General features: G+C 43.7%; 5 protein-coding genes across 10 annotated transcripts in view; all 5 read left to right on the forward strand.

Annotated features, from left to right (window-relative positions):
- Positions 1-2,804, forward strand: part of LOC106563080 (arrestin domain-containing protein 3) — an 8,530-nt gene extending 5,726 nt beyond the window's left edge. For both annotated transcript variants that reach the window (XM_082958116.1, XM_014128306.3), the window contains exons 4-8: positions 386-488; positions 707-963; positions 1,161-1,305; positions 1,393-1,547; positions 1,653-2,804. In XM_082958116.1, coding sequence (XP_082814242.1) covers positions 386-488; positions 707-963; positions 1,161-1,305; positions 1,393-1,547; positions 1,653-1,766 — 774 coding nt within the window. In that variant the 3' untranslated portion in view covers positions 1,767-2,804. The remainder of the gene's footprint in view (positions 1-385; positions 489-706; positions 964-1,160; positions 1,306-1,392; positions 1,548-1,652) is intronic.
- A 14,247-nt stretch (positions 2,805-17,051) lies between these two features.
- cetn3 (centrin 3) lies at positions 17,052-20,779 on the forward strand. The gene is made up of 5 exons (XM_014128305.3): positions 17,052-17,323; positions 18,939-19,074; positions 19,194-19,308; positions 19,440-19,631; positions 19,758-20,779. Exons 1-5 carry the CDS (start codon positions 17,307-17,309, stop codon positions 19,799-19,801), a joined length of 504 nt encoding a protein of 167 aa, XP_013983780.1. The 5' UTR covers positions 17,052-17,306; the 3' UTR covers positions 19,802-20,779.
- A 21,562-nt stretch (positions 20,780-42,341) lies between these two features.
- On the forward strand, positions 42,342-73,786 carry LOC106563077 (myocyte-specific enhancer factor 2C). 3 transcript variants are annotated; one of them, XM_014128302.3, is made up of 10 exons: positions 42,342-42,562; positions 44,995-45,192; positions 60,955-61,124; positions 62,134-62,337; positions 68,905-69,048; positions 69,138-69,387; positions 69,494-69,672; positions 70,007-70,136; positions 70,278-70,413; positions 70,645-73,786. In XM_014128302.3, the coding sequence occupies exons 3-10, from the start codon at positions 61,071-61,073 to the stop codon at positions 70,979-70,981; spliced, it is 1,434 nt and encodes a 477-aa protein (XP_013983777.1). In that variant the 5' UTR covers positions 42,342-42,562; positions 44,995-45,192; positions 60,955-61,070; the 3' UTR covers positions 70,982-73,786. The 3 variants fall into 3 exon arrangements, with proteins under 3 accessions (XP_013983777.1, XP_013983778.1, XP_013983779.1); XM_014128303.3 differs by lacking the exon at positions 44,995-45,192; XM_014128304.3 differs by lacking the exons at positions 42,342-42,562; positions 44,995-45,192 and adding an exon at positions 45,514-45,816.
- Positions 73,787-79,761: 5,975 nt separating this feature from the next.
- Positions 79,762-97,401, forward strand: LOC106563076 (EGF-like repeat and discoidin I-like domain-containing protein 3). Its single transcript, XM_014128300.3, has 11 exons — positions 79,762-80,124; positions 80,569-80,646; positions 80,756-80,788; positions 81,687-81,815; positions 89,343-89,456; positions 93,257-93,438; positions 93,547-93,702; positions 93,800-93,944; positions 95,753-95,937; positions 96,091-96,246; positions 96,471-97,401. The coding sequence occupies exons 1-11, from the start codon at positions 80,061-80,063 to the stop codon at positions 96,618-96,620; spliced, it is 1,392 nt and encodes a 463-aa protein (XP_013983775.3). The 5' UTR covers positions 79,762-80,060; the 3' UTR covers positions 96,621-97,401.
- A 25,470-nt stretch (positions 97,402-122,871) lies between these two features.
- The window catches only part of hapln1b (hyaluronan and proteoglycan link protein 1b), a 35,690-nt gene continuing 14,382 nt past the window's right edge, over positions 122,872-144,179 (forward strand). The window contains exon 1 of one of the 3 annotated variants that reach the window (XM_082958117.1): positions 122,872-123,388. The gene's annotated coding sequence lies outside the window, so the exon portion shown is untranslated. Of the gene's footprint in view, positions 123,389-123,996; positions 124,018-144,179 lie in introns of those variants that run through there. The other 2 variants (XM_014128298.3, XM_045689900.2) reach the window with 2 other exon arrangements.

Raw genomic sequence — 144,179 nt, forward strand, 5'->3', positions numbered from 1 at the left:
AAAACTAACCCTAGCTCTAGCTCCTAACCCTAAAACTAACCCTAGCTCTAGCTCCTAACCCTAGCTCTAGCTCCTAACCCTAGCTCCTAACCCTAAAACTAACCCTAGCTCTAGCTCCTAAACCTAACCCTAGCTCCTAACCCTAGCTCTAGCCCCTAAACCTAGCTCCTAACCCTAGCTCCTAACCCTAAAACAAACCCTAAACCTAGCTCCTAACCCTAGCTCCTAACCCTAAACCTAATTCTAACACTAATTCTAACCTTAACCTTAAACCACCTAGAAATAGCATTTGACCTTGTGGGAACAAACAAAATGTTCCCACGTGTACACACACACAAGCTGTCACACACGGCAATTTGTGACTGTGCCATTTCTGTGCGTATAGGCCCCTCAAGCTGGCACTAAGGACAAGACCCTGTGTTGCTGGTTCTGTGCCTCGGGACCCATCTCACTCAGCGCCAAGATAGAGAGGAAAGGATACACACCAGGTGAGAAACACACACACACACGTTGATTAGCTAATGATGATTTCTGCTCATTCTAACCACACACTGCTCAGAATGTTTCACAACACAACATGCTCAAACCCCAGAGGGAACTTACAGCACTGCAGATATAAATACTGCGCTGAGTGGTATTCTCAAGACACCACACACACAGTCCCATACCCCCCTCTCAGCCTTTTTCTCCTATCCTCCTCTCTTAGGTGAGTCCCTCCAGATCTTTGCGGAGGTGGAGAACTGTTCGTCCAGGGTGGTAGTGCCCAAGGCAGCGCTGTGCCAGACCCAGACCTACTTCGCTAAGGGCAAGGCTCGACAGCTCCAACAGCAGGTGGCAGCCCTGCGTGGGGACACCCTGCCCCAGGGGAAGAGCCAGAGCTGGGACGGAAAAGTGCTCCACATACCCCCGGTCTCCCCGTCCATCCTGGACTGTCCACTCATCAGAGTGGAGTACTCACTGATGGTGAGGAATGATAATAAACAGAGTATAGTTGATATGGTAATACATGTGTTAATATGGGAGAATAGGAAATAAATAAATACCTCATAAAATCTAACCGGTTTAGCAGGTACTTTCCAGTCATGTATTGTAAAAGTTAGTGTATCAAAATGTGGGCTGTAAATAAGATATATCTCTCTCGCTCTCCCCCTCTCTCTCAGGTGTATGTGGACATCCCTGGGGGGTTGAACCTGTCTCTGTCGTTGCCGTTGGTGATCGGGACCATCCCCCTCCACGCATTCACCAGTCGAACCAGCAGCATCAGCAGCTACTGTTGTACCGTCAGCTGGCCAGAGAGACCTGAGGGTACGACATACTACTGTGTGTGGAGTGTGTGTACTGTGTGTTTGTGTGTTCTCCCATGCTAATTGCATGTCGTGTGTGTATTCACAGCTCCCCCCAGCTACAGTGACCTGGCGGTGACAGAGGAGCAGAGGCGGGGCTGTCTGGAGCGTTGTGAGGGTTCAGAGGTCAACCAAGAGGGCCAGGGAACGCTGCAAGCTTACATCACAGAGTTCAGATTCCAGCCCCCACCGCTCTACTCCGAGGTACACTCACCCACACGCAGATGCACACACACACCACGCATGCACGTACATACATACACCGTATTGTAGGTCAAACTGGCCTAATCGCTCTCTTGTGTTCCTCAGGTTGACCCTAACCCAGAGCCGAGCTGTGGAGGTCAGGAGACCCGACCCCTGACCCTCTCGCTGAGGACAACACTGACCTGCTCAGAGCAAACAGGCAACTACACGTACAGATGAATCCAACATGGCCACCACTATAGCCCCCTACTGGAGCCAGTCACCTACAGATGGATCCAACATGGCCACTGCTACAGCCCCCTGAAGTGGGACCAACATGGCCGTCGCATCCTTAGTTTCCTCAGGATGGGCTCCATTGATGTTAACAGACACAGGGATGTCAGCTGCGAGAGACACTGTTTGGAGAGGCCAGGAGATGCCTCAGTCTGACCAACATGGCGGTTTTCTGCTGGTCAGGATGTACAGATAGTGCCTAGACCCAGCTTCTGATACATATGACCATTACATGGCACATCTAAGACTAGAAAGGAGAAGAGAGGAAGAAGAAAAGGGAGAGAATCCACTGTTGGAAACAGTGGTCAGGAATCTCCTCCAGCCTCAGAGTGAATTTTGCACATGCCTTTCTCGTTGTTTGTCTACTTAACTTCCACGGCTTTTCTTCCTCAACGCTCATATATGCTGCGACGTGACCGTCGTCTTCTTACCACCATTACTACGTACCCAGAAACCGAACACAGACTCGTTTAGAACAAACTAAGAAACAAATGAAAGTGGTTTTTAGAGTTGTGTTAATGTGTCTTGGGTTTCTTGAATGGGGAATGTCGTACATGGTGAAATGACTAGTGTGTAACAGACACAGATGAAGCACTCACTCACACTCTGTCTTTCTGGTGTCTTTCCTCACTAAACCCTCCACAGATACAGTACCCTACAAATCACTTTTTTGATTGTAGTATATGGACATATGACACAGAGAGACGCTCTGTATTACATAAGAGGGAGAGCAACAGATGTAAAAAAAATTTGACAAAAATACATTTTAAATGTTTACAGGTCAATTGTGGTTTTGAAAACAAAATCAATCCAACTGAGATTGTAATTCAAAGATTAGCTCTACTTCCAAACTGATAAAGTGCAAAATATTTTTGTATTTGTTGTTTTTCTATGTTTGTGTACGTGACACTATTATTGCCATTACTGAAATTACTGCAATCATGATCTTCCTTTGTATGAAATAAAGATGCCTTTTTGTAGAAATGTTTGAGCTGTGAATGCTTTAGTTCAGTGGAGTATTAGCAGGGTTATTGGGCCCCACTATCACTGTGTCTACACTACATTAGTGTTTGGAGAGTGCTGTCTGTTCGATCTGCCTCTCATGGGCTCTTGTCTCCCGCCCTCTCTTCCCCTCTATCCGCTCTCTTTCTCTCTTTCCATTCCAATGTCTGAGAGACAGACGGGACAAGGGAGCATTGTCTCCTCCAACACGCTCTTTCGCCCTCTTTCTCACGCACACATACATGTACACACACACACACAGCTCTACAGGCAGACAATCCGAAACAGACATGCATCACGGGTCCCAGGAATGTTCACGTTTGTAAGCACTCAAATCAGCCTAGTAGTATCTTACTGCACACACAGAGAACAGATGTTGGCTAAGGCTAATTTTAACTATTAACCTAATTCCATTCTGGGGTCTGGACAGATTCTGTAGTTTAATCTCTGACGCTACATCTAATCTGATCTCTATCTATCCATCCATGTTTGCTCTTTACCTCTCTAGCCCCATTTTCTAACATGCATCCTTTGGCTTTGTCCTGCTTTTATCCACATTCTGATTGTGCCCACATTTTCAGACAGGTGTTTAACGATTAAAAGACAGTGTCGGGAAATCTTAGTGTAGACAGATCTGGACAGTGAAACCGTTTAAATCATGATTCCACCTTCTAAAATCATTGACAAGTGGCACCATTGAGTTATGGCATCAATATGTGTCTTAAAATAAATAAATACATATTATTTTGAAAAAAATAGCTGTCAAATAGTTAGCATAAAGGGGAGGGACCAGGAAATCTGCTCACAAAATGGACACAGTGGATGGATACGAGACACATTTTATTACCATGTGTAGACATATTTTGGAAAATGTGGGCACAATCGGAATGTGGACAAGATTACAAGGTGCATATTGAAGATATTGGAAGAACTGTCCACATTTACTTTTCGTCAGCCAACAAGATGAGTAGGCCTAACGAACAGCAAAAGCACTAGCCTATGTCAATCTACTATCCCCCATAGTACAAAAGTTAACCTATTCTATTTTGTCCGATAAATAAATATTCCAAACATAGTCTTGGAAGGTTGTGGGATGCAATAGATCTCAAATTAATACAACCACTAGCATAAAAAAAATCATTTTTACGCAATGTGGCTGCCACAACAGATCAGAACATTTAGCTTAAAATGTTGATAAACTATTAGGCTATTTCTTGACATTGTAAGCACAGCAATGCGTACACGGGCAGTAGGCTATAGGGAAAACACCATTATCAAAAGTGACCGCAAATGCGATTATGCATGTAATGCTTTTATTATAAAAGTGCATTTTTATGGTGAAAATGATCTTGCCATAACTTGAAACTCACGCGCTGCTTATGTATGCGAGTCAGGCTCTACACCTCTTGTAAAGCCAATTAATGTGCTTCATTTTAAGAAGTTATTTAGCCACTTTAGTTGTGATACAAACGTTATCAAAACATATAGGCCTATGGGCTAGGCTACAGTACATGAGGTGTGCGACTATGATTTGAAAAAGCAAAAAAAAAGGCATTGTTTCTTGCCTTACATTGGGCATCATTCATAAGTCATAATATATCATTCACTTGTGATTGGCCAATATTATCACCCATCAGATGATTCTTTGCATTGATGTCAGAGGGATTAGAGGGACAATAGAGTGCTGAGTACCAGGCTACTAATGACCATCAGCAGCATCAAAGCTTGGCGAAGCCTAATTAGCGTGACTAAACAGTCGTGTGGAATTTTACTGCCTTCATGACTCGTGACCGCCGGTGTGGTGGAAATATGGTCACCGCAACAGCCCTAAACTCAACCTAACTTTTTGTAATTTTAGTGCATAATTCTTTTTCTAGCTTTGTCTGAAAGCACTGAAAACATCAAAAATACATAATCTATACAGATAAAAACAACAATGTGATGTCAAAAACTTCACTGTGAGGTTAAATAAAGTGTGTTTATAAATGTACGTTATTTTACTAACCGTTACTTTACTTTTTTAACTTTAAATTCTGCAATAAACTCCATCGTTTGACAGCCCTAGTTGAAATTAAAATGTGAAAATGCAGTTTTCTAACTCACGTGTCTGTTTTTCCCATGTTACATTTTTCAGGTGATTTGTTCACTTGTGAAAAATTCATTTGACACATCACACGTTGGAAAACCATGTGTCTGACTCGTGAACATTTCTCATGTAATTTGTTCAATTGAGAAAAATGATTTTGAAACTTCACAAGTGTCAGAATACATACACACATTTTTGCCACTTGGTCTTTTCTCATGTAATTATTTTGTGTGTTTTGTAAGAGATGTGAAGTCCTGTCCCATTCTTTGCTAGAACTTCATTATCTTAGTCACCACCCTGACCCAGATACCCAGAGAGACAGAGAGAGAGCCAGAGATTGAGAACTAGTATTTTTCCTTCTCATCAGTGTAGTAGTAGTTGTGGTCATATTGAGAAATAGTTTGTCAGGAAGTCAGATAAAGGCAGTGTTTCCCCCCTGAGGTCTGTTCTCATGTCACGCACACACCCACGCACACACACACAGTTGTGTCATCCCATCGTCAGTGGTGTAGTGAAGGGTAAACACAAGTAAACACAGTTTAATGACCAATGTTTTTGCATCACAGTTTACCCTCCTTTTGTAGAAAAATGCATTGAAAGTATAGGGAGCATAATTTTTTTCACCTTGACCGGCGAACTGAGTTTACCCACCCATTTTTTTTATCACTACATCACTGCCCATCATAGTGTAGACACTGTCATGTACATGCCCTTAGGGAGGAAACAAGGACAAGAACAGGTCCTAACCGGCACGAGGCTGTGTGTGTACCAAGGTTATTATAGTTTTGTGTTTTATATTCGTTTTTATTTCTATTCATTTTAAGATTTTTGTTTGAAATTCAGTTTAGTTTCTGTTCGTTTTTAGATCCACTTTACTAGTTTTATTGAGTTAAAGTTTCATATAAACATTTCTATTTTGTTTTTATATAATTTTGTTTCAGTTTTGGTTTTAGTGACAGAAAGTAGCTTATGTGTGGTAGCCAGACAGAGAGAGAGAGAGCACTAGTATTTTTCCTTGTCATCAGTGTAGTAATTAGCCTAGTGGTTAGAGCGTTGGCCTTGTACCGAATGGTTGCAAGATCGAATCCCAGAGCTGACGAGGTAAAAATCTGTCGTTCTGCCCCTGAAAAAGGCAGCTAACCCACTGTTGCTAGGCTGTTGTTGAAAATTAGAACTTGTTCTTAACTGACTTGTCTTGTTAAAAAAAATGTGTTGTGTGGTTGTCACTTCTTGCCACTGTGGGGCACTAATCCATAAGGTGATTGGTCAGGTCATAGGTTAGGTTTAACCTAATGTAGCAGGCGTAAAATAAACACCTGAAACTAGATCCTCTAGCCTAGATACTGGTCTTGATGAGAAGAAATAAAAACTGTCGAGGGAGGTTCTCTTCTGCACTGTTCAACCAGCCTCTCTTGAAAAAGCCAAACCTTGACCCAGAAAATATTTTTAAAAACTATATTGAATCTCCCATTCCGCTCAAAAAAATGTGAAAAAGCTGTTGCGCAGCAACTCACTGCCTTTCTGAAGACAAACAATGTATACGAAATGCTTCAGTCTGGTTTTAGACCCCATCATAGCACTGAGACTGCACTTGTGAAGGTGGTAAATTACCTTTTAATGGTGTCAGACCGAGGCTCTGCATCTGTCCTCGTGCTCCTAGACCTTAGTGCTGCTTTTGATACCATCGATCACCACATTCTTTTGGAGAGGTTGGAAACCCAAATTGGTTTACACGGACAAGTTCTGGCCTGGTTTAGATCTTATCTGTCGGAAAGATATCAGTTTGTCTATGTGGATGGTTTGTCCTCTGACAAATCAACTGTAAATGTTGGTGTTCCTCAAGGTTCCGTTTTAGGACCACTATTGTTTTCACTATATATTTTACCTCTTGGGGATGTCATTGGAAAACATAATGTTAACTTTCACTGCTATGCGGATGACACACAGCTGTACATTTCAATGAAACATGGTGAAGCCCCAAAATTGCCCTTGCTGGAAGCCTGTGTTTCAGACATAAGGAAGTACATGGTTGCAAACTTTCTACTTTTAAACTCGGCCAAAACAGAGATGCTTGTTCTAGGACCCAAGAAACAAAGAGATCTTCTGTTGAATCTGACAATTAATCTTGATGGTTGTACAGTCGTCTCAAAAAAAACTGAAGGACCTCGGCGTTACTCTGGACCCTGATCTCTCTTTTGACGAACATATCAAGACTGTTTTAAGGGCAGATTTTTTCCATCAAAGTAACATTGCAAAAATCTGAAATTTTCTGTCCAAAAATGATGCAGAAAAATGTATCCATGCTTTTGTTACTTCTAGGTTAGACTACTGCAATGCTCTACTTTCCGGCTACCTGGATAAAGCATTAAATAAACTTCAGTTAGTGCTAAATACAGCTGCTAGAATCCTGACTAGAACCCAAAAATTTGATCATATTACTCCAGTGCTAGCCTCCCTACACTGGCTTCCTGTTAAGGCAAGGGCTGATTTCAAGGTTTTACTGTTAACCTACAAAGCATTACATGGGCTTGCTCCTACCTATCTTTCCGATTTGGTCCTGCCGTACATACCTACACGTATGCTACGGTCACAAGACGCAGGCCTCCTAATTGTTCCTAGAATTTCTAAGCAAACAGCTGGAGGCAGGGCTTTCTCCTAGAGCTCCATTTTTATGGAATGGTCTGCCTACCCATGTGAGAGACGCAGACTCGGTCTCAACCTTTAAGTCTTTACTGAAGACTCATTTCTTCAGTAGGTCCTATGATTGAGTGTAGTCTGGCCCAGGAGTGTAAAAGTGAACGGAAAGGCACTGGAGCAACGAACCGCCCTTGCTGTCTCTGCCTGGCCGGTTCCCCCCTCTCCACTGGGATTCTCTGCCTCTAACCCTATTACAGGGGCTGAGTCACTGGCATACTGGTCCTCTTCCATGCCGTCCCTAGAAGGGGTGCGTCACTTGAGTGGATTGAGTCACTGACGTGGTCTTCCTGTCTGGGTTGGCGCCCCCACTTGGGTTGTGCCGTGGCGGAGATCTTTGTGGGCTCTACTCGGCCTTGTCTCAGGATGGTAAGTTGGCGGTTGAAGGTATCCCTCTAGTGGTGTGGGGCCTGTGCTTTGGTTATATCCTGCCTGTTTGGCCCTGTCCGGGGGTATCATCGGATGGGGCCACAGTGTCTCCTGACCCCTCCTGTCTCAGCCTCCAGTATTTATGCTGCAGTAGTTTATGTGTCGGGGGGCGAGGGTCAGTCTGTTATATCTGGAGTATTTCTCCCGTCTTATCCGGTGTCCTGTGTGAATTTAAGTATGCTCTCTCTAATTCTCTCTTTCTCTCTCTCTCTCTCTCTCTCTCTCTCTCGGAGGACCTGAGCCCTAGGACCATGCCTCAGGACTACCTGGCATGATGACTCCTTGCTGTCCCCAGTTCACCTGGCCGTGCTGCTGCTCCAGTTTCAACTGTTCTGCCTGCGGCTATGGAACCCTGACCTGTTCACCGGACGTGCTACCTGTCCCAGACCTGCTGTTTTCAACTCTCTAGAGACAGCAGGAGCGGTAGAGATACTCTCAATGATCGGCTATGAAAAGCCAACTGACATTTACTCCTGAGGTGCTGACCTAGTGCTCCCTCGACAACTACTGTTATTATTCTTATTTGACCATTCTGGTCATTTATGAACATTTGAACATCTTGGCCATGTTCTGTTATAATCTCCACCCGGCACAGCCAGAAGAGGACTGGCCACACCTCATAGCCTGGTTCTTCTCTAGTTTTCTTCCTAGGTTATGGCCTTTCTAGGGAGTTATTCCTAGCCACCGTGCTTCTACACCTGCATTGCTTGCTGTTTGGGGTTTTAGGCTGGGTTTCTGTACAGCACTTTGAGATATCAGCTGATCTAAGAAGGGCTATATAAATACATTTGATATGGAGGAGGAGTTAAGATGGAGTGTCGGTTTGTTAACATCCAAAAGTGGAAGTTGCACCTTTCACAGGCTCTCTCTCCATTTCCCCTGAAAACTGGAACATTTGGTTCTTAGGAACTCAGCAGAATTTAAAATAGATTAAATTAATATTTATTGGTCAGTTGCCTAAACACAATACCCCATAATGTCAAAGGGGAATTATGTTTCCTGAAATGTTTACAAATTCACAAAAAATGAAAAGCTGAAATGTCTTGAATCAATAAGTATTCATACCCTTTGTTAGCTGTATTCTGTTTATTTTATTCTTTCATTTAGGTTAATATTGTGGATTAACTACAATGTTGTTGATCCATCCTCAGTTTTCTCCTATTACAGCCAATAAACTGGTGAAATCCCAGAGTGGTTTCCTTCCTCTCCAGCAACTGAGTTAGGAAGGACGCCTGTATCGTTGTAGTGACTGGGTGTATTGATACACCTTCCAAAGTGTAATTAATAACTTTTCCATGCTCAAAGGGATACTCAATGTCTGCTTTTTGTTTTACCCTTCTACCAATAGGTGCCCTTCTTTGCAAGGCATTGGAAAACCTCCCTGGTCTTTGTGGTGGAATCTGTGTTTGAAATTCACTGCTCGACTGAGGGACCTTACAGATAATTGTACGTGTGGGCTACAGAGATGAGGTAGTGATTCAAAAATCATGTTAAACACTATTATTGTCCATGCAACTTATTATCTGACTTGTTAAGCACATTTTACTCCTGAACTTATTTAGGCTTGCTATAACAAAGGGGTTGAATACTTATTGACTCAAGATATTTCAGCTTTTCATTTGTAAATCATTTGTAAACATTTCGAAAACACAATTTCACTTTGACATTATGGAGAATTGTGTGCAGGCCAGTGACAAAACATCTCAATGTAATTTATTGTATAACATGAATAATCACGCACACTTACTTCATACGTTTATGTAAGAAATACATAAATGTTGTCTTATGAAATTGAAAATACTGCTGAAGGTAAACTAAACTTAACATGAAACCTAAACCTACTGTAACCTAGTAAGATACATTTCAACAGAGTTAGTTTGTCTATAGTTTTGAGCATCTATAGACCATCAGCCAGGGGCTATAAATGGACAAAGAATTTAACATTACACAGAACCATTAATTAATCCAGTGTATAATAGGTTCGGTCTCCTGTACATGCTGAAACAATCAGAAAGATCTCCTGCCTTTGTTGTGCTTAAACTGTGGTGTGTTTACAACTGACACACCAATATCTCTCGCACATGCGCACACGCACACACACACACACACACGATGAGAGGTCACACGAGTATAGTTTTGGCGGATGCTCTACAGGAGCTGCTATCGTACCAGAGATAAACACAAACCGGTTTGGACTGGCTGAAGAGACACAGCCAGAAAGGCAACCCAGTAGGGGGGGGGGGGGGGGGGGGGTGTGTGTGTGTGTGTGTGTGTGTGTGTGTGTGTGTGTGTGTGTGTGTGTGTGTGTGTGCATGCGTGTGTGTGAGTGAGTGTGGGAGAGAGAAAGAGAAAAGAATAGAGGAAAAAGTGGAAGTGTGTTTGTATGTCCTGACAGATATTTGGAAGTCCTGGAATATGTTCTCAGGGCAGATCATACTCTGGGCAATTTGCCTCTCACTGTAGCACAACTCACATATCCCCCACCTGCGCCTCATCATAACTAATGACCCAGGGTGTGTGTGCGTGTGTGTGCTTGCGTGTGTGTGTGGTTACCCCAGGCAGTGAGAAGAATACTCCGGGAACAGTGAGTACATAAGAGAAAGACATTTAATTCGACCGTTAATCGATAACAACCTCCCACATTGCACAGGAGATTACATATGTAACAATCCCACACAAGCGCACACACACCATGCAAGCGCACACACACAAACACAGATGATGACTGCCACACACCTAAATGTAATTTGGCTTTTATGTTTACCTGGTATTCCAGACATCTGGGCAGTGTGCCTGTCTGTCTGTGTCCAGGGCCAAAGTCTAGCTATCGCATGTTTCCATTGGCCAATTCGTTTCTACACCATGCAATCATACCGTGTGCTTTACTCACCTGATAACTGAATAGAAGGTCATCATGGAGATGTAGACACTGTTCTAAGTGCAGTTTTTGCACTACTCCCTAACGGCAAAGGTTAGGTTTTCATCTAGGTTAGCTGATCCTAGATCTGTGTCTTATGCCGAGTTTGAAGCTTTTGCAGATTCACAGAAAATCAACAGTTTTGTTAACGTTAGTGATAAGGTCAATGAAATAACATGGGTGAAAAATCTGCCGATGTGCCCTTGTGCAAGGCACTTAACCCTAATGCAACTGTAAGTTGTTCTGGATAAGAGCGTCTGCTAAATGACCAAACATTTTTATACACAGAACTTATCAGGGATTCAGAGAAAGAAAGTTATTGCATTCAGAGTCGTTTGAATGTAGCCAATTGCTACTCAGAGGTCATTGAGAGAATAAACACTCTGAGATAAAAGTGAAACGAAAGCTAAACATTCCTGATATGGTCTAGTAGTCTACTACGATTGTTACATAACTACTGCTACTGATCTTCTTCTGACACTACTACTACTACTACTACCACTACCACTACTACCACTACTACCGGCCATTTCCATGCAAAAGGAGCACTAACATGTGAAGTCCATAGAAGCACATCAAATTTGGTGTCAAATGAAATATAAGAGTGTAATGTTTTTGAGAAATTAAGGCATATATGCACTTTCAATCATTTCCCATCTGAAAAATTAGGCATAAGTAAAGGCTTTGATTTCTGGTCAATCAGATAGAAAAGGGGTCTTAGAAAACATCTAGCAGAACAAGTCTTAAAAGGTATTAGAAATACATTAAAACACAATAATGCTGAAGTAAAGACCCCGGCCAACTTATATCAACACTTATATTTCATTTTGCTGAAAATATTTGCCTTCTGTAAGTTTAAGAAATATTGCCTAGTGTTTTTCTGTTACAAAAATCCGCACATATCTTTAAGATATTTTCTAATTTCTCTCCCTTATGAGGGAGGATAAGGAAAGTTCACCGAAGTAACAAGTAAAGTTAGACTTACCACTTCTAGTGGATAGCCTTCCCAGAAGAGTGGAGGCTGTTTTTGCAACAAAGGGGGAACCAACTCCATATTAATGCCCATGATTTTGGAAGGAGATGTTCGACGAGCAGGTGTCACATAGTGCATTCAGAAAGTATTCTGGCCCCTTCCCTTTTTCCACATTTTGTTACATTACAGCCTTATTCTAAAATGGATAACAAAATAAAAAATTCCCCTCATCAATCTACACACAATATCCCACAATGACAAAGAGAAAACAGGTTTTTAGAATAAAAACCGGAAATACCTTATTTACATAGGAATTCAGACCCTTTACTATGAGACTCGAAATTGAGCTCAGGTGCATCGTCTTTCCATTGATCATCCGTGAGATGTTTCTACAACCTGATTGGGGTCCACCTGAGATAAATTCAATTGATTGGACATGATTTGGAAAGGCACACACCTGTCTATATAAGTTGACAGTGTATGTCAGAGCAAAAACCAAGCCATGAGGTAAAAGGAATTTTCTGTAGAGCTCCGAGACAGGACAGTAGCCCCCATCATGCTTAAATGGAAAAGAATAGATCCACCAAGACTCTTCCTTGAGCTGGCCATCCGGCCAAACTGAGCAATCGGAGGAGAAGGGCCTTGGTCAGGGAGGTGACCAAGAACCCAATGATCACTCTGACAGAGCTCCAGAGTTTCTCTGTGGAGATGGGAGAACCTTCCAGAAGGACCTTCCATCCAACCTGACAGAGCTTGAGAGGATCTGCAGAGAAGAATGGGAGAAAAATCCCCAAATACAGGTGTGCCAATCTGGTAGCTTCATTCCTAAGAAGACTAAAGGCTGTAATTGCTGCCAAAGGTGGTTCAACAAAAATGTATAGAAACCTGTTTTTTCTTTGGCATTATGGGGTATTGTGTGTAGATTGAGGGAAAAACTATTTAATCCATTTTAGAATAAGGCATAACAAAATGTGGAAAAAGTCAAGGGGTCTGAGTACTTTCCAAATGCATTGACCTTTTGGTCATGTAGTATATATATATATGATGCGATGTATAGGCATTATGGGCAGTATGTGGATAGAATACGTAGCATATCTGAAGAATACGTAGGATAGAATAGTATATGTACAGCAATAGTTTAATAGGATGGCCCTGACTAGAATACAGTATATACAGTTGAAGTCAGAAGTTTACATACACTTAGGTTGGAGTCATTAAAACTTGTTTTTCAACCACTCCACAAATGTCTTGTTAACAAACTATAGTTTTGGCAAGTCGGTTAGGACATCTACTTTGTGCATGACACAAGTCATTTTTCCAACAATTGTTTACAGACAGAGTGTTTCACTTATCATACACTGTGTCACAATTCCAGTGGGTCAGAAACTTACATACACTAAGTTGACTGTGCCTTTAAACAGCTTGGAAAATTCCAGAAAATTATGTCATGACTTTAGAAGCTTCTGATAAGCTAATTGACATCATTTGAGTCAATTGGAGGTGTACCTGTGGATGTATTTCATGGCCTACCTTCAAACTCAGTGCCTCTTTGCTTGACATCACGGGAAAATCAAAAGAAATCAGCCAAGACCTCAGAAAAATAATTGTAGACCTCCCCAGTTTCCAAATGCCTGAAGGTACCACGTTCATCTGTACAAACAATAGTAAGTATAAACACCATGGGACCACGCAGCCGTCATACCGCTCAGGAAGGAGACACGTTCTTTTTCCTAGAGATGAACGTACTTTGGTGCAAAAAGTGCAAATCTATCCCAGCACAACAGTGAAGGACCTTGTGAAGATGCTGGAGGAAACCGGTGCATAAGTATCTATATCCACAGTAAAATGAATCCTATATCGACATAACCTGAAGGCTGCTCAGCAAGGAAGAAGCCATTACTCCAAAACCGCCATAAAAAAGCCAGACTGCGGTTTGCAACTGCACATGGGGACAAAGATCGTACTTTTTGGAGAAATGTCCTCTGGTCTGAGGAAAAAAATATAGAACTGTTTGGCCATAATGACCATGGTTATGTTTGGAGGAAAAAGAGGGAAGCTTGCAAGCTGAAGAACACCATCCCAACCGTGAAACACGGGGGGTGGCAGCATCATGTTGTGGGGGTGCTTTGCTGCAGGAGGGACTGGTGCACTTCACAAAATAGTTGGCATCGTGAGGGAGACAGGGAATTTTTACTAGTATTAAATGTCAAGAATTGTGAAAAACTGAGTTTAAATGTATTTGGCTAAGGTGTATGTAAATTTCAGACTTCAACTGCACATATGAAGTGGGTAAAACAGTATGTAAACATTATTAAAGTGACTAGTGACTCCATGTCTATGTACATAGGGCAGCAGCCTCTAAGGTGCAGGCTTGAGTAAATGGGTGGTAGCTGGCTAGTGATGGTAACTAAGTTCAGGGCAGGGTACTGGGTGGAGGCCGGCTAGTGATGGCTATTTAACAGTCTGATAGCCTTGAGATAGAAGCTGTTTTTCAGTCTCTCGGTCCCAGCATTGATGCACCTGTACTGACCTCGCCTTCTGGATGATTGCAGGGTAAACAGGCTGTGGCTCGGGTGGCTAAGGTCCTTGATGAACTTCTTGGCCTTATTGTGACACCGGGTGCTGTAGATATCCTCAAGGGCAAGGCTGTGTGCCCCCGTGGATGCAATGGGCAGACCGCACCACCCTCTGGAGAGCTCTGCGTTTGCGGACTGTGCAGTTGCCGTACCAGGCGATGATACAGTCCGACAGGATGCGCTCAAAGGTGCATCTGTAAAAGTTTGTGAGGGTCTTAGGGGCCATGCCGAGTTTATTCAGCCTCCAGAGGTGGAAGAGGCGCTGTTGCGCCTTCTTCCTTACACTGCTTGTGTGGGTGGACCATTTCAGATTGTCAGTGATGTGTACACCGAGGAACTTGAAGCTTTTCAACTTCTCCACTGTGTGCCATCGATGTGGATGGGGGCTTGCTCCCTTTGCTGTCTCCTGAAGTCCACAATCAGCTCCTTTTTTTTGACATTTAGGAACAGGTTATTTTCCTGGCACCTTTCCGCTGGGGCCCTCACCTCCTCCCTGTACGCTGTGTCGTCTGCAAACTTGATGATTGAGTTGGAGGCGTGCGTGGCCACGCAGTCATGGGTGAAAAGGGAGTACAGGAGGGGCTGAGCATGCACCCTTTGTGGGGCCCCAGTGTTGAGGATCAGTGTAGCAGAGGGGTTGTTGCCTACCTTTACCACCTTGGGGTGGCTCGTCAGGAAGTCCAGCACCCAGTTGCACAGGGCGGGGTTCAGACCCAGGGCCCCAAGCTTAATGATGAGCTTGGAGGGTACTATGGTGTTGAAGGCTGTGCTGTAGTTAGAACAGCATTCTTACATAGGTATTCTTCTTGTCCAGATGGGATAGGGCAGTGTGCAGTGCGACGGCGATTGCATCATCCGTGGATCTATTGGGGCGGTATACAAATTGCAGTGGGTCTAGGGTGTCGGGTAAGGTAGAAGTGATATGATCCTTAACTACCCTCACAAAGCACTTCATGATGCCAGAAGTGATTGCTTCGGGGCGATAGTCATTTAGTTCAGTTACCTTAGCTTTCTTGGGTACAGGAACAATGGTGGAGATCTTGAAGCAAGTGGGGACAGAAGACTGGGAGAACCTTCCCATGCTCTGAGGACGTGGCTAGGGAATTGGCTAAAATAGGAAAGGATAGTAGTCACAAACCACTGCTAGGTCACCTGCTACAGTCTTCCATTCCACTGGCATACTTTTTAATTAGCTCATAATTGTGAAAGAAAAACAGTCTGGACAACCCCTCTCTCTCTCTCTCTCTTTGTTCTTTCTCCATCTCTTTCACTCTCTCTCTCTCTCTCTCTCTCTCTCTCTATTTTCAGTTTATGTCACGTCTTCTGGCTCTTACTGACACCTACCCATGAGCCCCCTCTCTTTCCATTTATTGTAACCAGCGTCCTTAACCACTGTACACCGACCGACACTGGACACCCATGGAAGTTGAAAAGTAGGTGAAATTTGATCAGTTATCTGAAGCAATCATAGACATTGAAATTTGGACAGCACCTTATACTACAGTACAGTAAAGAAAAGTAGAGATCAGTACAATACAGTACATTACAGTAAAGAAAAGTAGAGTATACTGTAGGTCAGCACAGTACTGTACAGAAGAGTAGAGTTTATTACAATACAATACAGTACAGTATGGTAGAGCACCCTAGAGTAGAGTACAGTATAATGTACTGTATTGTACTTTACTGTACTTTGCTGTGTCCAAACATGGGAAACAAACGAATAATACACAACATGCAAAAAAGGATATTGCATTTTTCTACCTTTGTGTACCTATTCAGGATACATCACAATGAATACATCACATATCCATAATTATGCATTTCGGTGTAGTACAGATCAGGGACCATTAATGTAATTTTGTTACTGTCATTCTGTTGCTGGATGTTAATCCATTTAATTTATTGTACATGTAGTTCAATAACCAAAATAGACGTTTTCAAACTCAAGGTGTCATTTCATAGCTGACAGCCCATTCTTTCTGCAGACATCTTTGACTCTTAATTCAGAGCATATATTTAACAGAGTTTTTGGAAAACTGAGAGAAACATAATTCTGTTGCAAAACTTTACATCCTTATCCTCACTTTAAGTAAATGTGTTTTCGTAAAATGTTCAGTAGACATTGTTAAAAGTAGTCATTGTGCATATGGACCTGTGTGGTAAGTTTAACTTTGCAATCAATGGTTTTTGTTGGCATACATTTTAAGGTGAAAAACCAGTCAGAGCTTTATCATGTTACCATGGAATTGCCCTGCTACTACTACTACTACATACGGCTACCCAGGGTCATATATGTATATTTATTGTAATTACATGGCTCTGCTGTAATATCAACATTTAATGATATTTCTAACTAAAAAGTACAAATTCTCAGGTAAATGGGCATGTGGTGGTACACATTATTTTGCTAATGAAAAGGAAGTCTGATCCTGATTACCTGATTTCACAGGAGTCATCTGTTGTCTTTTTAATGTAGGCAGGCCGACCACTCCTCCGGCTTCACTTGGGTCTGAGGATTTTCTATCACTGGTCTCTGCATTTCTCTTGTCAATAGACATACAGCGCCTTATACTGGGCGGAGAGTGCAGCAAGCACTACAGGACATTTCTTCATGTAGGAAAATGCACAGCAACTCTAGATTTCATCTGACAAATCAGAAGCGATTTTGTAGCCGAGCACTGATCCAGCAACCAATGGGAAACAGCGAAACAGGCGCGGATTAACGGATTTGTTACAAGGTGCTTTGTTGTGATTTTGGTAGCTGCTTTCAAACGACCAGCTGTACACGTTTAGGGCTACAACTTGAAGGATGAGTCTGTCTTTAAGGTATTTAGTTTACAATTGTAGCAAAGTGTTTAAACTATTGAATGACTAACGTTAAGAGGCAAGAACTGTGAAACAAACTGGCGCTAGCCAGTTTCCTTGTTGCAAGTTGGTTAGCTCAGCTACTGTAGCTAGCGAGGTAGATATGTTTGATAGTAGGCAATTGTTGAATTAGCTAGTTAGGCCATAGATAATTCGCTAGCTATCTACTGTCCAAAGTTAACCATCTGTGTCAGTGAGTTAAACCTTAGCAACTGTCTATGAAGTGTGTCTGTAGTCAACAGTTGTGTTCGAATTCCCGTACTAACATACTGTATACTAAACACTATTAGTTCATTTTAGTATACTGTAAACGCACGGTATCCTTTCAGTTGAGCGTACTAGCTCTTCGCCCGTCTACCGGAAGTTGGTACTGTTGCTATGCAACTTCTTGCTAGCTAGTTAACGTAACAAATTACTAGTTAGACATTTACGACTTCTGGTGTGTTCTTAAATTCAATCTGAAGTGCCAGAGTGCGCTTGTAAATTCAGAGCGTTTCGCTCTCGGAGCTCGGGCATAGAGTTGATTTGAGCGTTCTGACCTTACAACGGCAGTCAAACTAACGCTGGCTAGCTACTTCCAGACACAAATGAGACAACTCTGACCATTTTACAAGCCCTATTAGAAATGGATAGACAGTTGTCATGTTATCCAGAGTGTTGGTGACTAACTGCTGCTGGCAACAATTGAATTAGCTTTTTTTGCCGACGTTTACGGACACCTGCCATGTGTTCTGGTATACTCCGAAGAGAGTGCTCTTAAATCGGAGTAGGTAGCCAGAGCGAATTTACGAAATCACCAGAATTCAATTGAACGCACGATTATACCACTTAGCTGAGAATGATGGGAATAATCAATTCAATAAACGTTGGGTATTTAGTTAGCCTATAGTTAATATACTGTAAGTTTGATGTTTAAGTAGCCAACTAACGTTAGGACCGGTACATACTGCTGTAATGATATGCTATGTGGTTTGTAAGGACAGTGTAGCTAACAAATTGTCAGCTAACATAAATTGTAAGGTAACTTATTTGAAAAGTTATTACATTTGTCATAATTAGTTAAAGCAATGAGTGTGTATCTGCTCTCGTTGTACTTCGGCTGCATATTTTCCAACATTTATATTTTCCTCAAATCTGGAAATGATGTGAAGCCACACCCACTTCCTGAAGAATTGCATTAAGGGCCCTAAAGTACAGAAATAGTGTCCTCTACGAGTATACTTCATATTTTGACGAATTTAGTATGCATCCGGGAACTTCTGGCATACTAACTATATCCATACCAATAAGCATACTATATACTCAATTCATGTCACAAATAGTACAGTTAGTGCTGTTAGTATGAATATTCGAACACAGCCTACTTCAGAGACATAAGCTATGTGAGAATAGCAATAGCATGCTCCTCGTGTCCTCTCGCCTTTTTTTCAAAACCCATAGGAAGAAATAATCTGAGGTCCCGCCCCTCTGACTTTCTCTTCAAATGGGTTTTGAGAAGGAGTTGAGGACACCAGGAGTATGCAATTGAGAAAAGGTCTTGGTGTTTAATTTGACACCACCTGACAATGATGTTCAGGACTGAGCTGGCAGTGGATAAAACCAAGCGGAAGAAGCGGAGAGCGCTGACTGAGGAACAGAAGCATGAAATCAAAGAGGCTTTTGAGCTGTTTGACACAGACAAAGACAAAGAGATAGACTACCACGAACTCAAGGTAAACCTCTACCTACAATTACCTTATCATTACTAGGATTCTGTTGTCTCCTTTTGCTGTCTAATCTTCACTCATACTCTGCCATATCTCTTTCAATTCTCTCGCTTTCTCACTCACAGGTGGCGATGAGAGCTATGGGTTTTGAGGTGAAGAAAGTAGATATACTGAAGATACTAAAAGATTACGACAGAGAGGGAAATGGCAAAATAACATTTGAGGACTTTAATGAAGTTGGTATGTTTCCTGCTTTGTTTGCGTGTGTGGGACCCTGTACAGTATGTGTTATGGCTGCTCTTCGTGCGTGTAACCCGCTGCCCTGTGCGTGTTTACCCATGTGCGTGTTTACCCATGTGCGTGTGTCTCAGTGACAGACCGTATGCTGGAGAGGGACCCAAAGGAGGAGATCCTGAAGGCCTTTAAGCTGTTTGATGATGACGACTCCGGGAGGATCAGCCTGAGGAACCTGAGACGTGTGGCCAGAGAGCTAGGAGAGAACATCACGGATGAGGAACTACGCAGCATGATCGACGAGTTCGACACAGACGGAGACGGAGAGAGTGAGCACACACACACAAATGCATAGAGCAGACACGCACACATTCAAAGTGGGAATAGCCACCAACTTAAAAATGTCATACTGACTTTCAACGTTCAAAACAAAGTTTTCTCTCTCTCTCTCCCAGTCAACCAGGAGGATTTTGTATCCATAATGACTGGAGACTCCTGATTGAAGGGCTGCTGCTCTGGAGGCTTGGCTAGGAGGCTGAGGCTATAGATTCACTGTGGGATGGATAGGTCCCCCAGGTCACTGAGGGACTGCTAAATAGGTTACCTTGTCTCCTTTCCTTTACATTTACATTTAAGTCATTTAGCAGACGCTCTTATCCAGAGCGACTTACAGTAGTGAATGCATACATTTCATTTCATGCATTTGTTTTTGTATTGTTTTTGTACTTTATCTACACTGACCGACCAGAACTGACCAGGGGAAGTAGAGGAGAGGAGGTAAGGAAGCCACTGTAGAGTACTGCGACTCAAAATCTCCCAAATAGCACTGCTGTCGCTCTTGTTCTTTTCTTTGTTGAAACATCTTGTGTGTTTTTACAATATGTCTGGTGCAAATACAACCAAATATTGTATGTTCTTTTATTTTAGTAGAATTTATTTTCAAAATTTTAATAGATGCACTTGCTGCGCTGTGTATCCATACCGTACAGAAAACTGTACAGATTACATAACAGGTCATATCGCTGAAACATTCCTTGTAAACTTCAACGTTTTCAATAGTATTTCTGGATGGCAGTTTTAAATACAAACTGCTTTGACCGACCACATTTTGTAGTTTAGTAGACCATTTTTATTTAATTATTGCTTTTTTTTTCTCTTTTTAATGTTATTTATTTTACATAATAAACACAATTGACTGACTTCTGCTCTTGGATCGGTATGTCTGGTATGGAACCTCTTGACAAAATGGGTGCAGACCAAGGTTATTATAGTTTAAGTTTTTATTTCTATTAGTATTTTTTTTATTTGAAATTCAGTTTATTTTCAGACTTGATTTACTAGTTTTTATTTAGTTTTAGTTTTAAAGACATTTATATTTAGTTTTTAGTGTTCTAACAATGTGATTGGTCAATAATTGAACACATTTAGGGTGCGTTGTATGGTTTTCAGCTTTTAATACATTAATTGCAAGAACTGACCCATGTGTCTGAGTAATCATTACACATGAATTGTGTTGTTCAACAGCATATGTTCTAAGAGTGTAGAGACAGAAAGTAGCCTATGCATGGGAGGCTAGGAGCAATATATGTGTTGCAGACCTGCCAACCGGCACACATTTTCTGTACCATGCACGCAATTTCAGGTCAAAGTATGCCGGTAGAAAAAAAAAAAGGGAAAAAAACTAAAATAGGCAAAAGGCTTCTAGTTCAAGGCACATTTAGGTGTTGGGACGAAGCATTACACAAGGTAATGTTGATCCCCGTTGATGGAGGAGCTGATTACTGTTTTGTATATGACAGTAAAACATTCTTATGATCACGATAACATTTGTTGGCACCTTCAATTCTTGCACATTGTTCTCATAAATACAGTACCAGTCAAGTTTGGATACACCTTCTCATTCAAGGGTTTTTCTTTGTTTTTACTATTCTCTACATTGTAGAATAATAGTGAAGACATCAGACCTATAAAATAACACACATGGAATCAGGTAGTAACCAAAAAAAGTGTTAAACAAATCAAAATATATTTGAGATTCTTCAAAATAGCCACCCTTTTCCTTGATGACTGCTTTACACACTCTTGGCATTCTCTCAACCAGCTTCGAGGTAGTCCCCTAGAATGCATTTCAATTAAAAGGTGTGCCTTAATCAGTTGTGATAAGGTAGGGGTGGTATACAGGAGATCAGGTCCATATTATGGCAAGAACAGCTCCAATAAGCAAAGGGAATTGACAGTCCATTACTTTTAAGGCATCAAGGTCAGTCAATCTGGAAAATGTCAAGAACTTTCAAGTTTCTTCAAGTGCAGTTGCAAAAACCATAGAGGTATGATGACAACTGGCTCTGACAGCTCCAGAGTTCCTCTGTGGAGATGTGAGAACCTTACAGAAGGAAACGTATCTGCAGCACTCCACCAATCAGGCTTCTCTGGTCTGATGAAACCAAGATTGGCTTTCAGGCCAAAGAGTTCAATCTTCATGTCTGGAGAAAACCTGTCACCATCCCTACAGTGAAGCATGGTGGTGGCAGCATCATGCTGTGGGGATGTTTTTCAGCAGCAGGGATTGAGAGACTAGTCAGGATCAAGGAAAAGATGAACGGAGCGAGATCCTTGATGAAAACCTGCTCCAGAGTGCTTAGGACCTCAGACTGGGGCGACGGTTCACCTTCCAAATGGACAACGACCCTAAGCAAACAGCGAAGACAACGCAGGAGTGGCTTTGGGACAAGTCTCTGAATGTCCTTGAGTAACCCAGCTAAAGCCCAGACTTGAACCCAATCGAACATCTCTGGAGAGACCTGAAAATAGCTGTGCAGCGACCCTCCCCATCCAACCTGACAGAGCTTGAGAGGATCTGCAGAGAAGAATGGGAGAAACTTTCCAAATACAGGTGTGCCAAGCTTGTAGCGTCATACCCAAGAAGACTCAAGGCTGTAAACGCTGCCAAAGGTACTTCAACAAAGTACTGAGTAAAGGATCTGAATACTTATGTAAATGTGATATTTCAGTGTTTTTATATTTTTATAAATATGCAAAAATGTCACTTTGTTTCGTCATTATATGGTAGTGTGTGTAGATTGAGTAAAAAACTGAATTTAATCCATTTTAGAATAAGGCTGTAAGGTAACTGTGGAAAAGCTCAAGGGGTCTGTTTACTTTCCAAATGCACTGTATGTCAGTAAACTCATAACTTAAGCGTCACAACTTCTATTGGATCAAATAAACATCACGTAGCAAATAAGACATTACATTTTTTTTGTTGATCAAATTCAACACAATCTATATTTTGTACACAAAGAAACTCAATTACGGGTCAACATCTAAATATTGCTCCCAGCGTTGATCAAAGCTCAGAGCACTATTCTTGATCTGACTGAAAAATATTTGCGCCTGCCTCTGCGAACGAGCGGAATCACGAACAGTGGCTTGTTATCCCCGGATTTGTCTTTTGCAGCACATTCACCCCTATCTCAAACGGCTAACTCCGCCCTCTCGCGCCGAAGGCCTGAGACGAACTACCCAGCACGCATTCGGCTCTGCTGAGAGTGTTTGCGAGATGCCAGACAAAAGTCAATTTTTAAACCTTCCTGTGACTCCTGCCATGTCTATAGACATCCTCCAAACAAACAACTGACTAGGATAATGTGTGTGTTACTGGTAAATTGTCGCTTATAGATACTGTATGTCAGTCAGGTGGCTAGCTGCCGGCAGAGTTCTATTGCAGTAAAGTTGACCTTTAAACTGAGCCTACCTCAGCAGGAGCTAAAAATACACTGAGTAGGCTACTGAGAGACTGTGGCGCTCAGTGGTGAGGGCAGGCTGCAGTGCATGCAGGAGGAAGTGGAGGAGTTGGAGAGGAAGCAAGCAGAGAGCGGGGATGCATGGAAATAAATCTCTTTATAGAATTTCATGCCGTAGCAAAATCTTAAGGTCCCTAACTTTGGGTCGGGGGCCCATGTGGGGTCCCCTGAGAAAAGTGGTACTAATCTTATCAAAAAAGTTAGGAACTTAAGATATGTTTCAATATGATCATCTTCCGTATAGGCCTTACATTAATCTGAAATAAAAATGCAAACAATACAGTTGAACCGATATCACGTTTTCGTGTCATCGTTGGTGCTACGTGTCAGTGTGAATCATCTCATATTTTCCCACTTTCGGGGTATATTGTTACAATTATATAGCTAATAGGCTATCTGTTTGTAGATCAGCTGAGGTGAATGAACTTAAAGCAGCCAAGGTGATAATGGCGAGGGCTATTTTTTTTTCTTCTTGTTTTTACTGTTCTCCGAATGGCATTAAAAAAAAATTATATATTGTGTATAGAAATGCAGTAACTTTAACTACCCCCACCCCCTTCCGGACTTCACTAAAACTCTAACCCTGGTTACGGCCCTGGTGTCATTACGACAAAGGTAGTTAGCTACAGCGTTTAGTCAACTAAGCGAGAGCACTTTCTTGCCTGCACATGATTTGATCTCCGCAGTGGTAGTAAGCGCGAGTGCATTGACGAGCAAAGAAACATGTGCAGTGTTGCAAGTAGTTCAGTGATCGTCGCTGCATTGATGGAAACCGACATGGCACAGAGAGCTGCTCTGCTAATACCGTCCTTCACAGACGGTTATTGTAGACGGTTTTAAAGATTAGTCGGCCTATGTTAATCAGTTCTTGATCTGTCCCCTTGATATAGCTGTGTGTCAACAGTAGGCTGCTGATGATGTGATAATAGTCAGTTCACCAATGATGAGGCATGTTGAATGAATGGTAGTTTAGTAGTCAGACCTAACTTGATGGATTAGTTCAGGGACGGAGAAACAAGCTCATATAGGCCTAAGTCCGTTGTCCCCCACGATGAAATCAGGGAGGGAACTGTTGATCTCTTCGTACGCTAATCACCTGCGATATCTGACAGCACTAGCTGACTGAACTTGGGCGAATGATACATCTTGCCATAGATATCCAGCATTTTACTAAATTACTCTAGAAAAAATTATGCTGCTTTTCTGTCACCTAATGACTGATCTGCGTGAACACTGATATGTGGCGTCTATGGACAAAGGTCTCAACGCAATATTTTCCAGACTAGTACATAACACAACGTGGCCGCTATTGACCATAAACATTCAGGTGGACATGGTCTGGAACATCGATGCATATAAGTAAGTCGAGGATATTCGTATAGTAACACAATTTGGTACACGTTGCAAACACTTTCAAGACTCAACATATGCGAGAACATTCATATTGACCACATGGTGGCCCTATAACGGGCACATGTTTATCTCTTTGATCTGTTTGACTCGGTGATGAAATTTGGCACATATGCTCAGGGATATGAGTCTACCTAACCCAAGCCATATCTCGTAGACTACTGGCACAATTTTGACAACTTGGGTGAATGATGCGTCTTGCATCATTCGTGGGGGACTACATGTTTACTGTTCCCTTGTTTCATATTCCAAATATCCTACAGCAAGCTAGGCTACTACTACTACATTGTATGCAGTAATTCAATTATTTAGAATTTTCTCCCTTAACAAAATTACATTACATTTTCACTAGACTATCCACATAATTAGAATAATCATTACACTTAAATTTAACCTAAAAAAAATTGAAAGTGTCATTGAGACGACCTCAATTTCATTTAGGAGACTTCTGTGTTGGTTACATTGTTGATATAATTTAAGACTCTAGGTTTTGGGAAATAGCGGTCGAAATTTGAACAATTGTTACCCGGTGGTAAATGAGCGAGAGTAATGCTTTTTCAAGTTCAGTTAGGGGAAGGGTTTAGTATTTCTTAATTTAGTCCGGGGGAGGGTCATGTAATTAGTATTTGTCAGCATTGTGGAATTTAAGTATTGAATTCCGGAATCGTTTCGAATGGTCATCCAACTCGGAATACAAACTCGGAAACTCCGGCATCTTGCTTTCTGATCACTGACGTCATGATTTGACCTTCGAGTTTCCAGTTGTCTTCAAAGCACCAAAAGAAAACTCTGTGGTTCATCACAACAAGCATGCTGTCGCACAACTATGCAAGGACCACAGCTCATGAAAAGAGTTATCTTCAAAATAATGTAAGGGTTTCTTTGTAGTCTCTGTCTGAAGAAAGTCAAGAAAGGTTCAATCGAAAAAAGTAAATGGATTAAATCGCGTGTTGAAGTTGCTATCGAGTGGGGAGGACTAGGCTATTCACTGCAGTATTATTACTAATCATTTATCATTAACTCTTGGAGTCCCAGGAAAAGCTAGACTAGGCCTACAATAGCTTGTTGTACACTTATTTCGAGTATTTTATTTACTACCAGAGCCTGCTCTTGCTTGCTGAACGTAAAATACAAAAACCAAAAGAACTGGAGCGTATTCATTATGTCAATTCTTTTGCAAAACGTTTCTTAACCAGAAGCAAACGGAACAAAACGGTGAGGGACCTACCTGAATTTGTCCAATAGAAACTCTCTTTTTGCTTTGTTTTGTTATAAATGGTTTCAGTAATGAATAGGCCCCTGGCTGGGAATTGGGAAGGAGGGAGGGAGAGAGGAAGAAGGAGAGAGAAAAGGAGAGCGAGCGAGATCGATCAAAATATACCATATGAGTATCCTGCTAATGTACCTTTCTGGACATTGTAAACTGTCTAGAATAGACCCATAACTGATCCAAATGGTTGCATAATCAAGCCTAGCTTGTATGGTACTCCCTGTATATAGCTTCATTCTTGTATTTAATTTTATTCCTCGTGTTGCTATTTTGCGTTACTGTTTCGTGTTACTGCATGGTTGCCAAGGGCTCATAAGCGAGCATTTCACAGTAAAGACACCAGTTGTATTTGGCACATGTGACAGAACATTTGATGCAGTTATTTCGGCATGAAACATTCTAAACAGGATGTTTGCGTGGTCTTGCTCTTCACTGTAATCAGAGGGATAATATCAGTATTATGCATGCCAGTCTCTTGGCCATAAGTAAAGGAGAGACTGACTGCATCACATTTTGTTTTTAGAAGAAGCATTAATGTGTTAAATTCCAAATTGTTTGCATAGTCAATTTACACACAGCACTGACACACAGACTTAACCTGCCAGCCATGTGTGATGTTTTAAATGTATGTAGTGCTGTCCTTAAGCTGTTCTTGTCTATTAATGTTCCTTTTCGTGTCATTTTTTTTGTGTGTGGACCCCAGGAAGACTAGCTGCTGCAATCGCTGCAGCTAATGGGGATCCTAATAAAACAATTTTAAAAAATTGCCTACATCCCAGCCCTAGCAAAATAATTGTGTATTCACCTGATAACTGTAATACATTCCTCATTGTACTGCGTTGCAACCAAGGTAGAATATTGTTATTGTCTAAAAATGGAGGCCTATAGGACTGTTTTACTAGCACCGACTGGAATATGTTCCGGGATTCCTCCGATGGCATTGAGGAGTACACCACATCAGTCATTGGCTTCATCAATAAGTGCATCGATGACGTCGTCCCCACAGTGACCATACGTACATACCCCAACCAGAAGCCATGGATTACAGGCAACATCCACATTGAGCTAAAGGCTAGAGCTGCCGCTTTCAAGGAACGGGATTCTAACCCGGAAGCTTATAAGAAATCCCGCTATGTCCTCCGACGAACCATCAAACAGGCAAAGCCTCAATACAGGACTAAGATTGAATCGTACTACACAGACTCTGACGCTCGTCGGATGTGGCAGGGCTTGCAAACCATTACAAACTAAATCAAATCAAATTTATTTATATAACCCTTCGTACATCAGCTGATATCTCAAAGTGCAGTACAGAAACCCAGCCTAAAACCCCAAACAGCAAGCAAAGCATGTGAAAGAAGCACGGTGGCTAGGAAAAACTCCCTAGGAAAAACTCCCTAGAAAGGCCAAAAACCTAGGAAGAAACCTAGAGAGGAACCAGGCTATGAGGGGTGGCCAGTCCTCTTCTGGCTGTGCAGGGTGGATATTATAACAGAACATGGTCAAGATGTTAAAATGTTCATAAATGACCAGCATGGTCAAATAATAATAATAATCATAGTAGTTGTCGAGGGTGCAACAAGCACGTCCGGTGAACAGGTCAGGGTTCCATAGCCGCAGGCAGAACAGTTGAAACTGGAGCAGCAGCACGGCCAGGTGGACTGGGGACAGCAAGGAGTCATCATACCAGGTAGTCCTGAGGCATGGTCCTAGGGCTCAGGTCCTCCGAGAGAAAGACAGAAAGAGAGAATTAGAGAGAGCATATTTAAATTCACACAGGACACCGGATAAGACAAGATAAATACTCCAGATGTAACAGACTGACCCTAGCCCCCCGACACATAAACTACTGCAGCATAAATACTGGAGGCTGAGACAGGAGGGATCAGAAGACACTGTGGCCCCATCCGATGATACCCCCGGACAGGGCCAAACAGGCAGGATATAACCCCACCCACTTTGCCAAAGCACAGCCCCCACACCACTAGAGGGATGTCGCCAACCACCAACTTACCGTCCTAAGACAAGGCCGAGTATAGCCCACAACGATCTCCGCCATGGCACAACCCAAGGGGGGGGCGCCAACCCAGACAGGAAGACCACGTCAGTGACTCAATCCACTCAAGTGACGCACCCCTCCCATGGACGGCATGGAAGAACACCAGTAAGCCAGTGACTCAGCCCCTGTAAAAGGGTTAGAGGCAGAGAATCCCAGTGGAAAGAGGGGAACCGGCAAGGCAGAGACAGCAAGGGCGGTTCGTTGCTCCAGCCTTTCCGTTCACCTTCACACTCCTGGGCCAGACTATACTTAATCATAGGACCTACTGAAGAGATAAGTCTTCAGTAAAGACTTAAAGGTTGAGACTGAGTCTGCGTCTCTCACATTGGTAGGCAGACCATTCCATAAAAATGGAGCTCTATAGGAGAAAGCCCTACCTCCAGCCGTTTGCTTAGAAATTCTAGGGACAATTAGGAGGCCTGCGTCTTGTGACCGTAGCGTACGTGTAGGTATGTACGGCAGCACCAAATCGGAAAGATAGGTAGGAGCAAGCCCATGTAATGCTTTGTAGGTTAGCAGTAAAACCTTGAAATCAGCCCTTGCCTTAACAGGAAGCCAGTGTAGGGAGGCTAGCACTGGAGTAATATGATCAAATTTTTTGGTTCTAGTCAGGATTCTAGCAGCCGTATTTAGCACTAACTGAAGTTTGTTTAGTGCTTTATCTGGGTAGCCGGAAAGTAGAGCATTGCAGTAGTCCAGCCTAGAAGTAACAAAAGCATGGATACATTTTTCTGCGTCATTTTTGGACAGAAAGTTTCTGATTTTTGCAATGTTACGTAGATGGAAAAAAGCTGTCCTTGAAACAGTCTTGATATGTTCTTCAAAAGAGAGATCAGGGTCCAGAGTAACGCCGAGGTCCTTCACAGTTTTATTTGAGATGACTGTACAACCATCCAGATTAATTGTCAGATTCAACAGAAGATCTCTTTGTTTCTTGGGACCTAGAACGAGCATCTCTGTTTTGTCCGAGTTTAAAAGTAGAAAGTTTGCAGCCATCCACTTCTTTATGTCTGAAACACAGGCTTCTAGCGAGGGCAATTTTGGGGCTTCACCATGTTTCATTGAAATGTACAGCTGTGTGTCGTCCGCATAGCAGTGAAATTGAACATTATGTTTTCGAATGACATCCCCAAGAGGTAAAATATATAGTGAAAACAATAGTGGTCCTAAAACGGAACCTTGAGGAACACCGAAATTTACAATTGATTTGTCAGAGGACAAACCATTCACAGAGACAAACTGATATCTTTCCGACAGATAAGATCTAAACCAGGCCAGAACTTGTCCATGTAGACCAATTTGGGTTTCCAATCTCTCCAAAAGAATGTGGTGATCGATGGTATCAAAAGTGGCACTAAGATCTAGGAGCACGAGGACAGATGCAGAGCCTAGGTCTGACGTCATTAAAAGGTCATTTACCACCTTCACAAGTGCAGTCTCAGTGCTATGATGGGGTCTAAAACCAGACTGAAGCGTTTCGTATACATTGTTTGTCTTCAGGAAGGCAGTGAGTTGCTGTGCAACAGCTTTTTCTAAAATTTTTGAGAGGAATGGAAGATTCGATATAGGCCGATAGTTTTTTATAATTTCTGGATCAAGATTCGGCTTTTTCAAGAGAGGCTTTATTACTGCCACTTTTAGTGAGCTTGGTACACATCCGGTGGATAGAGAGCCGTTTATTATGTTCAACATAGGAGGGCCAAGCACAGGAAGCAGCTCTTTCAGTAGTTTAGTTGGAATAGGGTCCAGTATGCAGCTTGAGGGTTTGGAGGCCATGATTATTTTCATCATTGTGTCAAGAGATATAGTACTAAAACACTTTAGTATCTCCCTTGATCCTAGGTCCTGGCAGAGTTGTGTAGACTCAGGACAATGGAGCTTTGGAGGAATACCCAGATTTAAAGAGGAGTCTGTAATTTGCTTTCTAATGATCATGATCTTTTCCTCAAAGAAGTTCATACATTTATTACTGCTGAAGTGAAAGCCATCCTCCATTTGCGAAGGCTGCTTTTTAGTTAGCTTTGCGACAGTATCAAAAAGAAATTTCGGATTGTTCTTATTTTCCTCAATTAAGTTGGAAAAATAGGATGATCGAGCAGCAGTGAGGGCTCTTCGATACTGCACGGTACTGTCTTTCCAAGCTAGTCGGAAGACTTCCAGTTTGGTGTGACGCCATTTCCGTTCCAATTTTCTGGAAGCTTGCTTCAGAGCTCGTGTATTTTCTGTATACCAGGGAGCTAGTTTCTTATGACAGATGTTTTTAGTTTTTAGGGGTGCAACTGCATCTAGGGTATTGCGCAAGGTTAAATTGAGTTCCTCGGTTAGGTGGTTAACTGATTTTTGTCCTCTGACGTCCTTGGGTAGGCAGAGGCAGTCTGGAAGGGCATCAAGGAATCTTTGGGTTGTCTGAGAATTCATAGCACGACTTTTAATGCTCCTTGGTTGGGGTCTGAGCAGATTATTTGTTGCGATTGCAAACGTAATAAAATGGTGGTCCGATAGTCCAGGATTATGAGGAAAAACATTAAGATCCACAACATTTATTCCATGGGACAAAACTAGGTCCAGAGTATGACTGTGGCAGTGAGTAGGTCCAGAGACATGTTGGACAAAACCCACTGAGTCGATGATGGCTCCCAAAGCCTTTTGGAGTGGGTCTGTGGACTTTTCCATGTGAATGTTAAAGTCACCAAAAATTAGAATATTATCTGCTATGACTACAAGATCCGATAGGAATTCAGGGAACTCAGTGAGGAACACTGCCCAGGAGGCCTGTAAACAGTAGCTATAAAAAGTGAGTGAGTAGGCTGCATAGATTTCATGACTAGAAGCTCAAAAGACGAAAACGTCATTGTTTTTGTTTTTGTAAATTGAAATTTGCTATCGTAAATGTTAGCAACACCTCCGCCTTTGCCGGATGCACGGGGGGTATGGTCACTAGTGTAACCAGGGGGTGAGGCCTCATTTAACACAGTAAATTCATCAGGCTTAAGCCATGTTTCAGTCAGGCCAATCACATCAAGATTATGATCAGTGATTAGTTAATTGACTATAACTGCCTTGGAAGTGAGGGATCTAACATTAAGTAACCCAATTTTGAGATGTGAGGTATCACAATCTCTTTCAATAATGGCAGGAATGGAGGAGGTCTTTATACTAGTGCGATTGCTAAAGCGAACACCGCCATTTTTAATTTTGCCCAACCTAGATCGAGGCACAGACACGGTCTCAATGGGGAAAGCTGAGCTGACTACGCTGACTGTGCTAGTGGCAGACTCCACTAAGCTGGCAGGCTGGCTAACAGCCTGCTGCCTGGCCTGCACCCTATTTCATTGTGGAGCTAGAGGAGTTAGAGCCCTGTCTATGTTCGTAGATAAGATGAGCGCACCCCTCCAGCTAGGATGGAGTCCGTCACTCCTCACTACAAAGGGAAGCACAGCCGAGAGCTGCCCAGTGACGCGAGCCTACCAGACGAGCTAAACTACTGCTATGCTCGCTTCGAGGCAAATGACACTGAAACATGCATGAGAGCACCAGCTGTTCCGGAAAACTGTGATCACGGTCTCCGCAGCCGATGTGAGAAAGACCTTTTTAAACAGGTCAACATTCACAAAGCTGCAGGGCCAGACGGATTACCAGAACGTGTACTGCGAGCATGCACTGACCAACTGGCAAGTGTCTTCACTGAAATTTTCAATCTCTCCCTGTCAGTCTGTAATGCCAACATGTTTTAAGCAGACCACCATAGTGCCTGTGCCAAAGAACACTAAGGTAACCTGCCTAAATGACTACCAACCCGTAGCACTCACGTCTGTAGCGATGAAGTGCTTTGAAAGGCTGGTCATGGCTCACATCAACACCATTATCCCAGCAACCCTAGACCCACTCCAATTTGCATACCACCCAACAGATCCATAGATGATGCAATCTCTATTGCACTCCACACTGCCCTTTCCCACCTGGACAAAAGGAACACCTATGTGAGAATGCTATTCATTGATTACAGCTCAGTGTTCAACACCATAGTGCCCTCAAAGCTCATCAATAAGCTAAGGACCCTGGGACTAAACACCTCCCTCTGCAACTGGATCCTGGACTTCCTGATGGGCCACCCCCAGGTGGTAAGGGTAGGTAACAACACATCCGCCACGCTGATCCTCAACACAGGGGCCCCTCGAGTGCGTGCTCAGTCCCCTCCTGTACTCCCTGTTCACTATGACTGCACGGTCAGGCACGACTCCAACACCATCATTAAGTTTGCTGATGACGCAACATTGGTAGGCCTGATCACCGACAACGACGAGACCGCCTATAGGGAGGAGGTCAGAGACCTGGCCGTGTGTTGCCAGGACAACAACCTCTCCCTCAACGTGATCAAGACAATGGAGATGATAGTGGACTGCAGGAAAAAGAGGACATAGCACATTCTCATCGACGGGGCTGTAGTGGAGCAGGTTGAGAGTTTCAAGTTCCTTGATCCAAGCACACCAAGACAGTCGTGAAGAGGGCACGACAAAACCTATTCCCCCTCAGGAGACTGAAAAGAATTGGTATGTGTCCTCAGATCCTCCTAAAGGTTCTACAGCTGCACCATCGAGAGCAGCCTGACTGGTTGCATCACTGCCTGGTATGACAACTGCTCGGCCTCCGACCGCAAGGCACTACATAGGGTAGTGCGAACGGTCCAGTACATCACTAGGGCCAAGCTCCCTGCCATCCAGGACCTCTATACCAGGCGGTGTCAGAGGAAGGCCCTTAAAATTGTCAGACTTCAGCCACCCTAGTCATAGACTGTTCTCTCTGCTACCGCACAGCAAGCAGTACCGGAGCCTAAATCTAGGTCCAAGAGGCTTCTAAACAGCTTCTACCCAACTATTGTGAATTTTTAAAATTGATTTATTAATATTTTTACATTCTGATTTTCAGGGGGTGCTGCAGCTTCCTCAGCAGCGCTACTTCCTGTGGCTATGGCTGAAGCACTGAATGGTCTGTGTTACCACCTTATTAATAGGTCTACAGTGCATAGGATGTGTTGATCAGTTGACTGACAGGTGTAGGCTACTGTAGAACGATAAACCTTTCTCTTGTGTGGATGCTTGCCACCATTTTGACAGGTCTTTCAAAAAGGCAAAATGCCTGAGGGGGAAGTTGACTGAACAGGTTTCTTAATTATTTTATTTCAGTTTTCAAAATAGTTTTTTCTGATTTGTTTTCGTTTACTATAATAACCTTGGTGCAGACTTCACAATGATGCAACGACTAAGACACTGCATCTCAGTGCAAGAGGCGTCACTGCAGTACCTGGTTCGAATCCAGGCTGCATCACATCTGGCCGTGATTGGGAGTCCCTTAGGGCGGTGCAAAATTGGCCCAGCGTCGTCTGGGTTTGGCTGGGGTAGGCCGTCATTGTAAATAAGAATATGTTCTTAACTGACTTGCCTAGTTAAATAAAGGTTAAATGTACAAAAACAATGGTTTGGTCTATCTGTCAGTGTGACTGTCTGCTGTTCTGCCTTTTAACCACTAGAGGGAAGTGTTGTATATCTCAAACACTTACATTGGACCAGAGATTGACATATGAGTTACAACACCACACCCAGTCTCAGGGATGGCTAACTGGAAATTCCTTTGGTCTCTACTGAGTTAGGTAAATAAGCTTTTAGCTTTCTTGCAGCTTATTTGTGGAACAACCTTCAACATGTTCTTAAATGTGATGTTTTGGTGCCTCTAAGGCAATTCAGAAAGCTGACTGAGTATCTTTTTACTTATGAATGTGTTTTTATTTTATGACAGTGTTTTTCTTTCTGCTTGCATTTTGTATTTATATTGATGTGTGTATTTTCCGTAATGTCTGGCAGTCAGGGCTCATCTGTAAAATATACATTGGTCTCAGTAGGACTACCTGATAAAATAAAGGTTAAATATAAAGAATTTGACTTCTCACTCGACAGCTTTGTGTTTATGGTAAGTGAGGCCAGAACCACTGTAACATCATATATCATACCTGTTATGTAAAGATGAGTTATAATAATAAACCTGAACTTGAAAGGAAGCCATGTTAGAGAACTGATACACAGTAAAGAAGTCAGTGGCGTTTAAGATGATGGGGCGTTGTACATGAGCATGGCCTTATTTCTGTTACAGCATATTGGATGACTTTCATTCATATTCCAGGCTACTACATGATGCTCAAATTGTCCATATACCCATCATGAGGTTGCTACAACCTAGCCTATGAATGAAAGTTTACAAACCTTTTCCAAGCCAAACCATATCATAACCGCTACACACAGCCCACATCATTGTCACCATATTCACTAAAGTAATGTCTTAGTCAACATAGCTAATAGAACTAACGTGTTAGTAAACCCGCTACAATCATTCAGTAGCGTTACAGTGTGCAGTCCACATTTCACTTGAATGAATTCAGTTGTACTACTGACTAGGTATCCCCCCTTTCCGTTTCCAGTCAGTAAGCAGTTAAGCGCTAGTGTAACAGGGTTGGTTATGTTTCCACTTGCCTCTAAAGAAAGGTGTATTTAATGTTCAAGCATTCTTATTGGTTGGTTCAATTTCGATGACAATAAGGCGTGTTGTTATTGGCCCCGCTTGCAGATAGGGCGAGATCGCGAACATCAGGTCTCCCCAGTATGAAAATGTGATGCAAGGGGTAGGTCACGTTCTGAATATTATTTTCTATTTTTCTATTTTACAATGTGTACAAGTGTGCTGTACAGTTCTGATTTATACATGTGTGGGTATATGGTACCTGTTAGGGATTGAGGGGCTTTCTGGGATGTGCTTTGGTATATGATTGCTGTATATAAGTGTGTTAGCTAGCATGCACCAATGTAATGGTCACATAAGCTTACTGCTAACACAGTTGTTTTCATGCTACAGATTTTACCATCGACAGCCATCAACATCATTAAGCCCTGCACAACTAATGTGCTGTTTCCTATTTAACAACAGGTATTTACACATATTTTGTATTGTATTTTGTATTTTGTTTATGCCCAGTATGAACATGTGATGCAAGGGATTTTACCATCAACATCATTAAGTCCTGCACAACTAACATGATTGCAAGGAGAGTACGATTAACATCTGTTACACTGGTGCCGTGACCCGGATGAACAGCATCAATGTAACAGTTTAGCTTCCGTCCCGCTCCTCGCCCCTACCTGGGATCGAACCAGGGACCCTCTGCACACATCAACAACTGCCTCCCACGAAGCATCGTTAATCATCGCTCCACAAAAGCCATGGCCCTTGCAGAGCAAGGGGAACAACTACTTCAAGGCCTCAGAGCAAGTGACGTCACCGATTGAAACGCTATTAGCGTGCACCCTGCTAACTAGTTAGCCATTTCACATCGGTTACACTTACACCGGCGGTCCCAGGGGCAATAAATTAGCCAAACCAAAAGCTTACCTTGACTTGGAAGAGTTCTAGTGTTGCGTTGGATAGTCATAGCCAGCTAGCTAACATAGCATACCTCTGTTTGAGCAGGGTGTTTGAGTAGGCTAAACTAGCTAGCTGCATTTGCTAGCTAAGTAAGTGAAACTGAAAAAGAAATACTATCTCTCTCTTGCTTCTCCTTCATTTTGGAAGAAAATGATTTGTTCAAAACAGTTCAACTATTGTTTTTCTCTCTTTGAGTCAACTACTCACCACATTTTATGCAGTGCAGTGTTAGCTAGCTGTAGCTTATGCTTTCAGTACTAGATTAATTCTCTGGTCCTTTGGGTGGACAACATGTCAGTTCATGCTGCAAGAGCTCTGATAGGTTGGAGGACGTCCTCCGGAAGTTGTCATAATTACTGTGTACGTCTATGGAAGGGGGTGAGAACCATGATCCTCCTATGTTTTGTATTGAAGTCCATGTACACAGAGGAGGATGGACGCTAGCTGCCCTTCGGCCACACCATGGTGCTACCATACAGAGTGCTGTTGAGGCTACTGTAAAGCTTAATTGCAAAATGGTGTTTTAATCAATTATTTGGTGACGTGATTATATTTAGTTCAGTTTTATCTAAAAAGTACAACTTCTTAAACATTTTAAAAATATATTTTTTTATGAAATTCACTGAGGTTGATGGTCCTCCCCTTCTTCCTCTGAGGAGCCTCCACTGAAAGAAGTTCACAATAACGGGCATAGCCAGACATTTGTTGGTGGGGTGGGGTGCTGCAGAAATGTGCTTTTGCTGGGCCTGGCTCCCCAGTGGGTGGGCCTGTGCCCTCCCAGGCCCACCCATGCCTATGCCCCTGCACAATAAATACATTATACTGAGAGTTCAAATCAACTCAGCCTGACACCACAATGCTTCCTCATATTTTGGTTTCAGCCAAAATTCCTGGCAGGCAGGCTGAGTTAGATAAGAGTTTGTGTGATTTACTTTTGGTTTCAGTCCCATAGTTAGTCTCAGTTTGCTTAGGTAATTAACCCAGCCAATCAGATGATGACAGGGTAGACGATTCTGGGAGTTTCCTCCCTGTAATTGGAGGGTTTAAGGTTTCTAAAGCAAGTGGAGTGTGTGTGTGTGTGTGTGTTTGTCTGTGTAACCCACAGGGGGGAGATGGCGAGGCTGTAACTGGGGAGTTGCTGGGGTAGTTTATTTCTGGAGTCTTTGTGTGTGTGTGTGTATGTGCTGCTGAGTGACTCTGTCCGGACAGTTTGCCCTTACCCAACAGCTGAGCATGTGCCAATGCAGGGGGGCATTTAACGCTCATCCCACTCCCCCTACAACCCCCCCCCCCCCGACCCCTAAAACTACCCCCTCACTCCTTTGTCCTGCTGGTAATCATTAGAGTTGATGAGAACTCTAAAAATATGTCATATTGTCCCTCTGCTCTACCCCGTGACTGGCAGTTACACTGTTACTGACTGGGAGAATGGACCCATCCAGAACCTTGGGTTGTGATTATGATTTTACTGTGCTTTAGTCGAATGCACGGATCATAAATTGCTCTGGACAAGAGTGGCTGCTAAATGACTAATACACTCGCTGCTGCGCAGGGATTTTTTATTTTCTTTTTTATTTCACCTTTATTTAACCAGGTAGGCTAGTTGAGAACAGGTTCTCATTTACAACTGCAACCTGGCATCTATACCAGATACCTTTATGGTGATGACAGACAATCAACAGGGGTGGTTAGGGTGACTATCCCCCTATTCTTATCCTATCTCCCCTCCCTCACATGCCCCTCAGCACCCTGTGGACTGGGAAAGCCTTTAGCTACAGGTATATCCCATCACCACAGCTGTAAAGTGTAATTGGTGATAGACTGTACTCTCTATAGCACAATATCACCTTGTTCTCATTTCCCCCAATTACTCAGGCATTTGCTTGACTTTTTAGAGGGCAAAAACCCACGTCTCTTTAAAACAGACAAATTGCCCTGTTTGTGTTTTGTTCTAACGAGAAGTGATGCTCATGTCCGGGATGTGGCCTAAAACCTTGTTTCCATGGTAACATGGGTCAGAGTTCGACACCTGTCAGTCATTAGGTGGGCTGTGCTGGCCATGTGACAACACTTAACCTCTGACACCTGGGAACTGTTTACGGTCACTCCCCTCCCCTCGGGCCAGCGTCAGGATAGGTCAGACAGCTTGACCTGTGGCTCTCCTTATGCTGTTGGACTGGGAGGCTGATGGATCAGTGTGAATGCATGGTACTAGCCTTGACTTCCCCTTCCTCTAGTCTTAGGTGTCAGAGCGACACACACACATGAAAACTTGATATTATAAGCCTTTAATGAATTGAGGAATTCATTAAAGGCTTATACCTTTTTTTTATTAATTCAGTAAAATGTTATTTTACAGCCCGGTTTAAGCTGGCCCTTTGTATTTACATGGCAAATCTCTAGAAACGTTCTGGTATTTACCTAGAACAATTTCAACACAATTGGTACTTACCTGGTACCATACAGTAGTGAAGCTGGACTTGCGTCAATGAATCTAAAAGAAACCAAAGCCTATTTATTATGCAAATATTAGATCATTACTGTTTTAAAAATCGAAGTAACTATTGGTGGACTGTAAAATGAACCACCCATTCATTCATATAATGACACGTGGTTGTAGCAAGCTGCATATCAGCACAACTACAGGAATGTACAGGTGAGAACCATGACCCCTGGCCTGACCCGGCAGGAGGATGGCCAGGATTCCACTATGAGATGGAGAATACCCCAAATTCTGCAGTAGAATACCGGTACCCAGAGTTCAACCTTAGAATGACCAGAATTTAGCTGGCTCAAAACTAGCTAGTCAACGTTTTTGTACGATATTTCCCAGATATAAGCCCAGTTCTGGAATCTCCATCGAAAGTGTTTTATTCCAGGAATAGGTTTCTAATCTTTGTCCTGGAAAATGGCCCGTATAGCCCCAGCCTATAGCCTTGTCATGTGTTTCCACCTGTCGTGGCCTTGATGGCTGTTGTTCCAGTCAGTTGTTATGACTGACCCAGCCTGACCCAGGATAGAGCTAACAACACTTCAAAGGTGCCCCGCTCATTGTTGAGATGCCCTCCTGCACTTAGACGTGTGTTTGGTGTGTGTGTCCTTGCTTGATTGCATGAATTGAGCTGTACTTATAAGTATGGGTTTTTCAAGCTATTTTCTAAACACCATTGACTGGAAGAGACGCAAGCAGCTGGTGAAACACACACATACACAGAGATGTAGCATGGACTGTCAGCTATGCGAGGCAGCTTGGTAAGGGTAGATTAGTTTCCACTCGCTCATGGCTTTCACAGTAACACTATCTTCTGGGGAGTGGAGCCTCAGCCCTACCCCACATCATCTCATATCTGGACCAAAGCCCCAGTCCCAGCCCAACCCAAACACGTAGCACAGGGCTCTCCGCTGGTCCCAGCCCAACCCTACAGGGCCCCACAGCCTAGCCCAACACAACTCTAGCCCATAATCCCTGTGCCAGACCAGCTGCATTCTCCAGTGAACCAAAACATATGTAGTTAGTTGCCATTGTCTCAGTAACTGGCATTTTCAACTTTTACAGCTTGTACACTGCTGGAAGGATAATGGCATGTACAGACAGTGATATTCTTCACTGATTAATCCATTACAAGCACTACTGATCTCTGTGGCCATTGGTCATGCCCCCCACAGAAGAGGGTAAAGAGGGGGTATGGAAGACAGGAAACAGCAGGAGAGGAGAGAGATTTTACTAAACACTGCCAGTAAACCTACAACATTGCTACACCACAGGTTTTTACAGTTATAGTTTGTTTGACCGTTTCATTCATAACTAAAACAACCCGGCCCATTGAATAGCCACACAAGGGTTTTCTATAGGAAAAGAACATGAAGTGCCATCCGGTCTGTGAAGGAGGCGTAACAATTTAGGGGAAACAACCGGAACGAGGCTTGAACCAGCAACTCTTTGGGAAACAAGTTTCCAGCCAAAAGCAACTGAGAGGGGACAGGGGGTACACACTTGTGTGTCAGTGCAGTGTGCACGTGTGTGTACTTGTGTATACGTGTGCATGTAGGTGGGAGAGGTGTGGGTGAAAGACAAATAAGTAGTGTCAGTAGCAATAAGGCTTGTCTGAAGAGAACCAGATGTTTTGCAGAGAGCTCCAGAAAATATTATTACTGGATGAGAGACCAACTCCTTCCTCTCCTCTGCCCGCCCCTCACACAATAACACCCACACTCTCACCTCAGATATCCCTCTCGGTTCTCTAGTCTCTCTTCACCCTTCTCTATTATCTCCCTTCTCTTCTCTACCACTCTTTTCTCTTCTCTCCCTCTTTATTTCTCTCTGTCCCTCTCTTCACTTCCTGGAGGGTGGTGGATCAGGGGCATCAGTCTATCAGGGGCCGTCTATCAAGTGCACGCACGCACCTGCAAACAGCCACACACACAAGTCTGTCAGCTAACCCGTTAGAGTAATCAGATGTGTAAAGTACATAAGTAAAACTACTTTAAAGTACTACTTAAGTATTTTGGGGGGTATCTTTCCTATTCATGTTTTTGACAACTTTTACTTCACTACATTCCTAAAGAAAATAATGTACTTTTTACTCCGTACATTTTCCCTGACACCCAAAAGTACTTTTGAATGGGTAGCAGGACATGAAAATGTTTCAATACATGCACTTATCAAGAGAACATCCCTGGTCATCCCTACTGCCTCTGATCTGGCGGACTCACTAAACACACGTTTCGTTTGTAAATTATGTCTGAGTATTGGAGTGTGCCCCTGGCTATCCGTAAATAAAAAATAAAAAAATGAAACGGTGCCATCTGGTTTGCTTAAGATAAGGAATTTAAAATCATTTTTACTTTTGATACTTAAGTATATTTTTTCAATGACATTTACTTTTGATACTTAAGTATATTTTTGCAATTACATTTACTTTTGATACTTAAGTATATTTAAAACCAAATACTTTTAGACTTTTACGCAAGTAGTATTTTACTGGGTGACTTTTACTTTGAGTCATTTTCTATGAAGGTATCTTAACTTTACTCAAGTACGACAATTGGGTATTTTCCACCACTGAGAGTAATGGCCTGGATGTGTTGATGTTTTACTATAACAACAAACTGAACCTGAGCTGAACTCTCAGACTGACAGACTTCAGGACTGCTTAGATTAAGGCTCAAACTAATCATTCACCATGTCAGGACTGTACTGTATATGAGCTGTACAATATATGGTCAATTCCAGACTGTCTGTGTGTGTGTGTCTGGTGAATCTGTCAAGTCAGCAGGTAGTGGACAAGTAAAGTCAACAGTGTGGAGAAGCCATTAAACTTGTGAAGGTGTAACTTCCCATCAGCTATAGAGTAGGTTTATACCTGAGCTCTCATGCGTACAGAGATTCCCACAGCTGAGACCAGTGTGCTGCCCACTATTTGTTATCATTGTGTTTGTGTGTGTTTGTTTGTGTATTATCATTGGTCTTCAAGAACCCACTGTATCCTCACACTAACCCTATAGGAACTTTATAGGTGTATTGAGTAGCTTCATCTTCTCTCTCCTTTCCTTCATCTGTAGTGATCTGACAGAAGTGGGCAGGTTAAAACTAAGCCTCAGCCTAGCAGATGCTCAGTGTGTGAAAATCCGGGCCATGTTCATAGGTTTGATCTCTGTCTGTCTGTCTGTCTGTCTGTCTGTCTGTCTGTCTGTCTGTCTGTCTGTCTGTCTGTCTGTCTGTCTGTCTGTCTGTCTGTCTGTCTGTCTGTCTGTCTGTCTGTCTGTCTGTCCGTCCGTCCGTCCGTCCGTCCGTCCGTCCGTCCGTCCGTCCGTCCGTCCGTCCGTCCGTCCGTCCGTCCGTCCGTCCGTCCGTCCGTCCGTCCCGTCCCGTCCCGTCCCGTCCCGTCTGTCTGTTCCAACCCTCTTTCTCTGTATTGGGAAGAGCCATAGGCCTTTAGACCAGTAATCCTGGACTCTTATGCCAAGGCCTACAAAGGCCTGAGTGTCAGTGACACACACACACACAGGCAGCGTTAGCGACACCTCACAGCTAAATATACCCAGAATGACAGAGACAGGTGACTAAACCTCGTCCTCAGACACCCAGCCAGAACGCACTGGGGAGGCCAGGGGCATCATGCACCCCAGAATCTGAGGGGGCACAAAGTACGTGAGGATGGCTACATTGAAAATGTTTCCATTTTTCAAACACCTGAACCTAGAGCCATAATCATTATGCTTAATTCTATGTAAAACAAAAATGTTTCTTTTTCTGCATGTCTAAGCGTACCTCTTGGGCTGTCTGTATCCTCCTTACTGGTGGATCTTTTTTTTAAAGAAACGAAATATGCTTCTCTGCATCTCCGCTCAAATCTGGTTAAAAGATCGAAAGGAATGTGAGTCTTATTCAGTGAGTTTATTAATTGCTTGCTTTTCTAAAGTCTACCAACCTTGCCAGCAGGCTTGCATGCTAAGATAGTTAGACAAGCTAGCTACTAGCTTGAGTGATATTATGAAATGATCTCTTGGTAGCTAGTAATGAGATTAGGAGATTGGGAACCTACCTGGGCTAGCTAAAGCCAACTTCAAAAAAGGATTATAATAATGAATAGTGTGTATTATACACATGTTGGAATTGGACATTTTTGCATATCCCAACTCCCCTTGAGACACCCTCAGAAAGTTGGGTCACGGACAGGGTCAGCCATTATCTACGGGGACCCTGGAACAATTTGGGTTAAGTGCCTTGCTCAAGGGCACATTGGCAGATTTCTCATCTTGTTGGCCCGGGTATTCAAACTAGTGAGCTTTTGGTTATTGGCTCGACACTCTAACCGCTAGGCTACCTACTGCCCCAAATTTCTAGGTGGCTAGTAGAAAGTATTACAGGGAAACACATTTAAAAAATATATAGATATATATTTTTTTTTAAACGACAAATCTGAGGGGGCACGTGCCCCTGTGCCCACTATGGGCATGACGCCTCTGAGGGAGGTCACAGGGTGTGTGTGTGTCTGAGGGCGCTGCTGGGGGCTGGTTATGTCTCTTTCCTCTCAGTGTGCAGTTGGTAGCTTTGAGCCGAACACGGTCACCCAGGTCTCTGGGTTTTCTCCTCTAAGCCAGCTGGTCTGGCTTTATACCTTCTTCTAGTCCTCTTTTGCTCCTTTGTTCCATTTCATCCCTTCTTTTCTGAGCTAAAGGATAGAGTGATCTGACCCACAGCTGGAGCTGTAGGGAACCTTCCTGGGGAAGATAATACAAGCAGCACTGGTGAGTGTGTGTGTGTGTGTGTGTGTGTGTGTGTGTGTGTGTGTGTGTGTGTGTGTGTGTGTGTGTGTGTGTGTGTGTGTGTGTGTGTGCGTGTGCGTGACGCACAGCAAACTCTTACTGACTCATAGCTTTCAATTTAGTTTAGTTTTGGGCAGAAAGGAGTGTGTGCCACATGATCAAACAAGAGTTTGTGAGCGTGAGAGCGCATTTGAGAGTGTGTGCTGTCTATGGGAAAGTGTGTGAGCGCACCGCAAATGAACACAAAAACATAAATGTCTTCTCTGGTGTTTTCTCATGGTAAAGTCAGCGGGTGGTATGGCTTCATCTGCTGACGAGAAACTATAAAGGAAAATCTAAAGGACTTGTAATGCCTCCCAAAGTCAAGCGTCTTTCACCTCTGTGTGTGGTTGGGTTCTCCTGGTCTGCCTGTCTGTCTGTGTCTGCCTGTCCGACCATAGCGAGAAGCACAGCCACAGCTGCAGTAGTCAATCAGGACTGGCCCAGGATAGAGAGAGAGAGACAGAAAGATATGAAGTTAGAATTTGACCATGAAAAAAGACAAAAAGGTTGACATTCACTCTTCTATTCCTATGCTGTACTTTTAGCAAGCTATATAGCTCAACATTCCATGGTGGTGTTAATATACTGTATTCAAGCAAGTCTACAATGTTTTGTGGATCTGTAACAGTTGGTCATTGGCCCTCCATCTTGGCTCTCCCTGCCCCTCCCCCAATCACCTCTCTGACTGGCCTATGATCTCTGACCCTTTGATACTTAAACTTTGTTTCTAGGTTACTTCTAGCTTTATTCCTAATGACCTTGAACAAATGCATCTTGTTATAAAACTGGTCTTTCAGTCATAACCATGGCTGACAGTCTACTGTGTGATGCAGTACAGTAGGTTGACTGTATTTACCATAAGTAGCCTTTAGCTTGTGGTCTCCTGCGTCGCTACGGTCCCTTGCGTCCTAACAGCCTCTTGGTCATATTCGTATAGTTTGTTATGTCACATCTCTGACAGACAGGGTTTGTGGTGTAGATTCGAGATGCCAAACTACTGTATTCAATTAAACTGCAAACAATTCCATAGCTAATGTTAGTCACTGTCTGCCTGGCTATCACTGCTGTTCGTACTGAAATTCTGGAGTGAATCAGAGCTTAAAATATCTCTGGTGGTACTGCCCTAACACTGCCATACACTCTGGCCTCAGAACCAAGCACAGCTGTGTCTGAGGGAGCTACATGCCACATACACATGAGTGTTTGTGTGTGTGTCGATGAGGGAAGGGATGGAGGAGAGAATAAGGTTTTAACCTTTATTTAACCAGGCAAGTCAGTTAAGAACAAATTCTTATTTACAATGACGGCCTACAACGGCCAAGCCCGGACGACACTGGCCCAATTGTGTCGCCGCCCTATGGGACTCCCAATCACGGCCGGTTATGATCCAGCCTGGAATCGAAGCAGGGTGTCTGTAGTGACACCTCAAGCACTGAGACGCAGTGCCTTAGACCGCTGCGCCACTCGGGAGCCCCTTCAAAGCACGAAAGCATGCTTTGAAATATCTCCACATATTGTACGGAGTTTGCAGAGACATACTTTCATTGTTGTAAAAAATGCTCTTGGATGACTGTGCCTTTGCAGTTCAGAGGCCTGTCTCGCATGAATAACAGGCAGATTACATTGTGTATGTCAGCCTGAGTGATGGGAGTGACAGGAAACGATGACAGCAGGCTTGTCAGGTGAGATGCCTACAAAGACAGCAGCATCTTTTCTCGGGGTGTATAGTTTCTACAGTAGGAGAACGACGACTGTTTTTCCTGTAACACTACAAAAGGTTAAGGCTCATCCATTATACATAGCAGGTGTAACGCACTGGGCGGTCCACTGGACCACTAACAACCAAACTAGAATCCCATGAGACATACCCTACAGGAACACATTTGCAGTGAAAACACTCCCCAGAGACGGACTATTTGCTTTTGTGTACAGTATATGTGTGCGGGTGTGGGCAAGTGTGCGTGTGTGTGCGTGTCGGTGTGTGAGCTGCAGAGCGGGTTAGAGCGGAGAGAAGTAGCCTACCGCTATAGAGTTGTAGGACATTTCGTAAGTCCATCCACCCATCCAAAACTGCACAGTACTGGTAAACAGGTGCAGTTCCAAGAGCTTCCACTGCAGTGCACCAGTGAGCTACAGACCAACACTTCATACTTCATACTTTCTGTTTGCCCTGTGTATTCTAGGGAAGGGAGAGTGTATTACTCTGAAAATGTACATTCATTTGAGTTTAATAGTCTGTTTTAAGATTAAAAGCAGGTGTGTGCGTGCGTGTGTGTGCGTGTGTGTGTGTTTGCGTGTGTGTAAACTACATCTTAATCTGTTCTTTTAGAACCAGCTCCAGTCTCATACAGTATCTCTCCGGTCTCCTCCAGGTGCTCTGTAAACCAATGGACCTGAGGCCCTTAGAGACCACCCTGATGAAACACTCAGACACAGACTGACTGACACAGATGAGAGACAGATTGAGATAAAGCCAGAAGGAAAGAGCGAGAACCGAAACCTGAAACACATGCAGGAGGATCTGGGGCTGAAGCTTTGACAGAACAGAAGGAAGTGCAAGTAATTGACTGGTAAGATATCCACGTTTTCACTGCTTAACCAGACGGGGAATGTAGTCTGCTATACTACGACTAGGGTGGTTTATTTGATTGGCACATATGTTGACTGAACACACTTCAGACAGATAGGCTGTGTGTGTGTGTGTGTGTTTGTGTGTGTCTTTACGCGCGCGCGCCCGCTAGGGCCTTAAAACTTGTTCATGGATTGTGTGCGTGTTTGATGGATTGGAGGGAGAGAGAGGGAGAGCGATCGATCAAAGTGTGTCTGTGGGCACATCACCAACGGGAAACAAACATTAGCGGTATTATCCCCCTTTCCTTCCCCTCCTCCGTTCCTTCACCGGGCAAATCACTCACTCACACTGAGAGACTGCGTAGCACGACTCCCTTCCTCTTCATTTCAAATCTGGAGTGGAGAAGAGAGTTTTAATGTTGCCAGTTGCCCTTTCCATCACTGTGTTCGTATGATTAATAGTAGGTTATTTCCATTCTGGATTTAAAGCGAATTCGTTTTTCTAACGGGGCTCTTTACACGAAGACTTTTCTGCTGTACGGTATTCGGACAAGGCTCGTGAAAACGCCTGCGTAAACGGACACTGATATCGGACAGAGCAGCCTCATGAGGAGCAGGCTACAGTAAGTGTGTCCGGTGGTTAATTCATTATATTCGCTTTGAAAGTTTACAGTTGGGACAGTTTGCGCTATTGGCAGAATACGCACAGTGTTTGCGCTCCGAACTCGACCGTAAACACGTAGCAGTCTGTCATATAATTTAATAGATGTGTTATACTCAGAGTATACAACAGCTCAGTGAGAGAGATGTGGATTGTATAGTCGGATTTGTTTATTTTTCTTAAATGTTTTATTAAGTAGTGTGTTCATGTCAATTTAAAGTTGATTGAGGTCAATACTTTAGCTGTTTTTGAATGAATCTCAGACCTGTTAGAGAAAGTGAAATATGTAGCACTGATGGCCAAAAATTCAGTATCTTTAAAGTCATTTTGAGAAAATAAAATACTTTTGTATAATATTTTCTAGCGTATTAATACAGGTGAGGGGGTCTGTGCACCCAGTGTCAATGGGTATTATGACCCTGATCCCAGGCTAGAGCAGTGTACAGTATGTGGCCTTGAGGGGTGTGTTCTCCAGCTCTGCCCCCTGGTCTAGCTGGAGAGCTACAGTGTGTGCAGGCTTTAGTTCCAGCCCAGCACTAACACGCCTGATACTTGGCTCCTGTCCTCTGGATAAGCCTCTAGTTTCTGTTCTGGCTCTCCCATTAAGTCAGAGAGAGCAGGCAGTTTACAGGTGGATTACAGACTAAAGGCTAGCCTCACCTAGCTGCCACATCTCAGCTTTATGAACCAACACATGGCTGGGAGTGGGAACACATGACTGGGCAGGGGTGCACAATGGAGGCTCCGGAGTTCCGCAGTCCTGACGGTTTTCATTTCTTGCTGCCATTCTACTTGATCAACTGATTGACTGGAATTTAACGAGGTAGAAAACCATCAAACACCTTGGGCCTCACTCCTCTCTTAAGACCTGAAGAATTCACAACCCAAACTGTAGTTTATTTAAAAGCATATTGCAGAGGATTTGCTGGGTGGTCCCCATATGGGCCTTAACTCTGACGTGTCTGAATTTTACCCCAACACTTGTTTTCTAGTGAGTACAGTGTCATCTGCCACCGTGGTAAACAACTTACTTACTGTGTAGTGTTGCATCCACCATCCTCCAGTTAGGGAGTCTACATCCACCATCCTCCAGTACGGGAGTCTACATCCACCATCCTCCAGTACGGGAGTCTACATCCACCATCCTCCAGTTAGGGAGTCTACATCCACCATCCTCCAGTTAGGGAGTCTACATTCACCATCCTCCAGTTAGGGAGTCTACATCCACCATCCTCCAGTTAGGGAGTCTACATCCACCATCCTCCAGTTAGGGAGTCTACATCCACCATCCTCCAGTACGGGAGTCTACATCCACCATCCTCCAGTTAGGGAGTCTACATCCACCATCCTCCAGTTAGGGAGTCTACATCCACCATCCTCCAGTTAGGGAGTCTACATCCACCATCCTCCAGTACGGGAGTCTACATCCACCATCCTCCAGTACGGGAGTCTACATCCACCATCCTCCAGTTAGGGAGTCTACATCCACCATCCTCCAGTTAGGGAGTCTACATCCACCATCCTCCAGTTAGGGAGTCTACATCCACCATCCTCCAGTACGGGAGTCTACATCCACCATCCTCCAGTTAGGGAGTCTACATCCACCATCCTCCAGTTAGGGAGTCTACATCCACCATCCTCCAGTTAGGGAGTCTACATCCACCATCCTCCAGTTAGGGAGTCTACATCCACCATCCTCCAGTTAGGGAGTCTACATCCACCATCCTCCAGTTAGGGAGTCTACATCCACCATCCTCCAGTACGGGAGTCTACATCCACCATCCTCCAGTTAGGGAGTCTACATCCACCATCCTCCAGTACGGGAGTCTACATCCACCATCCTCCAGTACGGGAGTCTACATCCACCATCCTCCAGTACGGGAGTCTACATCCACCATCCTCCAGTACGGGAGTCTACATCCACCATCCTCCAGTTAGGGAGTCTACATCCACCATCCTCCAGTACGGGAGTCTACATCCACCATCCTCCAGTTAGGGAGTCTACATCCACCATCCTCCAGTTAGGGAGTCTACATCCACCATCCTCCAGTTAGGGAGTCTACATCCACCATCCTCCAGTTAGGGAGTCTACATCCACCATCCTCCAGTTAGGGAGTCTACATCCACCATCCTCCAGTTAGGGAGTCTACATCCACCATCCTCCAGTACGGGAGTCTACATCCACCATCCTCCAGTTAGGGAGTCTACATCCACCATCCTCCAGTTAGGGAGTCTACATCCACCATCCTCCAGTTAGGGAGTCTACATCCACCATCCTCCAGTACGGGAGTCTACATCCACCATCCTCCAGTTAGGGAGTCTAATACAGATGAGCTTTGTCTGCTAGTTGCCTGTAGCTTCTGTAGTGTTAATCAGAAATTCCCCCCTACTCTAGTCTAGTCTGAAGTATTTATAGTGAGTCATGTGCCTGTAGTGGAGAATGGTGGTGGTGGTGGTGGTGGGTTACAGCATCTACTGGCCAGCTTGGTAGAGCTGTAGGACACCGATCTAAGTCATGTCCCTTTTACTTGTTATTTTCCTCCTGACTAAGTGATAGAGGAACTACGTTGTTTTCTTTGAAAGGATATGCGGTGCTCCTAGCGCCATGATGAAGTCGACGCAGGCTCTATGTCTGGGGGCTTGCACACACCCCTTTGAGACTCGTCTACGTGCACTCCTCCGCCCCCAGCCCTCTACTCCTCCCGTTCCCTGTCTACCCCCTGCCCGGCACCCATCCGTCTACCCCCCACTACCCCTGCCCCTCTGACACTGGCATGTAGGATGTCCTGCCAAGATATACAAGGGCATTGCCACCCCATCACCCACTGTCTGTCGCTCTCGCTCTATCCAGCCTCAAAATACACACTTACACATTCTGTCTACCCTGTCTATCTGTCTGTCTATAGGCCTGTGTGTCTCTGGTCCAGGGATGGACTGGGATAAAAAAAATCCACCCGGTGATTTCTAATACCCCAGCCCATTTTTTTCCTTTGGGCCCTCATTATTAGCCAAATAATGACAATTCTATGCAAACACCCCAATTTAGATCAGCCCACTGGCATTTGTCTGAACTGCCCTATGGCCAGTCTGTTTCTGTTTGGTCCTTCTGTCTGTCCCTCTCTTGCCCCAGAATACACACACGTACACAGCTTGGGGGTAAATGAGCACTCTGAATCATCCCTTTATGTAGAGAAAGGCCCATCTTTGGCACACTGCGATGGTGTGTTTAAGTTTGTGACAGAGAAGGAGTACTGGGATTGTTGTGAGACTGGGTGTTGAGAGGGTGTTAGTTAGGGAAAATGAGGACTCTGTTAAACGTCCATCTCTTTTCCCTAGTTCTACTGGCTATGTCTGTTTCTGTCTCTCTCTGTCTTAGTGTGAACTAGATACGGGCCGCTCTGCTTTGTTTTGGGGTAAAAAGTTCATTTATTTTATTTTTGGAGCCCCCGCTGGTTACGTGTAAGCTATTTATAGATGAGGAAATGTGTGTGTGTGTGTGTGTGTGTGTGTGTGTGTGTGTGTGTGTGTGTGTGTGTGTGTGTGTGTGGAAGGAGGAATCGGGTGGAAACCTGCCACCTTCCCGGTTTGGTTTACAGGTGGGCTCTCCATCATGTCGTCTTAGAGGGAACACACATGCTGGGGGGAAAAAATCTAGCAAACACACACAAGCACACACACAGTGTTTAGGTCAAAAGCAAGCTTCCCTCGAAAGCAGAACTCCATGCTCAGTATCAACACCCACAGTTTATATAATTCAGAGTTGACTCAACAAGGAATGTTCTATATTTACTCAAAAGCAGAGGAGTATGGTGTTTCCTGAAACAGCCTCACTGACTGAATGACTGACTGACTGAATGACTGACTGAATGAATGAATGAGAGCACAGAAGTAATGTGTCCTGTTTGGCATGTTGGGGCTTGTTTTGATTTGACATTATGCCCGAGCCAGCTTGATTATATCTGGTGCTGACATATACTGTGTAGAAGACCTGTGTTTAGAATGTGCCTTTCTTGGTCAGTTTACTGAGGAGTCTGTACGGATCAGGCTCTATTCTCCTCTAGCTAGGGATGGGGGTACGTTGGAGCTGTCACCATGGTATTACATATCACATCATCTCTGATCTCCACATGGGCATAAGGGATAGGGGATAGGGGTTTGGGATGGTACACTACACGGACAAAAGTATGTGGACACCTGCTCGTCTCATTCTAAAATCATGGGCATTAATATGGAGTTGGTCCCCCCCTTTGCTGCGATAACAGCCTTCACTCTTCTGGGAAGGCTAGATCTCTCAAACTCAACTCTGGACCTTGAAGCCAGTTCCACTGCATTTTGTCATTGTTCCCCTCTAATTAGGGACTGATTTAGACCTGGAACACCAGGTGTGTGCAATTAATTATCAGACAGAACAGAAAACCAGCAGGCTCCGAACTTCGTAGGGTAACGGTTGTTGGAACATTGCTGCATGGACTTGCTTCCTTTCAGCTGCAATAGCATTAGTGAGGTTGGACACTGATGTTGAGTGTTCATCCCCAAGGTGTTCGATGGGGTTGAGGTCAGGGCTCTGTGCAGGCCAGTCGATTTCTTCCACACCGATCTCGACAAACCATTTCTGTATGGACCTCGCTTTGTGCACAGGGGCATTGTCATGCTGAAACAGGAAAGAGCCTTCCTCAAACTGTTGCCACAAAGTTGGAAGCCCAGAATCATTTAGAATGTCATTGTCTGCTGTAGTGTTAAGATTTCCCTTCACTGGAACTAAGGGGGCTAGCCTGAACCATGAACAATAGCCCCAGACCATTATTCATCCACCAAACTTTACAGTTGGCACTATGTATTGGGGCAGGTAACGTTCTCCTGGCATCTGCCAAACCCAGATTAATCTGTCGGAATGCCAGATGGTGAAGCGTGATTCATCACTCCAGAGAACGTGTTTCCACTGCTTCAGAGTCCAATGGCAGCGAGCTTTACAACACTCCAGCCGATACTTGGTATTGCACATGGTGATCTTAGGCTTGTGTGTGGCTGCTCGGCCATGGAAACCAATTTAATGAAGCTTCTGATGAACAGTTATTGTGCTGACGTTGCTTCCAGAGGCAGTTTGGAACTCGGTAGTGAGTGTTGTAACCAAGGACAGACAATTTTTACGTGCTATACGCTTCAGCACTCGGTCGGTCCTGTTTCTGAGCTTGTGTGACCTACCACTTCGTGGGTGGGCTGTTGTTGCTCCTAGACATGTCCACTTCACAATAACAGCACTTACAGTTGACCGGGGCAGCTCTAGCAGGGCAGAAATTGTAGGGAATGTGGCATCCTATGACGGTGCCATGTTGAAAGTCACTGAGCTCTTCAGTAAGGCCATTCTACTGCCAATGTTTGTCTATGGAGATTGCATGGCTGTGTGCTCGATTTTATACACCTGTCAGCAATGGGTGTGGCTGAAATAGCCGAATCCACAAATTTGATGTGGTGTCCACATACTTTTGTATATATAGTGTGTGCTGTGTAGCGTGATAGGGAGTTTTGATGACAGCCCGGTTACCAGTCTGTTACTGCTTTCCCTCAAGTACTACTGAATTACTACTGATCACTACTACAGAAGATCTACACAAAATCTACTGGTTTTAGTACTTGATTGTTATTGAGATGTGTAGTAAACCAGTAGTGAATTATGTAGTAATTTAAGTAGCAATAAATTATGAATTGGGATGTTTCGCTACTGGTGAACACTACATATTTCCTACTCAAATCACTACATAATTCTCCCTTAATGTATAACTACTGAGCTTTTGGGTATCTACTACTTAAAACCTACATAATTCTTACACGTTCACTATTGAATTACTACACGATTCCTACACATTACTGCTGTCTGCATACTCAATCCATATTGAATTACTACTGCCAGTGCCATCTGTGTGTGTGGTGTTGTATCACTACTGATCACTACTGAATTGATCCTGATCCTTTACCATTTTCTACATAAATCCTTTGGAATTACTATTTAAAACATTTAACTACTGTTTACCTATTGAAAATCACTGCATGTTATTTCCTCATGTTTCTAACTGTAGTTAAATCACCAAACAAGCAATAATAAGCTCATACAAACTTTATTGCAATTTGTTTTGATTCAATTAATGACATATTCAATGACATATTTACACTTATTTTGTCAATCCCTTTGAGACCTTGTCTTCGTTCAGCTTTGACTGAACTATATTCACGTTGTCTTTTTTTGTTGCAGCCACATTTATTCCACCATGTAACCTTTTAAGAAATTAAGACAAGGACAAGAGACAACCAATTCTAAGCCAATTATTAATCATCGGCTAACAGAGGTCACATAAGACGTCACAGAATAACATCTGATAAACATTTTTAATCTTACTAACAATGGCCTCCAATCTTCTTATGTCAAGTGGCTCATTGGCAACAGGTCAAAAGAGGTAAGTAGAATGGGTAAGTATACAATAAGAACATACTGTACATTTGTATACAAACACACTCATCAGCTAGCATGGCGAAAACAGAGTCTACATATCTACAATTCAATGGGGCTAGCAAACAGCTAGGCTAAACTCAATACATCTCTATGGCAACGGCTAACGGCTATGAGCGTTTTGGCTAGCAATCTTTTTGAAGTTGTAAAAAGTTATATCAACGGCTAAACAATGACATGAAAGTATTCATAAAGGAAAGTTAAACTTACAGATGGTGCCAGCATAAGGTCTATGAAAGACAGGATGATGGAGGATGGAAGGTGATTACATTCGGGATTGTCAAAAACAGTAAACAGTAACAACAACCAACTACTTCCTGTTCTGTCTTCTTCTGCAGTCACGAAAAGTCGCTGTAGTCTGGCTGTAGTGTTATGATACATCAAGTAATAAAAACTCTACCTGATTACTATTGAAAAGCCTGTGTAGTAAAGCTGTAGTATTTTGAGTACTTATTAACTACCAACATCAAGTAGAAAAATCTCTAGCCTAACTGATTACTACTAACAAGACTGTGTAGTAAAGCTGTAGTGTTTTGACTACTTATTTACTACCAACATCAAGTAGTAAAAATCTGTACCTGATTACTCCTGGAAACACTACTGTTTTCCTACTGAACACTACACATCTCTACTTATCTTGAGTAGTGCATAAAGTACAAATTCACTACACAGTCTCTACATTGTCACTACTGCACAAATATGTTTTGTGTAGTAATTCAGTTGTACTTTTTCACGAGAGTTAGCCAACTCCCTACTCATTGTCTTGTCATTGACAAGCCTGATCCCTTTCTCTCTCTCCCACTTCCATTCTTCTTCAGCCATGCTTCTGCCTCTGACTGTAAGCTGGGAACCGTGTGTGTGTGTGTGTGTGTGTGTGTGTGTGTGTGTGTGTGTGTGTGTGTGTGTGTGTGTGTGTGTGTGTGTGTGTGTGTGTGTGTGTGTGTGTGTGTGTGTGTGTGTTGAACGCTATAAACCGTGTGTGCTCTGCCTGTTTCTAGCTACTTAAGACAAGCTTAAAGAACCTATAAGCCAGGGAGTTGCTGGATGTACAGGTAGCTGCCAAAATAAAGGAAACACTTGCGTAAATGAGGGATAGAAAGTATATTGAAAGCAGGTGCTTCCTTCCACACAGGTGTGGTTCCTGAGTTAATTAAGCAAATAGCATCCCATCATGCATAGCGTCATGTATAATAATGCCCAGTTACCTATCATTTTGGCTACTATGGCAAGAAGAAGATATCTCAGGGACTTTGAAAGATGCATCTCAAAGGAGCATAAAGTGTGTGTGTGTGTGTGTGTGTGTGTGTGTGTGTGTGTGTGTGTGTGTGTGTGTGTGTGTGTGTGTGTGTGTGTGTGTGTGTGTGTGTGTGTGTGTGTGTGTGTGTGTGTGTGTGTGTCACCAGATCTCAATTCAATTGAACACTAATGGTAGATTCTAGAGCGGTGTCTGAGACAGCGTTTTCCACCACCATCAACAAAACACCCACACAAACACCCTTCACCATCAACAAAACACCCTACACAAACACCCTTCACCATCAACAAAACACACACACACACAAGCACACACCCACTCATGCACACAAACGCACACACACAAGCTCACACTCATTCACACAGACAAGGGCGGGGAATTGCCAGGGACCTCACGATACGATTTTTATCACGATACTTAGTTGCTGATACGATAAGTACAGCCATTCTCATGATTCTATATGTATTGCGATTCGATACTGTGATTGTATTGCAATTTTGTGTTCCAAACATATTGCTTACTGTATGTCTGCTGCAGAGAGATGAGAGAGCATGAGAAAATGAGTTTTGATCGGTCAGGGAAATAAAGTGCTGAAAACATGTTGGGTCACTATTTAAAAAGAAGATGGAGAACAAGTTATAGGATGAAAAATACCTACAGTAGCAAAAACTATTATAATAATAATGTGGGATATATATATGTATATATACTGCTCAAAAAAATAAAGGGAACACTTAAACAACACATCCTAGATCTGAATGAAAGAAATAATCTTATTAAATACTTTTTTCTTTACATAGTTGAATGTGCTGACAACAAAATCACACAAAAATAATCAATGGAAATCCAATTTATCAACCCATGGAGGTCTGGATTTGGAGTCACACTCAAAATTAAAGTGGAAAACCACACTACAGGCTGATCCAACTTTGATGTAATGTCCTTAAAACAAGTCAAAATGAGGCTCAGTAGTGTGTGTGGCCTCCACGTGCCTGTATGACCTCCCTACAACGCCTGGGCATGCTCCTGATGAGGTGGCGGATGGTCTCCTGAGGGATCTCCTCCCAGACCTGGACTAAAGCATCCGCCAACTCCTGGACAGTCTGTGGTGCAACGTGGTGTTGGTGGATGGAGCGAGACATGTCCCAGATGTGCTCAATTGGATTCAGGTCTGGGGAACGGGCGGGCCAGTCCATAGCATCAATGCCTTCCTCTTGCAGGAACTGCTGACACATTCCAGCCACATGAGGTCTAGCATTGTCTTGCATTAGGAGGAACCCAGGGCCAACCGCACCAGCATATGGTCTCACAAGGGGTCTGAGGATCTCATCTCGGTACCTAATGGCAGTCAGGCTACCTCTGGCGAGCACATGGAGGGCTGTGCGGCCCCCCAAAGAAATGCCACCCCACACCATGACTGACCCACCGCCAAACCGGTCATGCTGGAGGATGTTGCAGGCAGCAGAACGTTCTCCACGGCGTCTCCAGACTCTGTCACGTCTGTCACGTGCTCAGTGTGAACCTGCTTTCATCTGTGAAGAGCACAGGGCGCCAGTGGCGAATTTGCCAATCTTGGGTGTTCTCTGGCAAATGCCAAACGTCCTGCACGGTGTTGGGCTGTAAGCACAACCCCCACCTGTGGACGTCGGGCCCTCATACCACCCTCATGGAGTCTGTTTCTGACCGTTTGAGCAGACACATGCACATTTGTGGCCTGCTGGAGGTCATTTTGCAGGGCTCTGGCAGTGCTTCTCCGGCTCCTCCTTGCACAAAGGTGGAGGTAGCGGTCCTGCTGCTGGGTTGTTGCCCTCCTACGGCCTCCTCCATGTCTCCTGATGTACTGGCCTGTCTCCTGGTAGCGCCTCCATGCTCTGGACACTACGCTGACAGACACAGCAAACCTTCTTGCCACAGCTCGCATTGATGTGCCATCCTGGATGAGCTGCACTACCTGAGCAACTTGTGTGGGTTGTAGACTCCGTCTCATGCTACCACTAGAGTGAAAGCACCGCCAGCATTCAAAAGTGACCAAAACATCAGCCAGGAAGCATAGGAACTGAGAAGTGGTCTGTGGTCCCCACCTGCAGAACCACTCCTTTATTGGGGGTGTCTTGCTAATTGCCTATAATTTCCACCTGTTGTCTATTCCATTTGCACAACAGCATGTGACATTTATTGTAAATCAGTGTTGCTTCCTAAGTGGACAGTTTGGTTTCACAGAAGTGTGATTGACTTGGAGTTACATTGTGTTGTTTAAGTGTTCCCTTTATTTTTTCGAGCAGTGTATATATATGTATACATATATATATTTATTTATATGTGTATATATATATGTATGTGTGTGTATATATATGTGTGTGTATATATATGTGTGTGTGTGTATATATATATATGTGTGTGTGTATACAGTACCATTCAAAAGTTTGGACACACCTACCCATTCAAGGGTTTTTCTATATATTCTTTTTTTTTACATTGTAGAATAATAGTGAAGACATCAAAACTATGATATAACACATATGGAATCATGTAGTAACCAAAAAAGTGCTAAACAAACCAAAATATATTTAATATTTTTGATTCTTCAAAGTAGCCACCCTTTGCCTTGATGACAGCTTTGCACACTCTTGGCATTGTCTCAACCAGCTTCACCTGAAATGCTTTTCCAACAGTCTTGAAGGAGTTCCCACATATGCTGAGCACTTGTTGGCTGCTTTTCCTTCACTCTGAGGTCCAATTCATCCCAAACCATCTCAATTGGGTTGATGTTGGGTGATTGTGGAGGCCAGGTCATCTGATGCAGCACTCCATCACTCTCCTTTCTGCCGAATAGCCCTTACACAGTCTGGAGGTGTGTCGGGTCATTGTCCTGTTGGAAAAGGGTTAAGTGTGCCTTGAATTTTAAATAAATCGTGTCACCAGCAAAACACGCCCTCACCATCACACCTCTTTCTCCATGCTTCACGGTGGGAACCACACATGCAGAGATTATCCGTTCAGCTACTCTGCGTCTCACAAAGACACAGCGGTTGGAACCAAAAATCTCACATTTTAACTCATCAGATCAAAGGACAGATTTCCACCGGTCTAATGTCTATTGCTCGTGTTTTTGTTGGCCCAAGCAAGTCTCTTCTTATTATTGGTGTCCTTTAGTAGTGGTTTCTTTGCAGCAATTTGACCATGAAGGCCTGATTCACACAGTCTCCTCTGAACAGTTGATGTTGAGATGTATCTGTTACTTGAACTCTGTGAAGCATTTATTTGGGCTTCAATTTCTGAGGCTGGTAACTCTAATGAACTTATCCTCTGAAGCGGAGGTAACTCTGGGTCTTCCTTTCCTGTGGCGGTCCTCATGAGAGCCAGTTTCATCATAGCCCTTGATGGTTTTTGCGACTGCATTTGAAGAAACTTTGAAAGTTCTTGATTGACTGACCTTCATGTCTTAAAACCTCTTGGGGCTAGGTGGGACGCTAGCGTGCCACCCGTGGTGCACTCCATCAACAGCAGGTGCATTTCAAGAGCGGCAAATTTGAATCCAAATAAATGTCAAAATTCAAATTTTTCAAAAATACAACTATGTTACACCATTTGAAAGATAAACATCTCCTTAATCTAACCACGTTTTACGATTTCAAAAAGGTTTTACGGCGAAAGCATAAATTTAGAGTATGTTAGGACAGTACATTTACAAGAGTTGTGTGTAATGTTTTGTCAAGTCAAAGACAGGGTCACCAAAACCATAAAACCAGCTAAAATGATGCACTAACCTTTTACAATCTCCATCAGATGACACTCCTAGGACATTATGTTAGACAATGCATGCATTTTTAGTTCTATCAAGTTCATATTTATATCCAAAAACAGCGTTTTACTATGGCATTGATGTTGAGGAAATCGTTTCCCTCCAATAACCGGCAGTCAAGTCAGCGTCAGAAATTAAATAATTAAAATTAGAAAACATTGGTAAAATATTATATTGTCATTTAAAGAATTATAGATTTACATCTCTTGAACGCAATCAACTTGCCAGATTTAAAAATAACCTTACTGGGAAATCACACTTTGCAATAATCTGAGCACTGCGCCCAGAAAAATACGCGTTGCGATACAGACTAGACGTCATGTTGGGGAGATCTAAAATCGAAAATACTATGTAAATAATCCATTACCTTTGATTCTCTTCATCAGATGTCACTTCCAGGTATCACAGGTCCATAACGAATGTAGTTTTGTTCAAAAAAGCTCATCATTTATGTCCAAAAATCTCCGTCTCGTTAGCACATGATGTAAGCCAGCCGGACTTCTCGTCATGAACGAGGGGAAAAAATATATTTCCGTTCGTTCAAACATGTCAAACGTTGTATAGCATAAATCATTAGGGCCTTTTTTAACCAGAACATGAATAATATTCAAGGTGGACGAATGCATACTCTTTTATAACGTATTGGAACGAGGGTACCCAACATGAACTCGCGCGCCAGGTGTCTAATGGGACATCACCGTTCCATGGCTCTTGTTCGGTCAGAACTCCCTCCAGAAGACTCAAAACACTTTGTAAAGGCTGGTGACATCTAGTGGAAGCAATAGGAAGTGCCAAAATATTCCTAAACCCCTGTGTTTTTCAATGGGATAGGTTTAAAGTCAATACAACACATCAGGTATCCACTTCCTGTCAGAAAATGTCTCAGGGTTTTGCCTGCCAAATGAGTTCTGTTATACTCACAGACACCATTCAAACAGTTTTGGAAACTTTAGAGTGTTTTCTATCCATATATAATAAGTATATGCATATTCTAGTTACTGGGTAGGATTAGTAACCAGATTAAATCGGGTACATTTTTTTTATCCAGACGTGCAAATGCTGCCCCCTAGACCCAACAGGTTAATGCAATGATGGACTGTCGTTTCTCTTTGCTTATTTGAGCTGGTCTTGCCATAATATGGACTTGGTCTTTTACCAAATATACCACCCCTACCTTGTCACAACACTGATTGGCTCAAACGCATTAATTCCTCAAATTCACTTTTAACAAGGCACACCTGTTAATTAAAATGCATTCCATGTGACTACCTCATGAAGCTGGTTGAGAGAATGCCAAAGCTGAGTGGGCAAATCTGTCATCAAGGCCAAAAGTGGCTAATTTATTTTGATTTGACACTTTTTTGCTTACTACATGATTCCATATGTGTTATTTCATAGTTTTGATGCCTTCACTATTATTCTACAATGTAGAAAATAGCAAAAATAAAGAAAAACCTTGAATGAGTAGGTCTGTCCAAACTTTTGACTGGTACTGTATATAAATATATATATTTATTTTTTTTACAAATCGCCACTTAGAGTCAAATATCAATGTAATATTATCCAAAAATAAGATTGAGATATGTCACTGTATAGATGTTTTCCCCCCGTCACTAACAGACACACACACACACTCACACGTTCACACACAGTACATCACTTGGGTCGAGCTCCCTGCCATCCAGGGCATTTATACTAGGCGGTGTATGAGGAAGGCCCGGAAAATTGCCAATGACTTTAGCCACCCCAGCAATGGACTGCTCACCCTACTACCGTTTGGTAAACGGTACCGGAGCATTGTGTCTCGGACCAACAGGCTCTGAGACAGCTTCTATCTCCAAGCAATAAGACTGTTGAACTGCTAAGCGATGGCTGCTCAATCCCATCCACGGACTATCTGCACTGACTTTATACACAATCTCAAGTCTCTATCCACACATTCACATACTTAAACTGTCACTCTGGCACACACACACACACTTAACACACACACTCACACATACTAATGCTGCTATTCATGATTATTTATCCGTCTGCCTAGTCGCTTCTAGTCCCTTTTACCCCTGCCTACATGTACAGTTGAAGTCGGACGTTTACAGAGACTTACGTTGGAGTCATTAAAACTCGTTTTTTAACACCTCCACAAATTTCTTGTTAACAAACTATAGTTTTGGCAAGTCGGTTAGGACATCTACTTTGTGCATGGCACAAGTCATTTTTCCAACAATTGTTTACAGACAGATTATTCCACTTATAATTCACTGTGTCACAATTCCAGTGGGTCAGAAGTTTACATACACTAAGTTGCCTGTGCCTTTAAACAGCTTGGAAAATTCCAGAAAATGATGTCATGGCTTTAGAAGCTTCTGATAGGCTAATTGACATAATTTGAGTCATATTATTCCTTATTATTCCTAATGTTTTCTACACTCAGTGTATACGTGTAGTGTTCCCTTTGAAATATACTGTATCTCCTTCCATTTCTTCAGTGTTCTTGTCTTCTTATCTCTCGTTCTCTCTGTTTCCCCATGAGAGAGACAGAGGCCTGATTAACAGATGGAGGGATGGAGAAATGACGGAGGGAATATAGCACATACTCCCCTCAGAGGATACTGGGCCTGTGCTCTCTCTCTCTCTCTCTCTCGCTCTCTCGCTCTCTCGCTCTCTCGCTCTCTCTCTCTCTCTCTCTCTCTCTCTCTCTCTCTCTCTCTCTCCCTCTTTCTCTCTCCCTCTTTCTCTCTCTCTCTCCCTCTTTCTCTCTCTCTCTTTCTGTCTCTCTCGCTTTCTCTCTCTTCCTCTCTCTCTCTCGCTTTCTCTTTCTCTCTCTCTCTTCCTCCCTCTCTCTCTTTCTCTCTCTCTCTTCCTCCCTCCCTCTCTCGCTCATTCTCCCGTAGTTATTATATACTGTACGTCAATAGGTTATGATAGCGATAAGAGTAAGGGGCTGAAGTTAGGTGTCAATGTAAGAGGTCAGGGGTCATGGATTAGGGGATGGGGGATTGGTGGGTTACTCTAAACTCCGCTGAGACCCTCTGGTAAACCCAGGTGTACTGGATTAGGGGTGCGTGACACGCAGTGACTTAGTGTTACACAACAAGCTGTGGACTGAATCCTTCAGATCCTCTGGGCCAAGACACACAAAGCATGGTTAATAGATGTCAACAACGGGACTCTTCAGCTAGAGGTGTACCCTGCTGCATGTGTGTTGGGATGGAGAAATTATGGACATGTCCATTTTCTAATTGAATAGGCTTTTCGAACTTGCATTTCTACCTTCAGTGGGAAGCAAATGGGCGTCTCTCTGGTTGTCAATTAGATGCAATGTTTGTGAACTGAGTTGTGTGGTAGAGATGTATGTCTTCATCAGTGAGTGATTTTCCTCTCTCAGGTCAAGCTGTTGAATGATCAATTCTTCAGTTTGACACAAACATAGTTGAACCGTTCTCTACGACTGCTCAACAAGTACTAGTGTGTGTGTGTGTGTGTGTGTGTGTGTGTTTGACAACATCTTAACTGATTTCTTTCTCTGTTTCTGTTTAAGGAGCGAATGCCAGAGGAATTGAGAGGAGGCAAATAAAGAGAACACTGCTGTGAGGATTGAGACAAGAGAAGAAGAACAGGACTTTTGGGGATAGGAGAGAAAGAGAAGGAGCGAAGATGGGGAGGAAAAAGATCCAGATAGCACGGATTATGGATGAACGCAACAGACAGGTAAATGAACACACACACACACACTCTCTCTCTCTCTTAAGCTTGTGCTTAATCGTGTGTGAGCTTACTCAGACAGGGTCACACACATAACCCCCAACCCTCCCACGCCCGCAGAAAACTAGGTGGGCAGGAAGCAGAGACAGATGCATTGTGTGTGTGTGTGTGTGTGTGTGTGTGTGTGTGTGTGTGTGTGTGTGTGTGTGTGTGTGTGTGTGTGTGTGTGTGTGTGTGTGTGTGTGTGTGTGTGGTGTGTGTGTGTGTGTGTGTGTGTGTGTGTGTGTGTGTGTGTGTGTGTGTGTGTGTGTGTGTGTGTCTGTATGTATGTGTAGTGGGGGAGTGGTTCCTCTCTTCCTGTTATGACAGGAAATGCACTAACATGTGCTTCCTGACCCCTAGAGCTCGAATGACCTCCCTGTTCTCAGCGTGTGTGTGTTTGTTTGCATGGGATTACCAGTCCTTCCAGCCTCAGATTTCTTCCCTAGTGTCCTGACAGTGACATTGGATCTTCCACATATTCTGTTGTGAACACGTAGGCCTTCAGCGTACAAGTAATACATTTCACCTACATAATGTCTTCCCCCTCTCTCCCTCTACCTTTCTATCTCCCTCTCCTTTTTTATCTATCTCTCCCTCTCCCTATCTATCTCTCCCTCTACCTTTCTATCTATCTCTCCCTCTCTCCCTCTCCTTTTCTATCTCTCTCCCTCTCTCCCTCTCCTTTTCTATCTCTCTCCCTCTCTCCCTCTCCTTTTCTATCTCTCTCCCTCTCTCCCTCTCCCTATCTCTCCCTCTACCTTTGTATCTATCTCTCCCTCTCCCTATCTATCTCTCCCTCTACCTTTGTATCTATCTCTCCCTCGCCTTTTCTATCACTCTCCCTCTCTCCCTCTCCTTTTCTATCTATCTCTCCCTCTCTCCCTCTCCCTTTCTATCTATCTCTCCCCCTCCCTCCCCCCCTCCCTACCTTTCTATCCATCTTTCCCTTCTCCCGCTCTTTCTCCATCTCCAGGTGACGTTCACCAAGCGGAAGTTTGGCCTGATGAAGAAGGCGTACGAGCTGAGCGTGCTGTGCGACTGTGAGATCGCCCTCATCATCTTCAACAGCACCAACAAGCTGTTCCAGTACGCCAGCACCGACATGGATAAGGTCCTGCTCAAGTACACTGAGTACAACGAACCTCACGAGAGCAGGACCAACTCTGACATTGTGGAGGTGGGTCCCACACAGTTTATTTGCAGACTGATTCACGGACATGGTCTCCCAGGTCTAATAGCAGATAAAATAACTGATTATAAGTACATGTTCAGTTTGTTGAATTAACAGCGGAATTCAGCTAGTCTGCTGGTATTTTGTAACATACAATACTCAGGCCCGTGTGTGTGTGTGTGTGTGTGTGTGTGTGTGTGTGTGTGTGTGTGTGTGTGTGTGTGTGTGTTGGGCTCATGGCCCACGGCTCAGGGAGGCTAACGTGTGCAGGTCTGAGTCGGCCAGCCTGGAGTTACTTAACAATGTTAAGGAACAAGGTGTCCCCTCACAAACACACACACACATGTCCAACATCCCCATTCAACCCTCTTCAGGGCCACCCAGCGGACCATGTGACAGAGGTTAGGGACAAGGGTTTAGGGAATCAGAGTTCACAGGACAGGTGTGTTGGATTCCGGCTCTGTAACGTTGACAGGAATCTTTACCGGCTTGGAGGAGAGTTGTTGTGGTCTTATATAGGGTACTGTTAAAGAGAGGGAAAAGGAGAGAGAGAGAACAGAGAGATCAGTGAAAGATGTGTGTTCCCACACAGGCCATGAGCCTCCCATTGGGAGTAGTGGGAAAACCGAGCTTGGTAGTTTTGGTAGAGTGCAGAGGGGGGTGGGGATGTTAAATGTGTGGGAATGGGGACTTCTAGCACTGTAGAAGGCTGGGGGGGGGAGGGGGGGGGGAGATATGCAGCTCAGTTTTGGGACTATTCCATGTGTTCCATTGTAAACCAGGCAAACTAAATCAACCAAGCACAGCTAAAATATTCCACAGTGTTTCACATTTGAGCCAGATCTGGTGGTTATGTGTTTGACGTGTCAGTGTTGTATAACGTGGTGTTTTGCCTGATAGCTGGTGTTGTAACGTGGTGTGAAGGAGGGTCAGGTCTCCCTCTTCACCTGTCCTCCACAAGTCCACCTCATGGTTAGTCTGCCAGCTCCGACAGGAGCAGCATATAATTTACTGTTAATCTACTGTAATCTACCATAATCCCATCACACTCATTACTGTAATCTCAATATGCCCCTTCTAATCCCGCTCACCAAACGTCAACTCTCCTCACCCTTCGTCTCTTCTCCCCATCCCTCCTCTCTTTCCTGCCCTCCCTCTCTTCCTGGCTGACCTGGTCACCTCTAGTGTGTAGTCATCTCCTGGGGGACAAATAAATGATAATGGATATTTCCCTCCTCCTTTCTGTCCCAGTTCCCTTTCCTTCTCTCTCTCCTCTCTCACTTTCAAGCCTCCCTCGCTCCTTCTCCTCCTTTCTCCCTTACCCCTCTATGCCCATTTATTTCCTTCTAGATTGTTTGTGTTCCGTCTCTCTATCCGCCTCTCTCTTTCCCCCTCTTCCTTTACCGTTTCTTTCCCCATCCCTCCGTCTCTCCCGCGCCAGTGTGTTTGGTTAGTTCAGTCTTGGCAGGGCCAGTCATTCTAACTGGTATCCCCTCCAGCTCTCTACCACAGAGTTGATAGAGTTACTGTGACTTCATGCACATGCATGCCAGTGCATTCCTGTGCTTTGAGTTGTGTGCTCTGTTTGTGTGTGTGTGTGTGTGTGTGTCTGTTGTTGGTGCTCTTAACTGTTTTCACCTGCAAATATGCTGTTGTCCACACGGCTCACACCAGAGACACAGAGCGCAACAATCTAGAGACGGACGACCAAAACGAAACAAAAATGATCCCAACTCAGTTTTTTTTTACTGGAGCGTGTCCTGTCCATAAATTGCTAATGACTTTCAATACACTGTAACAACATACCGGTATATTTTTCAGCATCTCACACAGCTCCTGTGCTTTGTATTGATAAAAGCCTCATGACCTAGCTGTGAAACCTTGTGAGCCGTAGAGCTATCTGCCTGACTGGAATGGAGCAGAATAAAGTCTCCTTTGTCTGGGTTTCTTTCCCCAATAATGAGGGGGAGGGGTGTGGGTGGGTGTGTGTGTGTGTTGTATGTGTGTGTGTGTGTGTGTGTGTGTGTGTGTGTATTGCAGCTTGTTGGATTTCTTACTCGTGGATCAGGATCATGGCTATATATATAACGGAGAACTTCTGCATTCCTCACCCCCTTTTCTACTAACCCTATTTCGCTCCATTCTGTGGTGTGTGTGTGTGTGTGTGTGTGTCGCAGATTGAAAACAGCTGAAGCTCTCAGTGAAGCTCGTCAAAAAGAACACACACACACACACACACACACACACACACACACACACACACACACACACACACACACACACACACACACACACACACACACACACACACACACACACAGTCCCAGTGGTAACTCCAGCTCTCTTTGTGTAGTCAATTCCTTCCTGTTAAATGCCTGGAAACCAGCAGCAGGCTAAAAATAGACCGCTGCTGCTAAGAATAGCCTCTCTGGGATGTGCGTGTGTGTGTGTGTCTTGGCGGGTTGGCAGACATGAGGAGAAATAGAGGGGTCGTGTAACTTGGTCCAAAAAACGTTAGATTTCATCTCATTTTAACATTCTGTCATAAATAGCACACGTCCAACTTCATAAAGAACACGTTTTCCCATCTCAAGAGTTTAAATAAATAACAAAAATGACTACAGTAAGTACCTATTATGTGCCAAATGAAGTAACAGGGTTGACTGTAACAAGGTTCGACTGTAACAAGGTTGACTGTAACAAGGTTGACTGTAACAGGGTTGACTGTAACAGGGTTGACTGTAACAGGGTTGACTTTAACAGGGTTGACCATTTCATCTTAAATCTTGTTTGTTGTGTGCAACAGGGAGGGGCAATTGAATGGAAGCTTCACAATAAATTATTTTCATTTTTTTTAATTGTCAAACATTTTTAGCCTGTCTCTCTCTGAGTAAGAGGGTTGAAGTGTTATGCTCCACCCACTCAGTATTCCAACACAAAACAACAGAAAATTACAAAAAAAAGAGTAAAACCAGCTCACCTGCTTTTTACACTGGGATTTGACTATCAGATGTTCAATGTTTTTCAGATAAAAAGGAATCTTTTCACCATATTAAAGTGAGAGGTCAGTTCACGTAAAAGGATTGACGTTAAACTGAGGGACAGGCGTAAATGAATCACTATGAAAGAAATAATCTTCATGAATAACTTTGTCAAAGCAACAAAATAACTAGGGCTTTACCATGAAGGTGAAAACCAGTGCAGTCAAAAACGAGATTTCCCTGGGTTTTAAATATATCTCCACGCTGTGGTTGTAATAATCCTGTGAAGTTGTGAAAATGACAATAATGCCTTTTTAGTGTAAGAGCTGCTTGAAAAAGACCACCTGCAATTTCAGCCTGTTTTGGTGGGATGGAGTTGTGGCCTGCCCGATGACAGGCAGGTCGTTATCAATAAAACGTCACAATACGGTGCAGAGCGTTTGATTTGGCTCCTGAGGGGCAAGGAGACCACCAGCTCGGCTTAAACCATTGACAAATAAGGGCTGTTTTCAAAATGGAAGTTAAATAAACGTTAGAAGTATTTGGTTTTAACAGCGTCGCCTCTTAAACGTCGTATTCAGACCTGCACATTTCCGATTATTCCACATTTAACTGTACCATCAGAGTTATACAACCATTCACTGCATTCTTTACATGATCCGTACACATCAATTGATCATGTCATTTCAGATACCCGAGGGTAGCCTATCACTTTGACATATAGCTAGCTAGCTAAGCAAGCAACATGTGTCATTAAGCTTGCTTCGTCAGAGGTGAGGCTTTTGGAAAGCGCTTGACATCGGCAAGTCCTCGCCCTGGTAAAGTTGCCGGTCAGACTTCTGTCATCACCGCTATAGCCAGCTATACCACCCTGCATCCCACTGCTGGCTTGCTTCTGAAGCTAAGCAGGGTTGGTCCTGGTCGGTCCCTGGATGGGAGACCACATGCTGCTGGAAGTGGTGTTGGAGGGCCAGTAGGAGGCAATCTTTCCTCTGGTCTAAAAAAAATTATATCTCAATTCCCCAGGGCAGTTACTGCCCTGTGTAGGGTGCCGTCTTTCGGATGGGACGTTAAACAGGTGTCCTGACTCTCTGTGGTCACTAAAGATCCCATGGCACTTATCGTAAGAGTAGTGGTGTTAACCCTGGTGTCCTGGCTAAATTCCCAATCTGGTCCTCATACCATCACAGTCACCTAATCATCCCCAGTTTATAATTGGCTCATTCATCTCCTCTCCCCTGTAACTATACCCCAGGTCGTTGCTGTAAATGAGAATGTGTTCTCAGTCAACTTACCTGGTAAAATAAATTTCAAAAATACATGGCAGGCAAGTCAAACAATATTTGCATATAGCCATCTAGTTTGTCCCCTGAAAGTTAGCTTGTTAGCTAGTTATTATTGACGTGATCTGTCCTCAGCTAGCCAATAGTGAGAGATATCATCCGGCTGCCCTCGCATATCTGAAATGACACCATCAGTTACTTGCCGTATAACTGATGATCTAACAACATTTTGCATGGAATCACATTTATTGAACAATCCCTTGAAAGACGGCACACAGCAGGCAAATCGAACGCTCCGCACCATTGTGATGTTAATAGAACAATAAGGAGAGGTCCTAACCTCTCTGTCAGTAACAGTTCATTTTCAGTTTCCCCGTCCCCAGACCACTCCCAGGCAGTCATAGCAAAATTCTTGCCTGATAAATTGGTCTTTGCTTTTTTGACCATTTTTATATAAAGTAATCAGAGGAAGTTACTTAATTGTTACCCAGAAATGATTTTATATTGAGCTAAAAAACAGCTGCATTGGACTTTTAAGTGGGTTAAAATCTTCCTAGAAGTCACAGCGGGTTCATGGAGGGAAACGTCAAAGTGCAGAATTTTTGCACTTTAGCAAGTCTTTATTCATATAACAAATCTGATTTATTGAGTTATTTCTGTGTGAGTGTGTGAGTGTGAGTGCGTGTGTGCGAGTGCGGTCGAAATGTCCGCCTGTTGGGTTAGGAGAGGTGAGATGTTGTGAGAGTTGCACGTCATGTTCCCTGGCACACGAAGAGCTGCCTTGCACTCTGTGCCCTTGTAATTATGGCACATGCCATAATTGATATGGAAGTGGTTGGGAGACCAGACCACCCATAGGGGAGAAAAAACAACAGGGAGTAGACGGAAAAAAACACAGAGAGAGAGAGAGGTGCTGTAACGGTTTTGACATGGTTGTTTTTTTTGTTAGCGGTGCCAGGTAGGTTATGCCTACCTGAGAAAATACTGATTTCTCCTTTTAGTTTGACAGGGAATGAGTTTAGGGTGGGTTGGAATGGAGGTAGGGTGTTCAGTGATCTCTCTCTCTCTCTCGCTCTCTCTGTTTTACTTTCTCTCCTCCTCTCTCTCACTCTCTCCTCTCTCCTCTTTTCTCTCCCTCCTTCTCTTCTCTCTCAGCTGCCCCCCCCCTCCCCCCCGAGCACCTATAGTCAGCTGTCCACTCAACCACCTACCGCCTTCACCTCTCACACAGGCACGCACACGGAACACAAATACGCACCTCTCTCACCACGCACACATGCTGCTCTCAAGGTTACACATTACGGGCCTGTGTGTGCCAGGGCTCTGTGTCGAGCCCCAGTATGGAGAGTCACACGTTCTGAAATACAGAGTACGAGTTCTTCACTTTTCACGTGTGTACTGTCATTTCATTATTGTCTGGCTGGGCATAGTGTGTGATTGTGGGGTGGGGAGGCGAGGGAGGTATGGGGGAGTGAGTAACAGAAGGGAAGAGAGGGGTGGGGGCAGGGAATGGGCATGAAAGAGACAGAGAGAAGGGACAGTGGGGGTGAGAGGGACGGGGAGTGTGGGGGGTGGGGGCTGGGGTCGAGGGGTGCTCTGGCTGTCATAGAGGCAAAAAATAGCCATCTACGGCCATCCCTCAGGCGCAGAGCTGTGATTGGCTGAAGCCGGGCTCAGTCACACCCCCTCCCCGTGTTGGCCAGTGACAGGTGGGCATGACTGGGCAATACGGTCCTGGGCCTGCCACAAATTGTGTGTGTGTGTGATAGCTTTTTTGGTCTAGTGATAGGCCAGTGTTAGGCTGTAAAGTGCTGAGATACGACAAAGTTGAGACAAACTGCACACACACACACACACACACACACACACACTAGGCAAAAGCATCCCAGCTCCATGGACATTATCAGCAGTGATAAGGGAGGCCTACTCTTTCCATTACTCCCCCCCCCCCTCTTTTTTCTCCTCTCATCTCTCCAAATCACTGTCTACCACCCTTTCTCTTTCAGCCCCTCTCCCTCTATTTCCTTTACTTTTTTCCTCTCACTTTGTCTACTCTCCCTCTCTTCTCCGCTCATATTGTAGTTCAGTGAGAGTATTTATCTGCCGTGTGTTATAGCGCCTCTTGGTGTCAGTCAAAGGGACTGCAACACTTCAGAGATCAAGAGTTAACTGTTGTGGTTTAATCACTGACTCTTTTTTTTGTAACAGTGGCATTAACAGACTCTCAAGCCATTTGCAGAGTATCATTAACATTTGTTTTCTCTCTCTCTCTCTCTCTCTCTCTCTGTCTCTCTCTCTCTCTCTCCCAGACTCTGCGAAAGAAGGGTCTAAATGGCTTTGACAGTCCCGACATCGAGGCAGACGACTCTGCTGGTCAGAGCCCCGAGTCAGAGGACAAATACCGCAAGATCAACGACGACATCGACCTCATGATCAGCAGACAGAGACTCTGTGTGAGTGCTAACTGGAATTGTGTGTCCACTCCTACCACTTCTCCATTTGCCTTGCTTAACCCTGTCGTCTCTTTGTCTCTGTCCGGCAGGCTCTCCCCCCCTCTAACTACGACATGGTTGGCTCCATCCAGGGCCAAAATAACAGCGGACTCCTCTACTCTCAACCTGGGGCGGGGGGTTCCTTAGGAAACCACAATCTGCTGCCCCTCTCGCACACACACCCTGGGCTGCAGAGGAACAGCATGTCGCCTGGACCCCAACACACACACCGACCCCCCAGCGCTGGAAACGCAGGAGGGATGATGGTCTCAGAGCTGTCTAACACGGTCTCTAACACTGGTGAGTTAACTATCGCGATGCACCTACATTTTTCACAGTGTGATGGCTCACGCAACCTGGGTAAAACAAGAAAAACGGACAGTATTCTCCTCTGTCCGTCTCCTAGGTAATGGTAGCTATGGTAACCACCGTCACTCTCCGGGGCTGCTGTCTCCGGGATGTGTGGCCAAAGGCATGCAGGCCAAGACTCCGCCCCTGATGACCTCCATGACCCTGAGTGGTAACCGCAAGCCAGACCTCCGCACTCTGCTGCCCCCTGGCAACAAAAACAACATGCCCTCCGTCGTGAGTGATCTCCTCTTTCTCCATCTCTCTCGCTCTCACTTTCTCTCTCCTCCCCCCCCTCAGACAGATGTCAAAACACTTACCTGACCCCTCTTGAACAGCTCTTCACACTCTAGCCCACACCGCACATCCAGACACTAATATGAGTTGTATTGCTTTTCAACGCTGCCAGTGTGAGGATTTTGACATGATGCTGGTGAGTGGTGTGACATCACACTAATGGACAACATGTGGAAAGTTACACTGAATATCTGTTTGTATGTCTAGAAGGAAATGGAGATCCACATACTTCTACTTATAAGTGTGCTAATGTATGTTTGTTGTTTTCTTCCAGAACCAGAGAATAAACCACTCCCAGTCTGCCCAGTCTTTGGCTACTCCTGTGGTCTCAATAGCAACACCTACTCTGCCCGGGCAGGGTATGGGAGGGTACCCCTCTGCCCTCTCCACCTCTTATGGCACTGGTATGCACTCCTCTTCTTCTCTCGTCCTCTTCCCCTCCTCCTCTTCCCCTTCTCAAAATCACTGCACCACTTAAGGAATAGGAACCATTTTTCGATTTGCCCACAAGGTTTGTAACGTTTCTCCCCACTCCCACTGTGTAGAGTACTCTCTGGGTGACCTGAGCTCTCTGTCAGGCTTCGGAGGGAACGGCTCTGGATCACTTCACCTGGGATCAGTAACAGGCTGGCAGCAACAACAGCTACAGAACATGCAGCAGTCAGCACTAGGACACATGGGGTGTGTGTGTGTGTGTGTGTGTGTGTGTGTGTGTGTGTGTGTGTGTGTGTGTGTGTGTGTGTGTGTGTGTGTGTGTGTGTGTGTGTGTGTGTGTGTGTGTGTGTGTGTGTGTGTGTGTGTGTGTCTCTGTGTGTGTTTGTGTGTGTTTGTGTGTCTTTTCCTCTGTGTGTGCTTGTATTTGGGTATTTCCTCTCCCTCTTTCTAACCCCTATCTCTCCTCTCCTCCATCAGAAACCTTTGTCAGAACTCCAACCTCAACCTCCAGAATGTCCATCAGAACCTTCACATCAAGTCAGAGCCCGCCTCCCCGCCCAGAGATCGAGGCATCGGATTTGTCAGCGGAGGGATGGGGGCCGTGTCCCAGGGCTACCTAACAAATCAGGGCCCAGCCGAGGCAGGGCGGTCTCCTGGCGACAGCCTATCCAGCTGTGGGAGCTCATACGACAGCAGCGACCGCGAGGATCACCGCGGAAATGACAACTTCCTGCTGCGCCCGATGTCCAATCAGGAGGAACGCCACAGCCCGTCTGTCAAACGCATGCGCCTATCAGAAGGCTGGGCTACATGATAAGGCCCGCCCTGATTCACAGAGGGGAGGGGCTTGTGTAGAGTTACCTTTAGTGTTATTATGACTATTATTAATCCTGTGTCCAAAATGGCACCCTATTCCCTACATAGTGCTCTTGCCAAACGTAGTGCACTTTATAGAGAATAGGGTGTGATTTCAGATTTGGCCTATATTCTTCTTGTGCAGAGTGAGAGTGTTACACTATAACAGGGACATTATATTACAGGAGTGTGGGGGGGGGGGGGGGGGGGGGGGGGGGGGTTATAACAGAGATATAAACTGTGTCTCAAATGGCACTCTATTGCCCATGTAGTGCACTACCTTTGGCCAAAAGTAGTGCACTGCATGGGACATAGGGAGTTACTTGTGGCAGCAGTGACATGCAGGAGTGAGGGTTGATATGGAGTGAGGGAGTCCGTGTGGGAGGGTGGGCGTTGCAATTGCTTGTGTTGTGTGTTTGTGAGGGGAGGGGAGGGAATACGTCAATGAATATGTACACTATGTAAACTAGCTAAGATAAAGGTTGAAGATGTCTGGTACTCTGTATGGCCAAGCTACTGGTGAGTTCAGTAATATACTAGGAGACACAAGGACAGGCACTGAGGAGTGGACACGTCATGGTGGATTTGTGTGTGTGTGTGTGGATGAGTGTCTACGTGTGTGAGTGTTTGCACACTGGTGTGTGTGTGTACTCTGTACTACCTAGGCCCAGTCTGCAGCTGGCTGACTAGCAGACAGATAGTGTGAGTGTTCACTACAACTCGTGCATGTTGCAGGTTCAACGTATTCATGTATATAACGAGGGAGGGTAGGCAGAGAGAGAAAGAGAACGGGACAGAGTGACAGAGGCAGGAAGAAAGAGAGAGATGGAGGGGGGGAGACGGATGGAAGTGAAAGAGAAAGACAGAAAAGAAGAGAGCGATAGAGGGAGAAAGAGACAGCGAGAGGAGAGTGATAGGGGGAGAGAAGAAGAGAGACAGGGAGGAAGCCATTATGCAACAGGTTGCACAGAGCTGGAAAAATAGAATAAGAAGTCATTCTAATATTCAAATTCTACGGCTGGAACCCTGGACAACTAGAATATCTCACTTGAAGTGAAGAAGCTTAGGAATCGTAGTTCAATTCAGTCAAAATACTTTCTAAGAGCCATATGCTAACAAATATAATCTGGGTCGTATACAGTACGGTGTTACTCATCCAGATATACAATACAGTTTGCATTATATAAGAAATGCTTTGTTTAGTCAATTGAGATTGAGCCAGTGTGTGTGTGCACGTGGGTGTACGTATGTGTGTGTGTGTGTGTGTGTGAGAGAGAGAGAGTGTGTGTGAGATAGCCTTGCCTGTTTTAGCAGCCAGCGAGGCAAAGCCACGGGGAGGAAGGGGGGTGTGAGTTTTGACAGACAGAACTCCTAAAGCCATATTATAAGATGGGAAGTCGATGCTTAGCTGCACATACCAGTGGTTTCCTCTTTATAGTCTCCTGTTTTTTGGAAAAAGTATATTCCTACCTAATTCTATAAAATAATTGTACGAATATTTTTTAAAACGTCTGTGACATTAAGGATGCCTATAGTTCTATTTAAAATAATGACAACATTGTTCAAATCTAGATCAAACCTTGTTTTTCTTCTCAGTGGGGGTTATTATGTAGCTGTGTGCAGGTGGACACGTTTCCTATCCATCTCGAACATTCAGGGACATTTTTTAGTTAAAGCTTCTCAACCTGCCAATGATGTTATGTTAGCCTGATAACACATTTTTTAGGAAGGGTTGCCTCGACACCCAGATCAAGCCTACCCCTGGACTAAAAATGCTTGCTAAATGGAGAATCTCCATTGAAGGCGTGTGTTAATCCGGGAATAGGCCTCGATCGGGGTCTGGGAGCTCTAATCTAAAGCTGCAGAGTCAGTGTATAGACAGAGAAATGGCTGAACGGCTGCCTCTCCTCCCGTCAGACAGTTTTATATGTCAGATATTATTACTGAAAACACATAGGAAACCCACCTAGAAGCATAACTTCTGACTTTGAAAGTCACATTTGTTCCATTTTGCCAGGTTGCAATACAATACAATACTGACTGATGTCAGTAGACAACAAGAGGGCAGAGCCCCACAATGGGTTATAGACTAACCAACAGCCTGATGCTATCCCATTCACCTAACTCATCAGAGCTACTGTTTTCATTTTATTTTATTTGTCTTCGATATTAGAATTATTTGTCTGTACTGCTCAAATCTGTAATTTACCTGTACCTCAAATGTACCCCACACATTCTCACAGCATGTTGGTTTGAGTGGGATTCTGAGAATGTTGTATAATTTTCTTAAATTAATAATAGGTCTACTCCATGCAAAACCCACTTTAACTATAGAATGTTATTGCTTTGTGAAATAATTGGGACTTTACATCTCAATAATGTCATTCTATATCTAAGTTAGGGTCCCTGGATGATTTGGCTTTAAGGCTCTATGTTGGATTCTGTTCTTTAAATGAACTTTATACAACTGCTAACCGCATGGCCTTGGGTAGTGCACTTAGAGAGTGTGTGTCGTTAGGCCTCCTAATCCAGACATGGACGTCTTTCTGAGGTGAATGTTTGGGCGCTACAAGGCTCCAAGCGGCAGAAGCAGGCCTTTGTCGCCACTTGAAGACAACATGTTTCTCACTAAAGGAAGGGAGCTAACGTCTCTACTGCTTAGCCGATGGAAATAAACATGTGCTTTCCCGCACAGGCAATGAATTAAATGGTATTGGTATTCTGCAGACAAACTCAGTAAATATACAGGCTCTTTACTTTTAAACACGTCTCTGTGTGGTTTGTTTGACTCCCATGACTCCTGCTTCTGTTCCTCCACTATCGCCTCTCTCTCTCTCTCTCACTCTCTCTCTCTCTCTCTCTCTCTCTCTCTCTCTCTCTCTCTCTCTCTCTCTCTCTCCTCTCTCTCTCTCTCTCTCTCTCTCTCTCTCTCTCTCTCTCTCTCTCTCTCTCTCTCTCTCTCTCTCTCTCTCTCTCTCTCTCTCTCTCTTCCTACTTTTAGTTACTTATTCATTTGACTTGTGGTGAAAGGTAAACTAAGGTCAAGAACTATTTCTAATACTTTATCAGTGGGTACTCAAAGGTATTGGTGTTTCATAAACATTTCCTGTCAAGTGAAACTGGTTCTAGCGAAGGACAAAACTTTAAGTCAAGTATATATATATATATATATATATATATATATATATATTTACACTGGAAGACTCTGCTTTAGCCTAAATTACATAGGGTGGAGATCAGAGGAGGCTGGTGGGAGGAGTTATTGGAGGACGGGCTCATTGTAATGGCTGGAGTGGATTGAATGGAACAGAGCCAAACGTGGTTTCCGTATGTTTGATGCCGTTCCATCGATTCCATTCCAGCCATTACAATGAGCCCGTCCCCCTATAGCTCCTCCCACCAGCCTCCTCTGGTAGAGCTAGAGGTTATAAACCAATCTGAAGAGTTTGTCGTGTGTGACAATCTGTCCTGTCTGGTTATTGGTAGACACTGAGTGTACAAAATATAGCTTTTTCCGTGACATAGACTGACCAGGTGAATCCAGGTGATTCCTAATTGGTGTCACTTGTTCAATCCACTTCAGTCAGTGTAGATGAAGCCTTGAGACAATTGAGACATAGATTGTGTATGTGTGCCATTCAGAGGGTGAAAGGGCAAGACAAAAAATGTACAGTAAGTGCCTTTGAACGGGGGGTATGGTAGCACATGCCAGGCGCACCGGTTTGTGTCAAGAACTGCATCGCTTCTGGGCTTTTAATGCTCAACAGTTTCACACCACAAACCAAACACTTAATCAAGTATAAAGATTCCGGATGGTTAGTTTATGATACATTACTGCAGTTTCCACAGATGAAACATGCTTAGAGAGAAGGATAGTGTGGGGTCTCCTGCTCCCAGCTGTCAGTCGATAAGTGATCTGTCAATGGATACACTTGAAAACTTCAAAGGATGAGTTTGTCTCTCTCAACTATGGTAAGAGCATGGAAACAGAAGCCTGCAATCCAAACTGAATGCTTCTATTTCACTATTGTATGTCTCAAATTGCTTGAGACTCAGGATGTGCAATGAGACTCAGAATGTAAACCCCCCCCCCCAAAATGCTTGCTTATTTTGTTTTCGTCGCAAAGCGTGTTTAAATTTGATGCATAGTGTTTCTAAGAAGAGGAAGATGGAAATGCCCTGATGAGAACTCTATACTGAAGAAGGGAATCTAGAAGCTGGAGCAGGAGAACTGAAGAAAAGATACCTAGAGGCGATCAAAGGGGAAGGTCAGTATCACAATGACTTCACAGAGTTAATGAGTGTCAGGTTATTGCTAAGTCACGTCTCCTCTTGTGTCTGTCCTCCCATCTGTCTTTCGTAGGCTGGGTTGAGGTACCAGCTTTGGTTCAGCCCATTCATCCTGGAATACTGTGTGTCTGTCGCTCCGAGTCCTTCAGACTGGGTATCTACAGAACAATATCTCGCACGGCGTTTCCTGACATCAAAGGCATTTTCACAGTACACTATCAAATATCAACCCATATTGAATCTACCCTGTGTGACCCCTATCTGACTGTCTTTCCGGGAGTTTATAACAATAAACGTCTGACTTGATCTCTTCTTGTGGGCCTCAGACTCTATAGTGTACGGGGGGGATATATATCACTGCCGATTACAACCACTGCCACCCAGGTAACAGAGACAGACTCTCTGCGGGAGAGGTTCATAGCTATGAGACTGGATCAGCACATCAAAGCCTGACTGGACTGATGAAGGTGAGTGGAGCTTCAGAGTATCTAAACCATCCACTCTTGTACCATGCGAATCCTTGCAGTTATGCGACTCTGCACTATAAGAGAACCTCCAGACCGGATCGGCTGACTCCCTCCCTTTTAGAGAAGCAGATTCATCCTGAAGTGATTCAGCAGCAGACAGCCACACATGCAGACATGGCTGTGACATGTCTGCATGTCTGCTCGGGCCTTCCTCGTCCTTAAGGGTTTCTCCTCTTGGAAAAGAAGTGATTTAGTTAAAAACGCTGAAGAACGTGATCCCAATTTGTTCAGCAGAGGACGGAGCTCCAGAACAACTGGTATCTGAACATCCCAAAAACGATTTCCCTGGTCTCTAATGTGCATACTATGGAGATCTTGAGAAGGTGGTCAGGGGTTACAGAGAGATAGTATACCTTTGGAAGTCCCTCGCTTAACTGCTGGTGCCCAGTGGAGAGAAGGCTGTTCCTCTGAAAGTTTGTCTTTGCCCTCTGAAGAACCGGCACCCTAAAGCAGCCTGCGTTAGGGACTGCAGTGAAAACCTGCAGTCCAGGATAGAGACACAGCTGGAAGACTGCAGAGCAGTGACTGGATGACAAACAGGCCGAGCTGGAGTTCCTTGAAAGTCTTCCCTATGACCTCAAAACGAACGCAGACCAGGCCCACGCACCTCTACCAGAACACTCAACTACCGTGATTCATGGCTGAGGAGAACAAGAGTAGGAAAATGATCACAATCATTCATGTCTTTAATGGTTTTTAACGAGGCCAAACAGAACTGAAAACTCAATTTCACTGCAGGCTCCATCCCAGATGATTCCACTCCTGGAGCCTCCATCCGTCTCTACCAGGGAGACAGGTCAGTGGACTCTGACTATGAGCCTTTGTCAAAGCCTGACCCTGTTCAGATGACAGACACAGCAGAGCAGCATCACTCTGATCTTAACACCGTCAAAGACTGGACACACTGACAGCCTCAGAGTGGAGTACAGACCTGTCAGAACTGATCTATTTCCCTGTGTAGGGAAAATGGAGATACTTGGAGACCAGAGATAATGGGGAAGACTGCGATATCAAGCCTGGAGAAAGACATGCAGTACCAGATCAGACATGTAGCAGTGGACAGGGTAAGAGTTGGTGAGTTCAGTGACATCACTGTAACAGAGAATGTATCAGGGTCTTGGCCTGGGCATCCTGTAGTCCTGTCAGCAGACAGAAACTCAGACAGTCTGACCTGGCGAAGACCAGCGGAGGCTGTACGGTGAGGTCCTATGCTCTGCTACAGACCCGGAGGACAAATAGGGAGGACAGGAGGAGTGGGCCTCGCTGCTAACAGACGGGGATGAGTGTGTTGGCTCCCAAACAACCACACACACACATCCTGCAGAGCCAGAGCGTGTGCCGTTTATAGAGAGGGAGACACGAGTGAACTCAGCGAAGAAACAGTCATTCCTCATGCAGGTACAGTACAGCTATGTTGCTAATAACACCGATGGAATCATGCCCCAGTTCCACTTTGTAAGGATCTAGTTCACAGTGGTTCAAAGCCGTAAGACACGTTTCCTTTTTTTTTTTTGCAAATGAAGTTCTTCTTTTAGTGACGCAGGGAGATTTGTACATCTCAATGTACTTGACGTCATTTTGAAATGACGGACTTTTACAGAGGGGGCTATTTTTGACATTGATAACATTTTCCCGACATTTCTTTTCTCTTTACTCTCAACAGCTGATGGGACTCTGGACCATCATACAAATCACTGTAGTTTGATGTTATCTGACGATGGGAGGATAGTGAAACAAGGAGATGAGACGAGTGTCCCTGATAATCCACAGAGATTTAATAAGATTCAGGGGTGTCCTGGCCAAAGATGGCTTCTTCTCTGGATGACACCTCTGGCAAGTGGAGGTGAACAAACTCTGGTTGTAAGAGTGACCAGAGAGTCTGCTCAAAGGAAAGATATCGAAACGTACTCTCCAGAGAAGGTTTACTGGTGTCTAGAATGTTTTTTTCGACTCCTGTCTTTACAACCCCATTACTGGATTTTTCAGCATGCCCTCATACCTCAGAGTATTGGGTGTATGTGGAGGTTGAGGAGAGGTGGGTCTCCTTTTACAAGTCCAGGGCTCTACATCTACACTTTCACTGACTTCTCTGAGAGAGAGAAAGATCTACCCCCTGTTTGAAGTTAACGGAGAAGGCGTTGTGATCCAGGAGCTGAGATAAAGCCCGGGATGGGCACTGGGGGGAAAAAGGCAGAAATTATCTGGCAACTGGAGGGCTACTGGCTTCACATCCTCAAGACATTCCCCTACTGCTGGGCCCTTGGGCAAGGCCCTTAACCCCACAACATGCTTCCCATCCAGTGGAGATGCACTACAGCTTGACCCAGTGCTCGTCTCAACTGAAAGGAATAGAAGACACATTTCTGTTGTTCGCTGTAACATATGGACAATACAGTTATGTTGTAATTATTCTAAAACATAATATTAAGGTAAAATGGACCCAAATTCGTTGGACAGGAAGCTCAGCCTGAGGGTGCTACTTGGTAAACCTGTGTGCTCTCTCCAGCCAATCGCCATCATCAATAAATAAATGAAGTGCTGTATAAAAATTTGAACCAGCGGCAGGACAGTGGAAATCGGTGGTCTAAACCCTTGAAATGTTAACGTTAATTGTACAAGTTTACAACTGTTAATGAGAAAAGAAAACATCTGAATGTAAAGTTTTGGGACTGAAACTGAGTTTCGCTCCAATGTCAGGCCTGTCAGAGGAAACTGTTGCCCAATCCCACATCAGCACAGGGGATGGTTCTCACTCTGCCCAGCAGATGGAGACAAAACCTTAGGAACAGCACACTACTTCAGACCTTGAACATTAGTACATACTAAGACTGATCATCATTGAGGATACACCAGCTTGTGTAACTGCTGTAGTGCGTACAAGGTCAGATCACCTATTTGGCAGGAGAGGGAAAAAGAGTATTCATATGGGGCTAGTTCACTCTAGTAACTCTCTACCTCCTCCCCCTCCCTCCATCTCTCTCCCTCGCGCCCCCCCCCCCCCCCCCCCCCCCCTCTCTGAGTGAAGCGTTGGCACCAATGAACCCATTGATGAACAGTCACCAGCTCCTCCAGCCAAGTCAAACAGCCTCCCGGCCGGGGCTTTAATCGTGGCCTAAAAAGCTAACCTCTTGGCCCACACTCTAACCCGACCCCACCTTGCCGCTACGTCCTCCCCCGCATCCCCAACACTCCGACCCCCTAACCCACCTAATCCCACCACCGCCCCTACCCCCTATCCCCTGCACAGATGCTGCATTCAGAAACAAGTTCTGCTTCCCATAAGCAAAACTCTCACTGGTTTCTCTGTGTCTCGTCCATACACTCAGCGTTCTGGAACAGGAAAACAGTTATCCAGACACTCTCCATCACACACATACGATACAGCTGAACATCTTATCTCCTCCTCATGGGACCATTCTGGCCTCATTGGTATGATGACATCAAAAAGATGCATGAAGCCAGCTCTGTATTTTCACATAGGCTAGCCTACACTCTTCTAAATGTTTTTGCCATCTATATTAAATGGTTATTTGGCTGTCCCCATAGGAGAACACTTTATATAACCCTTTTTGGTTGCAGGTAGGACCATTTCGGTTCCAGGTAGAACCCTTTTGGAGAGAACTCCACTTTTCATGAGTGCCTCATTATGTGAATTCAAAGGATTCTACCTTGAACCAAAAAGGGTTATCTTAGCCGAATGAAGTCTTTCGGGAACCCTTTTTTTCTAAGAGCATACTGAATATGACCTTTATATCCTGGGAAACGAGTACTACTATTTATTTGGCCTATTTTGTTAACATTGATTATTATAATGAGGTTATACATCAATTTTCATTAATCAGGAGATGATTGTGATGGCTAAGCTACAACTTTAGGTTAGTCAATTATAGCTACTGATTGTGGCGGTCAAGCAGCCGAGGTGAGATACTGCGCAGCATCACTGCGGTGAAGCGAACCAGAGAAGAGGTGGTAGCGCTCAACCTCAGAACCCCTTTGCTTTTGTCTGTCTGTCTATTTATCTGCGCAACGAACTCGCATCTCTGGATAAACTGATTGACAGACAGCTTGTGAGGAGGAGTCGCCTACATCATCAGCATCATCATTGTCATCACAGCGGCCTCTGCAGCGAAGGCGGAGGAGAGGAGACGAGAGAAAGAAGATAAGTTTTCTGCCCCTTTGTTTTGTTTTTTTTTGACCGCGGGGGAAAGCAGTAACTCGGAGATGCTCCCGCTATTGTCCCTCGCGGTGCTGTGCATCATTGCGGCTGTGCCTCGGCAGGTGAACGGTGAGTGCACGGGGATACTGACGAATGTAAACAAACAACAGTGTCGTCATCCCTCTTAAATGAAGGGGTGAATGTTAGTGCGTAGTTTTCTTAAGGAGTGAGGTGCGGCCGCAGATGCCGTTGATACTTTGAGGGAACTCGCGGAGGATATTCTGTAGAATAAATAACTGCGTGTATCTTAATACGCTCGTGTTGTTGTTGTTGTTGTTGTTTTTGATGTGATGTAAGTTAGCCTATCAAAGCCATATCTGAACTTAGTTGTTCAGAGAATTTCAAGTGGAAATTCTGCATGAAGATGAAGATGTGTGTGTGATATGTAAATACAGTGTGTGATGCCTGTCCCCTTGGGGCTCTGTGGCTCTCTCATTGGAGTGTTGCTAAGAAGATCTGACAGCTACTCTCTCTCTCTCTCTCTCTCTCTCTCTCTCTCTCTCTCTCTCTCAGGGGATGAATGTGAACCTGAGTCATGTGAGGGTGATGCAGACTGTTTCACCCCCCAGTCAGAGGAGGCGCTACTCTTATGTAAGTACAGGAGGACTTTGGGATCAATAATTAAAGTAATCGACTGTGTCAGCGGCATGATTAGGGAAAACACTATCACCACAACAAATCGATCTCTTTCTTTCTACAGCCACGCCAGACTGGGAGGAGCCGATCACAGCAGGTAAGAAGCATGCCTGATCTCAAATCGCCTCTAGCCCCTAATCCCCTCAGAGATCTGAAATGATTGGATAGGTGTGATCAGTTCACCCGTTTATATTTGACGACCTGTTAGATCCGATTACATCTTCATGAAGTGCACAGACATCTCTAATCTCTATATTATTGCAACACAGCTACTGACAGTGACCACTGGTTTCTTCATCCAACAGTACAATGACCCACAATCTGTTCTATTGCCTTTGATCTTAATCAAGACACCAGTCTCTTCTCTGAGGTCCGTTATAGCTGTGTGTGTGTGTGTGTGTGTGTGTGTGTGTGTGTGTGTTGTTTTAGATAATCCCTCATTAGTCCATACTAGCTGCTGTAGTAACACCATAATGAGGGCAGGCTTTATTTTGTGATGTGTCTGTCATAGCTAATCACACACACACACACACACACACACACACACACACACACACACACACACACACACACACACATGTTATGTGTCCATGGTTGTATGTGCGTAGCCTGCTAACCTGATGGTGAGCCTCCCATAAGGCTAGCAGGGTAATATTAGCAGGTTTAATATAACTACTCTGACCTATATCCCTGTGCTTATTTTGTGACAGACAGTGAATATAAATAAATATGTTGTATTGTCATGTACACCAGATAGGTGCAGTGAAATGTGTTGTTTTACAGGGTCAGCCATAGTAGTAGTTTGCGCTCCTGGAGCAAATTAGGTTTAAGTGCCTTGCTCAAGGGCACATCGGCAGTTTTTTGCTTTGTTTTTGCCTTGTCGTTTCGTGTGTTTGAACCAGCGACCTTTCGGTTACTGGCCCAACACTCTATGTTGTCTTTTATTTGTGCTTAATGTAGAAAACCAATTGATCCCAATAGGTTTTTGTGTCCAGGTCCGTGCCAGCCCAACCCGTGCCACCATGGGGGTGTGTGTGAGACCACTAATGCCCAACGAGGTGATGCCTTCCTGGGGTACCACTGTCATTGCTCCCCTGGCTACTCTGGAGCCCACTGCCAACACAGTAAGACACATACGCAGGCACGCACACACATACACACACACAGGCACACACACACACACACTAACCCGGGGGGACAGCTTGTCTAACGACTGAGAGGGTCTCAGGCCTCCCAGGCTGGAGGGAGTGGCTTAATCTGTCCATTCTTAATGAGGTCACTCAGTGGGGGTTACGCTGATGAAGTCATACACGCATCCTCACGCTTTCATGGGTATGATGAGTTATGACGGCTTACACGCGGCAAACACGCACGCACGCGCACACACACACACACAACAATATAGTACCACCCACATGAAAAAATACCGCAGTTTACTATAGAATTCTACAGTACTTATTATAGAATTCTGCAGTAAACTGTCGTGTACTGTAGAATACTATACTGCACACTGTAATACCCCTCAATCATATGTAGTGCTTATTATAGAATGTTGTAGTATACTGAAGAATACTACTGTAAATACTACAGTATTATCCACTTTAGTAAATACTATTGTAATGTCCGCAAAAACACTACAGTCCGGAAAAACACTATTTTTTTTAACTTAATTTGCATATGCCTTGCCCATTCCCCTCCTCCATATCCCAATTTGTGCTACCCATAAGTGAGAAACCTACATGCCAAGTATAAACCATATTGTGTTCCATTCAGGCTATAGAATTGAGCAGAAACTATGAGCTATCTGGTCAAACCCTGGTCTTACCTACCTACCTACCTACCTACCTACCTACCTACTGTACAGGTTATGGAAAATGTGCTCTTTTAGTAATTATCCAGTAGGTTTTCTCAAGGAGAAAATGCCAAAGATTATAAAACAAAAACACTAAAGTAAATATTTTAGTTATGTCTGAAAAAAACCTGAGTAAATACTACAGTATACTACAGTCTGCAAAAACACTACATTAAATACTAAAGTATACTACAACCCGCAAAAACACTGCATTTATTACTATAGGTGACCGATCGTTTCGATTCGGTCTTGTGTAGCAAAATTTGAAAATGTTTTTTTTACATTAGATAAAAGTAGAGACACAGACCTAGAAAATGGTATATCATACACTACAATTGAGGAACAATGGGAAAGTAATTCTGCTTTGAAAGTTCATAACCCCACTTTGGAGAAAATGGCCCTTGAATGTTTTGGTACCTACTGGAGAGTTCTTCTTTGTCTACACCGATTCAGCATCATTCACACCCTCTTAGGCCTTAGCCCCACCCATATCTTTTAAGGATTCACATGTGAGGCCATGTGCTAAACAGAGTGAGTATGGTAGTGTACTAAACAACCAAAGATTTCAAGACTAAAGGCTGGTTTATACTATGTCTATCGACATGTCTGTATACAGTTGTCGCAGTGACATCATGAACATTCTATTGTCGTCCGACATCAAACTTGTTGTTGTCGTTATGAACACAAAAATGACAGGCTGCATGACATCAGCAGCCTGGTTGTCATAGTCGTGACACTGGTGGTCCAAAATAGCATAACTGGTGTATTTTAACACCAATAAACTCATCCGTTTAAAAATAAGTTCAGTATATGTCAATTTAGCAAACCAGGCAACTAAAATAAACTTTCTAAACAATGTTTTGGTTTGTTTCTAGCTTGTTAGCTAGCTAGCTAAAGTTAAGGCACTGTATACTACAGTTTTCTTTTGCTGCAGTATTTATACTATAGTTAACTGTAAAGTCTGCGAAACACTACAGTTGAACACTATACTATAGTATACTATCGCTTTTTTATGTGGGCAATACCAACAATAATATCTACTCTGTATGTGTGCACAGTGAGGTCACATACTCTTGTAGTTCTCCAGGGGGTCTTGTATATAAATACTCAACGTTGTTCTTGGTGACAGACGCAACAGACAGTGGAAAATTAGATCAACTGGTAAGATTAGTCCCAAGCGCCAAGTTAGGATCATATAATTGTACATGTGATAAATGTTCCACATTTCGAGGAATTTCCCTCTCAGAATTGATTAAATCACCCACAGAAGCCTTCTGTACTAAATTAAAGCGAGTCATACCCATAGAGATCCTATGAAATTACTAGATATGTCATGAACCCTCAAAGTTCCAGAATGGGATGAAAATGGCAGCCATATTGGTCATGGAGAAATCAAACCAGTCTAATTGGAATTAATGGCAGTAGAGGCAGAATCCTGATTTTACTTATGCAGGAAAATAAAAGTAAGGCATGTGATATATCAGAAATTGTGTAATAGAATTATTGTCAACCTAAAATATTGTCATATCATAATAAATACAGTTTATTTAAGTTTTATACAAATTGTCTGTGTAAATAGCCTCTAAAATATATTTAAATAGACCGTAAATGTCTCAATGTTTGTTTTCTTGGAAAGCTGTGAGTGCAATTATATGATACAATATCAGTACTTGTTGCTTTTACAACTTGTCTAAATCCTATCGTCAACTGATTTTAGACAATGTATGGCTGTGGATTAATTGCATAGTTTGAATGGAATGTTGGCATATTGACAGTTAATTTGAAACATTTATGGAATCATTCCTCTAAAATTGCCTGGCTAGCTAGCAAACAAACATACAGGGCAGACAAATTCTTCAAATATATATTTTTTACACAATATCTTATCACGTCACTGTTGACCAACTTCTTGACCAAAATGGCTGACCTGCAGAGCTTCCAACTCTCACGCATTGGCCGTGAGACACATGCATTAGACTTCTTCTCATGCTCTCTCAACACCTCTTACAGTGCATTCGGAAAGTATTCAGACCCCTTGACTTTTTCCACATTTGTTACGTTACAGCCTTATTCTAAAATGTATCAAATAACAACTTTTCTTCATCAATCTACACACACAATACCCCATAATGACAAAGCGAAAACAGGTTTTTAGAAATTCTTGCAAATTTATTGAACGTAAAAAACAAAAAGACCTTTAAGTCAAGGGGTCTGAATACTTTCTGAATGCACTGTATATCTCACTCAGTGAAAAGTACTCTATTCATTTATGTAATTAGTCCAGTGCTTTAACGCTTAATTGAAATCACCGCATCTGCGCTTGCAATTTAACATCACAAACTGAACCTCTACCATTGTCCTGTTTTACCACAGCGCTGTGAACCGCGGCACATTGAAGCATATGATTGGTTTATTTATGTAAGGGATCGAGGGAATTGGACGCGCATTTTAAAGAAACGTCCCTCAAGATTAGGAGAGTGGAGCTGAGTAGAGACAGAGAACGTTCTCCGCTGAGTTTATCAAACTGTAAAAAGAGCAGAAGAATGGAAGTGCTGTTTTATATACAATGTTGTTAAAAAAAATGGTTGCTGTTACTTCCGTCCCTATTGCGGAATACAACCTTTTGACACCATGTACTGAAGTCAATAATCCATACTTGCATTAGTCTTCTCGTTTGGTGATTGGCGTTTAGGCTGTGGCAATGAAAAGGCAGCAAACAGACCTAATGTATGTTTTAGCAGGGGACTTTGGTAGTGTAACCTGATTTGTAACTCTGGAAATAACAGACTGTGAACCCAAAAGTGTACGTTTGATTGTAGAGGGGCACAATAAATGAACAAATAATACCAAATAATACAATAATAATAATAAAATAAAAACTGTGCTGTCAGCAAGAACATGACTGTTATTCCCCAAACGTATTGTATTATTCCTCTTCTTCCCAATTTTGCCAGTGTAATCACATATTTGAAATCTGATATGCCTACTTGTGTTTTTGAAAATGGATAATATATGAGGCTATATTTTTTCGCAGTCATTCATGGACAGTTTTGAATAAGTCATACAAATAAAAATTGGATATTGAATGCTCCAGGCCTCAAATATAATTGTTGACATTTTAGTATTGTGCACGTGCTAGGCTAAGATAGTAGGGGGATTCACAACTTATAAACGCATTATATTCTGTCTATGTAGAGTCAGATGATTGCAAGGGTCTTCAACTAGTAGGCATAAACCACCTGAATATTGAGATATCGATTTGATTTTTCCTGAAGGTTTTGAGAAATGAATTGTTATAATTAGAACATTTTCAAACACCCAGCACTTGGGAAACATAGATCAGGGGAGGCCAACCCTTCTGGAGCTCAAGCGCAATTTTCTTCCAGCACTATTTTAAAGAGTTCACCCAAATTACAAAATGTTTGTGTCCTTACCTTGAAAACAATCTATGGACAAGGAGACTACAATCGATGATTTGGTTACCCAGTGCCATCAACCTAAACTGGGACATGCTTTACACCCCAGCCGTCCTACAATCTAAGCTAGATGCCCTCAATCTCACACAAATTATCAATGAACCTACAGTACCAGGTACATCCCAAATCCGTAAACACCCTCATAGATATCATCCTGATCAACCTGCCCTCTAAATACACCTCTGCTGTCTTCAACCAGGATCTCAGCGATCACTGCCTCATTGCCTGCGCCTGTTATGGGTCTGCGGTCAAACGACCACCCCTCATCACTGTCAAACGCTCCCTAAAACACTTCAGCGAGCAGGCCTTTCTAATCGACCTGGCCCAGGTATCCTGGAAGGATATTGGCCTCATTCCGTCAGTAGAGTATGCCTGGTTATTCTTTAAAAGTGCTTTCGTCACCATCTTAAATAAGCATGCCCCATTAAAAAAATGTAGAACCAGGAACAAATATAGCCCTTGGGTTCACTCCAGACCTGACTGCCCTTGACCAGCACAAAAACATCCTGTGGCGTACTGCATTAGCATTGAATAGCCCCTGCGATATGCAACTTTTCAGGGAAGTTGGGAACCAATACACAGGCAGTTAGGAAAGCAAAGGCTAGCTTTTTCAAACAGAAATTTGTATCCTGTAGCACAAACTCCCAAAAGTTCTAGGACACTGTAAAGTCCATGGAGAATAAGAGCACCTCCTCCCAGCTGCCCACTGCACTGAGGCTAGGAAACACTGTCACCACTGATAAATCCACTATAATTGAGAATTTCAATAAGCATTTTTCTACGGCTGGCCATGCTTTCCACCTGGCTACCCCTACCCTGGTCAAGCCTCCCCCATTTCTCCTTCACCCAAATCCAGATAGCTGATGCTCTGAAAGAGTTGCGAAATCTGGACCCCTACAAATCAGCTGGGCTAGACAATCTGGAACCTCTCTTTCTAAAATTATCCGCCACAATTGTTGCAACCCCTATTACTAGCCTGTTCAATCTCTCTTTTGTATCGTCTGAGATCCTCAAAGATTGGAAAGCTGCCACGGTCATCCCCCTCTTCAAAGGGGGTGACACTCTAGACCCAAACTGTTACAGACCTATATTTATCCTACCCTGCCTTTCTAAGGTCTTCGAAAGCCAAGTTAACAAACAGATCACCGGCCATTTCGAATCCCACCGCACCTTCTCCGCTATGCAATCTGGTTTCCGAGCTGGTCAGGGGTGCACCTCAGCCACACTCAAGGTCCTAAACGATATTATAAAAAAGACAATACTGTGCAGCTGTATTCATCGACCTGGCCAAGGCTTTTGACTCTGTCAATCACCACATTCTTATTGGCAGACTCAACAGCCTTCGTTTCTCAAACGACTGCCTCGCCTGGTTCACCAACTACTTCTCAGACAGAGTTCAGTGTGTCAAATCGGATGGCCTGTTGTCCGGACATTGGCAGTCTCTATGCGGGTGCCACAGGGTTCAATTCTCGGGTCAACTCTTTTCTCTGTATACATCAATGATGTCGCTCTTGCTGCTGGTGATTCTCTGATCCACCTTTATGCAGATGACACCATTCTGTATACTTCTGGCCCTTCTTTGGACACTGTGTTAACTAACCTCCAGACAAGCTTCAATGCCATACAACTCTCTTGCCATACAACTCTCTCAGGCCTCCAACTGCTCTTAAATACAAGTAAAACTAAATGCATGCTCTTCAACCGATCGCTGCCCGCACCTCCCCACACTTATAATATGTGGACAACTACAAATTCCTAGGTGTCTGGTTAGACTATAAACTCTCCTTCCAGACTCACATTAAGCATCTCCAATCCAAAATTACATCTAGAATCGGCTTCCTATTTCGCAACAAAGTATCCTTCACTCATGCTGTCAAACATACCCTCGTAAAAATGACTATTCTACCGATCCTTGACTTCGGCGACGTTATTTACAAAATAGCCTCCAACACTCTACTCAGCAAATTGGATGCAGTCTATCACAGTGCCATCCATTTTGTCACCAAAGCCCCATATACTACCCACCACTGCAACCTGTATGCTCTCGTTGGCTGGCCCTCGCTTCATATTCGTCGCCAAACCCACTGGCTCCAGGTCATCTATAAGTCTTTGCTAGGTAAAGCCCCGCCTTATCTCAGCTCACTGGTCACCATAGCAGCACCCACACATAGCATGCGCTCCAGCAGGTATATTTCACTGGTCATCCCCAAAGCCAATTCCTCCTTTGGCCGCCTTTCCTTCCAGTTCTCTGCTGCCAATGACTGGAACGAAATGCAAAAATCACTGAAACTAGAGACTCATATCTCCCTCTCTAACTTTAAGCATCAGCTGTCAGAGCAGCTCACAGATCATTGCACCTGTACACAGCCCATCTGTAAATAGCCCATCCAACTACCTCATCCCCATATTGTTTTTTTATTTTCTCCTTTGTACCCCAGTATCTCTACTTGCACATTCATCTTCTGCACATCTATCACTTCAGTGTTTAATTATTAAATTGTAATTACTTCGCCACTACGGCCTATTTATTGCCTTACCTCCCTAATCTTACCTCATTTGCACACACTGTATATAGATTTTTTCTATTGTATTATTGACTGTACGTTTGTTTATTCCATGTGTTGTTGTTTGTGTCGCACTGCTTTGCTTTATCTTGGCCAGGTCGCAGTTGTAAATGAGAACTTGTTCTCAACTGGCCTACCTGGTTAAATAAAGGTAAAATAAAATGAAATAAAAAAACATTAATATTACTATTTCCTGTGCAGAGTCTTGGTGTAGTGGTAACACTCCCCGACATGTGTTGCATCCAACTTTCACCTGAGAACAGGGATCAATCCCTGCTTCCAACCTTCCCACTGTTTCTCCCATTTGCCTGTCTCCCCATCTCATTTTATTACTGTCTGAATAAAGTGTCAAACCGCCTGAAAAATATTAGCATACTTTAATTTCATCCACCCAAAATCTCAAAGTAACAAAGTCATTTTGAGTGTTCATTTAATTTTCGAAGCATCCGGAATACACCTGGCCTGTGGTAAAAAAATTGTTGTTCCACCTTGGTTATAGGCCTAACTAAAGCCATGTCAAAATACATAGAAATAAGGAAATTAGATTTAAAACAGTAAAGTTTTACGACCCCCCATCTAGGGGGTGTGGCAGGGGGCAATGATTTTATCATAGCAAATCTCACTCCAAGCCGTCTTTAAAAGTTGGCAGTCCTGTTCCTGTAAGAAACATTCCCATTTTTACATTAAATATCTGTATGCAACCTGATTGTCCCATAAATGTATGAAACCGTTATTCCCTGGTCTGTGTTTGTGTTCCAGATGTGAATGAGTGTGAGAGTGGACCGTGCAGGAACGGAGGTGTGTGTACAGACCGGGAGGCCAACTACACGTGTGTGTGTCCTGGAGAATACACAGGCAGGAACTGCCAGCACAGTGAGTGTGGACTTGTGTAACTGTTTATTTGCGAGTCATCAGAGGACAAATATTTTAAGAGGTCTTGATGTCCAATGCTTACATGAACACACAATTGAATTAGGTAGGCATTGGTGTCATATGCTCTCTTGCGGTTTTCCCTTTTAGTGCGCTTCTGTGTGTGTGTGTGTGTGTGTGTGTGTGTGTGTGTGTGTGTGTGTGTGTGTGTGTGTGTGTGTGTGTGTGTGTGTGTGTGTGTGTGTGTGTGTGTGTGTTACCTATTTATTTAAGCAATTTAAGCCCTCTGTGCTGTCCTGGTGTAGCATCATTAAAAATCAAATCTTATTGGTCACATACACGTGTTAGGGCAGATGTTACTGCGGGTGTAGCGAAATGCTTGTGTTTCTAGTTCCAACAGTGCAGTAATATCTAACAATACACACAATCTAAAGTAAAGGAATGGAATTAAGAATATATAAATATTTTGATGAGCAATTTCAGAGCGGCATAGACTAAGATACGAGATGAGTAATGAAAAATATGTAAACATTATTAAAGTGGCTAGTGTTCCATTATTAAAGTGGGCAGTGATTTCAAGTCTATGTATATAGGGCATCAGCCTCGAATGTGCTAGTGATGGCTATTTAACAGTCTGATGGCCTTGAGATAAAAGCTGTTTTTCAGTCTCTCGGTCCCGGCTTTGATGCACCTGTACTGACCTCGCCTTCTGGATGATAGCGGGGTGAACAGGCAGTGGCTCGGGTGGTTGTTGTCCTTGATGATCTTTTTGGCCTTCCTGTGACATCTAGTGCTGTAGGTGTCCTGGAGGACAGGTAGCTTGCCCCCGGTGATGTGTTGGGCAGACTCTGGAGAGCCCTGCCATTGCGGGCGGTGCAGTTGCCGTACCAGGTGGTGATACAGCCCGACAGGATGCTCTTATTTGTGCATCTGTAAAAGTTGGTGAGGGGTTTAGGTGCCAAGCCAAATTTCGAGGCACTGTTGCGCCTTCTTCACCGCACTGTCTGTGTGGGTGGACCATTTCAGTTTGTCAGTGATGTATACGCTGAGGAACTTGAAGTTTTCCATCTTCCCCCTTGCTGTCCCATTGATGTGGATAGGGGGGTGCTCCCTCTGCTGTTTCCTGAAGTCCACGATTAGCTCCTTAGTTTTGTTGTTGTTGGGTGAGAGGTTATTTTCCTGGCACCACACTCCCAGGGCCCTCACCTCTTCCCTGTAGGCTGTCTCATCATTGTTGGTAATCAAGCCTACTACTGTTGTGTTGTCTGCAAAAAAAAATAAAAAAAATAAAAATAAATAAATAAATTTGATTTGATTTGAAATTTGAGGCGTGCGTGGCCACGCAGTCATGGCTGAACAGGGAGTACAAGAGGGGGCTGAGCACGCATCCTTGTGGGGCCCCAGTGTTGAGGATCAGTGAAGTGGAGGTGTTGTTTCCTACCTTCACGACCTGGGTGCGGCCCATCAGGAAGTCCAGGACCCAGTTGCACAGGGCGGGGTTCAGACCCAGGGCCTCAAGCTTAATGATGAGCTTGGAGGGTACTATGGTGTTGAATGCTGAGCTATAGTCAATGGACAGCATTCTTACATAGGTATTCCTCTTGTCCAGATGGGATAGGGCAGTGTGCAGTGCGATGGCGATTGCATCTTCTGTGGATCTATTGGGGCGATAAGCAAATTGAAGTGGGTCTAGGGTGTCAGGTAAGGTAGAGGTGATATGATCCTGGACTAGTCTCTCAAAGCACTTCATGATGAATGAAGTGAGTGCTACGGGGCCATAATCATTATGTTCAGTTACCTTTGCTTTCTTGGGTACAGGAACAATGGTGGACATCTTCATGTATGTGGGGACAACAGACTGGAATAGGGAGAGATTGAATATGTCTGTAAACACTCCAGCCAGCTGGTCTGCGAATGCTCTGAGGACGCGGCTGGGCCGGCAGCCTTGCGAGGGATAACACGCTTAAATGTCTTACTCACGTCGGCCAGGTAGAAGGAGAGCCCACAGTCCTTGGTAGCGGGCTCCATCAGTGGCACTGTGTTATCCTCAAAGCGGGCGAAGAAGGTGTTTAGCTTGTCCGGAAGCAAGATGCCGGTGTCCACGACGTGGCTTGTTTTCCCTTTGTAGTCCATGATTGTCTGTAGACCCTGCCACATATGTCTCGTGTTTGAGCCGTTGAATTGCGACTCCACTTTGTCTCTATACTGAGGTTTTGCCTCTTTGATTGCCTTACGGAGGGAATAACTACACTGTTTGTATTCGGCCAAATTCCCTTGCCACCTTGCCATAGTTAAATGCGAGGGTTGGCATTTTCAGTTTTGCGTGAATGCTGCCATCTATCCATGGTTTCCCGTTAGGGTAGGTTTTAATAGTCACAGTGGGTACAATATCTCCTATACACTTCCTATACACACAGTATCAGTGTATTTGTCTATGTTGTTCTCGGAGGCTACCTGGAACATATCCCAGTCTGCATGATCAAAACAATCTTGAAGCGTGGATTCCAATTGGTCAGACCAGCGTTGAATAGTCCTTAGCACGGGTATTTCCTGTTTGAGTTTTTGCCTATAGGAAGGGAGGAGCAAAATGGAGTTGTGATCAAATTTGCCAAATGGAGGGCTGGGGAGGGCCTTGTAGGCATCTCGGAAGTTGGAGTAGCAATGGTCGAGTATTTTAGCAGCGCGAGTACTATAGTCAACGTGTTGATAGAACTTCTGTAACTTTTTCCTTAAATTTGCTTTGTTAAAATCCCCAGCTACAATAAATGCGGCCTCAGGATATGTGGTTTCCAGTTTTCATAAAGTCCGGTGCAGTTCTTTGAGGGCTGTCGTGGTATCGGCTTGAGGGGAATATACACGGCTGTGACTATAACCGAAGAATATTCTCTTGGGAGGTAATACGGTCGGCATTCGATTATGAGGTATTCTAGGTCAGGTGAACAAAAGGACATAGTTAATCATTAGTGATGTTGTTGCGTCGTGGTACCAGAGTCTCTCTGTTCTCAATCAGAGCCAGCCTGAGGAGTCTGTTTTGGGGGTGGAGAATGCCAGATACGGCCCCCCTCGTCCCCCAGCCTACACAGGGACCACAGACACACACTCACAGACCTACGCCATTCTCCCCTACCTCACACACTCCTCCAGAACCAGTTCTTTCCACACATACTCACAAAGGAGCTGTGAGGAAAGAGAGGAGAGTTGCGAGGATGAGGATGTTTTTGTATGGCATTTTGAATCTGAAGTCTCAGCCAGTGAGAGGGAGGACTGATAAGTGGAAGTAATGAGGCAGAAAGAAGAGAAGAAAAAAAATGAAAAGAAAAGGATGAACTGGCTAGCAGAATAAAAAAAATGAAAAAATGGACTGACACACAGACGCAATGACTCAGTTTTACCAGGAGAGAGGTTGAGAGACTGCATGTCAGAGACTGAAATCAATGATGAAACTGAGCTGGAACATGAGATTCATCTGGGCCAACATGGGACAATCCAGAGCAGAGCTGAGGCTGTCCCTCAGAGGAGAAACAAGGAACACTGTGTCTTCGGTACCTGCTGATGTTTGAGGAAGGAAGGAAGGAAGGAAGGAAGGAAGGAAGGAAGGAAGGAAGGAAGGAAGGAAGGAAGGAAGGAAGGAAGGAAGGAAGGAAGGAAGGAAGGAAGGAAGGAAGGAAGGACATTTACTGTGGCTTTGGCTTGTGATGGATGTACTAATTGTACTAATCATTATCTCTCTCTCTCTCTCTGTCTCTCCTCTTTCTTCCTTGTGTGTCTGTGTACCTGCTGTCCCTCTACTCTGTACTCTGTAGTGTGTTCAGGTCCTCTGGGCATGGAGGGTGGTATCATCACCAAGGGGCAGCTGTCCTCCTCCTCTGCTCAGCGGGGCATGTTTGGTCTGCAGCACTGGAGCCCTGACCTGGCCCGGCTCCACCGCAGGGGCATGGTTAATGCCTGGAGCCCTGCAGTCAGCGACCGCTGGCCCTGGATACAGGTAGCACACGCTCACACACACCAGCTGACTGCTAGATAGATGTCGCCAGTGTTTACTCCACCATGGCCAAACTCTAGTTGTTTCTGACCCCCTTATGTCTGTGTCCAGGTGAACCTGCGGCAGCAGATGCGTGTGACGGGGCTGATTACCCAGGGTGCTCGGCGGCTGGGCAGCTCAGAGTATGTGAAGTCCTATAAGATCGCCCACAGCGACGACGCTAGGACCTGGAGCATGGTGAAAACCAGAGGAGACACACAGGACATGGTGATGTGTGTGTGTGTGTGTGTGTGTGTGTGTGAGAGAGAGAGAGAGAAAATCAACCTGATGTTTTTGACTGTTAAAACCTGATGTTTTTCTCTAGATATTCCACGGTAACTCAGACAGCAGTTCTCTCATGGCCAACGCCTTCTCTTCACCAATTGAAGCGCAGTACATACGGGTTTACCCTCAAGTCTGCAGGGGCCGTTGTATGCTGCGCATGGAGCTGATGGGCTGCGAGCTCACAGGTCAGTGACGTCATCATCTGTAGACATAATGCTTTATAAACTTTATTTGGCACCCTGCTCATAATGCCTTCATTACAATGTTATAAAGCTTCATGATGCATGTCAAATGTGTCAAAAGCAGTCATACATGGTTATAAAATAAATATTTCATGACAATGTTTTGACATACAGTATCAGTCAAAGGTTTGGACACACCTACTCATTCTAGGGTATTTCTTAATTTGACTATTTTCTACATTGTAGAATACTATGAAATAACAAATATGGAAGGAATCATGTAGTAACCAAAAGTGTTAAACAAATCAAATTATATTTTACATTTTAGCTTCATCAAAGTAGCCACCCTTTTCCTTGATGACAGCTTTGCACACTCTTGGCATTCTCTCAACCAGCTTCATGAAGAATGCTTTTCCAACAATCTTGAAGGAGTTCCCACATATGCTGAGCACTTGTTGGCTGCTTTTCCTTTACTCTGCAGTCCAACTCATTTCAAACCATCTCAATTGGGTTGAGGTTGGGTGATTGTGGAGGCCAGGTCCTATGATGCCGCACTCCATCACTCTCCTTCTTGGTCAAATAGCCCTTACACAGCCTGGAGGTGTGTTGGGTCATTGTCCTGTTGAAAAACAAATTATAGTCCCACTAAGCGCAAGCCAGACTGGATGGCGTATCGCTGCAGAATGCTGTGGTAGCCATGCTGGTTAAGTATGCTTTGAATTCTAAATAAATCACGGACAGTGTCACCAGTAAGGCACTCCCACACCATCACACCTCCTCCATGCTTCACGGTGGGAACCACACATGCAGAGATCATCCGTTCACCTACTTTGTGTGGAATCAAAAATAAAAAATTTGGACTCATCAGGCCAAAGGACAGATTTCCACCGGTCTAATGCCCATTGCTCGTGTTTCTTGGCCCAAGCAAGTTTCTTATTATTATTTGTGTCCTTTAGTAGTGGTTTCCTTGCAGCAATTCGACCATGAATGCCTGATTCAAGCAGTTTCCTCAGAATAGTTGATGTTGCTGTGTATGTTACTTGAAGTCTGTGAAGCCTTTATTTGAGCTGCAATTTCTGAGGCTGGTAACTCTGGGTCTTCCTTTGCTGTGACGGTCCTCATGAGAGCCAGTTTCATCATAGCGCTTGATGGTTTTTGAGACTGCACTTGAAGAAACTTTAAAAGTTATTGAAATGTTCCAGATTGACTGACCTTCATGTCTTAAAGTAATGATGGACTGTTGTTTCTCTTTGCTTATCTGATCTGTTCTTGCCATAATATGGACTTGGTCTATCTTCTGTATACCACCCCTACCTTGTCACAACACTGATTGGCTCAAACGCATTAATTCCACAAATTAACTTTTAACAAGCCACACCATAATTGAAATGCATTCCAGGTGACTACCTCATGAAGCTGGTTGAGAGAATGCCAAATGTGTGCAAAGCTGTCATCAAGGCAAAGGGTGGCTACGTCTCAAATATAAAATATAATTTGATTTGTTTAACACTTCTTTGGTTACCACATGATTCCATATGTGTTATTTCATAGTTTTGATGTCTTTACTATTATTCTACAATGTAGAAAATAGTAAAAATAAAGAAAAACCCTTGAATGAGTAGGTGTGTCCAAACTTTTGACTGGTACTGTATATTTTCAAAAGCTTTGTTATTGAGATTACCTGACACAACCATTATGATGCTGTCAGTAAAGTCATTATACACTTACTGTACCATAGGCAAATATTTTTGTACCTAGTCTACTTCCTGTATATTAGGGATTTTTCTGTGTTTCTGTTTCTGGTCTCCCAGGTTGTTCAGAGCCTCTGGGTCTAAAGGGGGGTGAGGTGCAGGACTCCCAGCTGACCTCGTCCTCTGTGTACCGGACCCTGGGCATGGGTCTGCTGGCCTGGACCCCGAACAGAGCCAGACTGGACAACCAGGCCAAGGTCAACGCATGGACCGCAGCCACCAATGACCAAAACCAGTGGATACAGGTATGGGGGGGGAGGGGGAGAGGGAGGAGGAGGAGTAGGAGAAAGACAAAAATAGAGTGGAGTATGCATTTTAATTCATGGATAATTAAATAATTCTCTCTCTCTCACACTCTCCCTCTCTCTCTCTCTACTTCCTCTCTCTCCCTCTCTCAGGTAGACCTGTTGGTTCCTACTAAGGTAACAGGTGTAGTGACTCAGGGAGCTAAGGACTTTGGCCGTGCCCAGTTTGTGCGCTCCTACAAACTAGCCTACAGCAACGATGGACTGAGGTGGACGACATACCAGGACGAAACACAACACAAGGACAAGGTTTACACACGATCATATTGATTGACTGTTTGATTGATTTGTTGATTGATTGAGACACATAAAAGACATGACATACATGACAGAGGGACAGAAAGAAAGAGAAGGAGACAGAGCGTGAGGGATGGTGATGGTTCAGTTATTGGTGTTCCAGTATGTCTGGTTGTATCTGTGGTTGTCTTGTTGGCAGTGTGTCTGACTGTATCCGTGGTTGTCTTGGGTGACAGGTGTTCCAGGGGAACATTGAAAATGACACCCACAGGAAGAACTCCATCCAGCCGCCCATATATGGTCGTTTCCTCCGCCTCATCCCCTGGTCCTGGTACGGACGCATCACACTGAGGATGGAGCTACTGGGCTGCACAGAGGACGACTGACCATCTCTCTCTCTCTCTCTCCCTCCCTCTCTTCTCCCTCCGTCTCTTTCTCTCTCACCTAGCTCTCTCTTTCCCCTCTCTCGCTCTTTCCCTGTCCTTGCTTCTGTCTCTCTCCCCTTTCTCCATCTCCCATCTCTCTCGCTCTTCTCCCTCCTTCCATCTCGCTCTCTCACTTAACCTTTTCTCCACCCACCCCACCCCCCACCCTTCCCCCCTCTTTCTCTCTTGCTGGAAGTAGCAGTGTGGACAGTGGTCACAAGAGACACCGGGAAAGAAAATGGGACGTAAAGGTCACAATAGGTGACTGATTTGACTGGTTTACCGTGTGTTATTTAGTTCTTGGATTATTATAAGGTACTTCTGCTCTTCAATGTTTTTTGCTATATCGTACTCCTGTGTGATAGCATTTCTAACAGTAGTGTAGTGCCAAAACAATACAGGGTTAACTTCTCCGTGACCAACCTTTGACTGTTCCCTCCCACAGTTTCTGACGGCGAAACAGCCCTCTCAAAGCACAAAGTTCCCCTAAATAACGATAACATTTCAAAGGCGTTTTTACAGACGTTGTAAAAGAAAAGTTACAACATTATTCACGCCACATTGTGAGGAAAATATATTTTAATGCTGTTGAACCGCTAGAAAATGTCATCCACTGAACAATAACCTCTGATATGGTATTCGTTGATACTGGTTGAATACAATATTGATGGTAGTAACATAATTCTTTACCTGATATGAAGCAACAAGCCTCTTTCTGTGTAGTAAAACGAGTGACATAATACTTGTGTTTCTCTCTGTGTCTGTTTGGGTATCAAATCAAAAGGTATTGCAATCAAGTATCGGAATGGTCTAAAGCCCTTTGCTCACCTTGCTAAGGACAGGAGAGTTTGATGCAGCTATCTAAATGTATCTAACCCTGACCATAACCCTAAGCCTAACCTTAACCATAGCTTCATGCCCACATCCTGGTTCAACCCTAACCCTAGCCTCAACCACAACCCTAACCCTAACCGTAGGGCAAGCTTATTAGCAGCAATAAAAGTTAATTGCCAAAATAGGGCTTAAATGTCAATACAGTGGCAACAAATGACATGGAAAGGGGAAGGCAATTCACTCGAGCAGGGGCAGTCTGGGACCAGAAATCGTCTCTGGCATTTCTAACATACCAGCTCATTTATTTCCTTGAGGGGCTCACAACGGCCATTTTTTTCCCTTGAGGCCCCCACACGGCCTATTTTCCCATTAGCACCCACTATTAGCCAGATAATGAGAATTTTGTGAAGAAAAAAAAATAAGTTAGGCTAAGATTGGACCAGCCATCTGGAATTTGCCCAAAATGCCAGATGGTCAGTCCGCCCCTGAACTCGAACAGTTACAAGCTGATGTACACAATACAAGAATATTAGGCGGATAACAATGAAATGGTCTGCCGGCCGATGCTGGTTTGCATCAGGTGAATGGCTCACATTAGGCCTAACTAAAGTCAGTGAAGCCACGAGGGGGAGCACAGCACCGTCTGCAAAACAGACAGATTAATCCACAGTTTTTTTTTAATTCAACTGCAAACACTACAATAAACAAATGCTTTACTCTCCAATCCTTTACTGTATTAATGTTAAAATGAAATGCATTTTGATTCATGAAGTATACAAACAGAGTGACTCCTTGGTCAAATAGTAAGACTCCCACGTTGCTCTTACATTGTGAGATAAATAACGAGTGATTCTATCTAACTTCTCCAATCCCTTGTCTCATGTCATCTCTAACTTCTTCGTCAGGTAATGGTGTGCAAGATTACATCTGCCCAAACATTCCTCAATTTTCCATCAGTTCTCCCTGTCTTCTTCCTCTCTCTCCCTCTTCCTGTATATGTAAGCTTCTCTGCAGGCCAGTTACATAGACCTCATCTAAAATTTGCCCACTGAGATTGTTCAGTCTTTGTACCACTCTATCTCTCTATTCTTCTCTTTCACCAGTCTATCCTTCTCCTCCAACTGTCTGTTGAACTCCCTCAGCATCTTTGTCTGTTAGATCATGATGTTCCTCTGTAACTCCGGTAGAACTATCTTCATCAGGTTTCTCTCTGCTTCAACTCTGGGATCTTCATGGTTCTCCTTGATCTCCTCAATCTCATGCCTGTGTCTCCCCTCTATCTCTCTCCTTTTGTCCTCTTTCTCCTCTCTAAATCTCCCCAGCTCTCTTTCCATCCCATTCCTCCTATCAGACTCCTTCAATAGCTCCCTCTCCAGATCTCTCTTCTTCCCCTCCTCATCCCTCTCTTCTTTCAACTGTCTCTCTGGTTCAGTTATTCGTTCTCTGAGTGTTCTAATATCTCCCTTGAGCTTCTGCATTACTCCTCCTTTCATTTGAGAGTCCTGCAGCTCTTTCTCTCACCTCTCTCCCCTCCCTCTGTTTCCTCTCCTCTCTCCCCCTCTGTATTATTCCCTCCATCTCTCTGACCTGGTCCTCTGCCTCCTGGTATGACTGACTGTTGTAGAAGCTCTCTCTGTTTCCTGACACCATCCCCCCTACCTGCTCCAGCAGCTCTGGGCCCTGAGTACCAAGGGCCCTGTCCTTAATGTTGAGGGCCTGGTACCTGCTCCCACACTTCTCTACAAGCTAATGGAGATCCTGACTCCCTGCTTGGAGAAACTCCTCAATGCTCAAGGCTTTCAGCATGGGGTGAATAGAATCCCAATGTGTTCCCAACAACCCTCGCAAAACATCTCCTCTATTCTCTCCAGCATCCCTCTCTCCTCCCCTTGGAGGGCTGTACTGGTACAGCCAGGAGGAAGGCGTGGGGTCTCGTGACAGACAGATGGACACAGAGACCCACATCCTGTCTCATTTCCTCTAAAGAGGTTCCAGGGCAGAAGCAGTGTGCAGTGTCCAGCAGCACCAGCCGTCTCTCTAACCCAGAGTCCTTAGTTTACTGTAGATCTGAATGTCATGACGTTTCTGTGGATAACCTTGCCCGTGGCTGACAAGGGGAAGTATATTTAGCAGATTGAATTCTCCTGAAATGAAAAAACTCTGAGATATTCATAGTTGTTCTCCACTGGGCATATTTTTCTGAGCTGTAAAGATTTAACAGTACAGTGCGTACCAGAATTAGCTTCTCTTATCTCTTTGGACCCATTCACATTTAAATTAGTGAAATTGCCTCGACGGCAGAAATAGTCTCAATGCTTTTCCATCCCCTGACATAAATACATGTAGCAGACTGGTGGTATCCTACAGTCTGAGAAGAGAGTATCATTACCACCTGCTGGTCGATGTTGGGAATTGCAGTGAATTTACAAAAATCTGAAAGTCAGACATACAGTACCATACTGGTGGGCTCAACTTGCACGCACTGATGATGGCCTCATTCCACAGGAGAGATGGTACAGGGACAAGGGCCAGCCAGTGTTTGCTGTTGTTCTAATAGAGGGTACAGGTATGTTGACTGGTTTGTAGAGTCTGCCATTTCCTGTACGCATAGACACAGACACACACCCCCCCTGGATTGAAAACCAACAGTTCGCCCTGGGACGATGCACAGAGCCCACTTGTACTGCCTGCCTGCCCAGCTGGGTTAGGGTGAGGGGGTTGGGCTGGGCCTGGCTAGGGGGTAATGTTAGGGGGCAGGGAGTAAAGGCTGAGTTTGGGATAGGGAGTGCAGGGAAGAGGGCTGGGGGTAAGGGCTGGGAGTAGCGGAGGCTAGGGGGTAGAATTACGGGGTACGTTTGGGTGAGAGGGTGCAGGAGAGCAGTATTTCATTGGGGGGCTTCATTTTAAAGATACATCCAGCCACACTGCTCCCAGTCACGACTGAGTGACTAGGACAGGCAGAGAGCTGAGAGAGATCCAAGTGCTGTGTTTATCGCTTGCCACCCTGTAGTTGTATCTTGTTTTGGACTGGTGTACACAGAGGTGTCATGCCCCCTCAGATTTGTCATGTTCTAAAAAAGTTGTAATAATTTTAATAAACATTGTTGTTGTTTCTCTGTAATACTGCTAGCCAACTAACACATTTATGAAGTTGGCTTTACTTAGCCCAGATAGGTTGCCAATCTCCAAACCTCATAACTTGCTACCAAGAAGCCATCACAGTATCACAAAAACATTATTTTCAGTGTTATAGGCTAACTAGAAGATGAGGCACGCACGACAAGACATTGCGAGATTCAGAATACGAAGACACATGCGTATGATTCTTTCTGCCTGCCCCATCCTCTCTCCCTCGCGCTGGCTCGCCTGCTCTTTCTCCCGTAATGATGCGAGTGTGTGTTCATTCTTCAGTCTGTTGCGTGTAGAATATCCTAGCCAACGAATTGACGATAGGCCCTGGTTTTCTGATTGCGAGACACAGCACTCTATTGTGTGATACCGTTCCTGATTGCCGGTCGATAGGCCTAGTGCCACAGTTCTGAATGTCTGCCTGGTGGCCGACCTGCCTAAACTGTGCCCCTCCCCTCCCCTCCCTCTCCGTCCCTCGCTAGCTCGCTATGAAAGATACAAGTGTTTGTGTTCTCGGACGTATGGCAACTGATCAGTCCCCTCCATTCCAAAAATACTGAATCTTAGGAGTCGATTCCTAGCAGGATCAAATCTTGACACTCAGAAGTGGGAGTCAGCACAGGGAGTAGACGTGCAAGGAGTCGAGGAATCAATTATTTTGGAGTGTACTCTCCACCACTACGTCATCGTCGTTAACAGTTGGAAAATGGCAGCGGCGAAGTCCTGTCTGGCAATACTTTGAGAATTGAATTGAGGTGGTGAAATGCAAACTTAGCCAGGTTGGAATTGAGGTCCAGTAATGGAAGCACAGGTGCAATGATTAACCATCTGAAAGGGACCTACCGTCAGACTAAAACCGTTGCTGGCAACAGTGCAGCTAGCTGCATTGTGATTTCACGTGGAAATTGTATGAATTTTTATGGAAAACCGAGAAAGAAAATGGCTACTATGGCTACTATCAATCAAGTTAGAGTAGCTAGCTTGTCTAACTATCTTAACCAAGATATCACAGATGAAACAAAATGTTCACCTGCCCCTTTAAGGGCGGGAGGTTACCGTGGTAAAGCGACTGGAGTCATGTTTGTGCCTATGAGATTGAGTCTGACTAGTAGTCAGTGTTGTGTCGTCTTCCCTAGCAGTTGAAACTCAAACACAGAAAAACAACCTAGCCTATGAACAAAACAATGTAAATGGCCAAGAAACACAAGGACAAAGTCTCACTTCAGCAGACTTCAATTAAATTAGCTGGCATGCCTGCCGGAAAGGTTGGTAGACTTTAGAAAAGCAAGCAATAACTAAATGTACTGAGTAAGACTCGCGTTCTTTCAAACTTTTATCCAGATATTAGCGGAGATGCAGAGAAGCACATTTTGTTTCTTCAAAAAAAGAACCACTAGTTAGAAGGACAGCTCAAGAGTTGTGCTTAGATACGCAGTATTTTTTTTATACATAGAATTAAGCATAGTGATTATATCTCTCGATTGAAGGAAAAATGCTAAATTCTATTATTTACAGAGTGGGGTTTAGCCACAATAAAAACAACCTGATTTTGATTATTTGGTAACCCAGCGCTGGTTAAATAGTGGACAGAACAGATGTTGGGTTATTTTGACCCATTGAGTTGGGTTTCGTAAATAACCCATGTTGGTTTTTTTGGGATTACCCAAACAGGAGTTAATTTAATAATCAGCTGGGTCTTTTTGAACATAACCTTTAGGTTATTTCCAGGAGGCGTGGTTTATAAGGGGCATGGCTTTCAGCTAGATCTTATTCATTATTATGTTAAGTTTACGTACTGCAAATTCACATTTCAATAATATTTTTGGGGATATTCTCCTTTAATATTAAGATGATTTATTACATATTATATTAAGGTACACCACCTTATTGCCTAATTATATCCTTCGATGGGATTTACATAGGCTTTTACACTTGAGTAATTGCCATTGAAGCTACAAAAGCTGCAATGTTCAACCTTAACAAGTATGCAACAGACAAGATGAACAGGAATGATATTTACTCTCACGGGTGGCTAATAATCATTATCTAATATCCACGCCCTTACTTAACTACACCTCCAGTCTGGGTCATATCTCAAATACCCAGCACCAATAACCCAGACCCAGCATCAATAAACCAGCAGTTTGTAAAGAAAAATAACCCAATTAAGTGACCCAACGTCTGCAACCCAGCAGTTGGGTCAACCGTGGGTCAACCCATCCACCCTCGCATATCTTCTGGGGTGCATGACGCCACTGTGTACAGGAGACGACGATGGTCCGTCACCATCCCGGGTCCTGGAGAGCTTAGTTCCCACAGACAGACAGTCAGTCATCTCTCTCTCTCTCAAGGTGACAGAGTGTTTCTCCTTATCTCTGACTGTGTGTCCTGTCCCACGTGTGTGTGTATGAGATATACCACTATCCCACATGTGTGTGGAGAGATAGACCGAGGGGAAGAGGGTTTCTATTACAACACAGGAAGTACCCCACTTCTCCATCCTCTTCTCCTCCTCCTCTTTCTGTCTCCTTCCCTTTCCTTTTTTGCAGCAGTATTTGAGTGATGGTGAACTATGCAGTAGGACAGGATGACTGGTTTCAGATGAAAGACCTTGGATCTGATGGGAAAAGCTTCTCTGTGAATGTGAGAGAGGATGTGACAATGTGGTGTTTTGCTTCTCTTCGCTCTCTGGGTGTGTTATTGAGGACGCAGATCAGAGGAGAAGCTAAATCAATAAATCATTCAAATAACTAAATCTGTCACTAAATCTCTAAAATCATCAAATCTGTCAGTGCAAGTTATCTCTGTGTGTCTGAGGGCCAATTGTGTGAGCTGGTGAAACATCAAAGAGTGAGTTGAGCACTGAAGTTGACCTTAAACTCAGGCCACAATACAAGGCTAATAACATGGTATTAGCCTTGACAGCTCTGTGTGTGTGTGTGTGTGTGTGTGTGTGTGTGTGTGTGTTTGTGTGTGTGTGTGTGGGGGGGTAATAAGTCAAAAGTTTGGACACCTACTCTTTCAAGGGATTTTATTTTTAGTATTTTCTAAATTGTTGAAGTCGGGGGATTGTGTAGGACAGGTCATCTGATGCAGCACTCCATCACTCTCCTTCTTGGTCAAATAGTCTTTACACAGCCTGGAGTCACCAGCAAAGCACCCCCACACCATCACACCTCCTCCTCCATGCTTCACGGTGGGAACCACACATGTGGAGATCATCCGTTCACCTACAGTTGGAACCAAAAATCTCAAATTTTGACTCATCAGACCAAAGGACAGATTTACACTGGTCTAATGTCCATTACTCATGTTTCTTGGCCCAAGCAAGTCTCTTCTTCTTATTTGTGTCCTTTAGTAGTGGTTTCTTTGCAGCAATTCGACCACGAAGGCCTGATTCACGCAGTCTCCTCTAAACAGTTGATGTTGAGATGTTACTTGAACTCTGTGAAGCATTTTTTTGGGCTGCAATTTCTGAGGCTGGTAACTCTAATGAACATAACCTCTGCAGCAGAGGTAACTCTGGGTCTTCCTTTCCTGTGGCGGTCCTCATGAGAGCCAGTTTCGTCATAGCGCTTCATGGTTTTTGCGACTGCACTTGAAAAACTTTAAAAGTTATTGAACTGTTCCGGATTGACTGACCTTCATGTCTTAAAAGTAATGATGGACTGTCGATTGTCTTTGCTTATCTGAGCTGTTCTTTCCATAATATGGACTTGGTGTTTTACCAAATAGGGCTATCTTCTGTATACCACCCCTACCTTGTCACAACACAGCTGATTTGCTCAAACGCATTAAGAAGGAAAGAATTTCCACAAATTAACTTTTAACAAGGCACTCCTTAATTGAAATGCATTCCAGGTGACTACCTCATGAAGCTGGTTGAGAGAATGCCAAGCGTGTGCAAAGCTGTCTTCAAGGCAAAGGGTGGCTACTTTGATGAATCTGAAATATAAAATATTTGTTTAACACTTTTTTGGTTACTACATGATTCCATATGTGTTATTTCATAGTTTTGATGTCTTCACTACTTTCCTACAATGTAGAAAATAGTAAAAAAAAAACCTGCAATGAGTAGGTGTGTCCAAACCTTTGACTGATATATATATTTTTTACAATAAACAAAAACATACACAGACAAAAACAATAAACAGCCTAACATTTACATACATTATTTCAACAAACAGTTCTTATAGAATCCGTTCCAGACACCTACTTAACTATGCAGTTGAAGTCGGAAGTTTACATACACCTTAGCCAAATACATCTAAACTCAGTTTTTCACAATTCCTGACATATAATCCTAGTAAAAATTCCCTGTTTTAGGTCAGTTAGGATCACCACTTTATTTAAAAATGTGAAATGTCAGAATAATAGTAAAGAGAATGATTTATTTCAGCTTATATTTCTTTCATCACATTCCCAGTGGGTCAGAAGTTTACATACACTCAATTAGTATTAGATAGCATTGCCTTTAAATTGTTTAACTTGGGTCAAACGTTTCGGGTAGCCTTCCACAAGCTTCCCACAATAAGTTGGGTGAATTTTGGCCCATTCCTCCTGGCAGAGCTGGTGTAACCGAGTCAGGTTTGTAGGCCTCCTTGCTCTCACACACTTTTTCAGTTCTGCCCACACATTTTCTATGGGATTGAGGTCAGGGCTTTGTGATGTCCACTCCAATACCTTGACTTTGTTGTCCTTAAGCCATTTTGGAAGTATGCTTGGGGTCATTGTCCATTTGGAAGACCTATTTGCGACCAAGCTTTAACTTCCTGACTGATGTCTTGAGATGATACAGTGAATTATAAATGAAATAATCTGTCTGTAAACAATTGTTTGAAAAATGACTTGTGTCATGCACAAAGTAGATGTCCTAACCAACTTGCCAAAACTATAGTTTGTTAACAAGAAGTTTGTGGAGTGGTTGAAAAACGAGTTGTAATGACTCCAACCTAAGTGTATGTAAACTTCCGACTTTAACTGTATATGTTCTTAGCTTCATCCTTTGAAAATAGACACGTAAAAAGATTCTGGGGTGAGAATGCACATCTTCAAGATATACCCATTGTTCCTCTTTAGTGCATTTAACAATATGTCATAAGTAAAAGCTTTGGGTGGCGAGTTGATATAATTCCAAGTCCAGGTTTAAATCACCCTCAGACTTAGGAAGATGTAAAACTTTCCCTTTTATTTGCCCATATAAAGTCTTATGATCGAGTATACTTTTTTTAAAGAATGTATTCGGTAAGGTAAACTGTATTACCGTAAATAAATATAAAACCATTGGGAGCCATGCCATTCTAAAAATATTTATTCTACCTGTAAGATTTATGGGAAGATTGTTCCATTTAATTAAATCTGCTTTCATTTGGTTGAGTAATGGGATAAATTATCTTTATATATTTGCTGTCTGTTGTCAATTATTAAGCATCCTATATATTAAATATTTTTTGTTGTCCACTTAAAGGATTGCTGTAAATCACAGGAGGTTGGTGGCACTTTCATTGGGGAGTACAGGCTTGTGGTAATGGCTGGAGCGGAATTGGTGGAATGGTATCAAATACATTAAACACATAAGTTCCATGTGTTTGATGCCATTCCATCCGTTCCTTTCCAGCCATTGTTATGAGCTGTCCTCCCCTCAGCAGGCTCCACTGCTGTACATCAATATTATTTTTATTTTTCCTATTGCAATTATTTCCATTTTATTCCACATTTATTTAATATCCTGAGATTTTAGAGTATTCTGAAAATATTATTTTCAAGAGGTGCATTGAGTTTTCAATGTTTTTCAGGTATATCAGGAGATCGTCGGCAAATACGTTTAGTTAGTTTATACTCATGTTTAACAATACTGATACCTGTTATGTTTGGGTCCTGTATAATTATTCCTGCAAGCGGTTCAATTGCCAGTGTAAACAGGAGGGGGGAGAGAGGACATCCCTGTCTTGTACCCCTTTCTATACCAATTTTATCAGATAATGTGTTATTTGTGTATATTTTAGCTTTAGGAAATGATATAATATTTCTATAAAATGTATTATTTCAACTGGAAAGTTGAAGGCTTCGAAAGTTTGGAATAGAATAGCCCATTCAAGACAGTCGAAAGACTTTTCGTCATCAACAACCAGTATTGACAAACCTACATATTGTTTTTTGTGTATTGTATTATACTGAAACATGTTCGTTTATTTGTTTGTAACCCTGTTTGATTAAGACTTTTGCCATTCTGTTGCTTATGAGTTTTGTTATCATTTTAATGTCGCAATTTATTCAGTCAAACTTTTTTATTTATTCTGATTTGTATTGATTTTCATAGAAGCTTTTAAAATGGTCATTAATAGTGTTGTTTTTTCTAATTAAAGCATCCGTATCTGTAAAAAAGAACTGGTTTGGCATGTATTCGTTTTGTAAGGGCTGCAGGGTGTTTACTGGGTTTATTTTCCATTAAATACTATGTTTTATTTGTGTTTAACTTGTTGTTGTTGGCTCTCTTCAAACCTAAAATATCATGATAATCGCATACTCTGAAAAAGTTACATCTGAGTTCAAAATAGAAATGTAAGAAAAATCTTTACAAACTAAAGAAGAAAACAACATTTCCGAACTGAAGCATTATTCCTGCTTAAGTTCAGAAATGTTGTTTTCTTCTTAACCTTGTAAAGATTGTTTATGGGCTTCTTTAAGATAGTGATTTATTTTTCTTACATTTTTATTTTGAACCTTATGCTATTTCTTGCCATCGTGGAGCCTGTGTACTTTTCATGTAAAAAGTTTCATTTTGTTGCCATTTACTTGTACAGAATCAAAGTTAACCTTGTCTGTTCCGTCTAGCATTGAAGAACCAGATAAAACATTTTAGCAGATATGGAAGAGTCATAGTATGAATACATAGTTATTGTATCTATTGCATATATAAAATGTGTAAAAATGTAGGCTGAGCAATCATTTAACAGAGAACACACAAAAAAAAACATAAAGGAAAGTACTTCTTTGTACTCTGAGGCACTGTTCCTTTTTAGGGCTTTTAAGATCCAACTCCTCTCCTAATGTACCAACAGTCTGTGGATGATGTTATTATACTGTACATTGAACAACAACTGTCAGTTAAGTACTGTGGTCAGTTTGCAATACCTTGTGAACTCAATTAAAGTATAGTGGTTAGTTGGGCTCTACTTGGGGAGAGTGGGTCCACCGAAAGTGAGATGTGTGGAGGCACCACACATATTTCAGGGAAGTGTCTAATGCTCTCCCAGCCACCCCGTCCCGATCCCTCGGATAGAGCCCATCTCCACTCTCACCAATAACCACCATTGAATCCCAGCTATAATAAAAACAAGGAATACTCTAAAATCTAATCTGTCCATAACTCTTATTCATTTTACAGTAGGTTTGCAAGTCAAAAATGGTTTTAATTACATTGTAGTATAGATAAATCCTTCCTTCCCTCTCTCCCAAGCTAACCTTATCTATCTCCACCTCCCCCTCCCAGTTTTCCCTCACCCATTACCCCACCCAAGCCAAGTTTGTCCCAACCTTCCATCCTTACCCACCCAAGCAAGCTTGTCCCAAAATCCATTCTCAATCATTCCCACACAACACATAGCCTATGCATCCAGGGGGCTTTTCATGTCCACCCCTACTTCAGATGGTCAGATTCTGAACTCTTTCTGGAGTTGTGGGAAAGGAGGGAGGAAGGGGAGAGAGGTAGGGAGGGAGAGAGCGAGAGAGAGAGCGGGCATGAGTGCAGTGACTGTTTACGATCAACATGCCTTACAGGGGCAGTATTCTGCAGGAGTTGTGTTTCCGCTGTGTGTGTGTGTGTTTGGAGTGTTGCGAAGTGTCAACATGGTGTGTGCTATGAACCCGTCTCCTCCCTCTGTGGGCATGCGAGAGCGTAAGTGTGTGTGTGTGTGGGCTTGTATTACTATCTTCGTGGGTACCGAAAGTCCCCACAAGGATAGTAAAACTTTTCCCAGGTCCCCACGAGGACAAAGGCTGTTTTAGGCTTAGGCTTTAGGGTTACGATTAGGGTTAGGGGTTAGGCGTTAGGGTTAGGAGTTAGGGAAAATAGGATTTTGCATGGAAATCAAGGATGTGAAGCAAAACATATGCTGTGTGTGTGCGTCTGTGTGTGCGTGAGTGTGCAAGTGAGAGAGAGAGAGAGAGAGAGAGAGAGAAATAGGGGGCAGGGTGGAGTAGAGAGCAGAGCAGACCCCCGGTCTCAGAAAGCAGTCTGTTTCCTCTAAAAGGTCTGAATCAGCTTGGTTAGAAAAAAACCCAGACAGGAATTTTATTAGATAGCTCCGGTTGGCGGCAGAGCCTCGAGTTCTCTGGTTTAAAATTGCCAAGATGCACAAACTCCGCTTGAAAATCAGAATGTTGCAGACCTCTGGAAAACATCGGTCTCTGTACCATATCCGAGTCAGCGAATGGGCTTTAACCAAATTCTTGACCAAAAAAATGTTGTTTACAACGGCAATGTTATGGCATTGTGTTATAGACTGCAACAGTCAGGTACCCAAACTAACGGTCAACTACAGCACATAAATTTGATTCATTCTGGTGCTTTGAGGCAGAAATCCAATGCTCCCACCCCTGACTGGTGCCGGCTAAGCACTGTGTTGTATAAAAGGGGGTATATCTGCAGGAAAGTGGCAAATAAGGGACTGTTAGAAAGGGGGTCATACAAACGTTGCATTTTTTTGTTGCTACAGGTAACATACCGTGAATTCTGTCTGAAATAGGTCTAGAAATATATTCCGGCATAATGGGGGTACTATTTCAGTCCAACGCCGTCAGTAAAGAATCTCTCTTTTCATAGTCGTTTTTGGAGATGGAGAGAGCTCTCAGGGCCAGAGAAAGTGGCTAGTTGCTGTTGAATGGACTAGGTCACCACTCCATGTAAAGTACATGGAGCCCCAGCTCTAATTAAAAGCAGTATTATTGTTAAGGTGTGGCTGCCACACCACTTCATGTCTGAGACCCAGTGTTAGATTTAGACCTGTATAATGTTCTCATTACACAAAATCCCAGCCCTTAACACACACAAAGACCCCCTGTCCTGCACAGACTGTGTGTGTGTGTGTGTGTGTGTGTGTGTGTGTGTGTGTGTGTGTGTGTGTGTGTGTGTGTGTGTGTGTGTGTGTGTGTGTGTGTGTGTGTGTTGTGTGTGTGTGTGTGTGTGTGTGTGTGTGTGTGTGTGTGTGTGTGTGTGTGTGTGTGTGTGTGTGTGCACGCGCGCGCACAAGTGTGTGAGACTGGAACAGGCCTAGTGGACTGGGGAGTTAGAGAGCAATCAAGAATATGTTTCATTGATGTTCTTAAGCGGACTGACTTCATTTTTGACACAATTAACCCCTTTAAATTAACATTTCTAGCTATCATCAGAAAAAACAACACAAACAAGAATGATTTATTATTCACGCTTTCGGGAATTCCAGTGGCTTGGCCCATGCTAATCCTGGTCAAAAAATCAAATAGACAAATATCCCACCAACCACTCTCCAAATAAATAGCATAACACCAAATGTAGTGACTTTTCTCTCTATTTGAATGAGAATGAGAAAATATTACCATTATTTTTACAATCACTCCAGAGCTCTCTGGGGCCAGAGACCAGCATGGAGGCTGGCTCTGTAGACCTCTCACTCTCCTCAACATCAAACAGCTCCTATAGACAGACTGGTGTTCAATCTACAAAATTGTGTTAGCTTACACAATTCTTCAGGTCTTGGACGAGGTTACATATGACCTTCGTTCACTGAACCTCCAGGAGCCATCTAAAGCTCTTGGAGATTTCTTGCAGTCTAGGAAGTAAATCTAGCCAATTCTAAAGATTATCCCAATAAACACACAATTCTCTGTATACCGTTCAGACAGTTGGTGAACTTTCCAAAAAGAAGTTAGTGTCGTTAGTGAATGTCTTGACAAAGGTCGATAAACTCTATAGGTAAGTAATGGTGTGAGTGGGAGCCCTTCTGTTGATGACCTGAGCTATGGAGCTTATATTCCCATCAGCATGAGAAAGACAGTGTGTGTGTATGCATGTGGATGAGAGTTAAGGTAATAGTCAATTCAAAGGGCCCATGAACTTTAACAGAGACAGTTTCCCACCCGTCCACTAAAGTCCTCGGTTCCTCTCACATCCGGTTCTCACAGGATACTGCTCTGCTTATGTGACTAACAGGTCAGGGGTCAGGGGTCATATCTGATACCGCTACACTGGACCAATGAGAGGGCGTGTTATTGTAGTGATAATCCAGCTAGGCTTTACAGGACTTCTGCGAGAAGCTATAAAGGGACTCTTCTAGATGGTAGTAAATCCCATCTTTCAGACCGTCGTAAATCTGATCTGTCAAGACAAAAAAAGATCATCAAGACACAGCATGAACAATATACAGTATCAATATTTTAGTGCAATCAACCACATCTAAAGAATGTTTACAATGCTATATAAATGCATACATACACAGCTTTTGCAATGCTCTCTCTCCTCTCTGTCTCTCAGCTGTCTCCCTCTCTCTCTCATTTCCTCTCCCTTGCTTTGGGAAAACAGATTACTGTAACAAGAATATTTGTGGCTTGATTCATTAACAGTCTGTTGAGTGTGGTGTAACGACCGAATGTGAGAGCCATGCAGTCTTTTGGCAAGCCAAATGAGAAAGAAAGTAAATAAAGAACATATCAACTGTCCACATCACCACCTCCATTATAAACTAATAACAATCACACTGATCTGGTTGCAATGAGCTGGATCTTAGTTGGAGGCGATTGTTGCATCACTTCTATTGTTCCTGTTTTGATTTATTGTCCACTGTCTATCCTTGAGGAACACTCCAGTGTTTTGGGCAGAGGTGTTTTGAGTCCATCTCTTGCCTCCTGTAGCTTTAACTGACATAGCTGGAGAGGAACAATGTTTGTGAATGAATGGATGGATTAGAGAGGAGGCCAAAGACGAAAGATGCATGTGAATGAGAGAAAACAGGCAGAGTTTGCGTGCTGCTTGACTGCATATTTTCTGTTCGTTTTAGCAGGGTGTGTGTGTGTGTGTGTGTGTGTGTGTGCGTGCGTGCGTGCGTGTGTGTGTTTGAGGACTGTAAACATGAATCTCTAGTGAGTGTGTTGTGCTTTGTAACATTCCAAGCAATGTGCGGTTAGATTAAGCAGACAAATCATCCTTAGCCAATCAACACACATAACTGTTCCTAATTAAACACACTGACTCACCAACATAACACGAACAGACCAACAGAATGGTACTGTACAGTGGAGAGTCTCTGGAGGCTTCGTAAAGAGAAAGAGGGCAGAGAGATTGCTGTGTGTCAGTAACCCAACCGTTAAAACACACCTCAGCATCACCAGAGTCTCAGCCCTCCCCACCAAGAGACTAACGAGGGTTTGATTGACAAACTATAACAGAGGCCGTCTACCAGAGTAATGCACTTCAGTGATTGGCTAAAGTGAACTGGCAGGACCCCAGCACACATATTGTATGTTGCTTCTGGCTTATATGCCTGAATGAGACAATGCAGTCCAACACATTCTCTCCCATGTAGTTGATTGACTCTGGACCCAAGCCAGGTGGGTGTGTCTGTAGAGATTTCAGCTCTCATAGACGGGTTGGTTGTTTAGCAACAAAACCGACGTGTGCTCTACTATGGGGCAAAGCAGACAGGATTGGCTTAGATTGTTGACAACACGTCAATTATATTTCATCTCCAATGTTTGCAACAAATCTAAAGTTGCACAACGAGCATTTGTCTCTCAAACCCTTACAATAAAAGATTGCAGTAAAAGTGCAGTAACTGCAGTCGACTGTGGTATTCTGGATGCAGTACTTGCAGAATAACTACAGTGTACTCAAATCAAATCAAATGTTATTTGTCACATGGACCGAACAGGTGGGGACCTTACAGTGAAATGCTTACTTACAAGCCCTTAACCAACAATGCAGTTTTAAGAAAAAAAGTGTTAAGAAAGTATAAATAAGAAATAAGAAAAATAGAAAAATAACAAATAATTAAGGAGCAACAATAAAAGAAGAGTAGGCAATATACAGGTGGTACCGGTACAGAGTCGATGTGTGGGGGCACCGGTTAGCGGAGGTAATTGAGGTAATATGTATATGTAGGTAGAGTTAAAGTGACTATGCATGGATAATAAACAGAGAGCAGCAGTAGCAGCGTAAAAATGCAGGGTGGGGTGGGGACAATGCAAATAGTCCGGGTAGCCATTTGATTAGCTGTTATGGCGTGGGGGTAGAAGCTGTTAAGATGCCTTTTGGATCTAGACTTGGCGCTCCGGTACTGCTTGCCGTGTGGTAGCAGAGAGAACAGCCTATGACTAGGGTGGCTGGAGGCTCTGGCGATCTTTTTCTGACACCACCGGTATGGAGGTCCTGGATGGCAGGAAGCTTGGCCTCAGTGATGTAATGGGCCGTACACACTACACTCTGTAGTGCCTTGCAGTCGCAGGCCGAGCAGTTGCCATACCAGGCAGTGATGCAACCTGTCAGGATGCTCTTGATGGTGCAGCTGTAGAACTTTTTGAGGATCTGAGGACCTATGCCAAATCTTTTCAGTCTCCTGAGGGGGAATAGGTTTTGTCGTGCCCTCTTCACGACTGTTTTGGTGTGTTTGGACCATGATAGTTTGTTGGTTGTTATCCTGGCACCACACTGCCAGGTCTCTGGTCTCCTTCCTATAGGCTGTCTCATCGCTGTCGGTGATCAGGCCTACAACTGTAGTGTCGTCGGCAAACTTAATGATGGTGTTGGAGTCGTGCCTGGCCGTGCAGTCATGAGTGAACAGGGAGTACAGGAGGTGACTGAGAACGCACCCCTGAGGGGCCCCTGTGTTGAGGATCAGTGTGGCAGATGTTTTGTTACCTACCCTAACCACCTGGGGGTGGAACATCATGAAGTCCAGGATCCAATTGCAGAGGGAGGTGTTTAGTCCCAGGGTCCTTAGCTTAGTGATAAGCTTTGAGGTCACTATGGTGTTAAACACTGAGCTATAGTCAATGAATAGCATTCTCACGTAGGTGTTCCTTTTGTCCAGGTGGGAAAGGGCAGTGTGGAGTGCAATAGAGATTGCATCATCTGTGGATCTGTTGGGGTGGTATGTAAATTGGTGTGGGTCTAGAGTTTCTGGGATAATGGGGTTGAAAACTGTTTTCTGCCCCTCCCAAAAGATAGAATTTGTAGATAATTGGCCCTCTTTCTGGGACTCACCCACAAACAGGACCAAGCCTGGCCTGTTGAGGAGTGACGGACTCCATCCTAGCTGGAGGGGTGCTCTCATCTTATCTACGAACATAGACAGGGCTCTAACTCCTCTAGCTCCACAATAAAATAGGGTGCAGGCCAGGCAGCAGGCTGTTAGTCAGCCTGCCAGCTTAGTGGAGTTTGCCACTAGCACAGTCAGTGTAGTCAGCTCAGCTATCCCCATTGAGACCGTGTCTGTGCCTCGACCTAGGTTGGGCAAAATTAAAGATGGCGGTGTTCGCCTTAGTAATCTCACTAGTATAAAGACCTCCTCCATCCCTGCCATTATTGAAAGAGATTGTTAGACTACTTAATGTTAGATCCCTCACTTCAAAGGCAGTTATAGTAAAGTCAATGAACTAATCAATGATCATAATCTTGATGTAATTGGCCTGACTTGAAACATGGCTTAAGCCTGATGAATTTACTGTGCTAAATGAGGCCTCACCCCCTGTGTCACGTCCTGGCCAGTATAAGGGTTAATTGTTATTGTAGTTTGGTCAGGACGTGGCAGAGGGTATTTGTTTTATGTGGTTCAGGGTGGTGTTTTTGTAGTAAGGGCATTTGATTTAGTATTCCGGGGTTTTTTGGGCACTGTTTGAGATTCATGCATTCTATGTTTAGTCTAGGTAGTCTGTTTCTATGTTGAGTTAATTGGGTGGACTTCCAATTGAAGGCAGCTGTATGGTGTTGCCTTTGATTGGAAGTCCTATATTAGTTGGGTGTGTTTGTCTGTGTGTTGGTGGGAGATTGTTCTGTGTTTAGCATTGTCAGACTGGTTGTTGATCGGTCGTTTATTAAAAGTCAAGATGAGCATACACATACCTGCGGCATTTTGGTCCTCCTTAACCAACGACAACCGTGACACCCTGGTTACACTAGTGACCATATCCCTGCGCATCCTGCAAAGGCGGAGGTGTTGCTAACATTTACAATAGCAAATTTAAATGTACAAAAAAAAAACAACAACGACGTTTTCGTCTTTTGAGCTTCTAGTCATGAAATCTATGCAGCCTACTCACTCACTTTTTATAGCTACTGTTTACAGGCCTCCTGGGCCATATGCAGCGTTCCTCACTGAGTTCCCTGAATTCCTGTCGGACCTTGTAGTCATCGCAGATAATATTCAAATTTTTGGTGACTTTAATATTCACATGGAAAAGTCCACAGACCCACTCCAAAAGGCTTTTGGAGCCATCATCGACTCAGTGGGTTTTGTCCAACATGTCTCTGGACCTACTCACTGCCACAGTCATACTCTGGACCTAGTTTTGTCCCATGGAATAAATGTTGTGGATCTTAATGTTTTTCCTCATAATCCTAGACTATCGGACCACCATTTTATTACCTTTGCAATCGCAACAAATAATCTGCTCAGACCCCAACCAAGAAGAATTAACAGTCGTTGTCACGGAATTCTAGGACCAGTGGAGATGCGGAATCAGGCGCAGGAGACAGAGGGCCGGTAAACAAACGGTAAACAAAACACAATAGCCGAAAGGCACAGGGCGCTTAAATAAGTCCGCCAGGAAAACACATTCCCAAAATAAAACACGAGGAAAAGCGCACGGGGCGCAGCCCGGCAATAAATCTTACACAGGCCAGCGAAACAGGCCACACACACAACTGTCCTGAGTGGACAATAAACAATCCCGCACGAGAACCCAAACTGAAAATACACACTAAATAACCCCCCACTAATGACAGACACGAAACAGGTGCGGGATATACAGACAAAACCAAAAGACACAGAAACATAGATCGGTGGCAGCTAATAGGCCGGCGACGACGACCGCCGAGCGCCGCCCGACCGAGGAGGGGCGCCACCTTCATTGGATACTGTGACAGTCGTGCTATAAATTCTCAGACAACCCAAAGATTCCTTGATGCCCTTCCAGACTCCCTCTGCCTGCCCAAGGACGTCAGAGGACAAAAATCAGTTAACCACCTAGGAACTCAATTTAACCTTGCACAATACCCTAGATGCAGTTGCACCCCTAAAAACTAAAAACATTTATCATAAGAAACTAGCTCCCTGGTATACAGAAAATACATGAGCTCTGAAATGGCGCCACACCAAACTGAAAGTCTTCCGACTAGCTTGGAAAGACAGTACTGTGCAGTATCGAAGAGCCCTCACTGCTGCTCGATCATCCTATTTTTCCAACTTAATTGAGGAAAATAAGAACAATCCGAAATGTATTTTTGTACTGTCGCAAAGCTAACTAAAAAGCAGCATTCCCCAAGAGAGGATGGCTCTCACTTCAGCAGTAATGAATTCATGAACTTCTTATATCTCTTGACACAATGATGAAAATAATCATGGCCTCTAAACCTTCAAGCTGCATACTGGACCCTATTCCAACTAAACTACTGAAAGAGCTGCTTTCTGTACTTGGCCCTCCTATGTTGAACATAATAAACGGCTCTCTATCCACCGGATGTGTACCAAACTCACTAAAAGTGGCAGTAATAAAGCCTCTCTTGAAAAAGCCAAATCTTGACCCAGAAATTATAAAAAACTATCGGCCTATATCGAATCTTCCATTCCTCTCAAAAATGTTTGAAAAAGCTGTTGCGCAGCAACTCACTGCCCTCCTGAAGAAAAACAATGTATACGAAACGCTTCAGTCTGGTTTTAGACCCCATCATAGCACTGAGACTGCACTTGTGAAGGTGGTAAATGACCTTTTAATGACGTCAGACCGAGGCTCTGCATCTGTCCTCGTGCTCCTAGAACTTAGTGCTGCTTTTGATACCATCGATCACCACATTCTTTTGGAGAGATTGGAAACCCAAATTGGTCTACATGGACAAGTTCTGGCCTGGTTTAGATCTTATCTGTCGGAAAGATATCAGTTTGTCTCTGTAAATGGTTTGTCCTCTGACAAATCAACTGTAAATTTCGGTGTTCCTCAAGGTTCCGTTTTAGGACCACTATTGTTTTCACTATATATTTTACCTCTTGGGGATGTCATTCGAAAACATAATGTTAAATTTCACTGCTATGCGGATGACACACAGCTGTACATTTCAATGAAACATGGTGAAGCCCCAAAATTGCCCTCGCTAGAAGTCTGTGTCTCAGACATAAGGAAGTAGATGGCTGCAAACTTTCTACTTTTAAACTCGGACAAAACAGAGATGCTTGTTCTAGGTCCCAAGAAACAAAGAGATTTTCTGTTGAATCTGACAATTAATCTGGATGGTTGCACAGTCGTCTCAAATAAAACTGTGAAGGACCTTGGCGTTACTCTGGACCCTGATCTCTCTTTTGAAGAACATATCAAGACTGTTTCAAGGACAGCTTTTTTCCATCTACGTAACATTGCAAAAATCAGAGACTTTCTGTCCAAAAATGACGCAGAAACATTAATCCATGCCTTTGTTACTTCTAGGTTGGACTACTGCAATGATCTACTTTCCGGCTACCCGGATAAAGCACTAAATAAACTTCAGTTAGTGCTAAATACGGCTGCTAGAATCCTGACTAGAACCAAAAAATGTGATCATATTACTCAAGCGCTAGCCTCCCTACACTGGCTTCCTGTTAAGGCAAGGGCTGATTTCAAAGTTTTACTGCTAACCTATAAAGCATTACATGGGCTTGCTCCTACCTATCTTTCTGATTTGGTCCTGCCGTACATACCTACACGTACGCTACGGTCACAAGACGCGGGCCTCCTAATTGTTCCTAGAATTTCTAAGCAAACAGCTGGAGGCAGGGCTTTCTCCTATAGAGCTCAATTTTTATGGAATAGTCTGCCTACCCATGTGAGAGACGCAGACTCAGTCTCAACCTTTAAGTCTTTACTGAAGACACATCTCTTCAGTAGGTCCTATGATTAAGTGTAGTCTGGCCCAGGGGTGTGAAGGTGAACGGAAAGGCTGGAGCAACGAACCGCCCTTGCTGTCTCTACTTGACCGGTTTCCGCTATTTCCACTGGGATTCTCTGCCTCTATCCCTATTACAGGGGCTGAGTCACTGGCTTACTGGTGTTCTTCCATGCCGTCCCTGGGAGGGGTGCGTCACTTGAGTGGGTTGAGTCACTGACGTGGTCTTCCTGTCTGGGTTGGCGCCCCCCCTTGGGTTGTGCCATGGCGGAGATCTTTGTGGGCTATACTCGGCCTTGTCCCGGGATGGTATGTTGGTGGTTGGAGATATCCCTCCAGTGGTGTGGGGGCTGTGCATTGGCAAAGTGGGTGGGGTTATATCCTACCTGTTTGGCCCAGTCTGGGGGTTTCATCAGATGGGGCCACAGTGTCTCCTGACCCCTCCTGTCTCAGCCTCCAGTATTTATGCTGCAGTAGTTTATGTGTCGGGGGGCTAGGGTCAGTCTGTCACATCTGGAGTATTTCTCTTGTCTTTTCTGGTGTCCTGTGTGAATTTAAATATGCTCTCTCTAGTTTTCTCTTTCTCTCTTTCTTTCTTTCTCTCTCTCGGAGGACCTGAGCCCTAGGACCATCCCTCAGGACTACCTGGCTTGATGACTCCTTGCTGTCCCCAGTTCACCTGGCCGTGCTGCTGCTCCAGTTCCAACTGTTCTGCCTGCAGCTATGGAACCCTGACCTGTTCACCAGACGTGCTACCTGTCCCAGACCTGCTGTTTTCAACTCTCTAGAGACAGCAGGAGCGGTAGAGATACTCTCAAAGATCGGCTATGAAAAAGCCAACTGACACTTACTCTTGTGTTACTGACTTGTTGCACCCTCGACAACTACTATGATTATTATTATTTGACCATGCTGGTCATCTATGAACATTTGAACATCTTGGCCATGTGCTGTTATAATCTCCACCCGGCACAGCCAGAAGAGGACTGGCCACCCCTCATAGCCTGGTTCCTCTCGAGGTTTCTTCCTAGGTTTTGGGCCTTTCTAGGAAGTTTTTCCTAGCCACTGTGCTTCTACACCTGCATTGCTTGCTGTTTGGGGTTTTAGGCTGGATTTCTGTACAGCACTTTGAGATATCAGCTGATGTAAGAAGGGCTATATGAATAAATTTGATTTGATTTTGATGTGAGCCATGACCAGCCTTTCTAAGCACAGACGTGAGTGTCATGGGTCGGTAGTCATTGAGGCAGGTTACCTTGGTGTTCTTGGGCACAGGAACTATGGTGGTCTGCTTGAAACATGTTGATATTACAGACTTGGTCAGGGACAGGTTGAAAATATCAGTGAAGACACTTGCCAGTTGGTCCGCGCATGCTCAGAGTACACATCCTAGTAATCCGTCTGGCCCTACGGCCAAGTGAATGTTGACCTGTTTTAAGGTCTTACTCACACAGTCATCCGGAACAGCTGATGCTCTCATGCATGCTTCAGTGTTGCTTGCCTCAAAGTGAGTATAGAAGTTATTTAGCTCGTATGGTAGGCTCATGTCACGGGGCAGCTTGCGGCTATGCTTCCCTTTGTAGTCCGTAATAGTTTGCAAGCCCTGCTACATCCAACAAGCATCGGAGCCGGTGTAGTACGATTTAATCTTAGTCCTGTATTGATGATTTGCCTGTTTGATGGTTCGTCGGAGGTCATAATGGTATTTCTTATAATTGTCCGGGTTAGAGTCCCGCTCCTTGAAAGCGGCAGGTCTACCCTTTAGCTCAGTACGGATGTTGCCTGTAATCCATAGCTTCTGGTTGGGGTATGTACGTACGGTTACTGTGGGGACGACGTCATCGATGCACTTATTGATGAAGCCAGTGACTGATGTGGTGTACTCCACAATGCCATCGGAAGAATCCCGGAACATATTCCAGTCTGTGCTAGCAAAACAGTCCTGTAGCTTAGCATCTGCGTCATTATTGAGCGAGTCACTGGTACTTCCTGCTTTAGTTTTTGCTTGTAAGCAGGAATCGGGAGGATGGAGTTATGGTCAGATTTTCCAAATGGAGGGCGAGGGAGACATTTGTACGTGTCTCTGAGTGTGGAGTAAAGGTGGTCTTGTCTTTTCTTTCCTCTGGCTGCACATTTAACATGCTGTTAGAAATGAGGTAAAACGGATTTAAGTTTCCTTGCATTAAAGTCACCGGCCACTAGGAGCGCCAGCTCTGGACTGCAGTCACAGTTACAGATATTGGCTAGCTAGCTAGCTAGCTAGCAAATATTTGCCATATTAGCATAGACGTGACATCAGTCAAACACCTCAAAACAAGACATGGTATCAAGAACAACATCAAACTAGCCACTTACGATTCAACACATTACAGTTTCTTGTCATTGTTGCTAACTGTCCAACCATCCAGAACCATTGGAAGCACATGCATCATTTTTGTGACGTTGTCAGCTAAACCATCTACAGTGCATTCGGAAAGTATTCAGACCCCTTCACAATATCCCACAGCAATCTACACACAATACCCCATAATGACAAAACAAAAACAGGTTTTTAGAAATGTTGGCAAATATATTAAAAAAGAACGGAAATATCACATTTACATAAGTTTTCAGACCCTTTACTCAGTACTTTGTTGAGGCACCTTTGGCAACGATTACAGCCTTGAGTCTTCTTGGGTATGACGCTACAAGCTTGGCACCCCTGTATTTGGGGAGTTTCTCCCATTCTTCTCTGCAGATCCTCTTAAGCTCTGTCAGGTTGGATGGGGAGCTTTGCTGCACAGCTATTTTCAGGTCTCTCCAGAGATGTTCGATCGGGTTCAAGTCCGGGCTCTGGCTGGGCCACTCAAGGACATTCAGACACCTGTCCCGAAGCCACTCCTGCGTTGTCTTGCCTGTGTGCTTAGGGTCGTTGTCCTGTTGGAAGGTGAACCTTTGCCCCAATCTGAGGTCATGAGCAATCTGTAGCCGGTTTTCATCAAGGATCTCGCTGTACTTCATCTTTCCCTCGATCCTGACTAGTCTCCCAGTCCCTGCCACTGAAAAACATCGCCACAGCCTGATGCTGCCACCACCATGCTTTACCATAGGGATGGTATTGGCCACCTGAAACCAAAAAGGGTTCTCCTATAGGGACAGCCGAAGAAACATTTTGGAAACCTTTTTTTCTAAGAGTGTAGAACTATGAGTGGCACTCCCACAACATATAATACCAAGCCTTTCACGACACAAGCACACAGTAGCATAACCAAGTCACAGGTAAGCAATCTGTAATGATAAAGCAGGGTTCACAATCCCCAGTCACCATAAATGATCGCATACAGCAAGTTTGACCATCCTAAGGTGCCTCTGGTTTGCCATAAATGTCATATGTCCTCATAGGGATGTTACTGCAGTTTCACAGACCAATGCATGAGTCACTCCTGCATTAGAGTTAATTCTTCACATGACCGTCCAGTTCAGGTGTCACATGGGCTCGCCAGTCATGGTCGGTAGCAAAATAGGTACCTATGAGGACAATGCACGCCAGCAATTACCAGACAGCATTTTGGCTGTTAAATGGCCTCCTGACCTATGGCAGTCCTGTTCCATGGTGACTCTGTCTCTAGTAACTGCCTGGGGGAGGACTGGTGCCTACCAAGCACAGTTCTGGGAGATTCAGGATGCATTGACATTGGAGAGGTGCAATTCCTATGACATGTGAAGGCCCAATAAATTGATGGAATTTCTTGTCAATGAGTGTCAGGTTGTGTTGGTTCATTAGAGTGAACACCTGCCTTGTGAGCTTGCGATATGTGGTTTCATCTTCCCCATACACCGTAACTGTCACCAAGTCAACATATAAGGTAACTCCAGGGCAGACAGCCAGGACGGTGGACATGGTTGTCTTGAAGAAGCAATGTGCCAGCTCAACCCAAACAGGATAAGAATGCACTGGAACATTCCCATGTGCATCGCAAAGTCAGTGAGCCAGCAGAAGTTCATGTTGGATTCAGGTAGACATATTGAACTAGCAATGAATCAAAGCTCACTTCTAAATGACAAGGAGGTGACTTAAGAGCCCAATCCTGGAGGGAAAAGTTATACCACAGTGGGGGCAAGTTGTAAGGCTAGGGAGAGGGTGTCAAAGTCCAGGGTTGGATTCTCGTTCCTTTTGTTGGAGCCTCCCAGTTGCCTCATTGATCCTCAAAGAGGCGTGTGACTTGGAAAAGTTAGTGTTGCCATGCCAAGCAGTCTGCTGCCTTTAAATATATCCGCACAAAGGTGTTTGAGTTTACATGGTCAGCATATTGGATTCCTAACATAGTCGAAGTACACAAAAAAAGAGTATTGAGTACAGGTCATAAGTATTGTACACAAATCTGAAAAATGTCTCATTTAAAATGTGTACATATACAGTACAGGTGATTAAACCACCATTTAATTGTAATATGGCAGCTATATTGGATTTTGGACGCCATGTTGGATTTGGAGTCAAATTTAAGTAACTACAAGAGTATGGGCTAAACATATAAAGAGGTTCGAGTTAGAGGAACCATTGACAGGAAAAAAGGAATCCACATGCCTTAGAGTAAATCACAATAGCCACAACATCAAAAAATGTGCTACTGTACAAAATTTCTTTTTCAGGCAGGACCATACAACACTGAATGAGAGCAAATTAGACTTGTAAAGTTGTCTATTGAAAAGCTACCAAAAAGTTAAGAATAGTTTGTATTTCCACCTATTGTATCGATGTATTTACAGGTCTATATTTCCAAAGGGCTTTAAGATATCCTAATGCTGTTAGGTTGTGTATGTAGGGCAGGCAGTTGACTACTTGTATTCCAAATATGAGAAATATCAGAGCTTGCAATATTGGGTTACATGGGCTTATGTGGCCTGTTTGAGTTCAGGGGGTGTGTCACAATATCTGTCAATTGAAACACTTTTGTAGTAACATATTTCTATACAACCATCCATTTCATATAATGGGAGACCTTATAGAGATGGAAAAACATGGTTGTGCTTTGTTATACCTCGGGTAGGGGTATCTACAAAATTAAAGCGGTTCATTTTTGGCCACGAGCCTAGGGTAGAGGGGGTTGAAGGGACTAGGGAGGAGGGGTAGCGGGGAAGGAGGGGGGACATTCTCAAACCACAAGTCAGCATGTCACCACATATTGTGCAATATGGATTTTTATCTGGAATTCATGCCGCTGATAAATTCTGATGTGTCAAAAGTTAATCTGATGTGTATATGCAATTTGTAGGCTATATTCCAAAGATTGATTTCCCATTTTATATAGAGCACATTTTTAGTTTATTCCATCACACTTTTAGAAAACATCACCTGCGCTGTGGGACTGGGACATTCGCCCCTGCAGCTCGGAGTGGTCCAGAAACGGGACGTGGAAGGAAGTCTACTGAACGGTTATATAGGTAGAGCCAAGGAAGAACGCTACACAGCCACACCTGAAATAGCCCGCTGCTCTCACAAGAGACGCTTGTTTGACTAGCAGCAATAAGAAGAAGCAACTTCGAGATTTTTTTTTCTTCTTCTTCATGTGTTCATTTCTTGTTGCTTAGCTAGTTGCGTGGTTCCTCCCAGGTCGCGCCGAGCTGCGAGGTGCAATCATTCGCAACTGGAAAAATCACCTCGTCGCACAGCTGGAAAAGTTATACGGTAACAGCTATGTCTTATTAGACTTATTTTTCTCTACTGTTTCGAAGTGTAACATTTAGTGTAATAACATAGGCTATTATTATGGAATATTTGGCTAGCATTTTAGTGCTGGTAGCGTGTACAGATTTCTTATAAGTCAGAAGAACAACTGTAACAAACTGCACTTTTTGAATAGGTGTTGTTTTTTTTTTATACCATAAAGACTGAGAAAGGGAAAATAGTTACTTCCACTTTGATTAGAAAATACCTAGGCTCACTTTCTAACATTGATTTATTGAGGTTGATTGAAATTACATAGAAATAAAGTTATTTCTAGTTATTGTTATTCCATTGATATTAGAGTGACAGTACATGTACTGTTAGTTCACATATGCGTGGTGTACAGTGTTGACGTACGTCTCTGAGTGCCGTTCTCTCCCCATCTCTCTCTCTAAGGCTGGGAGGAATGGAAGTTGGCGGTGGGAAGGATGGTTGTTGACCAATTAAATGCGTGGATAGAATAGTTAAGGGATTGTTATTAGGATTAAAGAAATATAGCTTTCCTGCATTTTGGCAACAATCCCCATGATGCATGTTAGTGAGATGGAATGAGACAGGACTATCAAAACAACAACCAGCGTCTCACGCAAGTATGAGTGGATATCTATGAGTGGATATCTGATTGTTTTGTGGTTTTTAAACGAAAGTTTTGTGACTGAATACATGTTTCTGTTTTCCATATGAAGTTGCTCAATCGCTGGCTGTCTGTGGGGCTGGTTGATCCTACTTCAACAGCTTATTTGTGGTCAACCAGCAGAGTGGCTGGGGAGTTCAGTGAAATAGGGGAGCGAGAGTCAGGGCAATTTGTGTGTGTGTGTGTGTGTGTCCGGAGCCTGCTTCCCCAAAAAGAACATTCTGTCACTACAGAGAGTCGACAGGCATCCTTTTCAGCAGGGGACAGTGGGGGCCACAGACCTGTGTGTGTATGTGTGTGTGTGTGTGTGTGTGTGTGTGTGTGTGTGTGTGTGTGTGTGTGTGTGTGTGTGTGTGTGTGTGTGTGTGTGTGTGTGTGTGTGTGTGTGTGTGTGTGTGTGTGTGTGTGTATATATATGTGTGTGTGTGTGTGTGTGTGTGTGTGTGTGTGTGTGTGTGTGTGTGTGTGTGTGTGTGTGTGTGTGTGTGTGTGTGTGTGTCAGATGGGGGGCTACAGAGACCCTGGGCAGAGTGGAGCCACTCAGTCTCACATCAGAGAAACGCACACAGAGAGAGAGACTGTTGGTCTAACAGCCACACACACACACACACACACACACACACACACACACACACACACACACACACACACACACACACACACACACACACACACACACACACACACACACACACACACACACAAACAAACATCGCCCTGACGCTCACTCCCCTAATTCACTGGACTCCCCAGCCACTCTGCTGGTTGACCACACACACACACACACACACACACACACACACACACACACACACACACACACACACACACACACACAGGGCCCACTTTAACGACATGGAGGAAACAGCTGGTTAGACGAACATTAGAGCAGAGTGTGTGTGTGTGTGCGCGTGTGTGTAATGGTATCAATTAATAATGCGTCTCTCTATTTACCTTGTGAATAGAGGATTCTCTTGTACCGAAGGAGGGAGGGAATTTACAATCTACCGTACTGATGCAGGGTGTGTGTGTGTGTGTGTGTGTGTGTGTGTGTGTGTGTGTGTGTGTGTGTGTGTGTGTGTGTGTGTGTGTGTGTGTGTGTGTGTGTGTGTGTGTGTGTGTGTGTGTGCGTGCGTGCGCATGCATTCGTGCGTGCGAGTGTGTGTGTTCCCCAGGATTTATTTTAGCAACAGCTGGTGGAAGGACACAACTTTTCCAACATTTCCTTGGTGGACAATTAAAAACAGTAATCAAAGACCTTTTGAGGGAAAGCTTCAACATGTGTTTCTCAGCAGTGCTATAAAAGTAGACAATTGTCCCACTGATCCACTTCAAAACATGCATTATTTAGTAGTCACTTTATATAATGACTTCATCTGAACCCCCAGGGGGATAACATTAAATACATCCAGTCATTAAAAGTAAGAGAAGTCCAACGTTAACTTTTTGTATCAATAATCAGGCATCTCTGGCATCCCATAACAACTTCAGTTCAACTTCAGTCAATCTTTTGATTGACAGTGTGATTCCAGTCTATGAATCTATTATAGATATTGTATTTTATCAACGCCCTCTGGTGGAATAAAGCGATTCAAACCAGATGGTAATCTCTGTTAGAGTTTAATGATGGTGGACAGTGGGACACACACTAACACTCCATTAGTGAGTAGTCAGAATGTGTCTTAAAGAATTAAGCCCTATCCTGTTCCCATTCTGTAGTGAGCCACGTTGAACCTTGAACTCTCCCCTCTGACCCTCTTCCTGGCAGTGTCCCCATGGGGGTAGACTAGGGGGGGAGGTATGCAGACTGACCCCCCGTCCCCCTACTTCAGAAGTGCCTTGCAGGGGAGGCCAAACTACATTAACTTCTTGGATGGGGTTCCCTTAAGTGTGGTGGTGGGAGTGAAATATATTAACGTGTCTGTTTGAGGTTATGATAGATGGGTCTGTGTAGGTACGGTGAGGAGGATAGGGGTGAGGGTTAAGGATGGGGTGAGTGTTGGAATGATGGGTGTAGGTAGGGGTAAGGGGTAAGGTGAGGAGGACAGGGGTGAGGGTTAAGGATGGGGTGAGTGTTGGAATGATGGGTATAGGTAGGGGTAAGGGGTAAGGTGAGGAGGACAGGGGTGAGGGTTAAGGATGGGGTGAGTGTTGGAATGATGGGTGTCGGCAGGGGTAAGGTGAGGAGGATAGGGGTGAGGAGGATACGAGTGAGGTTTTAAGGAAGGGGTGAGTATATTACTGGAAGGAAGAGGGTAGAGGTCAGGGTTGGGGTCAGGACTGGTGAGAGTAAATGTGACACAGAGAGAGATGGAGAGGAGTGGTTGATGGCCTCTGCTCCCCCGAGGAGCAATGTGCCTAAGTAAGGAAGTAAAATGGTGAGTGAATTGGAGCTTTTCGAAGCTCTCAAATGTCCATGGTCCAGTGTCTCTGGTGTCCACAGCTGCCCTTAGAGATGACTGTTGCATCAGAGGTGAAAGTGTTCGTCTTTATTGGTCTCTACTGGTGCCAGCATCGACGATACCCAGTCAAGTCATCACAGACCCAGTATATTCTATACTGAAGGCTCTTTGTAGGATCCACGGGGATGTGAGAGTGGCGTCAAAACCTGCAGAGGCACTAATTAGTGTGTATGTGTGTGTGTGTGGACCTGTTTGAACCCACCACTCTCACCGTGGGGGAAAATATATTCATTATGCAACAAGCTTCTGACTGCTCTGCTTGTGATGCTGCATATTTAAAGGCTCAGTGTACTCAAAAATGTGATTTCCCTGTGTTTTATATTTCCACACTATAAGGTTGGAATAATACTGTGGAATTGTGAAAATGATGATAATGCCCTTATGGTGTAAGAGCTGTTTGAAAAGACCACCTGAGATTTCAGCCTGTTGTGGTGGGACGGAGTTTTGGCCTGCCTAGTGACGTTCGTAAATAGACCAATAACAAAGAGATTTCCAAACCTCGCTGCCAATAACAGCTAGTTTTCCATGTTCCCCTCCCCACTCAGACCACTCCCAGACAGTCCTAGCAAAATTATTTATTGAGAAATAGTTTTTTCCTAAAAGCTATTTTTCTTTGACAATTTTAATGGAAATCTATTATAGTAAGGTTCTGTTACCCAGAAAGGATTTGATATTGATATAAAAATAGCTGCAATGGGCATTTAAGTAACCAGCCCTGCATTCAAACAAATACCCCACCCAGGACTAAATACATAAATACCCCACCCAGGACTAAATACATAAATACCCCACCCAAGACTAAATAAGCCACCCAGCCCTAACCCACCAGTAACAGAGTCTGTGTTCCGTTTGAGCCTCGTACTGTACATTTTTCCAGCATTTTCATTGTTAATCTATTAGTCACAGAAGGTTTCTCATCAGCTCTCCAGGACTGGTGAAACATCTACAGGCTGTTACATCATAACGTTCGTAACGAGTCCTGACATACATGAACCTGAAAATACAGTATGTTCATTTTCCTACACACATGAGCCTTACATACATGAACTTAACCTTGTCCCCAGGCTAATTGCAAGCATATATAAGGCTGACAGATAGAGAACCCGCTGGTGGAAGAGACTATGTTCATTATCTTACATACAACTTAACCTCAAACTTAACCTCGTCCCCGGGCTAAATCATTCTCTATCACACACAATCCTGACTATGTTTACTCTCTAACATAATCCTGATAATGTTTACTCTCTAACATAAACCTGACAATGTTCACTCTCTAACATAAACCTGACAATGTTTACTCTAACATAAACCTGACAATGTTTACTCTCTAACATAATCCTGACAATGTTTACTCTCTAACATAAACCTGACAATGTTCACTCTCTAACATAATCCTGACAATGTTCACTCTCTAACATAAACCTGACAATGTTTACTCTAACATAAACCTGACAATGTTTACTCTAACATAATCCTGACAATGTTTACTCTCTAACATAAACCTGACAATGTTCACTCAAACATAAACCTGACTATGTTCACTCTCTAACATAAACCTGACTATGTTCACTCTCTAACATAAACCTGACTATGTTCACTCTCTAACATAAACCTGACTATGTTCACTCTCTAACATAAACCTGACTATGTTCACTCTCTAACATAAACCTGACTATGTTCACTCTAACATAAACCTGACTATGTGTTCACTCTCTAACATAAACCTGACTATGTTCACTCTCTAACATAAACCTGACTATGTTCACTCTAACATAAACCTGACTATGTTCACTCTCTAACATAAACCTGACTATGTTCACTCTCTAACATAAACCTGACTATGTTCACTCTCTAACATAAACCTGACTATGTTCACTCAAACATAAACCTGACTATGTTCACTCTCTAACATAAACCTGAGTTTATTAATTCTCTAACCCAAGAGACGCATACTATGAGAGTCACATAAAGGCTCTTTGAGGTGGGGGGAAATGCCTGGCCACTGGGTGTGTGTGCAGTGTAGTTTAGACTAATGCCCAAGGACTACAAACACAAGGTCTGGTCTTGGGCTACAGAGTGAATAGTAGTCCACTCTTTAGGTCAGATAATGGATGAATGAAGGGAGGGACAGCCTTTCTAGTGTTCCAAGCCGTGCTTATAGGAAATAAAGAGTTACCTTATTAAGTAATGAAGTACACTAACATATCTGGCAATACCGTATCTACGATATCTGCCCATATATAAGTAGTGGGAGTGAGCTGTATTAAAGACTTCAAGATATTTGTAGTATTGCACAGACACACATATCAGTGTCCATAAACAATTGGGTTTCCTGAGGTAGATGTGTCTAGCCCCTCAGAATGCCTACCAAACCACAGGGTTTACTGTATGTAGGCTGCAATCTAATCTGAAGCACATAGATTGGCTTGGTTATTCAGCTGACCTCAGGCGAGACAGTGACACTATCCAGAGTGCAACTCATGTCTCCCTAACCCTCTACCCCCTAAAACCATGTCCTCCTGAACCATGTCCTCACCTCCTACTCTCTCAGATGGCCTGCAGAGTAGTCTCCCTCACCAGCCAAGTGTCTGAAGACAGTCCAGAGCCTAACCCCCTCAACACTTTTTTAACCTTTTGTCCAATACCTTATCCTAAATCAGAAAGACTAGCAGTAAGTGTGTGTATAAACGTGCATAGTCTGACGTATTTGTTGCAGAAGTATAATAAACAAAACATTTTCTCGAGATCAGGGATGGGCAACTGGCCCCACTTTTGATTGCCCGTAGATCAATTTACCAACAACAAAACAACAACAAGCACTATATACAGAGCCTTCAGAAAGTATTTTCACCCCTTGACTTTTCCCACATTTTGTTATTTTATAGCCTGAATTTAAATTTAGATTTTTTTGTCACAGGCCTATACACAATACCCCATAATGTCAAAGTGGAATTACGTTTTTCTAAATTTGCCAAATTAATAAAAATGGAAAGCTGAAAAGTCTTGAGTCAATAAGTATGCAACACCCTTGTTATGGCAAGCCTAAATAACTTAAGGAGTAAAAATATGCTTAATAAGTCGCATAAATCAGTTGAAGTCAGAAGTTCACATACACCTTAGCCAAATACATTTAAACTCAGTTTTTCACAATTCCTGACATTTAATCCTAGTACAAATTCCCTGTCTTAGGTCAGTTAGGATCACCACTTTATTTTAAGAATGTGAAAGATCAGAATAATAGTAAAGAGAATAATTTATTTCAGCTTTTATTTCTTTCATCACATTCCCAGTGGGTCAGAAGTTTACATACACTCAATTAGTATTTGGTAGCATTGCCTTTAAATTGTTTAACTTGGGTCAAACATTTCGGGTAGCCTTCCACAAGCTTCCCACAATAAGTCCATCTATTTTGTGAAGCGCACCAGTCCCTCCTGCAGCAAAGCACCCCCAACATGATTCTGCCACCCCCGTGCTTCATGGTTGGGATGGTGTTCTTCGGCTTGCAAACCTCCCCCTTTATACTCCAAACATAACGATGGTCATTATGGCCAAACAGTTCTATTTTTGTTTCATCAGACCAGAGGACATTTCTCCAAAAAGTACGATCTTTGTACCCATGTGCAGTTGCAAACCGTAGTCTGGCTTTTTTATGGTGGTTATGGAGCAGTGGCTTCTTCCTTGCTGAGCGGCCTTTCAGGTTATGTCCATATAGGACTCATTTTACTGTGGATATAAATACTTTTGTACCTGTTTCCTCCAGCATCTTCACAAGGTCCTTTGCTGTTGTTCTGGGATTGATTTGCACTTTTCGCACCAAAGTTTGTTCATCTCTAGGAGACAGAATGCGTCTCCTTCCTGAGTGTTTTGACGGCTGCGTGGTCCCATGGTGTTTATACTTGCGTACTATTGTTTGTACAGATGAATGTGGTACTTTCAGGTGTTTGGAAATTGCTCCCAAGGATGAACCAGACTTCTGGAGGCCTACAATTTTTTTTCTGAGGTCTTGGCTGATTTTCCCATGATGTAAAGCAAAGAAGCACTGAGTTTGAAGGTAGGTCTTGAAATACATTCACAGGTAAACCTCCAATTGGCACAAATGATGTCAATTAGCCTATCAGAAGCTTCTAAAGCCATGACATAATGTTTAAAGGCACAATCAACTTAGTGTATGTAAACTTCTGACCCACTGGAATTGTGATACAGTTAATTATAAGTGAAATAATCTGTCTGTAAACAATTGTTGGAAAAATTACTTGTGTCATGCACAAAGTAGATGTCCTAACCGACTTGCCAAAAATATAGTTTGTTGACAAGAAATGTGTGGAGTGGTTGAAAAACGAGTTTTAATGACTCCAACCTAAGTGTATGTATACTTCCAACTTCAACTGTAAGTTGCATGGACTGACTCTGTGTGCAATAATAGTGTTTAACATATTTTTTTTATGACTACTTCATCTCTGTAGACTACCTCATCTTACATACAATTATCTGTAAGGTCCCTCAGTCGAGCAGTGAATTACAAACACAGATTCAACCACAAAGACCAGGGGGGTTTTCAAATGCCTTGCAAAGAAGGGCACCTATTGGTAGATGGGTTAAAATGTAAAAAGCAGACATTGAATATCCCTTTGAGCATGGTGAAGTTATTAATTACACTTTGGATTGTGTACCAATACACCCTCTAACTACAAAGATACAGGTGTCCTTTCTAATTCATTTGGCAGAGAGGACGGAAACCGCTCAGGGATTTCACCATGAGGCCAGTGGTGACTTTAAAACAGTTACAGAGTTTTATGACTGTGATACAACATTTAGGATGGATCAACAACATTATAGTTACTCCACAATACTAACCTAATTGACAGAGTAAAAAGAAGGAAGCCTGTACAGAATTAAAATATGCATCCTGTTTGCAATAATGCACTAAAGTAAAACTGAAAAAATGTGGCAAAGAAATGAACTTTATGTCCTGAATACAAAATGTTATGTTTTGGGCAAATCTAACACAACACATCACTGAGTACCACTCTTCATATATTCTAGCGTGGTGGTGGCTGCATTATGTTATGGGTATGCTTGTCATCGGCAATGACTAGGGAGTTTTTTAGTATTAAAATAAATGGAATAGAGCTAAGCACAAAGCAAAAACAGGTTTTTAGAAATGTTTGCTAATTTATTACAAATTCAAAACTGAAATATCACATTTACATAAGTATTCAGACCCTTTACTCAATACTTTGTTGAAGCACCTTTGGCAGCGATTACAGCATTGAGTCTTCTTGGGTATGACGCTACAAGCTTGGCACACCTGTATTTGGGGAGTTTTTCCCAGTCTTCTCTGCAGATCCCTTCAATCTCTGTCAAGTTGTATGGGGAGCGTTGCTGCACAGAAATGTTCAGGTTTCTCCAGAGATGTTCGATCAGGTTCAAGTCTGGGCTTTGGCTGGGCCACTCAAGGACATTCAAAGAATTGTCCCAAAGCCACTCCTGCGTTGTCTTGGCTGTGCGCTTAGGGTTGTTGTCCTGCTGGAAGGTGAACCTTCGCCCAAGTCTGAGGTCCTGAGCGCTCTGGAGCGGTTTTCATCAAGGATCTCTCTGTACTTTGCTCCATTCATCTTTCCCTCAATCCTAACTAGTCTCCCAGTCCTTGTCACTGAAAAAGAATCCCCACAGCATGATGCTGCCACCACCAAGCTTCACCGTAGGGATGGTGCCATGTTTCCTCCAGACATGACCCGTGTGGTCCCGTGTGGCTCAGTTGGTAGAGCATGGTGTTTGCAATGCCAGGGTTGTGGGTTTGAGTCCCACGGGGGACCAGTATGGAGAAAAAATGTATGAAATGTATGCATTCACTACTGTAAGTCACTCTGGATAAGAGTGTCTGCTAAATGAATAAAATGTACATGATGCTAGGCATTCAGGCCAAAGAGTTCAATTTTGATTTCATCAGACCAGAGAATCTTCTTTCTCATGGTCTGAGAGTCTTTAGGTGCCTTTTGGCAATCTCCAAGCGGGCTGTCATGTGCCTTTTACTGAGGAGTGGCTTCCGTCTGGACACTCTACCATAAAGGCCTGATTGGTGGAGTGCTGCAGAGATGGTTGTCCTTGTGGAAGGTTCTCTCATCTCCACAGAGGAACTCTGGAACTCTGTCAGATTTCTTGGTTACTTCCCTGACCAATGCCATTTTCCCTCGATTGCTCAGTTGGGCCCGGTGGCCAGCTCTAGGAAGAGTCTTGGTGGTTCCAAACTTCCATTTAAGAATGATGGAGGCCACTGTATGCTTGGGAACCTTCAATGCTGCAGACATTTTTTGGTACCCTTCCCCGGATCTGTGCCTCGACACAATCCTGTCACGGAGCTCTACAGACAATTCCTTTGACCTCATGGCTTGTTTTTTGCTCTGACATGCACTGTCAACTGTGGGACCTTATATAGACAGGTGTGTGCTTTTCCAAATCCTGTCCAATCAATTGAATTTACCACAGGTGGACTCCAATCAAGTTGTAGAAACATCTCAAGAATGATCAACAGAAACAGGATGCACCTAAGTTCAACTTCGATTCTTATAGCAAGGGTCTGAATACTTATGTAAATAAGGTATATCTGTTTTTTTTTTAATACATTTGCCAAAATGTCTAAAAAACAGTTTTTGCTTATATGGGTATTGTGTATAGATTGCTGAATATTTGTTATTTATTTAATACATTTTAGAATACGGCTGTAATGTAACAAAATGTGGAAAAATTCAAGGGGTCTGAATACTGAATACTTTCCGAAGGCACTGTATATATATATATATATATATATATATATATATATATATATATATATATATATATACACTGCTCAAAAAAATAAAGGGAACACTTAAACAACACAATGTAACTCCAAGTCAATCACACTTCTGTGAAATCAAACTGTCCACTTAGGAAGCAACACTGATTGACAATAAATTTCACATACTGTTGTGCAAATGGAATAGACAACAGGTGGAAATTATAGGCAATTAGCAAGACACCCCCAATAAAGGAGTGCTTCTGCAGGTGGGGACCACAGACCACTTCTCAGTTCCTATGCTTCCTGGCTGATGTTTTGGTCACTTTTGAATGCTGACGGTGCTTTCACTCTAGTGGTAGCATGAGACGGAGTCTACAACCCACACAAGTGGCTCAGGTAGTGCAGCTCATCCAGGATGACACATCAATGCGAGCTGTGGCAAGAAGGTTTGCTGTGTCTGTCAGCGTAGTGTCCAGAGCATGGAGGCGCTACCAGGAGACAGGCCAGTACATCAGGAGACGTGGAGGAGGCCGTAAGAGGGCAACAACCCAGCAGCAGGACCGCTACCTCTGCCTTGTGTAAGGAGGAGCAGGAGAAGCACTGCCAGAGCCCTGCAAAATGACCTCCAGCAGGCCACAAATATGCATGTGTCTGCTCAAACGGTCAGAAACAGACTCCATGAGGGTGGTATGAGGGCCCGACGTCCACAGGTGGGGGTTGTGCTTACAGCCCAACACCGTGCAGGACGTTTGGCATTTGCCAGAGAACACCAAGATTGGCAAATTCGCCACTGGCGCCCTGTGCTCTTCACAGATGAAAGCAGGTTCACACTGAGCACGTGACAGACGTGACAGAGTCTGGAGACGCCATGGAGAATGTTCTGCTGCCTGCAACATCCTCCAGCATGACCGGTTTGGCGGTGGGTCAGTCATGGTGTGGGTTGGCATTTCTTTGGGGGGCCGCACAGCCCTCCATGTGCTCGCCAGAGGTAGCCTGACTGCCATTAGGTACCGAGATGGGATCCTCAGACCCCTTGTGAGACCATATGCTGGTGCGGTTGGCCCTGGGTTCCTCCTAATGCAAGACAATGCTAGACCTCATGTGGCTCGAGTGTGTCAGCAGTTCCTGCAAGAGGAAGGCATTGATGCTATGGACTGGCCCGCCCGTTCCCCAGACCAGAATCCAATTGAGCACATCTGGGACATCATGTCTCGCTCCATCCATCAACGCCACGTTGCACCACAGACTGTCCAGGAGTTGGCAGATGCTTTAGTCCAGGTCTGGGAGGAGATCCCTCAGGAGACCATCCGCCACCTCATCAGGAGCATGCCCAGGCGTTGTAGGGAGGTCATACAGGCACGTGGAGGCCACACACACTACTGAGCCTCATTTTGACTTGTTTTAAGGACATTACATCAAAGTTGGATCAGCCTGTAGTGTGGTTTTCCACTTTAATTTTGAGTGTGACTCCAAATCCAGACCTCCATGGGTTGATAAATTGGATTTCCATTGATTTTGTGTGATTTCGTTGTCAGCACATTCAACGATGCAAAGAAAAAAGTATTTCATAAGATTATTTCTTTCATTCAGATCAAGGATGTGTTGTTTAAGTGTTCCCTTTATTTTTTTGAGCGATGTATATATATATATATATATATATATATAGTTATACTGTACATTCACCGGCCAGTTTAATATGTACGAGTGGAATGGGTGGAATGGTATCAAACACACTAAACACATGGTTTCCATGTGTTTGATGACATTCCATTCGCTCCATTCCAGTCATTATTATGATCCATCCTCCTCTGAGCATCCTCCACTGCTAGAGCCATTTCTTCCTGATTTTAGCTGAAAGGAGTGGAACCCAGTGGGGTTGTCTGCCGCGGTAGCCCATCCGGGATAAGGATCGATGAGTTGTGCGTTCGCGATGCCGTTCTGCACACCGCTGTTGCACTCAGCCTGTTACGCGATTATTACCATTCTCCCTCGACCTCTCTCATCAACGAGCTGTTTTCACCCACAGGACCGACTGGATGTTTTTTGTTTGTTGCACCATTCTCTGTAAACCCTAAACACCCAGGACGGCGTCCGTTTCTGAGATACTGCATCTGGCGCGCCTGGCACTGATGATCAAAATGTAGCTACGGGCCCCTTAAAGGCTAGGCCCCGGCTCTGACTGCATGTGGGTGTATGGATTTTGGTATGCAGACCCGCGAGCCACTGAGGCCCTCATGATGAGTTCCAATTTTTTTATAGCCCCCACCCCCCATCAAAGTTCCCTGCTCTAGATTAATGTTTGGGTGTGTCAGTTAGATATGCATGAAATGGAACCCGTGCGTTTACTTCCTATAAAGCTTCTCTTCCCCCTCTCCGTCCCTACACACTCACTGCCAAGAGCTCCCCTGGGCTGCTGTGAGGCTGCTACATGTAAACATATGGAATATGATGATTAGTTGTGACAGGGGATTGTTAGGGGAGTTGAGTAACTGAGTGTTGTAATACTCTGCATGGTCGCTAGGGGAGATGGAATATGGCATTACAGCTCCACAGTGTGTGATTGTGTGTGATTGTGTGTGTTTGTATGTGTGTATGTATGCATGTGTGTGTCCTGATGTGTAGCCAGAGAGTGCAGGGCGAGGACACCTGGCCTCCTATAGGTTCAGGCAGATAGTTTCAGCTTCATAGTTATTGTGAGTTCACATAGCAGAACCCCTTGGACAGACACAAAGTAAGTGTTTCCTAACACTCTGTTGGGGGACAACTCTACTCACACAGCTGAAGCTAATAAATGTCCTGATGAGTAGCTGCATAGTGTGCAAGAGCAGGGCTGGAACGAAAGCCCGCAGGGCACACCCAGTATTTGTATTTGTCCTCCAGTAGCTCTCGATGAGGATGGTAGCCATCCCTGCAGTAGGTGAAGGTAGTTCTGAAGTCTTTTGGCTTCATCCTTTCTAATTTTTTCTTACTTCCTCTGTCTTTCTCTATTCTCCCTTCCTCTCTCTCTGTATCTTGTCTTTCGTCATTCTCTGGCATTTCTCTCTAGATCTATAGTATGGCTCTTCTCCTTATCAGTTGATGATGTCACGAGACTAAGGAATACCATCTTAGAAAAAAAAGGTGCTGTCTAGAACCTTAAAAGGTTCTTCGGCTGTCCCCATAAGAGAACCCTTTGAAGAACCCTTTTTGGTTGCAGGTAGAACCCTTTTGGTTCCATGTAGAACAGTGGGGGCTGCTGAGGGGAGAACGGCTCATAATAATGTCTGGAAACGAGCGAACGGCATCAAACAAATAGAAATCATGTGTTTGATGTAGTTTATACCATTCCACCTGTTCCTCTCCAACCATTACCACGAGCCTGTCCTCCCCAATTAAGGTGCCACCAACCTCCTGTGATATAGAACCCTTTCTACAAAGGGTTCTACATGGAACACAAATGGGTTCTACCTGGAACCCAAAAGGGTTTCCTATGGGGACAGCTGAAGAACCATTTTGGAACCCTTTTTCTAAGATGGTAGGCTCTTTGTTGACTCTCTAGCCCCATTTATACCTGGTGCTAACATGCATCCTTAGTCCTGATCTTGTCCACATTCTGATTGTGCCCACATTTTCAGACAGGTGTAGATGATTAAAAGACACATTGTGATCTGATTGTGAACAGATCTTCCTGACCACCTCCGGAAGTAGTCAGGCATGCATTGTGTCTAAATATCTTACAAGTGTAAACGGATCTCCACAGTGAAACCATTTAAATCAGGGATGGGCAACTTTGATGGGGGTGGGGGCCACAAAAAATCTGAACTAATCATGAGGGATCGCTGTTGCTCACTGGTCTGTGAACGCACATCCATACCCACACATGCAGTCAGAGCTGGCCCTAGCCTTTTGGGAGCCCTAAGTGCAATTTCCTGCAATTCTACACATTTCGCCATAAGGAGGAGAGGAATTTTTGCAGTTTTTAATATTGTATGTTATCTGAGTGAGAGTGACTAACAAAATCAGTGAGGGACCCCAGCCTGTAATTCGACCATGGTTACTACACATTTAGATAGCTGGCTAGACTAACTTACCAATCAAGAAAATGTTAGCTGCAATTTTGCTGCAATTCTACACATTTTGCCATGGGGCGGAGAGAAGCTTTAGCAATTTTATAACTCATTTCATGCAATTCCACTCACTTTGCCATAGAGTGGAGAGAAATGTTTTTAATATGATATCTGAGTGAGTGTGATAGCTGACTAGACTAACTTACCAATTTAAAAAATGTAAACTGACATGGACTAATTGAGTGACTGTCAGTGTCTGACGTAACAACAGAAAAACTGCTGAAGCGGGGGGGGGGGGGGGGGGGGGGGATTGATCCACAGGCCTACAAAAGGGGGGGACAGTTGCCCATCCCTGATTTAAATCACTATCATCCCGCCTTCTAAAATCATTGACAGGTTGCACCATCGACTTATGGCACCAATATATGTCTTAAAATAAATAAATAATAGATGTTATTTTGAAAGATTAGCTGTCAAATCATTTCCATACAGGGAATCCGGTCCCAATGCAGACACAGTGAACGGATGTGAGACACATTTTAATGCCATTTCGTAGACATATTTCTTTGTGTGTGTGTGTGTGTGTGTGTGTGTGTGTGTGTGTGTGTGTGTGTGTGTGTGTGTGTGTGTGTGTGTGTGTGTGTGTGTGTGTGTGTGTGTGTGTGTGTGTGTGTGTGTGTGTGTGTGTGTGTGTGTGTGTGTGTGTCCGTCACTCCTCACAGAGGCATGATGACTCATCAAAAAAAAATCAGCTCAGTGATGAACTGCAGGATCCCAGTCTCACAGTCACAGTCCATCAGGATGTCACTATAGCTGGTTACTGTTGGGACGTGCCTGTCATTCTGCAGCCCTGGTTTAGTCTTGGTGCTGCTCGGGCATACTCCCAAGGAGTATGTGCGCTGGGGAAGATTCCACAGAATGTTTAACTGTAGCCAGAGAGCCTTTTATGCTTGGCCTAGGGAGAGGATTTGTGAGGGTTAATTGTCCTCTATGATACGTGTGTTTAAATAAGGCCCAGCTCTAGTCATTGGTTGCTGGGTATGTCATGGTCACCCTCTTTTCTCCTCCAACCTATGGAATGTAGCCACGGTTGTAAGGAGCTCTGAAAGTGGACACAGAGTGACATTTTGATGACGGTCATAAATGACCAGTAATGGAGGACAATCCGTCAGTTAGTGCCCAGTCATAATGTTATGTCACCGACTGGCTATCTGGTTACCCACCGTCAACCAGACATTTTGTGTCCCTCTCAGTGACCGAGGCCACATATGAAAACGTGCAAGCACGCATGCACACAAACACTGGGAGTGGTTGTGTTGTCCTGTTCCCTGGAGAGAGCCTGATATGTGTTAGCTACGGCAGGGACAAGGGTACGGGATTCTCAGACAGGTGACACAATGTGAAAATACAGACATCAGACATCACTGCAGCTGGGGCATTCCTCAAGACCCCACAGATCAAGGGGATTTCCCAACACAAAGCTATGGGGTTCTGCTAGAATACTTAGTAGAAGTATATATTTCCTCCCTTCCAGCAGGCAGTGGGCACAGTGTCTTCTTCATTAGCTTAGCATACACCCCTGTAGTGGTCTGGTTAGTGTATTGTGGCAGTCCTGTAAAATACACTTAAAGAATATGATACACTTTGCCTTTTGAAAGTCCAATATCTTGAAAACTTGACTGCTGATATGGAAAACATTTTGGAACTATCAGCAGTGGACATATGAAAACATTTCAAAAATATTGTTCCCCAGCGGTGGAAAAAGTACCCAACTATCATACTTGAGTTAAAGTAAAGATACCTTAATAGAAATTGACTCAAGTAAAAGTAAAATTCTACTTGAGTATAAGTATAAAAGTATTTGGTTTAAAATATAGTTAAGTATCAAAAGTAAAAGTCTAAATCATTTGAAATTCCTTATATTAAGCAAACCAGACGGCACCATTTTCTTCTTTTTTATTTTATTTACGGGAAACCACTGGCATACTCCAAAATTCAGACATCATTTACAAACAAAGCATGTGTGTTTAGTGAGTCCTACAGATCAGAGGCAGTAGGGATGATCAGGGATGTTTGGTTGATAAGTGTGTGAATTTGACTATTTCCCTGTCCTGCTAACCATTCAAAATGTAACAAGTACTTTTGGGTGTCAATGAAAATGTATGGAGTAAAAAGTACAACATGTTCTTAAGGAATGTAGTGAAGTAAAAGTTGTCAAAAATGTCAATAGTAAAGTAAAGTACAGATACCCCCAAAAAACGGCTTAAGTAGTACTTTAAAGTATTTTTACTTATTAAGTACTTTACACCACTGATTTTCCCTTTAAGTTTGATTTAATTTAATTTGAAGACAATAACTAATGGATTGAATGCATGTATGTGGTGTTTCTCAACGTGCTCAAAGCCCTGAATGTACATAGTTGTTCAGCTGCTAATTATATTATTGTATTTATTTATTATTTATTTATTATTATCATTTATTTTTATTAAACAGTAACATGCAAAACACAAAAAGTACAGCCAGAGGGATTCCACAAAGAAATAAGAGAAGAAACAAAAATGATAACGCAAATCCATGCTATATCAATTTAAATACAGACATGTAGCAAATACATTTTTTTGACATTTTGTTTCTTATGTACGTTTTAATGACTCTAAATAGTTTTCCAAATCAGATAAAAAATTAAGAAAAGGGTATTTTTCTTCATAAATTTAGATTTGTGTATGAACATTTTTCCTAATAAAATAAAGAAATGTATGACATACTCACGTTCAATTGTGGAATCAGTGTAGTAAAATAATATGTCAAACTGATATTTCAATGGTTGTATGCATTTTGTTGCCAAGATCAGATGACAGATGCCAATGACAGAAAAAGTGTTCAATAGATTCCGTTTCTAGTTCACAAAAACTGCATTCACTGGTTACATCAGGTATATATTTAGAAATCAAGCAATTACACGGATAAAATATATGGATAATCTTAAAGGAGATCTCCTTTACTTTATTGGTCACCATAAATTTGTGTGGAGTGAGCCAAGCACGGCGCCAGTTTACATCAAACGATGAAGCCCATTAAAATATCGCAGAGGGAATAGACTTCCTAGACCAACAGGGTTCTGGATGGCGGTCTAAATGTCTTAGACTTCACTCTCTTCAATCAGATATCAAAAATCAACTGGGTTAAAAAGGTCCATAAAAAATCCTCATAGTTTCTGGAATATTATACCTCATTTTGTTTTTCAGAAGCTCAGAGTGCTTCATTTTTTACTACAATGTCTGTATATTGTGGGTAAACTTCCTGTGAAATTGGCGGCTTTTCACAAGCAGGCTTTAATGTGCTGGGTTTTGCTGTATAAACACAACTTTTCACCTCATAAATGTTTTATATGGACTAATGGGTCGATATTACATAGAAACAAGATGTTATTTTACCGTAACTGGTTCTCTAAAAGCATTGACCTTGTCAGCCAATTAGTTAGTATTAGTAGGAATCTATTTACCAGGAGAGAATTTATGGAAAGATACAACTTTGAGGTTTCAAGCAAGGAATATGACACTGTTATTAAAGCTATACCTAGTGGGATAAAATCTTTACTTCAGCATAATGCATATTTTGGAATATCTCCTATTGTAAACGATATCCAGGTGAATGGCATAAGTTTACTAGATAAGAAATTCAACAATCGTTTATTAAGGGAAATATATTATTGTCTTTTCATTATAATCCACTCAGTGAAAAACAGAAAGGACAGGAACAATGACTCCCCAAATCATATTATTGCTGGTGCTGTGGGTTGCCAGACACAAAGCCAGAGCATGGACCCAGGGGCCAAAGGGGGGATGGAGGCTGGAAAGGGCCAAAACCAGGGGCCTATGGGTTGGGAGGGGATTGGATCGGAGAGACAGAGGTGGGAGACCTCACAGTGTTTCTTGGACATATTTGTCTTGGAGCCCCCACTCAGTCTGAATTTAAGTTTGTGCTGGAAAGTGTTTGCGCAATCCTCCACCGATGCACCCTAAGTGTGTGTATGTGTCCAAAAGTTAACCCAAAAGCTTTAGTCATCTCATATCCAGTATCCTGAGTGCCTTGTGAAAGAGCTTGGCACACGTTCATTCATCAATATGGGAAAGGGGTCAACGCTTTAAAGGGATAGTTACTTTGAGGTGATTTGTGCCCAGAGTGTGGATTGTGGTCTTCCTTGGCCCAGCTACTTTCAGGCAAGGGAACACACCAGTCATTTTATCATTGGGTGAACTATCCCTTTAAATGCTAAATTCCCCATAAAGATGACAGTGTAAACCCCATTCTCTATTGCATTAACCATTAGTCTGTGTGTGATTGTCGTGTAGAGGTTAATAGACATGTTCCTAGAACTGTGTTCCCAGGAATGGAAATATAAAGTGAGGGCGCCAGCTGGTTTTCACTGTGATAGCCTGATTGCAATGTCTTAGCCTGTGTGTGTGTGTGTGTGTGTGTGTGCGCGCGCGCGTGCGTGCGTGCGTGTGTGGTGTGTGAGACAGCCTAATTTGAGTGTTTAAGTAAGAACCCACCCAGTACTTAGATTACTGTGACATCATCTGTATACTTTATATTTGATCTTGGCAATGAGCACCTTAAGTGTGTGTGTGTGTGTTTGTGTGTGTGTGTCTCTGTCTTTCTCTTGCTCTTGCTCTCTGTCTCACCATCAGCTGTTCTTTGATATTGTATCCCCATCGTTTGTCTAACTGTTGATACATACACTCCAACTCAAGTCAAGTAAAATCTCTCTCTCTTTCTGTCTCGTTCTCTCTCTGTGTTTACTCTGCTGTATCACAGTGTGTTGCCTGTAGCTCCAATCACTTGCTTGGTGTTGTAACTGAACATGATCAGCAACTGGGAGGCCTGTGTTGTTGAATCGATGCCAGGGACAGACTGACAGACATTTAAAAAAATATACAGTACCAGTTAAAAGTTTGGACACAACTACTCATTCCAGGGTTATTCTTTATTTTTTACATTGTAGAATAATAGTGAAGACATCAAAATGCCCTCAGACTAAGCATCAAACAGGCAAAGCGTCAACAGGATTAAGATTGAATCCTACTACACCGGCTCTGATGCTAGTTGGATGTGGCAGGGCTTGAAAACTATTGCGGACTGAAAAGGGAAACCCAGCCGCAAGCTGCCCAGTGACGCGAGCCTACCAGACGAGCTAAATGCCTTTTATGCTCGCTTCAAGGCAAACAAAACTGAAATATGCATGAGAGCACCAGCTGTTCCCGACGGCTGTGTGATAACGCTCTCGGTAGCAGATGTGAGCAAGACCTTTAAACGGGTCAACATTCACAAAGCCGCAGGGACAGACGGATTACCAGGATGTATACTCAAACCATGTGCAGACCAGCTGGCAAGTGTCTTCACTGACATTTCCAACCTCTCCCTGACTGAGTCTGTAATACCTACATGTTTCAAACAGACCACCATAGTCCCTGTGCCCAAGGAAGCGAAGGTAACCTGCCTAAATGATTACCGCCCCGTAGCACTCACATAGGTCGCCATAACGTGCTTTGAAAGGCTGGTCATGGCTCACATCAACAGCCTCATCCTGGATACCCTAGACCCACTCCAATTCACATACTGCCCCAACAGATCCACAGATGACACAATCTCAATCGCACTCCATACTGCACTTTCCCACCTGGACAAAAGGAACATCTATGTGAGAATGCTGTTCATTGACTACAGCTCAGCGTTCAACACAATAGTGCCCACAAAGCTCATCACTAAGCTAAAGACCCTGGTACTGAACCCCGCCCTCTGCAACTGGATCCTGGACTTCCTGATGGGCCGTCCCCCAGGTGGTAAGGGTAGACATCAACACATGGTAAGGGTAGACAACAACACTGGGGCCCCTCAGGGGTGCATGCTTAGTCCCCTCCTGTACTCCCTGTTCACCCACAACTGCGTGGCTAAACATGACTCCAACACCATCATTAAGTTTGGTGATGACACAACAGTGGTAGGCCTGATTAGCGACAACGATGAGACAGCCTATAGGGAGAAGGTCAGAGAACTGGCAGTGTGGTGCCAGGACAACAACCTCTCCCTCAATGTGAGCAAGACAAAGGAGCTGATCATGGACTACAGGAAAAGGCGGGCCGAAGAGGCCCCCATTAACATTGATGGGGCTGTAGTGGAGCATGTCGAGAGTTTCAAGTTCCAACAAACTATGGTCCAAAAACACCAAGACAATCGTGGAGAGGGCACGACAACACCTTTTCCCCCTCAGGAGACTGAAAAGATTTGTTATGGGTCCCCAGATTCTCAAAAAGTTCTACAGCTGCACCATTGAGAGCATACTGACCGGTTGCATCAACACCTGGTATGGCAACTGCTCGGTATCTCACCGTAAGGCACTAGAGAGCATAGTTCATATGGCCCAGTACATCACTGGGGCAAAGCTTCCTGCCATCCAAGACTTAAACAACTTTTTGGGGCTTTCCTCTGACACCGCCTAGTATATAAGTCTCCAGTCACCCAAGTCATAGACTGTTCTCTCTGCTACCGCACGGCAAGCGGTACCGGAGCACCAAGTCTCGGACCAAAAGGATCCTAAACAGCTTCTTCCCCCAAGCCATAAGGCTACTGAACAATTAATTAAATGGACACCCGGATTATTTACATTGACACCCCACCTCCCCCCATTTGTTTTTACACTGCTGCTACTCACTGTTTATTATCTATGCATAATCACTTTACCCCTATTTACATGAAAAACTAACCTGTACCCCCGCACATTGACTCGGTACCGATACCCCCTGTATATAGCCTCGTTATTGTTATTTTACTG

The sequence above is a fragment of the Salmo salar genome, chromosome 11 (assembly GCF_965601325.2).
Source record: "Salmo salar chromosome 11, fSalSal1, whole genome shotgun sequence".
Taxonomy (NCBI): Eukaryota; Metazoa; Chordata; class Actinopteri; order Salmoniformes; family Salmonidae; genus Salmo; species Salmo salar.

Bases quoted from the DNA above. Each gene is read 5' to 3' on its own strand.
- LOC106563077 (XM_014128302.3), top strand. From the start codon at position 61,071: ATGGGGAGGAAAAAGATCCAGATAGCACGGATTATGGATGAACGCAAC. The intron at 62,338-68,904 runs GTGGGTCCCACA...TCTCTCTCCCAG, and splicing joins CCAACTCTGACATTGTGGAG to ACTCTGCGAAAGAAGGGTCT. The intron at 69,388-69,493 runs GTGAGTTAACTA...TCCGTCTCCTAG, and splicing joins TAACACGGTCTCTAACACTG to GTAATGGTAGCTATGGTAAC.
- cetn3 (XM_014128305.3), top strand. The intron at 19,309-19,439 runs GTATGTTTCCTG...CGTGTGTCTCAG, and splicing joins TGAGGACTTTAATGAAGTTG to TGACAGACCGTATGCTGGAG. The intron at 19,632-19,757 runs GTGAGCACACAC...TCTCTCTCCCAG, and splicing joins CACAGACGGAGACGGAGAGA to TCAACCAGGAGGATTTTGTA.
- LOC106563076 (XM_014128300.3), top strand. From the start codon at position 80,061: ATGCTCCCGCTATTGTCCCTCGCGGTGCTGTGCATCATTGCGGCTGTG. The intron at 80,647-80,755 runs GTAAGTACAGGA...TTCTTTCTACAG, and splicing joins AGAGGAGGCGCTACTCTTAT to CCACGCCAGACTGGGAGGAG. The intron at 96,247-96,470 runs GTTTACACACGA...CTTGGGTGACAG, and splicing joins AAACACAACACAAGGACAAG to GTGTTCCAGGGGAACATTGA.